Source organism: Erigeron canadensis, chromosome 7, assembly GCF_010389155.1.
Source record: "Erigeron canadensis isolate Cc75 chromosome 7, C_canadensis_v1, whole genome shotgun sequence".
NCBI classification, from domain to species: domain Eukaryota; kingdom Viridiplantae; phylum Streptophyta; class Magnoliopsida; order Asterales; family Asteraceae; genus Erigeron; species Erigeron canadensis.
In genome coordinates, this window is record NC_057767.1 from 34,018,850 (window position 1) to 34,162,404 (window position 143,555).

At 32.7% G+C, this 143,555-nt stretch overlaps 19 protein-coding genes, 1 long non-coding RNA gene and 1 pseudogene across 21 annotated transcripts; 7 read left to right on the forward strand and 14 right to left on the reverse strand.

Annotated features, from left to right (window-relative positions):
• The first annotated feature begins 3,105 nt into the window (after positions 1-3,105).
• Positions 3,106-6,488, forward strand: LOC122608522 (actin-depolymerizing factor-like). The gene is made up of 3 exons (XM_043781626.1): positions 3,106-3,235; positions 4,259-4,524; positions 6,118-6,488. Exons 1-3 carry the CDS (start codon positions 3,212-3,214, stop codon positions 6,266-6,268), a joined length of 441 nt encoding a protein of 146 aa, XP_043637561.1. The 5' UTR covers positions 3,106-3,211; the 3' UTR covers positions 6,269-6,488.
• A 415-nt stretch (positions 6,489-6,903) lies between these two features.
• On the reverse strand, positions 6,904-8,529 carry LOC122609380 (probable inorganic phosphate transporter 1-7). The gene has a single exon (XM_043782427.1). It carries the CDS (start codon positions 8,527-8,529, stop codon positions 6,904-6,906), a length of 1,626 nt encoding a protein of 541 aa, XP_043638362.1.
• An 880-nt stretch (positions 8,530-9,409) lies between these two features.
• LOC122606495 (probable inorganic phosphate transporter 1-7) lies at positions 9,410-11,065 on the reverse strand. Its single transcript, XM_043779352.1, has one exon. It carries the CDS (start codon positions 10,994-10,996, stop codon positions 9,410-9,412), a length of 1,587 nt encoding a protein of 528 aa, XP_043635287.1. The 5' UTR covers positions 10,997-11,065.
• Positions 11,066-20,937: 9,872 nt separating this feature from the next.
• Positions 20,938-21,814, reverse strand: LOC122607459 (ethylene-response factor C3-like). Its single transcript, XM_043780435.1, has one exon. The coding sequence runs from the start codon at positions 21,764-21,766 to the stop codon at positions 21,050-21,052; it is 717 nt and encodes a 238-aa protein (XP_043636370.1). The 5' UTR covers positions 21,767-21,814; the 3' UTR covers positions 20,938-21,049.
• A 4,845-nt stretch (positions 21,815-26,659) lies between these two features.
• Positions 26,660-27,187, forward strand: LOC122607461 (ethylene-responsive transcription factor ERF098). The gene has a single exon (XM_043780437.1). The coding sequence runs from the start codon at positions 26,693-26,695 to the stop codon at positions 27,047-27,049; it is 357 nt and encodes a 118-aa protein (XP_043636372.1). The 5' UTR covers positions 26,660-26,692; the 3' UTR covers positions 27,050-27,187.
• Positions 27,188-36,733: 9,546 nt separating this feature from the next.
• LOC122607460 (ethylene-responsive transcription factor ERF098-like) lies at positions 36,734-37,608 on the reverse strand. The gene has a single exon (XM_043780436.1). It carries the CDS (start codon positions 37,371-37,373, stop codon positions 36,843-36,845), a length of 531 nt encoding a protein of 176 aa, XP_043636371.1. The 5' UTR covers positions 37,374-37,608; the 3' UTR covers positions 36,734-36,842.
• A 22,133-nt stretch (positions 37,609-59,741) lies between these two features.
• LOC122606472 (hyoscyamine 6-dioxygenase-like) lies at positions 59,742-61,094 on the reverse strand. Its single transcript, XM_043779323.1, has 4 exons — positions 60,901-61,094; positions 60,557-60,816; positions 60,161-60,473; positions 59,742-60,071 (listed from the first exon to the last, which is right to left on the reverse strand). Exons 1-4 carry the CDS (start codon positions 61,090-61,092, stop codon positions 59,811-59,813), a joined length of 1,026 nt encoding a protein of 341 aa, XP_043635258.1. The 5' UTR covers positions 61,093-61,094; the 3' UTR covers positions 59,742-59,810.
• A 2,122-nt stretch (positions 61,095-63,216) lies between these two features.
• LOC122609381 lies at positions 63,217-64,727 on the reverse strand (annotated as a pseudogene).
• Positions 64,728-64,886: 159 nt separating this feature from the next.
• Positions 64,887-69,752, reverse strand: LOC122609382 (probable indole-3-pyruvate monooxygenase YUCCA10). Its single transcript, XM_043782429.1, has 5 exons — positions 69,132-69,752; positions 66,953-67,186; positions 66,510-66,638; positions 65,662-65,831; positions 64,887-65,151 (listed from the first exon to the last, which is right to left on the reverse strand). Exons 1-5 carry the CDS (start codon positions 69,750-69,752, stop codon positions 64,887-64,889), a joined length of 1,419 nt encoding a protein of 472 aa, XP_043638364.1.
• Positions 69,753-73,872: 4,120 nt separating this feature from the next.
• On the reverse strand, positions 73,873-75,248 carry LOC122606581 (hyoscyamine 6-dioxygenase-like). Its single transcript, XM_043779421.1, has 4 exons — positions 75,057-75,248; positions 74,717-74,970; positions 74,306-74,618; positions 73,873-74,130 (listed from the first exon to the last, which is right to left on the reverse strand). The coding sequence occupies exons 1-4, from the start codon at positions 75,246-75,248 to the stop codon at positions 73,873-73,875; spliced, it is 1,017 nt and encodes a 338-aa protein (XP_043635356.1).
• A 933-nt stretch (positions 75,249-76,181) lies between these two features.
• On the reverse strand, positions 76,182-77,572 carry LOC122606485 (hyoscyamine 6-dioxygenase-like). Its single transcript, XM_043779334.1, has 4 exons — positions 77,381-77,572; positions 77,045-77,295; positions 76,649-76,961; positions 76,182-76,436 (listed from the first exon to the last, which is right to left on the reverse strand). Exons 1-4 carry the CDS (start codon positions 77,570-77,572, stop codon positions 76,182-76,184), a joined length of 1,011 nt encoding a protein of 336 aa, XP_043635269.1.
• A 5,421-nt stretch (positions 77,573-82,993) lies between these two features.
• Positions 82,994-84,153, forward strand: LOC122606778 (RING-H2 finger protein ATL16-like). Its single transcript, XM_043779635.1, has one exon. The coding sequence runs from the start codon at positions 83,040-83,042 to the stop codon at positions 83,979-83,981; it is 942 nt and encodes a 313-aa protein (XP_043635570.1). The 5' UTR covers positions 82,994-83,039; the 3' UTR covers positions 83,982-84,153.
• A 1,091-nt stretch (positions 84,154-85,244) lies between these two features.
• LOC122606775 (protein KINESIN LIGHT CHAIN-RELATED 1) lies at positions 85,245-88,499 on the reverse strand. Its single transcript, XM_043779632.1, has 2 exons — positions 86,540-88,499; positions 85,245-85,691 (listed from the first exon to the last, which is right to left on the reverse strand). The coding sequence occupies exons 1-2, from the start codon at positions 88,417-88,419 to the stop codon at positions 85,496-85,498; spliced, it is 2,076 nt and encodes a 691-aa protein (XP_043635567.1). The 5' UTR covers positions 88,420-88,499; the 3' UTR covers positions 85,245-85,495.
• Positions 88,500-92,266: 3,767 nt separating this feature from the next.
• On the reverse strand, positions 92,267-99,062 carry LOC122606774 (autophagy-related protein 9). Its single transcript, XM_043779630.1, has 10 exons — positions 98,892-99,062; positions 96,986-97,632; positions 96,399-96,719; positions 95,503-95,725; positions 94,847-95,026; positions 94,554-94,760; positions 94,054-94,131; positions 93,727-93,797; positions 93,514-93,624; positions 92,267-93,367 (listed from the first exon to the last, which is right to left on the reverse strand). The coding sequence occupies exons 2-10, from the start codon at positions 97,558-97,560 to the stop codon at positions 92,539-92,541; spliced, it is 2,595 nt and encodes an 864-aa protein (XP_043635565.1). The 5' UTR covers positions 97,561-97,632; positions 98,892-99,062; the 3' UTR covers positions 92,267-92,538.
• A 1,357-nt stretch (positions 99,063-100,419) lies between these two features.
• LOC122606776 (CDT1-like protein a, chloroplastic) lies at positions 100,420-103,600 on the forward strand. The gene is made up of 7 exons (XM_043779633.1): positions 100,420-100,727; positions 100,924-101,043; positions 101,155-101,398; positions 102,060-102,737; positions 102,878-103,079; positions 103,162-103,252; positions 103,351-103,600. The coding sequence occupies exons 1-7, from the start codon at positions 100,420-100,422 to the stop codon at positions 103,406-103,408; spliced, it is 1,701 nt and encodes a 566-aa protein (XP_043635568.1). The 3' UTR covers positions 103,409-103,600.
• Positions 103,601-103,944: 344 nt separating this feature from the next.
• On the reverse strand, positions 103,945-110,735 carry LOC122606780. Of its 2 annotated transcripts, none has more exons than XR_006324993.1 (2): positions 110,516-110,735; positions 103,945-104,937 (listed from the first exon to the last, which is right to left on the reverse strand). It is a non-coding gene; the product is annotated as an uncharacterized LOC122606780 (long non-coding RNA). The 2 variants fall into 2 exon arrangements; XR_006324994.1 differs by lacking the exon at positions 110,516-110,735 and adding an exon at positions 105,173-105,459.
• A 6,613-nt stretch (positions 110,736-117,348) lies between these two features.
• Positions 117,349-119,512, reverse strand: LOC122606777 (1-aminocyclopropane-1-carboxylate oxidase homolog 1-like). Its single transcript, XM_043779634.1, has 3 exons — positions 118,788-119,512; positions 118,221-118,542; positions 117,349-117,938 (listed from the first exon to the last, which is right to left on the reverse strand). The coding sequence occupies exons 1-3, from the start codon at positions 119,369-119,371 to the stop codon at positions 117,687-117,689; spliced, it is 1,158 nt and encodes a 385-aa protein (XP_043635569.1). The 5' UTR covers positions 119,372-119,512; the 3' UTR covers positions 117,349-117,686.
• Positions 119,513-119,693: 181 nt separating this feature from the next.
• Positions 119,694-121,251, reverse strand: LOC122606779 (50S ribosomal protein L33-like). The gene is made up of 2 exons (XM_043779636.1): positions 121,149-121,251; positions 119,694-120,060 (listed from the first exon to the last, which is right to left on the reverse strand). The coding sequence occupies exon 2, from the start codon at positions 120,050-120,052 to the stop codon at positions 119,876-119,878; it is 177 nt and encodes a 58-aa protein (XP_043635571.1). The 5' UTR covers positions 120,053-120,060; positions 121,149-121,251; the 3' UTR covers positions 119,694-119,875.
• Positions 121,252-131,395: 10,144 nt separating this feature from the next.
• Positions 131,396-133,462, forward strand: LOC122609566 (replication protein A 70 kDa DNA-binding subunit B-like). Its single transcript, XM_043782593.1, has 6 exons — positions 131,396-131,512; positions 131,632-131,758; positions 131,920-132,077; positions 132,176-132,470; positions 132,570-132,641; positions 133,108-133,462. Exons 1-6 carry the CDS (start codon positions 131,412-131,414, stop codon positions 133,249-133,251), a joined length of 897 nt encoding a protein of 298 aa, XP_043638528.1. The 5' UTR covers positions 131,396-131,411; the 3' UTR covers positions 133,252-133,462.
• A 2,064-nt stretch (positions 133,463-135,526) lies between these two features.
• Positions 135,527-139,929, forward strand: LOC122609383. Its single transcript, XM_043782430.1, has 9 exons — positions 135,527-135,623; positions 135,710-136,003; positions 136,700-136,780; positions 136,883-137,104; positions 137,214-137,333; positions 137,445-137,886; positions 138,063-139,003; positions 139,088-139,628; positions 139,746-139,929. Exons 1-9 carry the CDS (start codon positions 135,527-135,529, stop codon positions 139,927-139,929), a joined length of 2,922 nt encoding a protein of 973 aa, XP_043638365.1.
• On the forward strand, positions 139,930-141,871 carry LOC122609384. The gene is made up of 2 exons (XM_043782431.1): positions 139,930-140,401; positions 140,571-141,871. Exons 1-2 carry the CDS (start codon positions 139,930-139,932, stop codon positions 141,869-141,871), a joined length of 1,773 nt encoding a protein of 590 aa, XP_043638366.1.
• The last annotated feature ends 1,684 nt before the right edge of the window (positions 141,872-143,555 follow it).

Sequence of the window (143,555 nt, forward strand, 5' to 3'; positions counted from 1 at the left end):
TGATGATTCATGAAAAGATGCATCTATCGGTTGATAAAGCGACACAATGGTTCATAATCAACCGCCATATTAGAGTAGTATAAATAGAATTCTTTAGTTTCAGTATTTCGTAATGATCAAATTCATGTGCAGAGATTGTATAGTTTGATTTAATGTTAATTGAGTGATTCAATTACACCTACCTTGTTCTTCATCTTCGTTCAATCATGAGCATCAAAAAAGAATTCACTATTTTTTTGTGATTGCGGAGTAACACGCTTAAGGTATCACTAAATCCTTGTTGTATACTAGCAAATTGTATGTTTGACAGTTCTTCATAGATTTAGTTATGAGATTCAAGGACTATTGTTTTACATATATGTTTAGACTATTTATATATATCCTTTTAAATCCAAAGCTCTAACTGCCTAGCAATGATAATGTTATAATTTTGTGACTTTAGCCTATAGGTACTAGCTTGAATTTCTAACACTATTGACCATTCTTCAATATCTCTATAAATATTACGAGTATTAACGTAGGTAGGCGATCCACCATGTATCTTCTTGCATATATATGTTAATTGGCTCATAGTATGCGCATTAGTCTACCATTGCCATCATTATTACTTCATGATTTCAATCATGCTCGTACGTACATATCCCAAATCTTAACTTTTCCATAGTAGATTTTTTTTATAAGAGTTATACTATAAGTTTATAACAATGCCTAATCATAACATATTAATATATAATGTATATGAGTATATGACTGTTATGTATCCAAAGTTAGATTTAGAATTCCCCACACCTTAATTTTTTAATTAATCCATAAAGCATGGAAGCTCAATCATATTGTTTATTCATTATATAAATAAATATTAAAAAAATTACTATGTAAGGGGTTCTGTATCTACGTCTAAGTACATGATAGTCACATACTCACTTTTCACATATATTATATATACAATATTTATATTATACATACCATTTGTATTTGGTCATGTTTTTAATCCTTTTCCACGCGTGACAATATCTAATCTAAACCTTTACTAAAGCTCACTTTTGATATCATGTTCAAGATTTCTTTATATTAACTTATACTAATAAATTTTAAAAGGTGAATAATTGTATCATGACGTTTAAGGAAATAACTAGGTTATTTTGACTTTATAATGCACGAGTTATCACAGTGTCCGTTTCCTTTAGTTGCTTAGAATACACTTTTATTATAATCTTCTTACTAATCATGATTACGTAGATGTTGTTCATTTTTAATTTGTTCCAATATATCGGTTTTGCACAAACATTACGTAGATGTTGTTCATTTTTAATTTGTTCCAATATATCGGTTTTGCACAAACATTGGTCACAATATTGGTATAGGTTTTAGCATGGATCGAGGTTTAAATGGAAACAAAATTATAGAAGACATTCGAACCTTATGATATATGTTAAAGACAAAGTAATTGAATATGAAAAATGACAAAGAAGGTCATAAATTAAGATTTGATGGGCTTTCGGTTCTAATATGAAGGAGAAGATCGATCAATAATGAAAAGTCAAAATATGTTGTTAAAGTGTTTATATGTGTATTGGTAATTGGGCCTGAGAAAAGAGATTTGGTTCACGAACATTATGGCTGGGTTTATGGGCCTGAACAATTGCTATGTGGTATACCGTATACATTTGACTCATTTACATAGTAAAAAAAAATCAAATTAATATAATATTTTTATTTAATAAATAAATCATAACTACTCTAACTTTAACCATTGGAAAAAGCTTTTATAAGCTTTTTATTTCGACACCGAGTTAATTCATATCATCTTATTAATGAAAAACTTTTTTTATAACCAGACAAGGAAAAATCTTTTGATTATATTCATAAATTTTTTTTTATTGGTACCAACAATTATAAAGATTTTGTTTTTCAAAAAAAAGCATTTTTTTCAATCCATTGGAGATGCCTTAGAGATAACTAGGGATATGCACGGGTCACGGATTTGTCACGAGTTTCTTTCACAATTTTTTTCTATTTGGTTTCACCTTACCAGTCTAACCCGTGCACCGTGAATGCACTAAAAACGTGACCCGCAACCCGGCCCATTAGGGCTTCGGACGGGTCTCAGTCCCGCGCCAGGCACGGTTTCTGGGTCTTTTGTTCATCCATAGACATAACTACATATATAATCAAATATATATAAGTCATAATTACAACTAGAGAAATGTTAAGATGACAAATAGTTATACACTTATGTGTCACTGATAAAAAATGGAGAGAAAAACATGAAAATCAAAAATAATTGAATTAATTTTTTTGAAAGGTGAATTTTGTTTGAACCTTCGTGTCGCGATTCGATAGCAAGATGTCTAGCAAATGTTGTCTAAACCGGGTTCGATAGAAAGTTTACTCGAAGTAGAAAGACCTATTTCAAATACCCAATTGTGAAAAATACCCTACTAATCAGCTTAAAAGCATTACGATTAATAATGGTAAACCTTGGCTTCCCAAACTTGAATCTAAGTATATCAAAGTCAAGCCTTCATAGAAGGATTACCTATATCTCAAAGTTGGCTAGAGGAGATTCGAACCTAGGACCCATAAGTCACCGGAAAACTCCAAACCACTACACCAAAATAATCATTGATAAAAAAAAATACAATATTTTGAAAATAAGTATTTGTAATAAATTTGTCATTTTTATATTCTTATGTTATCTAAGTTATTTCTTAAGTTTAATTCCTATGTTTTGTTTGATAAAAAAATTATTTAGACTATTATTTTTTTAAGGGGATCAGAATATAAAACTGTTAAATATTTACATTTATGTGTGAAATATTCACAAATTATTTTTTTTAATTCATAAAATTCATGATAAAATTCATGTGATCATGTAATTTAATTAAAATATAATAAATATTAAAAAATTAATGTGCGATGTGTTTTACATTTAACTTGATACGAGTAACTATCTTCAAACCTTCAAAGTGTATGCTGTTTTTACGCGAAGACCAGATTTCCTGTTCATAAACACTTTAAACTTTAATAATAAAAAATAAAAATAAAATCGGCGTTGATTCTACGCATTGACCCACAACAAAAATATCATCAATCATCTTCACTTTACGTATTTCATTTGGACTATACTATAATAATTTCTGTCTGTATTACATTTTCTTATTTATTTTTATATTATATATACTTTTTGGTTTCATTTGCAGCAGCAAAGATGTCTTTCAGATTTCGTGCAGGGGTATGTACTATGTAATTGTTCACAGTTTAGACTGTTTTTATAGTTTATTCTTAATATCATTGGAAGACCGTTTATTAATCGGTCGGAAATTAGCAATCCCAAATACCCAGTTTATATAACGAAGTATTTGGGATTGACTTTTACTAGATTTTTTTGATCATGGTGTTTGTGATAAAGGATTAATGAATAGAGTGCTTGATGAATAGTATGAAAAAAAATGATTGTTACATTTTTCAAGAGACGGAAAGTACAACTTTTTAGTCTGTATGTACTTTCCAAGAAACAGGTTGAAACATGCTCTTTAAAAGGAAAATGATAAATCCTCTTAAAACTTTAAAAAGTTGACATGTCCACTATTCTCTTTCTTAATCATGTTCTGATTTTTTCACGTATCATCATCAGTTAGGACTTAGAAGGATATTAACTTTTGGAGTATGGTATGTGATTAGACTTTTGCATTGCTAAATATGTAATTTTCAAAAAAACAGGTTGAGACATGCTTTTTCAAAATTAAGATTATCTAGCGATCATATTATTATAATGAGGAATGTCTAAAGATACTAACTTTTGAAGTATAGTATGTTGGAATTAGAATTTTTCATTGCAAAATTTGATGTATGGTGTGTTCAGCCTTTCATGCTTTCTTTAGGGGTTATTTGTGATTTTCTTATGTAAAGCGCTTATGTACTTCAAAAATAAGGGTCAATAGTGTCTAGAAAGTTTAAATTTCGCTAAAAGTAAGTAGATAAGCAGTTTATCAAAGAGTGTTGTTATCCTTTATGTGTTGTAATAATGAGCAATAAGTAGATAAACGCTTATATCATACACCCCGTTATTATCTTAAGTTTTAGATCATGCACATCGTCTGATTTGCTTAGGAAATAAGGAGAATGTGTATTTTCTGATCATGGAATACTATGCTCAATTGGTGTTTGTTTTGTTTATTTTGGTATTAATTATGATTTTTAGAACTATCGTATGTATGAATGACTGAATATTTAGACATAATTTGTTGATACATAGGCCAATGCTTCGTCTGGAATGGGTGTCGCTGAACATTGTAAAGGGACCTTCTTGGAGCTACAAAGAAAGAAGGCTCATCGTTATGTGATATTTAAGATAGATGACAAGAAAAACGAAGTTGTTGTTGAAAAGACTGGTACTCCTGCTGAAAGCTATGATGATTTTACATTGGCTTTGCCTGAAAATGATTGCAGATACGCGATTTATGACTTTGACTTTGTCACCTCGGAAAACTGTCAAAAGAGCAAGATTTTCTTCATTGCTTGGTTAGCTTTCCTTTATTTTAATGCATCCTGAGTTCTAGCTACTTTCGGGTTCATTAGGGTTAAATGATATGTTTCTGTTGCATACCTATCTGAACCACATGCATAATCTAAGTAGGGCGGCAATTCTCTACATGATCCCCCGAACACGTTAGGATATAAGTGGGTTTGAGTCGCTGCTAAATGGGTTGACCCGTCCAACCCTTTAATAAGATGGTTACTATCTGGGGTATAAATGGGTTGACCCATCATCCAACCTTTTAATGAAATGGTTACTTTTTGGGTTGAGCTATTGATTAGGTTGAGCAATCAACTCGTTTAATTATACATATTAAGAAAAATGAAAATACAAATGTTATATAAATAAGGGTTGACCTGCGGACAAAGTCACTAGTTAGAAGAAACAAAATGTGAATTCAACCCATTTGACATGCCAAGCCGTTTGACCCATTTAAAATAGACAGGTTGCACGTTTTTGTTTGGATTAGGTGATTCCAACCTGCCAATCCGAACACGAAGTTATTTGCCAGCGCTAAACATAGTCATTATGTGGTGAAGAATAAGGGGGTGTGAACCACATGGGTGGGGGTCATCTATTGGTAAAAGTTTGGTCTTTAAGGGTGAACATACCTAAAGGTCCCATGTTCAAATCATAGGAGAAAAAAATACACCCTTGTGGCCACAATGGTTCATCCGTGATGAATCTATGCTACTAGGAAAGCTGTTGGTCTCCCTTGAATCCGTCTGCTCGCAAAGCGGGTTGGATACATAGGTTAATCCAAAAAGAATAAGGGGAAGTTTGGCATTGTGTTTTAAGTCCCAAATAATCAATATCTAGTGTGTGGATATATGTAACTAATGTTTCTTTCGAGGTAAATGGTCACTTTTGGTTAATCAATTTCGGAGTCGATGTAACAGACTAACAGTAGATTACATTTATTTAGGGTCATGTACTCATTTTAACTTGTATATACTTAAACATTCGGATTTTTCCAACACTTGGAACAACTGATTTTTTTGTTCAAAGGTGAAAAATATATCAATGGAAACTGAATATGTACAGGTTTGTAAACCAGAATTCCAAAAGTATGGACTATCCCAGTTTCGGCAACAAGTTTCCTACATACTCATCATTCATCAATACTAACAAACATATCATATTCAAAATATATCAACAATATGGGATTCTAGTAATGAAACAGTACCAACAACAATCACTGCAACACATGAATAAGATCACCAAAAGTCAGCAATTGTAGATTGCACCAGAATGGGACCAAGTAGTCCCATCTTACATGACTCACTATTCCCATTCGCAAGTGCAATCAAACATCTTCCAACCTCAGAACAACTAATTATAAAAACTTATAATAACAAAAGCACATCAAAGCATTATCTTTTGCTGCCAGTTTTGTTGTATCTATTTGTTTGTTTTGACTATTTTGTATCACATATTCATTCTCAAAATGCAATGTCAAACAGTCAAACACACTCTTTGAAAACTAAATAAATATCCTTTTGATGCATCCGATTATGAAATTATGTTACAATAGTGAATAATCCATATCCTGATTGGGAATTTTGGATGTTGTTTAGGTCTCCTGCAACGTCTAGGATTCGAGCCAAGATGTTATATGCAACATCAAAAGACAGGCTTAGACGCGAGCTTGATGGCGTCCATTATGAGATTCAAGCTACTGATCCTACAGAGATGGAGCTTGATGTGCTTAAGGAACGCGTATACTGATAAGTTTGCTCTCTTGAATCTGTGCCTCCAGCTTTATAAAGTTCCAAAGCGGTGCCCGCTTCTTTCTAACAGAACACAGTTACATATTAAATAAATGGCACCCACACATATCTAATTGCATATTCAAACTGATTATTGTAAGCATTCTCTCATTATACCTAATCTCATTTGTATCTGGTGACCCCTCGTTATATATATGCCCATTGGCTTTTCTGGTTCAGTCTTCTTCTGATGCTATCACTTGTTATATGCAAATTATAAGCTGTTCTCAGTACGATGATCAAACCGGAGAATGCTTTTATGAAAAGAAACACAATGGTATGAAATACTTTTTTGCATGTTCTTGATATCTTTCCACTACTTTGTAATAACTAGTGTGTTAAAAGTTCATTAAGAACTTGATTAAAATGTTTAAGAGGTATGATTTAACCATATGCTTCAGAACTCTTGTCCTGTTTTCTTGAGATAAATTATTATCTGAATTGAACTGTTAATAGTAAGTAAATTATGGATGTTTATTCAGATTTTTCTTAAAAAAATGATGCTTAAAGAAAATACAGACACTTTATGAAGAGAGAAAATACAAATTAAACTGATAACAAATAGGAATGCATAAAAAATTTAGCCGAATCAGGTTAGTCTGCTGCAACCTTAGATACATCTTCAACCATAGATACATCTTCCAGCTTTACTGCATCATCATCATTATCAGCATTCTCGCCTGACATCTCCTCGAGTGATTTCCCTTTAGCTTCGGGCACTAAAAGGGTAAAAAGAGCTCCTAAAAGGTTGATGACGCCCAAAATGATGAGTGCATTTTTAACCCCAATACCTTTAGGATAGCCTTTATCTGGTTTAGTTTTGCTCTGAGCTAAATATAAGAACCCGAAAGCACCCACAATTGCCCCAAGCTTCCCGGACGCTGCTGATATCCCATGACAAGTTGACCTTAATCTTGCTGGAAAAATCTCGGCTGGCACGATAAATGTGGTGGCATTTGGGCCGAAGTTAGCAAAGAAGAAAGTCAAAGAGTACATCACCACAAAACCCATTCTGTTTTCATGCTTTGTCCAATGATCATAAGGGATTGCTAGTGCAAACATAAAGATTGTCATCATTATAAATCCCATTAATTGAATAGCAAATCTACCGATATGGTCAATTAGAGCAACGGTAAACCAGTATCCAGGAACAGTACTGCAAAGCGCGATTAGAGTTTGAGCTTTGGCAATCTTGAAAACTTCCTCGATTGCACTCATATCTGCAGCATGTGGAAGCCACCCAATTGCAGTAAAAATATCCTTCTGAAACAAATTTTGACTGTAAAACGCGATGTCGAGTAAGAACCAGGTGGTGGTGGTCCCGAGCAAGTGAAGCCCGTGCCGGCGAAGAAACTGTTTTGTAAACAAACCGAACTGATTTGAATCCTTTTCTGTGATTTCCTCCAGTCTTGATTGATCGGATTCGATATCCACCTGCATAACTCGGGCCATATCAGTAGCCGCCTTCTCTGCATTCTTGGCAACTAAAGCCGTGTATCGGGCTGTTTCTGGCATCTTCATCCTCCAGTAGTATGTCAAACCTGCGGGAATCGCTCCAAACATCAAAATGATTCTCCATACATAATCAGCTTGATGAGGGGTCGAACCATTTTCATCACTTTTATAAGGAAGAACGTTATACTTGGCCCTAAATGACGATGATACAATTATAGCAAATACACCCCCGACTAGGATCCCAAATCCCTGCATAGCAAACACTGCTGCAATGAACGCTCCACGGGTCTTTTTATTTGCATATTCAGACATGATTGTGGCAGAAAGTGGGTAGTCACCACCGATCCCAAATCCCAACCAGAACCGAAAGAAGCAAAGTGTAATTATTACGGCTTTTGGGTCTTTACTGAAAGAAAGGCCCGAAGCTATAGAGCAAATCACCATTATCATAAGTGTCATACCGTACACTTTCTTTCTTCCCATTTTATCCCCAAGCCACCCAAAGAATAGCTGACCTGTGAGGGTTCCACAAAACGCCACTCCGTTAACCGCTGCACTTACTTTTGGGGGCAACGTGCCAGGGGTGTCACTATGTTCCACATGGTAGTATATCCGGCCGAGTAATTTGGTCACGAGAGAGATGCAGAAAAGATCATATGCATCTGTAAAGAAACCCATTCCTGCTATTACAATTGCAGTAAAATGATACCATTGTGTTTTTGCAAGATCAAGTGCATTAAGCACTTTAAGTTGATCCCCAGCCATTAGCCCTTAATCAAGCTATTCTTACTGGTAATCTTAGTGAACGCCGAACGGTGTTTATAAATATACAACTTCCGTGTTATAGTATAACGTTAGAAACAACATGTACGGGCATATTCTTTTGTCTTGGCAAATAGTCACACAGCTGTTTGATACAAAAGAGAGGCAAGTGTATTGACTATGTTTATAACGGATATAGGACAAGCAAGTGTACTGTATGCATTTTGTGCTATTGGATTCTTTTTAGTGTCAATTTTCAAGAATTTGGTTGTTTGCCGGCTTTTCTTTTTCGTTTCTTTTTGGACTAATCTTCTATGTAGCATTGACATTTATGATCATACAGTGGTCATGTCTTTGAACCTTCCAGAAAACAGAATAACCGTAAGCTATGGTGGAGACAGTCGAGTACTAACGCCCACAGAAGCATGGCATGTATGTAGGACTTTAATACATCTGCATTCATCTTTCTAAGATACTCGTATAAGTTTGAAAATCAAAATCTTCTCAACTTGTTTTTCAATATGCATATCAGCATATGGCAGGTCATGTTGAGTAAGACAGGTAAAACAATTGTAGGTCTTTCGTCACGAGCTCCTTAATTTATTTAACTTTTTTTTTTCTCATGTAATATCAAACAAGTCCATATTGTCAACCACTGATGTGTTCGGAAAGTTTGTTTATAAATAGTTTGTGAACGTTATATTACTCGAAACAAAACGTAACTAATTAAGGCAAATAGGAAAGTTTAGAAAGGAGAACTTGTTGCAAATATTACCAAAATTAAGCTAAAATGCTAAACTTAACACTTTATCTAGCTAAGGTGTTAATCCACCATTAAAGAAAAAAAACAAGGAAAAACAAAAGCAGCTCAATTAGGCAAGAATTATGCTCGTGTGTCGCCTGTTTCTTCTTCGTTCTCACCGGATATTTCTTCAAGTGACTTTCCTTTAGATTCGGGCACCATAAACGTACATAACGTTCCGGCAAGGTTAATCACACCCAACACGATCAACGAGTTCTTCACTCCAATGCCCGGTGGATACCCATGATCCGTCTTTTTAGGGTCTTTATTTTGGGCCAAATATAAGAACCCAAATGCCCCAACTATCGCTCCCATTTTGCCTGAAGCCGCGGATATTCCATGACAAGTAGACCTTAATCTTGCAGGAAAGATTTCAGCTGGTACCACAAATGTAGTAGCATTTGGGCCGAAATTTGCAAAGAAGAATGTTAATGAGTAAACGATTACGAATCCAATGTTGTGTTCGGGTTTGATCCAATAGTTGTAAGGAAATGCTAAAACAAACATGAATATAGTCATCATTGAGAATCCGAGTAGTTGTATTTTAAATCGTCCCATTTTGTCAATTAGAAAGACGGTAAACCAGTATCCAGGGACAGTACTGCAAAGCGCGATAAGTGTTTGTGCTCTCGCGATTTTGTAAACTTCATGAATCGCGTTCATGGTTTTTGCAGGCGGGATCCATCCGATAGCTGAGAATATGTCTTTTTGGAAGAGATTTTGGCTATAAAACGCGATATCTAGCAAGAACCAAGTACTTGTAGTTCCGAGTAAATGAAGACCGTGACGTTTAACAAATTCTGAGCTAAAAAGCCCAAATGAGTTCTTTGAACTTTCCATAACTTCATCAAGCTTCTCTTGTTCAGATTCTATTTCTACTTGGAGAACTTTAGACATATCCGATGCTGCTTTCTTTGCGTTTTTCGCTACTAAAGCAGTAAATCTAGCGGTTTCAGGCATTTTCATTCTATAATAGTAAGTTAAGAGTGCGGGAATCGCTCCAGCCATTAACACGATCCTCCAAACGTAATCGGCTTCTGGCACGGTCGACTTAACTGGATCTACTTCATACGGAGGAGCTTTAAACTTGCTATCAAAAACCGCGGATATAAAAATAGCAAAGATACCTCCTCCCAAGATCCCGAATCCTTGCATAGCAAAAACCGCAGCTATAAACCCACCACGAGTTTTTTTATTCGAATACTCAGACATAATAGTCGCGGATAGCGGGTAATCTCCTCCGATCCCGAATCCTAACCAAAACCGGAAAAAACATAAAGTAGTCATCACACCTTTCGGGTGACTACCGAATGATAAACCAGAAGCAATGGAGCAAAGACACATTAACATAAGTGTTATGCCGTACACTTTTTTTCGTCCTAGTTTATCACCGAGCCAACCGAAAAACAACTGCCCGACTAACGTTCCAACAAGGGCAACACCGTTAACCGCGGCAGAGACTTCGGGTGGTAGACTACCCGGCTTTGAGGATCCGAGCTGATAATAGTAAATACGGCCTAGCAATTTGGTGACAAGCGATATACAAAATAGATCGTAGGCATCCGTAAAGAACCCCATTCCTGCGATCACAATCGCCGTGAAGTGGTACCATTGTGTTTTCGCCCCGTCAAGTGCATTTAGAACTTGTAGATTACTCGACGATTCCATAATCTTCCTTCTTTCACTACAATATCACACAAATAAACGAAATCAGACAGAGTAATGATATATCATCCTAAATCGAATACTCTTTAGTTAAATAGATTCATTCATGCATGCATCGAAATTAAATAAACAAAACAGAAGACAAGAATAGTGAAAACTTTTGAATCTAGAACTAACCTTTGGTTGTGCTTCGCATCGAAATTAAAGCAAAAATGTATATTTATAGTATGGAACAAAGAGTGTCTAAACTAAAATTAAGCGGCATATTCTCATTATTTTCGCTAATCCAACAACTTAGTCAAATATAGAAACGTATTAAATATCGAATATAGCATATTCACTTCAATATATTAATGCTTTGCATCGAATGTGATATGCATATAACCGCTTCCAATCGAGTACGTGATTAGGTGTTTACATATAGAAAAACACAAACGTATCATATTCATGCATATCAAGCCCTTAATAATTAGGTGCTTATAATATGTTGATCAAGAAGATGTGCCTCGACATAGAATATGACTTGAAACAAATTTTAGGTACATTTTTTTTTATCGTACTTAATTAAATATACTTCGTAGTTCGTAGGACAAGATAAAAATTTAACTGAATGATAGCGTAGGCTAGTAACTTGTCACTAAATCTTAATATTAATATACCATAGGAGCAGGTTGTCATCCCTATTGAGGATTGTTTGAATACTAAAGATTCCAATATTGTCATTGCTAAAGTTGCGGATGCTACTTGTATCCCAAATCTTAGAGAAATGTGCATCAAAGAGGGTTTTCAGGATGTGTTGATTCGTTACATTGGTGGACGGTGGGTTGGTATTTTATTTCCTTGTGCTGAAGTAGCGCACCAATTTGATAATTGTGAGGTTCTCAAAAAATGTTTTTCATGCACTCAATTACTATCACGGTCCTTCATTCCTGATGAACGATGTGTGTGGTTAGATATTTCCGGTCTCCCGGTTATTGCTTCAACTTTGGCAGCTCTTAAACTTATAGGAGAATTGTGGGGTAAATTTTTGTTTGATGGGAGAGATAAGGATGAGCCTCTAGCTGTTGGAAAGATCTGCGTATTAACTTCCTGTAAGTCGGCTATTAATGAATCTATTATTGCAGAGGTGGATGGTGTTAAAGTTGAGGTTCATGTTAGAGAATCTTCTACTTGGGCTCCTTCGCTTTATGAAAATGAATTGGCTTCTAACCGAGGTTCCTTGGATGATGAAAATGTTTCTGTGGAAGATGTGGATAGTAATGATCATTCTGATGAACATGATTCGGTTCTCAAAAATGATGATATTGATCAATCACTGGAACCAGAAGAAGAAAGTTTAAATGCTCATGATCCCGTTGATAAAAATGATGAGTTGGGAGGGGGAAATAAACAAACTTAAAGTACAGAGAAAGCTACAAATTATGAGCAGAGTGATGCATTGAACTCTGTCGGGTCCGGTCCAAGTAAACCCCCTGGATTTGATGAATATTTGAAGCATTTGTCGAATTCCTTGAAGATTGGCGAACAAGTATCGGGTACTCATAGTGTCTCTCCTTCAAATGCAAATTCTAAATACCATGGTGGTTCTCTATTCATTGACTTTTCTAAGTTCATTCAGATGGGCAAACTGATGGGTTTGGACATGGATAAAACTTCATGTGACTTTGAGAAGTTTGTGAACATGATGAGTGAATTAATGGTAGATAAATGAATATTATGTCTATTAATATGTGCGGGAGCGGATGTACCAAGAAACGTAGTAATGTTTGTAAGTTATTAATTTCTCATAAGGTCTCTTTTCTCGGGGTGCAAGAAACCAGAATGGAAATGTTGTCTTTGGCGCGAATTAAAAGTATTTGGGGTAACTTCCAATTTGACTTTGCTGCTCTTTCAGCTATTGGTAGATCTGGCCGTATACTTTCGATTTGGGACCCGACATCTTTTGTCATGAGTAATGTGGTAATGTTACAGCATGCATTGATTGTAGAAGGAACATGGACGACGGTTAATTTAAGATGTTTTATGGTAAATGTTTACGCTCCACAAGATGAAGGCGATAAATCTTCTCTTTGGAGGTCTATTATAGATTTCATGACTAATAATCCTGGTTCGTATATCGTGTTTGGTGACTTTAATTCTGTTAGACGACCAGAAGAAAGGATGGGTTTGTCTTTTTCAAGAGTAAATATGGTAAATTTCAATGATTTCATTAATGAGGCTTCTCTAATTGATCTACCCATGGGTGGATTTCAGTTTACTCGTGTTGATGCTAGGTTGCATAATGCTAGTAAAATTGACAGATTCTTGCTATCATCTGATGTTTGCGGATTGGTGCCTTCTCTTACAGTAAAGGCCTTAGCTAAGTCAGTTGCTGATCACAGGCCTATCCTTCTTTCTCAGGCTTGTGCTAATTTCGGTCCCATTCCTTTTAAGCTCTTTAATTCGTGGCTCTCCTGTCCAGATTTTGACGATGTTGTACAGGAAGGTTGGAAGCATGTGATTCATAATAAATCTTCTATATCTTGCTTTGTTTAAAGTTGAAGCATTTAAAAGGTCTTATTAAAAGCTGGTCAAACAACAGACCTATGCAAGAAGAGGAACTGAAAAAACACAAAATAGATTTACAAGAGATTGATATGAAATTTGAAGAAGGTGACAGGTCAATTGACCTGGGTCAGAAGCGAGCTGAGGTATGGCATCGAATTTGTGAATGTGAAAAGCAAATTGCAGCTGATTTGGCACAAAAGGCAAAAGTAAAATGGAGCATTGAAGGGGATGAGAACTCGAATTTCTTTCATCGGGTGGTCAAAAACCGAAGAAGACAATAATATATTGGGTGTTAAGGTGGATGGGGTGTGGTTGGATGATCCTTTGGATATAAAGGGAGCTATTTTTCCACCAAGTTCAAGAAGGGTCATGAACTTCCTGTTAAATTTCGTAGTAACCGATTTCGTAAGTTGCAACAAGTTGATCATGATAAACTAGAAGAAATGCCTTCAGAAAAAGAAATTAAGAATGCGGTGTGGGCATGTGGATCTGATAAGGCTCCAGGTCCAGATGGTTTTTTAATTGAATTCATTAAAAGGTATTGGGATCTCTTAAAATCTGATATTGTCTCGTTTGTGACCGAATTTTTTGTTACGGCCAAATTTCCAAATGGATGTAATTCGTCCTTTATTACTCTCATTCCAAAAATTCAAAGCCCGATCTTGTTATCAGATTTTCGCCCTATAACTTTGATTGGAGTCCAATATAAGATTGTGGCGAAATTGTTGGCTTTGAGACTTTCATCTGTGATTGACTCGGTTATTAGTCCCAAGCAAACTGCATATATTAAAGGTCGTCATATATTGGATGGTCATCTTATTATCAATGAATTTATTGAGTGGGCCCTTCACAAGCATAAGTCGCTAATGTTATTTAAAACTGATTTGGAAAAGGCGTATGATACGGTGTCGTGGGATTATCTGCTCACCATTATGTCTTTTCTTGGTTTCGGGGAAAAACTGTGTAGTTGGGTCAAGGGTTGCTTGTCGTCTTCTAAAGCATCTGTTATGATAAATGGCAACCCCACTGATGAGTTTGTTTTTGAGCGGGGTCTCAAGCAGGGAGACCCCATGGCGCCATTTTTGTTTATTATGGTTATGGAAGGCCTTCATGTTTTCCTAGAAGACACGATGGCAGCTAGATTGTTCCTGGGGTACGGATAAATGGTACCCTTTTATCTCATCTTTTATATGCTGACGACGCTATCATTTTGGGTGACTGGTTGATGTGTAACCTATATAACATTTTTGCTATTCTGAACTGCTTCTTCATTGCTTCTGGGCTGGCCATTAATATCCATAAGTCTCAAGTCTTTGGTATTGGTGTGTTTTCAAGAGAAGTTAAAGACTATGCTGCAAGTTTTGGTTGTAAATCAGGGGAGATCCCTTTTACTTACCTTGGTATGCCACTAGGTTTAAATATGTGTCGGGTTTCTAGCTGGAATACACTTATAGATCGATTCAAAAAACGTCTAGCCACTTGGAAAAAAACCCTTTTGTCTATTGGTGGTCGAGCAACTCTCATTACCTCTGTGTTGGGAGCTCTTGGTACGTTTTATTTCTCATCTTTTTATGCTCCTAAAAAAGTTATTGCCAATCTAGAATCTATCCGGTCTAAATTTTTCTGGGGTAGTGAAGATCAAAAGCGAAAAATCTCATGGGTTAAATGGAATGTTGTACTTAATTCTAAAGATAATGGCGGACTAGGTTTTGGCAGTCTCACGGCTTTGAATAGTGCACTCCTTTATAAATGGAAATGGAGATTCTTATGTCATGATAACTCTCTATGGAAAAAGGTGATTAAATCCATTCATGGAAATGATTTTAACAACTCTTGTGCGGGGTTTAAAAGAGGCATATGGAATGGGATTAGGAAAGCCACAACTGATGTTCACGCTTCGGGTAATATTCCTACAAATATTATCAGAAAGCAAGTTGGTCGTGGTAATGATACCCATTACTGGTATGACATTTGGATCGGTTCAGTACCTCTAAAGGATCTATTTCCTCGTATTTTTGCTCTGACAATTGATAAACAAGCTAATATATTGGAGATGCGTTTTGAGAATCATTGGAAATGGCAGTGGAGACGCCCAATCAGGGGCGGCAGGGAAATGAGTCAGTTTTCTGAGATGTTGGATCTCGTCGGTAACTGTTCTTTCTCTAATGTCGTTGACAGACGGGTATGGAATAGTAATGATAACCTTACGTTCACTGTGAAAGAATTAAGATGTCTAATTGATTCGGCTTCCTTGCCTACTATCAATCGTTCAACCAGGTGGATAATATTTGTTCCAAGGAAGGTAAACATTTTTGCTTGGCGTTTATTGATCGATAGACTTCCTACCCGATTCAATCTATCTTCTCGCGGTCTGGAAATCAATGTCATTTTATGTCCAGTTTGTAATGCTCGGCCAGAAACCACTGCTCATGTATTTTCAGAATGCTCCCTGGCTTCTCGGATTATCTCTTGTATAGGAGTATGGTTAGACTTAGATTGTATTGCCCCGGTACGCCCAAACCTCTTGATTGACTTGGTGGACAACGCTAGAATAAAGACGGATGCTAAAGAATTGACTCTTTCAATCATCTTCACGGCTTGGTGGTACATATGGCACATAAGGAATACGTTAATTTTTAAGTCGTCGGATAGTTTACAAAGCGACATTTTTGAATATATCCAACTTTATTCTTTTGATTGGTATAACCATAGAAATCGTAGATTATGTATTAAATGGGAGCAATGGCTTTCTAACCCTCTCTTGATGTTGTAATTTGTTGGTTGCTCGTCTTGAGCTCCATTTAGTTTTGTTAATGAAAGTTTTGCATTTCCAAAAAAAAAAAAACCATAGGAATTTTTAAACAAAAGGTTTGAACGATGGAGTATTTTTTTTTCCTAACCTTATAGTCTAATAGAGCCGACCCTTTTTATTGACCGCATAGACCCGACTTGTCTATGCATCATTTAAGCTTTTGATCCGGCTAAAAATATATGTATTAGATCACTATTTTAAAAAGTAAAACGACGTACGCATTGATTCTCATCGCTAACTTTATTGCGTAAAATCACAATTGTCTCTGATGGACATTCATTACCCATCTCATAGTAATATGAAAGCAGTGTGGTTTGTATCAGTGGTTCTTTCATTTTAGGATAAAAAGTCAAAAGTTTGATTATGATCTCATACAAAGGTTGAAGGTCCTTTTTTACCATTTAGGTAAAACCTGGAAGCAGATCGGCTATCTACCTACATAAAGATAAGATCTGTCTATGCCTTAGTCTTAATTCTCTCTATACCGTCGAGATATAAAAGCTCAAAACCCATATAAGACGGAAGTGGACAGTTCCTTATTTTCCTTACAGTGAATATAAATGACGAGTAGGTTGTAATATAAATGACGTCAAATTTCTTTGAAAGAATAAAACATTCTAAGAAAAATATAGTTCACGTCAAATTTCTTTAAATACGAGTAGGTTGTAATATAAATGACGAATGAGAATAGATTAATATGAAATCCGGTCATTCTCCTCCCGTATCTAATTTTATCTTTCAACTTGAAAGAATGTTAATCTCCCAAATTAATACACGAGTTCACTTATAAATGAAGTCAACTCAAGTAGTATATGTATTTTTGATTGTATTATAGTCTGAGTTTGATTTTTTTTAAAGTAACAAATCTTTGAGTTCTTAAATACCAATAGCAGTTTTAACTTTTAATCGGCCGAAATGTTATATCACGTTGATCCTTCGTATAGTGTTCGGGCCCTGAGACCCTGAATAACTGTTAAAATAAATAATAAAAAAAAGAAAGAGACACGTCCACTTGCACGTCCAGGTCCATTATTATCTCTATCTAAAAGTATAAAAGCAAAAGCTTTTTCACTTTTAATTTTATGATGATTTGTATACTGTAATATATAAAAATGGCACAATACCACAACCACACATCAACATCGAAACCACAAAATTTATAACAAAACATATCGTCCCCACTAAGTTTTCACAAATTAAAAGTGTTTTAATAAACTAATTAATCTCTGTATTATAGCTCTTGAACATAAGATTATGAGAATATATATTATTTTTACGAGACAAAGTACCCGTACGTTGCGACGGTGAGATGGTGGGGTGATAAGTCATAAAGTATAATAGATAATATGAGGTGATAAGTCATATAATATAATAGCCAAATGCCTTAGCTGTACGGGCTCCGCTTTCGGATTTAAAAATTCGTCGAAAGTATATCGAATGCCCTCTCTAATGAAAGAGCATGAAATTTTAACAACACCCATATAACTTTTATAATATATCGATATACGATTTTTGAGATAAAAGAGTTTGAATGAATTAGAGGAATAAAATGATTTATGGTGGAGAGAAAAAAAAATGAGTAATTGAAATTTGAGGAGAGAGATGAAAATGTTGAAAAGTTGAAAGTTGAAAAAGTTTGAAGGAAACAAATGTTTTATAATGTAGTAGAGATATGTATAAGATCGTTGTTGTTTTGGGCTTTTGTATCTTAGTCCATTGACTTTTATCTATTACTCCCTTATAAAAGTTTCATAGAAACTTACACAATTTTAAGATTTAAAACCAATAATGCACATCTCTACCTCTTAGGACAGAGCCAAAATTTTATCGTAAGGGGGCAAATTTAAAACATTATATAGGTAAAAAAAATTTAATATAACGATCAAATTCCGATAAATTCATATACCGACAAAATAATAACCATCCAATTACAACCAAAATGCAAACTCAAAAGACGACATAACGAACCAACTACAACTTTGTCGTATAACCAAAAGCACGAACTATTCACTAAACTTATACGACCCATATAATGCTATATTATATCTACCCATCTTTATAATAAATCAATACAAGATAACAAATAATATGTTGTCTAGTAAGTTATGTGTGAGATTCCCCAAAACAAAACCCCTCTTCGGCCCTTCCAATCTATCATCACACTTTCATCTTTCAATTCAAGCCAAAAGAAAATAAGAAACCTAATAACTAGCGAAAATATATATGGATAATTTTATTTAGATCAATAAATGAAAGTATTACCTGTTAAAGAATAAAAGATGTATAGAGAATGAGAATGGAGATTATCTACTTATAGCTACTATCATTTAAAAATTGAGATTTGAAGGTTGGGATTGAAATCGCATGTCACTGATTATGTATTTCTTTTCTTTTTGGTGTGAACAAATTTCCAAATATACTTTTAAACTAAAAAAAATTACATTGTGAAAAAATTAGGGTGGGGGCAATTGCCCCCATGTTGGAGCCATGCCTGAATTTTATGCCCATGTCGAACTCTACTTTCAAAATTTCTATACTACGTTCAATTAATATCAATCATCTACGCTAATCGTTATTGTTCACTCCACCACTATTTTTTTTGTAGAATGTGAAAATCTAAAATATTTTTTTAAGTTTAAGAACTTAAAAGTTATCTGTTTAATGTGAAATGTTCATTTGAAAACTAATTAAATTTTCCGTGAAAACTGACCAAAACACAGTAGCGGAATCAAGATCGAACGTGACCCGTAGCACAATTTTTTTTCGTTAGCCTAGTATCGGCGTAAAGTAACGATAATGTTTAGATTATTACAAATTTTAACACTTTATTAAGGATTTTTGTCTTTTTTGGTGGGTTTTTAAGAGTTTTTGGCATTTGTGGAGTATTTTTTCATATTTATCTAATATCTAATAGTACTATTTTATAAAGTATTTTGTCCTTTTTTAAAATCTTAATTAAGGATTTGATAATATACCATTCTTTTTTATTTACTAATTTAAACATCTCTACCTAATATATCTATAATACCCTTAAATCTCAACCACTCATTTTCTTCTTTTTCCTCAAATCTCAACCACTCATTTTTTCTCTCTCCTCCATAAATCATTTTATTCCTCTAATTTATGCAAAATCTTATATCTCACAAACCGTATATCGATAAATTATAAAAATTGTATACGTGTTCTAAAATTTTCACGCTCTTTCATTAGAGATGTCATTCAATATACTTTCGACAAATTTTTAAATCTGAGGGCGGAGTCCGTACGGCTAAGGCATTTGGATATCATACTCTATGACTTGATCTATCACCCACACTATCTCACCATCGTAACGCGCGGGCACTATCTCTCGTTAGTATAAATACATCTTTATAAGTTATATTGATAAGAAAATCTTTAATAAGTTTAAAATTAGTTATATTGACAGGTATCCTATATTTATTTGACCCGTAGCACCAATAAAAAATACATCATATTTCTGGAAAATTTATACTACAAAAATTTACCGGACCCGTAGCCCGGGTTACCCGTTGTCTGGGTGTAGTTCCGCCAGTGAACACAATGTGATCTGAATTTAACACAATGTGTTTTAATTGTGTTTTATCAAAACACAATGTGTTTTTATTGTGTAATCTAAAAACATATTGTGTTAAGTTTTAAATCACAGTGTGTTTTTGATAACACGTGAAAATCAGAAAATTGTTCAAACACATTGTAATATGAAATTAACAAAATGTGTTTTCTAAAAACATATTATGTTAAATTCAGATAATAATATGTTGTGATCAATTTTTTAATTTTCATGAAAATTTTAGTTTCCAAATGATCACGACTCTTTGTTTAATAATTAAATCCAACTTGGAAACACCTGAGAGAATAAATTTAGTATATGAAAATACAGCTTTTGAGTGTGATTGGTTGTGACTTTGTCATTTATAATACATTATTACGTGAATAATGCTTACTTCAATTTATCATTGTTGACTTTGGAAGGATATATATAGTACATGGTTAGTTAAAATGTAGGACCGTAATTAAGTTATGAAAATCATATGATATCGACATATATATACATAATAATGTATCAGAAATATCTATGAAAGCTTTTTAATTAGCTGGTATCAATATATGTAAGCTTGTTTGTTAAAAATAATTAAAAGAAAAAAAAATTATCATTTCATTTTACTGAAAATGTATATTTTCTACTGAATTTCGTGAAAACAATATATATATATATATATATATATATATATATATATATATATCTGATCTCTCGGCATTGTTGTCAATACAATAACGCATGCACTACTAGTATTTCATTTCGTTATGTTTATTTTATTTTCAGTTTTTAATTTGGTTATTATTTTGTCCTACTGTTTTTGTTTTCTAATTTATCAATGAATAAAACTGTGATATCAATTTACTTTTTTGAAAGTAACTATAAGTCTATACCTCAGTGCCTTAATTAACTTGGAGACAAGATAATGAGCTGATTAAGATGGAAATATTCAGCTAATTGATTCATATTTTAGCATAATGATAAGTTTTCACTATTATTAACAGCAAATTATTAAGCCAGCTGAGGTATTCAACAAAACAGACATATATTTATTCTTTTTATGAATCTTTCTTATTAAAAAACCCTATAAACATCATAAATCGGAATAGAAAAAGAAAAAAAAAATAAGATGAACATTCTAAGGTTGTAGTGTTGATGACTCACTAAGAAGTAGTAATGCTTCCATAAAATCAACTCCCAAATCTTGAAACACAACTGTTGATTCTTTCTCTTGTTTTTGCACTTGTTTATGTTTATTGTGCTGTGTGATGGCGGTGACGGGTGGTGAAGATTTTTTTCTGGCCACCCTTGTTTTTCTCAAAGAGTGTCTTTTTTTAAGTGTCATAACAGGAGAACACCCTTCTTCAAATCCATATTTCATTTGCTTTAATGACTCTTCAACTCTCTCAACAGGGAAATTCAACACGGCTAGCTCTCCACGAGTCGAAAATGCAGCTTGATCATATGCCATAGCGGCCGCCTCAGCGCTATCAAACGTTCCTAGCCAAACCCTAATGCCATTTCTTGTCGAATCCCTTATTTCTGCTGCGAATTTCCCCCACGGCCGCTTCCTTACACCCCGGTATGACTTTGATTTATTTTGTTTGTCATTACTGTCGTCAACGTTTTCTTTCTTGATGATGTTGTTCGATTTTAATGAACTATGAAATTCATTGCAATCAATTGCATCGAATGATGTATCATCCGAAAATTGGAAATCATAATTATTAATGGAATTGAATTGATTGAAAGGATGAGCATTGTGTTGATAAAGAAGTTCATCCCATGAACATGAAGATTCGGAGGAGTAATTATCGGATGTCGGGAATTCGTGTTCATATAACGAAGTCGCCATTGACAACGGTGGTTTATGACGGTTTATGATGGAGCGATGAGTTATAAGTTGAACACAAGTAGTCTTAGCTTTATATATATATATAGGGAAATAATGCTAATAACAGTAGTATACCTTTGTAATAGTATCTAATTTTTCAAGAGAATATTAAATATTGAACAGTTGATATTAATTTAGCATAGTATAATACTTTAATTATTTTTAGAAGGGGATAGGTTCCATTAATATGGATTAGTTACTTAATTAAGTAGGGTAATCCTCTGTCATTAAACAAAGGCATGTGACAAAAGAGCGACGCAAGGCTGCTGGTCCAAATAATCAGATGGTTTAACTTTAGAGGGCGTGCCAATTTGGACGTAATTAGGCAGGTCACCCTGACAAGTGGGATATAGATTATCCCTCATTATAGATCTCTAGATGCTTAAAGCTAGATATCAAACCATGTATGTTATGGTAGGTTTAATAATCACATTTAAGTGAAATAACATATATCGAAAACAATCATATCTTAAAGACAAAATAAAGTCATCATCTAGGCATTCTTTCCGTAACTCCACATTATTATTGATAAATAACGGCGTTATAAGTAAAGACCCGAGATTTGTGTTTTTTGAAGACTGCTTTTTTTATTTTTAAAAGAAAAAAGGTTGATTTAGGCTCAACGATTCCAAAAAAGACAGGAAATTGGATCCCTTAAAATATATATATATCAATCTAGAAAATTGTAAATGCAGCCTAAGCCCTAAAGAATATATTAGACTATGGGTATGTTTGGCAAAAGTAGCTCTAGCTTGTAGCTGTATCTTTTAGTTGGAGTTGTAAGCTGTAGCTTTTAAGCAAAGTTGTTAGCTAGATCTTTCATTTTACAGAATTGTTTGGTATGTTAGCTGTAGCTGTAGCTTTAAGATGTATTTATGTACTTTTAATAACTACAAGCTTTATCGAAAAGCTAAAACTCCTGAAACGCTAATTCAAGAAGCGTTTCATCTTGGAGCTTTTTCTTTCAAATAAAGATAAAGCTAGTTGCATCCAAACAAAGCTTATGTTTGACACAAGTTTTTCAACAGTTTTTCAGAAGCTTTATCTTTTTACTTTAAACTAAAAGCTCCTAAATTGTTAAAAGCTTTGTTTGGATGCAACTAGATTTAGCTTTTATTTGAAAGAAAAAGCTTCAAAATGAAACGCTACATGAAGTAACGTTTCAGGAGCGTTAGCTTTTTAACAAAACTTTTAATCTTTAAAAGCTACATAAATACCTCTTGAATTCACGACTACGGCTACCATACCAAACACTTTAAAAAAATAAAAGCTCTAGCTAACAGCTTTGCTTAAAAGCTATAGCTACTTTTGTCAAACATACTCTTAGCGTGCATAAACAAAATTTTACATTTCATATCAAAAGTCCACCCTTATAATTTTATAGTAAATATACAACTATTTTATGGATTATACATAGCAAAACTCAATCAATTTTTATACCTCAGCGTTTTCAAAAAAAAAATCATCTTAATTTCATTTTTAATATGAGAAAACATAATATGACTAATTAAAAAAAAATCTATCTATTATAACAAAAAAACTAGTTATCATTTAAGAAATTAATAATTAATTGTACCAAGCCTTAAGTAATAAAGTAGTAATACTAATGCTTTTATTGACTTTAATTGGGTTCTACAAATAATTTGCGTTAGAGGATATAGCATTAGTCGTTGGAAACATTTTTTTTCTAGTTTATTACTAGTTATGAGATGTGTTTTAAAAAATTTCATAAGTAATCTAGAGATATAAAACCTTTTTCATTTTTAAAATTAGAAATAAAAAATTAAAAAACTTTTTTATAACTAACACAATCTTAAAATCGTAAAGAATTTCATGAAAAGCAATTAACACACAAAATGGACATGAATGAGCCTTGAAGAATTATTATAAGCCCACATTACCCTTATCAAATTAAAGTATCTGAAAGGGGGTGTTCATTAACCTATCCGATAATATTAATAACAAACTAACAACGAAAATGATTAATCAATCTAACTAAAACAACCTAATTTTTTTTTTTAAACATAAATATATATATATATAATATATATATAGGGTAAAGTTATTTTGAGAACCCTTTTTTTGCAAGAATTTTTGAGAACTTTTCAAATCAAGCCCGACCGATAGTTGTTCTTTACATAAAAACTGTTTTTTGATTATTTTATGAATAACTTATGTGTAATTTTGAAGTTTATAATTGTGTGGAGCATGGATTATCATCTGTTATACAATTATGTAGAGATTTGGATTCTTGATCACATGTGCACGAATATTGTTATGATCACATGTATGCAAGTCAATCACATGTAATCATAACAATATTCGTGCATATGTGATCAAGAATCCAAATCTCCACATAATTGTATAACAGATGATAATCCATGCCATCACACAATTATAAATTTCAAAATTACACATAAGTTATTCAGAAAACAATCAAAAAACAATTTTCATGTAAAGAATAATCATCAGTTGGGCTTGATTTGAAAATTTCTCAAAGGTTCTCGCAAAAAAAAGGGTTCTCAAAATAACTTTTCATATATATATAAAGGACAAAGCTCAAGATGAGCTAGCCTAAAAAAATTACATCACAAGAAGAAGATTTAAAAGTCACTCTTCCCATCTAATTAAATAATAGACAATACAATCAAACATCTCGCCATCTCTAGTCTTTGTAGTCTTTGTAGGCTCGATGATGCAATTGTTACGAAATCTCCAAAGAGTCCACCAAACAATACAGGTGATCGAAAGAATTAGTTCTTTGTGCATCGACTTAATATGCCAGCTATCAATAATATCTAAAACCATCGAAGGAGAGTCAAAAATGAGAGAGTTAACCTAATAACTAGCAACCTAATAATCAACCTAATAACTAGCAATTAGCAAATATATTCAACTAACCCGTGCCTATGGATCATTAGCATAACTATGGGGACCTGCTTCCTTCATATATACGAGTATATATTTTTCTAATTTTTTATATTAGAACATGAATGTTTTCATACATATAGAGTTGTATTCTATAACTTAATTACTAGCCACCAAAAAAATTAGTCATGAGTCCCCTAACAAATTGGTTACGTTCCACCAATGTTATAAGGGTCGGGTGTATGCATTTTATTATTTTTAAAAAAATGTTAAATTAAGCTTTTAGAGTTTTACTTAATACGTATAAAAAAATTGTATTTTTTTATATCAAAAGTTAACATTTATATTTTATAGTAACTGTACAACTATTTAATGCAGTTTAGTGAAAACCTGCAAAACCCTTATTTTTATTAGCAGACAGAAATTTCAGAACATACATAGACGTTGGGCGACGACAATTATACTACGTTCTACCACGAATGACATTGTTTAACGAACCATATTGAAAAAACTGTCCGTCCATGATATATAGGACCTTTTTCATTCTAAAGTTAACTTGATATTGGAAATTGTTTACTTCAACTTAATGGCCTAAGTAGATTTTTTTTTTTTTTTTTTACAGATGTGGATTAATCATTGCAGCAAAGTCTCCAGCTTAAGCTAGTTTTACATACCTTCTAATCACCATCCAATACCCGGTAGGAGGAAAAACCCTTTAACTAGCCGCCCAAAGACACGACATTAATTAGGGATAAAACCCTGCCCTTTCAAGGTTTGATCCTGAGACCTCACCCATCACAAAGAGACTATTGTCTTATGTCCAACATATACGATTAATGCACATTATTCATACCGCATATATTAGGTCAATCATTTTCAATCCAAAGGCATCTCAAAACTCCATATTTGTTATCAAAATTGAACTTCTTTATAAAGGTTATTGGGGATGAAGAAAGACGGTGACACGGTCTAAGTTAATCACGATCATACCCATATACCACTATACCATCTAGTACTAGAGCTATTAAAAAAAAAAGACCAAAGCGATCGTTAAAATATGAACTAATAATGTCCTAGCTAGCCACTTATATTCTTATTTTCCAGATTCAAATATGGGTGAGTAAAGACATTTGACCCTAATCAAGACTTATGTTCGTGTCTAGTGTCCTGTAAATGCATTGATATGGACATATACTATTGTACGTCGTATGCTTGCCCCAGATACATGTACTGTATATAACATTTATTTATTACTCGTATATAAAGTGTAGGCCAGGGTGCAGCCGTCAACTGCAATTTACCCTTCTACCCCTCTTGAACAAGATATTTATTGGGACCAGTATATTAATTAGATCTCATTTGTAATTTAAATCATTCTTTTTCCAAAAATAAAATATGTATTTAATCTAGTATATGGGTCATCCTATCCTATTTTAAAACAAACAACAATTATTGTTCGATTGATCATCCTAAATATAGTAGTCATTAAACTAAATTTAATTTATACGTCTAATAATAATCTCCCAGTTGTGTTAAAGTTATTGTTAGTTTATTGGCTGATAAAAATGTTAATTAACAATTTAACGGTCTAACCTGACTAACTTTTTCTGAAATCACTTTGGAGTTTCTACCTATACAGTGTGTTTTGCTTATTTTATAGGCGTAAAATAATTTTCAAATAGACTAATTTATTTATAAATTTAATTTGAGCATCATTTGGTTATATAAAATATGAATAATAAATGAACTTATTGATATACATATCGTTACTTCAAAGAAAAAGATCCTTGGGAGTCGAATATCATGGGTCTTCGCAACAGTCAACAAATAGACACTAGACAAGACTATGTCAAGATTCAAGCTAGATTCAATAAACTTTCTACTTTTAGAAAATTCAATTCTAACTAGCACACGTGCACACATTTGAATGGTGTCAAAATCCACCACTTACGACATACATCTATATCCATCATGCTCTATATATATTTCCACAATTATTTGAAGACTTCGACAGGAACCATGAACCAAACAGCTATGAATAATGCAAATCAACAAGCCAAAGGAAAAAGAGAAAACACTTATAGAGGAATTCGAAAGCGACCTTGGGGCAAGTTTGCAGCGGAGATACGTGACCCTACAAAGAACGGGGCACGAACTTGGCTAGGAACATTTAATAGTGCTGAGGAGGCGGCCCGTGCTTATGATAGGGCCGCATATGCGTTAAGGGGGCATCAGGCTATCCTTAACTTTCCTAACGAAGGCCATTATCGCAACGATGCTACATCCGAGAGTAGGGGATCTAAGAAAGAGACAGTAGAGGTGATTGAGTTCGAGTATTTGGATGATAAGTTATTGGAGGACCTTCTTGGAAGTTAATTATTTATTAGTTCGAGTTTTGTAATGGGTGTTAAAAACTTTGCAACATGTAAATCGTTAAAGTTCGAAGTTTTTTTTTATGTTAAAAGCAATGTATTTATTGATATTTTTTTAATAAAATGAAATAAATGCGTATTACGTATAAATCCAATACTAGTGAAATTTCAACAAATGTATGCCATCAACTGGTCGAAAGGGTATTATATTTTTAGTTAGGAATAGGATTAGGACTAACGGCAGACGTAAATTGTCGACCCAAACCCAACTTGTCTTTTAAAATTAGGAATGAATAACAGTTAACTATTTAAGGACGACTAATTATGCAAGTGAAGGACGTGGTTCGGCCCATTATTATTAGAACAGATTTGACAAAATGGGGCAGGGTTGAGCCCACTTTGTTGACCCCATTTATGATTTATCTAAATCAGTATCTTTGGTTATCAATTAATTATTAGTTACAACTAAAAATATATATATATCAATTACTTTTTTTAATTTATGAAAACATCCATATATTGATATTTTATCCATCTTGTACGTTAAAACAATCAAGAGACTGTGAGTTCTAATAATTGAAACAAACTTATAAATTTAGGTTGAATTGTGTGCCATATCTTTTTTCTTTTAGAAAACTTGCATATATGTTCAGTTGATCATATATTTCATATCTAATTATGTATATATCCAGTATATTGGTTGTGAGTGAGTTGCTTCAACTTTGATTCAAGTGCAGTGGATGCATAAATTTAAATTCTAACTGATAAAAATGAAACCAAAACAATCGATATTGGACAGGTTTATGGATCTTGGGCCCACTTCATAGCCTCTAAATTGGTTTCAGAGCTTTCTTACCTTTTTACCCTTCCGGATCCAATATACATACCATTAGAGGCAAGGTTCGTCAAGTTTTATTGGGCTTCTTTTGGCTTTTTGGCTTCCTATAGCATGTGCATTGGCAAGTGATATTGGCTTTTTTTGACAAGTTAGATCGGCTATATTTGGCCGATTGTGGCAAACATTTGGCAAAAAAATTTAAGTGCAAGATTCCTTTTTTATTTTGCTTTTTCTTGATTTGTCTTTTTTTTTTTCTTCAAAGATTGGCAAGTTTGGCTACTACACCACAAGAATTGGCTACCATTTGGCATAATTTGGCAACTTATTGGCAAATTCACATAGCACAACCCTATTGGTTAGAAACTTGTCAAAACCTTACCAAAGAGTCAATTTGTGGCACTACGTCTTTGCCCCTTATAAACCAAACTTTCTTTTTTATCGTCAAACTGTTACAATCCTATTCTTAAATTGATTCGTACATCTATGATGAAAATGAGTTCACAAAAATACTTGATAATACTTCCTCTCAAGATTTGAACCTTGATGGGAACTCTCAAAATATAAGTACATTACCTATATATGAACTACCAACCCCATTAATGACATTCACTAGAACAAATTAGTCAATTTTACACACTTTATTATAGACAATTTTGAAAAATGCGTAAAATATTATTGGATCGTTCACACTTATAAATGTGTACAAAATGTCTACATCAATAAGTGTGTACAAATTTAAAAATTTCACATTTAAAAGTGTGAAAAAAAATGTTCACACTAATAAGTGTGTACAAACTTTATATTTTATACACTTATATGTGTGAAGATATTTCTTCGCGGGTGATTTTTTCTTCGCACTTGTGTAAAAATCACCTGCGAAGAAATGATATTTACATTTAAAAGCGCGTACAAATTTAATATTTCACACGCTTATTAGTGTGTAAAAGTTTTCTTCGTACTTTTAAATGTAAAACTTGTAACTTTTTCACACTTTTTAGTGTAAACTATTTGTACACATTTTTAAGTGCGGACAACTTAGCAAATTTTTTCGCTTTTTAAAAAAATGGTGCCTACAAACTACAAAATTTTTGTACTGATTGTTTCTTTTTGAATAGCAATATGCATCGATCTTTGTTCATTAGTACTTGTATTCATCTTTTTAACAGCAAACAGGTCCGAACTTATAAAACTCAACCCCGCCGGGATGGCCTACAACAAATAGCCTCGAACAGGGTGAAGTCCAAACCGGCCGAATGGTCGAGTTGTATCATTACAGAAGGAAAAAAAATCCCATTGGAATCTCGGTCGAGATTTAACCCTGACCTTATGAATAATATAAACCGGATGACTATGTGGTTTTTGGCTAGATTTTATTCCTCGACAATTAAAAAATGATAAGCGGACCAAATTGTCACTAAATGACTTTGTTTTGATTAGCCAATTACAAGTACGTATCATCGAAATGGACATTATTATTGATACTATTACTAAAAGCAAATAAGCGTAGCATTAAAAAATAATTAAGCAAAATTCTTATTTAATTGAATTTGGACCACCAACACCATGGAATATGTCATTTGCCGGCACATTATTTTAAAAACGTGATATATTAAAATTGTATATTGTTATCTATATAGTTTTAAATTTCATCGTTAAAGACAAGATAATATATATGCTTCGATCATTTCATGCATTGTATCTTTAACATCATGAATTACTCTAGAAACGCTATAATAAAAGGTTCATTGTATTTGAATTGATTCGGAAGGGATGGCTTATATAAAACTTGGTTTAAATTTGTTGTTAGTCGTTAGGCTACTTGCAATGCATACATGCACGTAGGCCTAGTTAATTATTATGCACGTGTTTCAATTTTGTTACTAACTAGAAAGCTTATTGCTCACGTTGTCATGGGTGCCACTATGCCAGTTTTCTTTTTTATAATCACATACAATTAAGATTATACGGAGTATCAATTATTTTTTAATAATAATAAAAAAAGGAAACTGTTCAGTGTCGTATTCTACGAGTGTGTTGAGTCTCAATACCTCAATCGTGTATGGAGAAGGTTAAGATGTAGACAGACATTACCTCTACTTAAGTAGAGAGACTGCTTCCATGCATTGTCTACATAAATGGTAGAAAACTGCAACCTTTGCATGGGATGAGGATTGAACTCATGATATTTGTCTCCAGAGGCCATGGTATTTACCTCATATATATTAATTATTTTTCAGTATATATATATATATATTTTGAAAGGTGTGGATCATTTGTTCGTAACAGGGGATCTAGCTAGCTTACGTTGTCTTAACCAGGTTCGCGCTAGAGAGAGTCCATTCACCCTCAATACCTACTACCTACTAGGAGGAGAAACCCTCAACTAGACTGCCCGAAGGGACGACACTTAATTGGGATAAAACTCTGCCATTCTGCAGGCCATACTCAAACATGCTTCACTGGAGTACTTTTTATGTGAAATACCTTAAAATGTTTTTCCTATGTCTCGAACTCGAAACATTCAGCATATAAAGATGGTGCTCAACTATTGAGCTATAAAGAGAAATACATTTTTTTTTAAGATTAAAAGTAAGATTATATATTATTACCTTTACCTCATATACATAAAAAATTCAGGAGATTTAGCAAAAGATTTTGAATTGACAATCATTATTACCTAATATACATATGAAAAATTAGAGCGATTTAGCAAAAGATTATGGACCAGTTGCAATGGATCCGGGGGAAGTTATCAGTTAATCAATTATCATATTACAAGTTGGTGTCTTGGTGATGATATCACGTGATGTCATGATGGCTTTAGCATAACGATCTTTTTAAAGAATTAATAGTACATATGTTTAAATAATTACTTTTTATTTTTAATATTTAGTTACTTATTTGGACAAACATTATAGAATTAATAAAAATATAAATGTTATTTTAATAGATAAATAGCTAATAAACCCGGGTTTAACCCGAGCCGTATAATTAAAAAGTTAAAACAAAATAATATATAGAATTATGTATGTAATTTAGGAGAGTTCTATGTATGTCTGGTTCAACCCTATTTGCTTATTTGGCTTGCTGTGAGAGGATTTAAGGGAGTTCTTAAACATATCGCTTGTAATTGTTGGCTCCCTGCTTAGTTGTATGTACATGGAAATGTGTATTACATTTGTAAGTTTATGTTTAATAGGTTTAAATGCCCTTTTTAATATGTATTGACCATTTTACGCTAAAGTGTGTGTTATGCGGTGTCTGATATTCTTCTTTAATTATAATGTAGTCAGACGACTCAACCGACATGTATGGTTACTAAACTTTTTACCCTTTCAATCTTTTTCCGCTTTTTGGCCGGAGATTTTTCTGGAAGTAGTCTCTCTACCTTCGTGTAGGTGTAAGGTTGTCTACATTTCTAACTTCCCCAAACCCGGCTTTTGCTGGATTGAGTACCATTGTTGTTATTGTATTTAATTTGTTGCTTATACATTATAATTCTTGACATGGAGATAACAATATATTTGTAAAGATGAACATTAATATATAAAATCGATTAGGTGATAAAAAAAATAAAACTAACTACCATAAATCAATGGTAGATATAGAATTAAAAATAAAAAGTTAGAATACAATCGATCATTTTTTATATTAATAATGTTACAAAAATAATACGTAACAAAACAGATAACATAGGCCTAATATGAAAATTAGCTTTTTGAAAATAAAGAAAAAGTAATTATGACATCATAAATTTATAAAAAATAGCATAAGAGAAAATGTTAGCATGTCACATAGGAAAAAAAGTTATGCAAACAATTTTGTTTTATTTATATAAGAGATTTACATTATAAATAAACTAAATAGTTTGATAAAGTTTATTATTTTTTGAGTTTTTTATATAGAAAAGGCTACTTTTATGTTAATTGACCTCAAACTAAATTGAAGTAATTTAAAAAAAAATAATATGAAAGTACAATTGAACTTCTATTAGATTGTAATCGATAGTTCAAAAAAATACATTAGATTTTAATAAACTATATATTTACTTTAGATAAAAAAAAGAGTATAATTTTAGATAAATTAATAAGCAAAAATTCTGATTTACAATATCATATAGGATAATTTTCATGACATATTACCATTCTATTTTCATTGTTTTACTCCATAAGACATTAATTTTAGATCCGTGTATACATGAGATTGTATGATTTTTTTTTATTTACTTTTACGTTAAAGTGGATTTTTTTAGTTACAACTTGATTTTGACTATGTTATATAGACGAGAAGTCTACTACGCTGTCATGACATAATGAAGATCCACTCGGTGTTTTTTTTCCATTTGCTTCCAATAGTTTGACCTATCCAAAAAAATAGACGGCTTACGAATGTGGTTCCTAAAATGAATTATTGAATGTATGTTACAAATAAAATCATATACGATAATTTTCATGACATATTAACATTCTAATTTCATTGTTTTACTTCATAATAAATTTTAGATCCGTGTATATATACATGAGATTGTTATTTATAAGTATGGCATTTATTAGTTATACAATTAATATTAAAATTTGAGGTGAGCAAAAACCGAATCGAAAATCAAAAACTGAAAAAACTTGAGAAAACCAAAAACCAAACGAAACTCATTGGCTTGGGTTTTGTTTTCTAAAAACCGAACGGATTGATTCGGGTTTCGGTTTCCTATGCCAAAAAACCAATTAAAAACCGAACCGAAGTAAACCAAATATATTTTAATTTATTTAATATTTATATCATATTAAATTTATATTTACTACTTATAATTTATAAATATGTTAATATATTGAAAATTTTTGTTTTTTTAATTTACAAATCTATATAAATAATATGTTTTAGAAAACGTACAATAAAAACAATTCGTTTTATAAAAGTTATAATACCAGTTTTAAAACCTAAAAATATAACTAGTTAATAAAAAAAGTCTCTATATTTTAGTTTCTATATCATATTTTTTCACTTAACATTTAAAAGTTAAATTTATAATATTATAAACAAAAAACGTTAAAAAAAGAAATTTATAAAATAACCGAAACAAAAACCGAAACCGATCCAAACCGACAAAGCGAATCTAACAAAAATCAAATCCAATGGTTTTAGTTTTTAAAAAACCGAATGGATCGGTTCGGGTTTGATCAGTTTTAAGTAAAAGTTGACCCAAACCGACCCACACTCACCCCTAATTAAAATATTCGTATGTGAGAGAGTTCTATACCTAGATTAGGTACATGACAACCATATACTCACTTTGTATATATATATATATGTATTTATATATTGAGAGAGAGGGAGTAAGAGAGAGAGAAAGAGAGATAGATAGATAGATAGATAGATAGATAGATAGATAGATAGATAGATAGATATAGAGAGAGAGAGAGAGCATGTAGATTGGTTGGGTGGGGAAGAAGGACCAAAAAATTGAAAGTGATGGGTAAAACAACGACGTGAAGGGCGGAAATTGTGATTAACTCAATATATTAGGATATTGTTAAGATGAAAATACCATCTTACTCTCATGTGTTTAGCACGTGCAGACGTTAATGCCCAAATACCAACTAATTAACGGCGTCTATGGAAAGGACTGTGATTGCAATTTTGTCAACTTTAAGGTAAAATACTTATAATTTAACTTAAGAAATTGAAAATAAAAAACTTGTCAACTTCAAGGCCGAAGGATGAAAAAATTGAAAGTGAATGGTAAAACAACGTGAGGGACGAAAGTTGTAGTGATTAAGTCAGTATATTAGGATTTTGTTAAGACGAGGATACCATCCCACCTTCATGTGTGTAGCCTGTGCAAACGTTAACAACCAAATACCAACTAACGACATCTATGGAAAGGACTGTGATTCCAATTTTGTTAACTTTAAGATAAAAATTGATATAATTTAACTTAAGATATTGAAAATAAAAAGTTTTTCAACTTTAAGGACGAGAAAAGTTTTAAAATTATTATAGTGCCCAAAAATAAGCTGATGAGGTCAGTTTTCGTGGCTGTTTTTATATTAATTTTTGTCTTAGCTTTCTTAAGGTAAGATAATATATATCAGATATTCCCTAAGGACCGAAGACAATTATGCTGATGATTAAAGTATTGAGTATTTAATTAATCAAGACATATACTCCTTGAAACCGGCTTTAGCATTCTATGAGTGACGCTTGAAACATGATATCACACACTTTTACGTCATTTTATACATCACATGGATTACTATTTCTCTAATCAATAATTAATATTCATAACCGATGTGAAATTTATATAGTCATATATATAGTAAAGCCATTTAGTAGAAACGCCTTGTTTTTACTAAGTAATTCTTGACATGCATAACATATTTTAACATAATTAAAATAATCTATAGATATATATATAATAACTTGCTTGTAAAAAAAAACATTCATATATAAGTCTTATAGATGTAATAATAAATTGTCGACTAATATGCAATCAATTGCAATGTCTTAAAAACCGAATCGAACCTTAAGCAGACCAATCAATATTTTAGCGGTTGGACTATCTAAGTGGACATCCCCGTATTGCAATGAAGTTTGGGCCTTGGGATATCAAGGTTCGAATCCGAGTAAACAAAGTTTTTCTCCAATTTAACGCCGTGCCTTCTGTGGCGGCTAAATTGGTGTGGTTTTCTCTCACCTGTGGTTTCCTGACTTCGTGGATCGATTGCTCCCATTTAGATGTAACGGTTAGCCGTCCCGTGACACGAATGTTAAAAAAAAAAAAACTGGATAGAAATGGATACCAAAAAAAATACTCTACATATTATCATACTGATACGACCGAACCTAAACAAATCAGAATTAAGTCCAATAATTGAAGTACAACATTAATTATCAAAGAAGAATAACCAAATTTTTGTACAAAATGTCAATCAAATTCTTTACAATGATTCCCAAGCTAAACACATTCAGATAAGATTGTTACTTTTGTCTATCATAAACCGATAAAGATAATCAAGCAACTTAATTTAACCGGTTCGAATCCAGTCTAAACCCAATCCAATTCGCTCGGTTTGATCCGGTTCCTAACTAGCTTGAAATTTGCCCCCGTGAAACAACATTTTGCTTAAAGCCGGTCTGAAGAGTCCAATCTTGGTCGATCCATCCACTCGGATAATAATTTAACGATCTTGATCAGTTAAGTCACTTTTCTTTACTTAAGAGGTAGATATATATAATCTTTTTCTCTTAATTAATTGACATTTATTTTAATTTTGATTAGAATCACATTTATGTGAAAAAAAATTATAGACTACTCATTCCTTTGTTCCATATATATAGCCTAACCTTTATATTAATTTGTCTGTCTCAAAATAACAGTATTTATATTATATTTTCAAAATTATATTAATTACTCATTGTTTTACATATTATGCCCTTTTTTAAAATGGGTTTTGCTAAACAAAGCCTTAAGGGTTTTCGTTAAGGTGCATTAATTAGTTGTACAATTACTATAAAATTCAGGGAGTGAGTTTTAATATGAAAATGTATAATCTTTTTATGCACGTTAAATGAAGCCGCATACTAAGGGTTTTGTTTAGCATTTTCCTTTTAAAATAAGTATTAAACTCTTACATTACAAATTAATTAAAATGCCTTTTTACTAAGAAAATATTTGTATTGTATCGAATGAACGACCAAACAATCTCACACAAGAATATTACCCTCGATCTATAACAACGAATCATGGCAACCACACAAACGGATCTACGTACCCACGTTGTGTACATGAAAGAGTAGTGTATAACAATCTAACAAAAAAGTTAACATTATATCTCAGCTATAGCTTATAAATCTCTCAGGCCTAATTAACCACTAGCTAGGTCAATCTCTTAATATCTGGCATAACAACGTTTCTACAAAGAAAAACAACAACAAAAATTACCAGATACATCATACATCTATTTATAGGCAAAATTCAATAAGCATGTATGGCTAGTAGTGGTGTACATGTTGCATGGCTTGGTGCTTTAATTACCTGATCAGTTGATCTCCAAGAATAAATCCAAATGCTCTTTGACTAAAAAAAATGACATATCTAGCTAGACACTAGCTAGCTACTATAAATTGCCAAACAATACAATACATTAAAACAGGGGATTTGATATGATGCAGTATGATCCCTTACCTTATATAATAGCTTAGAGCAATAATGATCTAGTAAGTTGAAAGCTAGAAATTAATATGATCAAGTACGTGTTTCATTGTAAACTGATTATTATGTAGATCAACGTGGTAGGGAAAATCATGACTAGCTACGACAATAATTAATCATATTCATACCATACTCATGCTAAAATTAACAATCAACTAATTAAGAATGAGTTATTTGCTTAAACGCAAGCTTTTCATGAGCCTAATAAGGGCTAGTGCCGATTACGAAATTTTTGTACTAAAGTGATGGACATCCGCTTAAAGGTCAAACAAATAAGTTTTAAATGTCACCTAGCTTCTTGAAATTGACCTTGGGTATATAGAAAATATATCAACGTCATTGACCAAGAACAAGAATTAAGTAATAATAAGTCAATTCTTTGTAGACCCTTGAAAAAAGTCAAATATCGTATCCATTAACTTAACCTCGAGTGTTGACCTTATATAAGTCAAACACGAAAGTACAAACCACACAAATACACACCATTGATGATTCATCATTATTGCTTGACTTCTTCAATCAGAAAAGGAGCCACATTTATTCTACAAATATATCTCACATGCAGTGTTAATTATTTAAAAACCATTAATTAGAACATTTCCAAGTTCCAAATATGTTTGCAAGAAATTAACTCAACAATATTCATGCAAAACTTATTTTTATTAATTAAGAAACTATATGTGCTATATATGTTATCTCGTATACGGTAATAATGTAAAAACCTTACATTGTTTAATTTATAATAGTAGTTCATTTCTTATTGGTTTTGTTATAGTTATCATCAAGAAGATCCTCTAAGTACTGATCATCCAAGCATTCAAACTCGAATACTTCTCGAGTAGCCATTGTCGACGACGAGGCAGCGGAAGCCATACTCGCAGCATTAATATAAGCAGCAGCCGAAAAGGTAGGAGGGTACTCAGCAGGAAAGTTCAGAACTGCCATATGACCTCTCATATCAAAGGCGGCCCGATCATAGGCTCGGGCCGCCTCTTCAGCTGTAGCAAATGTGCCAAGCCAAACCCTGGCACCTTGTTTATTAGGGTCGCGTATCTCGGCGGCATATTTTCCCCACGGACGACGTCTAACACCACGGTATCTCACCTCCTGATCACTTCCACTACTACTACTATTGTCTTTCGGGCGGTTTTTGGAAGACCCGCCTCGGCCTTGTTGGTCCATTAGTACTACTACTCTTGTAGTCTGTTTTGTTGGTCTATAAGATATTAAAGAAGAAGTTGTTGTTGTTGTCGCATTTATAGTTGAACGTAAAGGTTTCATTGATTTGAAAAAACAATGAAAATTTAGAAAAGGCTAGCTAAGCTATACCTGAAAATGGAATTTGGAAAGCAATTTGGTGGTCCAAATTTTGTGTAGAATCTAGTAGGGGCTTGATTTGGTGGAAATATAGAGGTTCAAGAAGTATAGACAATATATAATGAAAAGTGGTTTTGATATCTAAAGAAATGGGAAAATCAGAACGTGGTTATTCGACTTTTGGAAAAAACGGTTTGGTGTTTTTCTCACAGAAATATAATGGTCTTTAAGTATCTAGCTATATATATAAGAGAATTTTATATAAAAACAGACAAACATAGTATATATGTTTATTTCTTTAAGTATATATATTGAGAGAGAGAGAGAAGGACCGGATTCAATGGTTTATTCAGACCAATTATAAAGAAGTAATGGGCCAGGAATTTTTGGAGTTACACTTTAGTCCTTTCAACTATATTTTGATAATAATTCAGTAATAAGTTTTGCAAAAAAACTTGTTTACATAGATTAAAGTCTTTACAAAAGGATAAATATGTTTTTATGTGCTATGAACTCAATTACCTGCTTGGACCTTAAATAATTATGTTTCTACATCAATTCTTCCAATAAGTTTTTTAAAAGTCTTTCTAATGTTTTAATCTAGCTTGAAAGGTGTGTATTATGAGCAAATGTCAAAAAAGTTAGCATACATGATTTTAACCCGGTATGTGTAAGAGAGCATGTTCACAGAATGAATGTTAAATATAAATCTCTCAATGAGAACTCTCATCTCCTAAAAATTTAGAGGTGAAAACTCATTCACACTCACCATCAAGGTTGAGGAACTCGTGACTCGGGATTGGATCGGCGAGGAAGGGAGTCACGAGTAGGGATGAGCAAATAAACCGTTGACCCGCACCCGACCCGAAACCGACCCGGAACCGGCCCGGACCGACCCGCCCGAAGCCCCAACGGGCCGGGTCACGGGTCACGCTTTTGTTGCATTCGCGGGTCACCGGTCACGCGGGTCGGGCCGGGCCAGGCCGGGTGAAGGCAAAAACCGAAAAAAAGTGAAGGAAACCCGTGAACCGCCCGCGACCCGCCTGAACCCGACCCGTACCTTCACGGGCCGAGTCACGGTTCCAATTTTCATGCATTCGCGGGTCGCGGGTCGGGTCATTTGCACATCCCTAGTCACGAGTTTTTAAAAACTCGGATCGATATCGAGGAGAACCTGGATCAAGTTTTTATATAGAAAATTTATGATTTGAAATTATTTGCAATAAACTTCAAACTTAAAACATAGTTTTTTAGAAACTTTAACATAAAACTTCAAAATTCAAACTTCATTTAATAGAAATATAAAGTTAAACAAATTTAGGAGTTTTTTTTATAATAAACAAATAAATATTTTTGACCAAAGTTGACCCAAGTTTTGACACGATCTACCCGATTTCTAACCGATCCAGGCAAGACCGAGTCTTGCACGCAATCATGTCGTTGACCGAGTTTTTACACAATTCTGGCTAACTCGACCCGTTTAACCCCCGATCTCGATTTTGTGTTTTCGACCGAGTTGGCCGAGTTTTACAACGCTACTCACCATAGGTGAAAATTAATTATATACATGTAATCATCTTCAAATATGTTTAACATAGCACTGGAACTTGAAACTTCTATTGAGTAAACATATCTTCATGCCAAATGTTATGATTACTTTGCTAATAAAAGTTAAAAATCTTTTTTTAAACAACTATATCATTTTCCTTTAGAAAATGCAACCACATGTATAAGAGTGAAATATGTAGTATGAAATTCAGATGACATAGGGTCAAACCGATTTTGGATCTAGCGATGCATGTTGTTAGGCGTCTGCATTAGGAGTGTCAATACTCGACCCAACTCGAATGCGGACTTGAAGTTGACCCGAAAAAAATGAGTTAGGGTTGTGAATTTCCGAACTTCAACCGACCAACCCACTAACCTGATTTTTTGTTGTGTTCAGGTTGACCCTTTGGGTTAACAGGTCGACTCCACAACCTAAAATATTTTATGTTTATATAAGTTATTTTAACAGGTCGACCCAGCAACACAGTTGACTCGTCAACCCGCCAACCTATGACCCTTTTGACATGAAATTGACCTTCTAACCCACCAACCTACATTCCATATGACCAGTTTGACCTGAAATCAACCCATTAACCCACCAACCCATATGAACCGCCAACCCAAAACTTGACCCGACAATCCACCAACCCGATATTTTCCAGGTTTGTAGACTGGTTTCGAGTTGACAAGTTGTGAGTCAGGGTTGAAGGTTTTGACTTGAAACTTTTAGTTGGTCGGGTTAGAGGCAAAGATTTTCGACCCGCTAACCAGTCTACCCACCTGAACCCATTGGCAACTCTAGTCTACATGTTCAATGACAACAAAACCAAACCCATCTTAAATCCCCATACCTGATTTTGTTTAGCTGGGTCAGGGATGATCATTACATTTATTTGGATTTTGGGATTTACGATAAAAACTTTCATGAGTTTGGAACTAGATTTGGAACTAAGTCAAGCTAGTCTAGTTAACTGATAACTAACACGGTTATCCAGAGGCGGTATTAGAAAAATTTCGAAGGGCAAAATAAAAAAATTCATGAAATGTAAATCTAAGAGGGGAAAAATGTTAAAAACCTATAGGAAAATTTTTAAAATCCACGAAAAATTTAAAAATATGTAACAAAATTTAAATTTTAAAGGGGGCATTAGCCCCCTTGCCCCCCCCCCCCCCCCCTAAAATCCCCTGCGGTTACCTATATGTATTTATTATATAAAATACATACACATATAAATATATCTATGTACAATACATGTACATAGACGTATATAATGCTATAAGTATAACATAGAACTACACGGGAATATATGTATTATGCGAGAGAACTTAAACACCCGATGAGTTTTGATGAAAGAGACCCTTTAGGTTTGGTAACAGCTTGATAACCGATTTAGAGCCCATGATTACCTAAACCCAACACATTGTCATCCTTATATTCCGTCCAATGGTTGGTACGGTAACCATTGTTTTCTCTACTATACTTGAATAAGCAATGTGGAATTGTGGATGATGTAAATTAAAGATAAAAGGGTTAAAGTGGTATGTCTGTCTTAAGATGTAAAAGATGATTAATTTTGATTTGGGATGTTCAAAAACACCTAAAATGGTGCTTTGCACCAAGGGCGGAACTTAGTTGGGGCAGGGAGGGAGCCTTGCCCTCCCAAAATGTACAGAAACTAGCGGTTTATATACAAGATGTAGAAACATTGCAAATGTTGGTGCATTTTCGGGTGACAACATCATTATAGAAGTTTGTCTTGAGTATATTGAATATGTACTTGTAATAAACGTTAAGTTTTCGCGTATAATAAAGTCAACCTTGACTGTTGACCAAGTCGAGCTCGACCTTTGACCAGGTCGAGCTCGACCTTTGACCAGGTCGAGGTCAAGGTCAAGTCAAGGCTAAGGCCCATCTAGTTATAGGTCCGTTTAAGTCCATTATGTTTAGTATAAATAGAGATTAATCTTATGTTTAAGGTTAGTCTTCTAGCTTTCGATTTCTTTCATATTCTTGCATTTAGGAACTTGGTATTTACTTGTAATTGCATTTACTGAAGTAATATACGGTTCCAGTTTATTCGTGTTCATGTTGATATATTGTTGTTGATTGCTTTTGTATAAGATTTTCCGCGCTTATAAATTAGATACTTAATCTTGTTAGATCCGGTGGCAAAGGGACTTACAGCAAACAAGTATGCTGGTTGTTCGGTTGGTCAAAGGCATGTGATAGTGTATTCTCACTCATTTTGGCGGAGGTTCAAATCATGTGCATACATCTTTACCTCCTCTTTTATTTTTATCTATATTTAAGTAATAGTAATAATAAGTACTAGTAATAGTTTTCCTAATACTGTTATTTTACCTTTTTAACTCGTTCATTAAAATTAAAAAAAAATTATACTAACCACTATACATGTGATGATGGATCACAAAACTGAGTATATATATATAGATAAAAAGTATACTGACTAGCTATATAATTTTATTATGTATATAAATATAAAGCTAAAAGCAATAATAAACATATCCATAAATTAAATATATCAAATGTTTAAAATATGATATGCGTAACACACAAATATCAAATTATTTTCGCCCCTCCAACAAAAAATTCAAGTTCCGCCACTGCTTTGCACAAAAATGATCTAAAGAGTTGTTACATGCGGTAAATATATTAATATATTCATTAACCATTAAAAAAGAACTTCAAATACGCTAGCAAACGCCTTTCACAAAGATATAGCATATAAACTTTCTTTTATCACATTTAATACACAAAGAAAATTAACAGACATGTATCATCTTAATTCATCCTTCTAATCATAATCCTAATATGATGCCTCTTCAGAAGATAAAAAAGATATAAAAATTTGATAAAAGAAAATAGAAAAATTAAAAATATCTAAAAATTTTGGTATTAAAAAGATTTTTGAAAAATAAAATAATTAGAAGGGTAAATAATTTAATTTCTATAAACATATTATTATATAATATAGAGTAAATTACATGGATGGTACCTAAGTATACCCCAAATTACTCTTTTAATACAAACTTTTGAATTTTCATTCGGACCATACCTAAACTTGTACTTTTCCATACTGATCATACCCAAAGTTTCACTTTTTCAGCTGGACCATACCTATCACTAACGGCCGTCTATTTGGTCGTTAAGTCAAGCCACGTGTCGTGCACGTGAGATATCAAACACGTAATTTCATGTATACTTCAGGTATCATCCGTGTAATTTATTTTAAAACTAATCGTTAAGAACTTTAAAGTTTTATTTATATACATTTATTAAGTTGGGTAGCTATGATATTTCGTATGGGAAAATTGTATCTTCTTTTTATATTTTTGAATAAATTTTCATTAAAAAGATACAAATAAGTTGTGAACATGAAAAAAATAAAAACAAAAGATGATACAAATAGGTTGTAAATATGAAAAAACAAAAACAAAAAATGAAAAACATCCTCATTATTCTCGCCTTGTTTCATCAATATAATAATAATAATAATAATAATAATAATAATAATAATAATAATAATAATAATAATAATAGTAATAACAACAAATTGATAATAAAAAACTTTATATGCATGATTGTATCAAAATAATAATAATAATGAAAACTGTAGGAGGTTTTTTGAGAGTATTAAGTTTCATCCCAATCATGTGTGTACTTTAGGAGTACACGTATGATAGAATGTCGTTCTAAAAAGACAAAAAAAAAATTTCATTAAAAAATGGAAAAAAAAATTTCTTCATAATAAATATATCTACCTAAGTTAATAAATGGAAAAAAAAATTAATATAAAGAAAACTTTAAAATTCTTAATAATTATTTTTACGATAAATTACACGGATGATACCTGATGTATATATGAAATTACGTGTTTGATACCTCACGTGCACGGCACGTGGCTTGACTTAACGGCCAAATAGACTGTCGTTAGTAATAGGTATGGTCAGAGTGGAAAAGTGGAATTTGGGGTATGATTATTGTGGAAAAATACAAGTTTAGGTATGGTCCGAGTAAAAATTCAAAAGTTTGTATCAAAAGAGTAATTTGAGATATATTTTGGATACCATCCGTGTAATTGACTCTATAATATATGGGAAGTAATATTGGTACCTCAAAGATTGATTTTTTACTACACAATACAATTTCTATAACAAACTGTACAAATCGATAAACCATATGTGTGATAAATAAATCAACTATTATGGTACTAATATGACTTCCCATCATATATATATAGTTTTAGTGAGGGAGACTGATAACGAAGTTCGTCATAAACTAGCTTGACTTCGATATTGGGCTAAGTTACAATTCAAATCTGATATCATGATGATGACGTCATTATTTATGACGATTAGCTAGGAATCTAACTTTTAATATTAGCAAGATGCAAATGTAGACATGGGATTACTTAATTAAAATGATTAAAGTAGTATAAACCGAGGAATCGATTTGATTATGTACATATGTCATGTGGTGACGAGGGAGCTTATGTATACTTGCTTACTTACATTATATTACCCAATCTAGCTTGTCTCCTTCTCTGTTACATATGATCACATGTATTACAATAACATAATTTGTTATTATGTTATTTTTATGAGTAGTAGTACCGATAAGCTAATCTTATCCCGTCATTCATAAATCAGTCGTTAATATTCACATTTATTATTTGTAACTAGGTGATACCCGTGCATTGCACCAGGTTATTCTGTTTTCTAATATAATCCATCATAAATGAAATGCAATAAAAATAATTTTACCAAAAATAAATTTCATTAATTGAAAATCTAATTATTTATATATATAAAAAAAACATATTATGAATACTGGTAAAATGAATATCTACTTATAATATCCCCCTATAAGTAATCTCTTCTCACTTCTTTATTGTTTTCTTTTTTCATTTTTGCAATTAATGGATGCCGTTAGGTGAACCAAAATTGTGTAATACCACGCCATGAGACTACACGACTAACGTTTTCACTGGTTTTATCATATGTACAATAGTTTATCAGTACTCATCAGATATTAAATAATAACAACCAAATATTTTACAAGATTTCAAGAATCATGGTATAAAGTTTATAGGATTAATTCATCCATCACTCTCTGGTTTGACTGTCAGTATACATGCGGTATAAACATAAATTGAGCACATTTCTAATCCTTCAGATTCCATATTTACCTTTTTAATCCTTGATAACGTCTAAGCAAAATACCTCCTAAAACTCTTTCAGCCATTTGTATAAAGAAAAGTAAGCTTATGGTTATGTAAAGAAAAGTTTATGATTGTATAAATAGAAGTTTATGCTTGTAGATAGGTAAACAATTTTAAATTCACCACATGAATTGTATATTAGTCGAATATCCAAAAAAATAAATAAATATATGTAACAGGTTTTTTCTTTTCCAAATATCATAAATGTATTTCAGGTAATCCACCAGTTACGGAACCATACTGTCATTCTAAATTTGAACTTCAAAATCATATGGAAGCGAATTATCGATTGACAATCAAAGACATAACTTCTTGGAAAACCATTCGTATAGCCAACATTGTTCACAAAAGTGGCCACCGGCACAAGCTACTATATATATTCTCACCATCTATATTTTCATTGGCTTTCATTGAACGTTGTTATACCTCTTGACAATTACTAACACATCTTGTTGTCTTGGAAATACAGTCTTAGCAGATTATAAAAGAAAGAATGTAAACACACATAATTGTGAGTGATAATACTTCTAGACCTAGTGCAGATTTTCAATGTTTCTAGTATCACAGTTTGTAGTGATATGTGCAAACTATGAGTGATCAAGCAAGTAAGATTTTTATGAAACTAAATCAATGAATTTCAAGTTTATAAACTTAATGATATGAATAGGGAAATGCATGATTAATCCTCCTAATAAAATAGCCGAAAAATCCTCCTAACTTTTGGATTATGTCATGTGGAAAAATTAAGGGGCAAAATTAAGAAAAAGAATTAGTAGATACCACATGTCATTCCTCTTAGAGTGTTAGGAAGATTTTTAGGCTATTTTGTTAGGAGGATTAGTCATTTTCCATATGAATATTCTTGACAATAATTCTAATAACAAATATTAAAATCATAATTAAAAAATCATAATATAATAATAGTATTGATCTCTAAACCCATTGATTTGAAATTTTTTGATAATAGTATGATAACAATAAAACCAAGATACAATAATAAGAATACTAATAAAAATAAAAATAACAAAAATATTACCTTAAGATAACAATGAATCATAAAAAAAAGCTGATTACCTCCAATCATCACAAAAAGCCATTAAATTAGCCTGAAATCTGACGATCGTCATCTACCGATATCTCTACTTTCAAATATTATATATTAAAAAAATTGTAAATAATAGTTTATGTATAAATCAAATACAGGAAATATTTGATGACATATGATGCTAAAGTATTAAGGAAGATCAAACAAATAAAATATCTAGATAGGAGTGAAAGAAGAAAAGTAATGAAAAGATTGGTGTTTAGTTGTGATCATTCAGTCTTCATTCTTTTTTTTTTTCTTTTCGAATCCATACCCATACCCGCATTTCATCATCATCATCTTTCATTTTCTATATGTACAACTCATAAAACCATAATCTTAAGGATATGAGAACACATCAACAACAAGAGAAGTAGTGATGTTCAAGTAATCTGGATCCCATAACAATTCAAATAACATAGATAAAGAACGACATTCTTAAATGACATAAATTAATGGCAAATAGAACTTTTACCTTAAGTCGGCGATTAATCGTAAGAAAAAATATATATATATATATATATTTTGGGGGGGGGGGGGTAAAGTATGTTGTATATGTATATATGCAACCTTAAATCTAATGATTTTCAATTTATCTAGTTTGAAAATATTTCTATATTATTACTTAGAGTATAGTGATATTATTGTAGAATTTTGGTGGAATATCGATCATGATCACAACAAAAAGTGAATTTCACAAATAACAATTGTATTTATCACATTAATATTAATAACAGTAGATAAACATTATTGGGTGACCAACTGACCATGATTCATGTAGTCCACGATCAATAACTTATTAGAAATTTTAAATATATACTTTAATTAAAAAACAGATGAGTTAAGAAGCTAATAAAGTTTAAACTTTAAACACATTGATAACACGACTATCAATTGATAATAATCTTAATAACAATAATATTTTAATCTGTCATAATATATTTAACAACAATAATCATAATATCGTTGTTATAATAATAATAATAATAATAATAAAGAAACATAAATCTATTTATTTCCTTTCTAGAATAACAATTGATTGGTAATTAATATCATCAGCATTTAAGTAATGTGATTTTCTAAATTTAAAACAAAGGTCATTGTGGTTCAATTGGCAAATGTGATGGCATACTTAGAGGTCATGAGTTCAATGCCCGCCTCTAGCTTTTTTTTATTAAAAGATGATTTAGTGGGTTACATACATGCTTAAGTGGACACTCCACATCATCAGATAAGTTTCATACGTTGCTGATGACTTGTCACCTGAATCGTTCTCATGATGCCACGTAAGAAAAAACTGACGTGACGGGCCCAAAGAGCGCCACATGAGCGCTTTCTAATAACCTTTTATATATAGAGAGATTGTTCTTGTTATGTAGAATTGGTTCGAGCTCGAACACTAACTACTGACTCGCTACCTAAATAATAAATATTAAAATAAAAAAATAACTTTTAAAAATCCTAACTTAAAAAAAATCAATAGTAAAACCTCTCTCAAGGTTTCTCTAGCGATTTTGAATATTGGGTAGCGAGTCACGTGTTTTCTTAATTTGGGTACTTATAATTTTGCGAAAGTGGTAAATTTGTGAAAACCTTTCTGTTTTTGAACGGAAGATTTTCTTTCAATATAGTAGAACTATATTATAGAGGGGCCAAACCTGTAGAATATATATAAAAGGCGATGTCATCGAGATGACGTCCTAGATCATGATGTGATTAGTGGTCCTTAATTCATAATCAAGATGACAAATTAAACATGGATCTTTGTGGATAGTGGGTTAATTAATTATATTAAATAATGTTATTAACTTAATTTTCTTCAATTTATTTGTGACAAAAGTCATATGTCTCGGCAAAAAATAAGCTGACTTTTAATTTCTCTATAGAGAAGATAAGGTACACATAACTAAATAAATGTCTTAATTTATCTTATTTTATTTTTGCTATATGATCTGTTATTAAGTATATAAAACATTTATACTTTTATTATAACATTCGATATGAGTTTTTAATATCAAACGAGATATGTCACCCGGGCGTTGCCCCGGGAGACATTATATTTGTTAACGATTTAATAAAAATATTATTCAAGAGATAATGTTTCATAAACTTTAAAAAAAAACATGTATTATTCAAATTATTAAAAACTGACATTTGTCAGTTAAAAAATGAACTTTAAAAGTTTTGTGTGAAAGTCATTCGCGTAAAAATTTAGTGTTAAAAGTGTAAGAGACTTACATGTTGTGGTGTAAATAAAAGAAAATCAAAAAGTATAATAATTTAGTGCTAAAAGTATAAAGGATTAAAATGTTGTGGTGAAAATAAAATGGATAGAAAGTTTATTATTCATTACAAGTTTCCCCGTACATTTTTTTTAATATATGTGTTAAAAAAGTTTGCTGCAAAAGTGTAAGAGGTTAAAATGTTGTAGTTAAAATAAAAGATTATCAAAAAGTAGAAAAATTTAGTGTTAAAAGTTAAAATATTGTGGTGAAAATAAAAATATTAAAAAGTTTACTAACGATTATAAAAGTTTTGTTCTAAAAGTGTAAAGAGTGAAACTATTGTGGTGAAAATAAAAAATAAAATAAAAAGTATATTATTCTATACACGTTTTCCCGTACTTTAAAATAAAAGAAAATTAAAAACTATGAAAGTTTAGTGCTAAAAGTGTAAAGAGTTAAAATATTGTGGTGAAAATAAAAAGAATACAAAGTTTACTAAAAAATATTATAGTTTAGTGCTAAAAGTGTAAAGATTGAAAGTTTTGTGTTGAAAATAAAAAGAATAAAAAGTATTATAGTTTAGTGCTAAAAGTGTAAAGATTGAAACTTCTGTGGTGAAAGTAAAAAGAATAAAAAGTATACTACTACTAAAAAATAATTATAGTTTAGTGCTAAAAGTGTAAAGATTGAAAGTTTTGTGGTGAAAATAAATAAAACAAAAAATTTACTAAAAAGTAATATAATTTAGTGCTAAAAATGTAAAGATTGAAACTTATGTGGTGAAAATTAAAAAATTAAAAATATACTATTTTTTACACGTTTTTCGAAACTTTGTTTTTAATATATATATTATAATGTATAAGTCTTTAAATAGTAATTGGCTCATAAATTCAGTAGTGACGAAGATTGTCACAAAATGTCACGAGAGTATTACTGGTATATATCACTAATATTTAAGAAATTATTAAGTATTATATTAGCATATTTTCACTCACGTTTTTTTTAGAACGGCATATATATATATATATACACTAGCATTTTACCCGTTCAATGCGGCGACGGTGGTGGTAACGGCGGTGTGGTGGTGGCGTGACAGGTGATGACGATGTGGTTATTATTGTAAAATAATTAATGTAAAAAAGGTAGTGTAGTTATTTTAGAAGTTGATGTGTTTATGTTGTAAATTATTTCATTAATGGTATTATAGATATTTTCAATTAATGAATAAAAAAAAAGAATTAATTAATTCATTAAAGGTAAAATGGTCATTTCATATGGGGACAATTTTATGAGTGAGTGTTGAAAAGTGTTAGGAGAGAGAAAGTGTGATAGTTTTTATAAAATAGTAGAGATATATATTAAAATATAAATGACTTATAGCAAAGTATTAGAAGCCCAAGTACAAGAAAGAAATACAATTACAATTACATTCACGCTATCTAGCTAGGCCCAAACTAGTACCCAACCTGGACATATCTCGTGACTTGAACTGCGAGAATTGCAAAAGTGATCAAAAAACTCATGCCAATTACGGTTACCCAAGACATGAGAAAAACCTTCATCAAATGGAGCCCGAGTCACCAATTTTTTCTCCGCTATGCTTTTGATACAATCCCATATAAGCCACGTGGAAAAACACAATACATTTAAGGAATAAGGAGAGGATTATTAGCATACTTTCACTCGCGTTTTTTATCAGGCGACGAACATATATATTAATCAAAATAGAACTTCATTTTTTCATGATAATATTAGTGTAAGTAAAAGGTAAAATTGATACATCACCGGTAAAATTGATACATCACCATATAGTTTTCAATTGTTTATGAAATTGGGATATTGTAATACCTTGGCATTAAAGTATTGTTAGAGCATCGATTCATAATGATAAGTTGATGAATTACCTTTTTTTTAATAAAAAAAAAAATATTGAAAAGCTTTTTATCATTATGATGAAAGATTTTTTTTTCCCAGAAAGTCTCAACCTATTAAAAAAAATAAATTCATCACTCTCAAAGTATCGTAAAGTATAAAGCGAAGGGAAAGAGGTTTTGAAAAATATATTATTTAATTAATGATATGATGAACAAAATACTATTAATAGCTTTCTATTATTAGAGATGTTCTTAATTACTCAGTAAATAATTGAAATTTGAAAGCAAGTTGCTTTAAGATTTAGTTGATCAGTCATATTATAATTGAAAATTGAAAACAAGTTGCAGTTATGATTTTTATGAACTAAATCTCATAAACTTTGTTTGATGCATAAAAATATGAGATACTTTTTCAAAATTCTTAATCACTAATAATTAAAATTATCTATTATATATTGATAAAAGATGTAAATAAAGTTTTTGTGTACCCTTATTTTCTAAATTAGAATTATAATAGTAAAAGTTAAAATTAGAAAGAAAAAACTAATTTAAAGAAATTAAGAACGGTAAATCGATAATTAATCAATAAGTTATTAGAATAACGTCTTTTAAGTAGATGTATTGTTTATTAAATCATGTAAAATTAGAATAACGTCTTTTATGATTCTAATGTTATAAGTAATGTTGTTAGCACACTAATCTTTATCTCTATTCCTTTATAAAGCAAAATGACCTTTTTATTTTTAATAACTTCTATCTTTGAATTACCAGAATTGTCCTTGACATTTATTTTAATAATTAACACTTCAAGCCATTATCTTTTTAAATATTCCATTATTACCTTTACATCAACCTACATCATTTAAGACTTGACACCACCACCACTAAACATGATACCGTCACCGACAATACTAGATCGTCGTGCCCACTACCGCCGCTGCATTGCGCAGATACCATACACGTTATATATCATTTCGATCATTATTTCCTTAATACAACAATTATTATTAATGTAAATTCCTTTTAGTATTGATAAAAATTTCTCGCAATAACATGCGTGTAACCAAATTCTTGTTAATAATAAACTAACCATATGTTCTTTAATTATATTTTAGAAGAAAAGAAATAGATATAATGAGAATAGTATAGATAAAATCTTTTCAAATCATTTTAAAAATGAAATTAAATTTTTAGTCTAAAAACAACTAAAAAATCATTTTAAAACTTATTAATTCATTTCTTTTCCTTCCTTAGATAGAACTCAAAAACTAAACTTATTTTATAATCATTCATTTATTTATTTTATTTTAAAAAAACTTAAGAATATAGTATAAATGGAGAGTATATATATGAGGGTTGGTGCCCGCGCGTTGTGACGGTTAAACGGTGATGATAATACAAAACAGTGGAAAAAATTGATATGCGTGTGTGTAAATAGAAAGGAGAGAAAGAAGTTACTGTGTGTTAGATCATGGTAGGGTGTTTGTCTGATTGTGTTTAAAAATATAGAATTAGAAGTAAAGTGTGAATTAGGGACAATATGAGGATATTGAAAAAAGTGCTTAAATTAACTTAAATAAAATTTTAATATATTTTATAAGGGTTTATAGATATAGATAAATATATTAAGTGGGTCAACCATTAATTAGTAAATTAGTATGCATACCTTTTCTTGAGAGCGATACGTGGTTGCAAAATATAAGATAAAGATGGTGAATTTGTGATGCAACAAGGATGACATCATTAATAGAGATGATTAGTAGTCATCGTTTTGTAATTAGCGTGACATAACATAGATCGTAGGTAGTTTAGTGGGCATAATTATTTAAAAATAATGTTATTGACTTGATATGCTTTGATTCAATTCGACTAGCTAGGTCAATTTATGTTACAGTCAAAAGATGTGGGAACTACCGTTGTACTAATGTATTATTAGTTCCTTTTAACGACCAATTAAAGTAACATTGAGGATTTCATATGCGGTGTCCTAATGACTAAAGGTACATATAATCTCGTTACTATTCTAGACGCAAAGAGCCTGCTCTGGTATGCCTAACTCCACGATTCGAGAAAACCCTTCAACATGTCCGCTTATAAGCACAACGATGAGTTAGTTGTAAAACTTGATGTTTGTTAAGACTTGAATAATGTAAATCTTCATAAGCTAAGCCCTCACGGCAAGATGCTCATACTAATCCTTCAATGAAGGAATTTTTATAAATAGCCAGTGTAACAAAATATTTATCATGAAATCCTAAATATTATTACGAGTAAAAAAAATAATATACTTCATAGATGACATCATATATTTCTAACTATTTATCTTTATTCCTCTAATACTTTTTATGTGAATATAAAACTATTATCTATATTATAATCATTTAATTGGTTGAATCAATTGTAACATGGAATTGTTTCATTTTTTTTATAAAGTTACATAAGAACTAATAAATACATGTATAATAAATCGATTAATAAATATAAATAAAAAATAATACTTATGACAATCTTATAGTTAATTATCATTCCCTATTATACTTGTGAATAAAAAAAAAAATAGTTTTTCATATATTAGAATCATTCCTGAATTTTCTTATGACAAAATATAAATTTTAAAGAATCGAAATAATTTATACCAACAATTCCGAAGACTGCAAACTCTAAACAAAAAGTGCTAAAATTGTTAAAAGGTCTTTATTTATTTTTTTTTGAAATTATGAAAAATAATCTAATAACGTAGAAACTATATGTAAAGGGCTAATGTAAACAGAAAATCTATACTAGGCGATGTCATCAAGATGACCTCATGAATCATGATGTGATTAGTGGTCCTTAATTCGTTATCAGGATGACAAATTAAACATAGAAATTTGGTAGATAATGGAATCTATAACTATTAATATATTAAATAGCAAATGTAAAGTTATTAATTAACTTGATTTTCTTCGATTCTTTTGTGCAAAAGAGTTGGCACATACGATGGCTTTTAGTTTCTCTATAACGACGATAAGATACACTTTTAGGTGTAAATTTTTTTCCTCACAAATATATATAAGTGTGAAAAAGTTATGATTTTTTAAATTAATTTATTTACACTTTTAATTGTGAATACTTTTTAAACATTTTTAAATGTGAACAAATTAAGAAATCTTTTTACACTTCTTATAAATAAGTATAAATAAATGGCATTTTTGTTATAGTGTATGTTTAACATAGAGTTTTTAATAGTTTAAAGACTAAATCTCACTTTGTTAATTAATTAGAGTATAAAACAATGAGAATTTTTTCTTTCTTTCAATGTTATGACGCTTACTTGAATATTCTTCAATAATATGTTCTCATTTAGCGTTACGAGCATAGTGTCCGCGCTTTACAGCGGTTAGAAGGTGATGCCAATATAAAAGGAAGACGGTGGAGGGTGATAGAAGGTCGATGAGAGTGTGTAATGATTAGAGAGGATGGAGAAAGAAAGGTATATAAGGATTTATGTTTAAGTAGGGGTATTTTGGGTAGGGTGTTCACGGTTTGGTTTTTACCCGGTTAAACTGTAAACCGAACCGTTTAAAAAACCGAATAAAACCAAACCGTTTTTGAATTTGGTTTTGGGTTTGGTTTGTAACCAAAACCGAATTATATATTCGGATTTTGGTTTGGTTATGGGTAAAGGATAATGAATTTGGTAAAACCAAAAAATCAGAATAACCTATATTACTATTATGTATTATTAAAAATATTTAATTCGTATCTTTTTTTTATGGACAATTATTAATGTATTTTTTACTTTATATATCTATTTGTTTATCATATTAACTTTTTTATGAAATTAGATAAATTCAATTTTGATGAATAATTTTTAATAATGATGACAAACAAAAGTTTAGTTGTTTCACTTATGTTATTTGTTTATCTATATGGTTTAAATTTACTACTTTGGTGAAAATTGAAATTATAAACCTATTTTGGTTAATCACAACTTAGACAAAAAGAAATGGTAAATTTGTGTTTCTCATATTTGGTTTTTTCGGTTTTAAACCGAAACCGAACCGAATTCTAATTTGGTTTTCAGTTTGATTTTTCTATTTCGAATTAGGTTTTGGTTCGGTTTTGGTTTTAAAAAACAAAAATAAAAAAAACCGAAAAACCCGAACCAAATAGACCAAATAACCGAAAACCGAACCGATGAACACCCCTAATTTTGGGAAGAAAAAAAGTGTTGAATTTAAGAAATTCAATACTCTTTATAAGAGAGTATAGATAGATAGGTTACATTAGTGTATGAAATATATGATTTATTTATAATAAGATGTATACCGAGTTATTATATAATCGTTAACTTTTTCCTATATGTATTTACATGATAAATAAGTTTCTTAATTTAAATATCTCTAATCTTAATCTTAATCTTATCTTAATCTTAATATATATTATAAGACAGTTGAACTAATGACTTATTAACCAATCAAATTGTTCAATTTTATCAAATTGACTCTCGCTTATGTCATCATTTAGATTAACTACGTATAAATTGAAAACTTTAATAATCATTATCCAAATCTATTATTATATTAGTATTTATATTAATTTGTAAAAAAAGTCTCATTAATTTATATTTTTTTTGTTTTTCATCAATAATTTACATTTGTTAGCCCTGAATCTTTAATTTATATTTATTTCTAGCCATCAACTTGAGATTATTTTTAAATTATTTTTTTTAAAAGTTACAAATAGTATTTATATATATATTTTTTTAAAGTTACAGTTATCACTCAACCCAAGAGTCCTAATTGTTATTAAAGAATATGAAAACAATCATATATGGTCAAATACATATACTTGAGTGATTCAAAAACATATACTTGAGTGATTATCATTGGACATGTGATTGAAAATAAATCTATTCGTGTTATAGACCTGCATTATGGTCAAATACATATACTTGAGTGATTCAAAAAAATCTATATATGGCTTAGCTAATAAAGATAGTGATGAAACTATGATTATTGTACTACAACTTGCAATATATAATACTTAGAGCCGTATATCTTCAAAATTATAAGCATTTATGAATTAAATATATGAAGATCTAATATTAATAAATTTTAAACCCCATGTCCAGTGTTGAACACAGATCTAAAATCTAGTCAACGTATAAGTTTACGTTTCTTTTATTGTTAGTCTGTTAAGGCAATATATAACTATTATTGTCATTAAAGTATTAATATTTTATAACTATAACTATATATAATATAATTAGTTTTCACAATGGGTTCAAAGATTTATTTTTATAAATATACTTTTCAGGTAAAAATAATTTAAACAATATGTACAACTATTTATTTCATAATAAAAAGTTTGTCACTCAAGTATTTCTCTAATAAAAAGTATGCCGTATATATTTAAAAGAAAGAGATGAAATTAAATACACTTTAAACTTATTGGAAAAATTTTCTCACAATACCGATGACAAAATTCTTGTTAATACGAGCATTAAATTAAGGCAGGAATGGGAGAGTGTAACACCCCGAGCTAGGGCTCGAAATATTACGGAAATCATATAGCACAAGGAGGGATTATCGTAGGCAACTAAATGAAAATAATGAATTCGGTGAATCCACAACAAGTCAAATATTCATACAATGCACAAGGAGCAAATGACCATCAAAGTTTACAAAAGAGAATTCTAGAGATGGCTATCGATCCTAAGCATTAGTCAAAAGTGGGCGAATGAATTCTTGATCCATAAAGTCCATGCCTGAATCCAAAAGCTACACCAGATCATGCATAACATCCTTGAACCACCTGATTACCTGAAAAGTGTTCTACAAGTCAACACGAGGTTGGTGAGTTCGTAGTGGTGGTCCTAGAGGAGCCACCGACAATAACCACATGTCATAAAAGCAAGAACAGTCATCGCATACGAGTAGACTTACACGTCATCCAATCAATGCATCACAATATAATGAGCGTATAAAAATAACCAATGCAATGTCAATGCCAATGTCAATGTCATGATGCAAATGATATGTACGCCAAACCGAAATGCGAGTGATAAGTGTGGCCATCATGCCATCTATGCAACGATACATACAGGTCATCACCATGACCAATGTGGCATCTCAAAAACATCGGCGAATATACATCTATAAACCCGGATGACCAACACCAGTGTATACGTCTATACCTGGATAAACACATTTGTCTCAACAGACAACCAAATCATCTCAAAGCAACCAACACAATACAAGCCCAACAATCCATCAATCCAACATCCAATAACCAACAATATGATCAAACTATACATACATACACTTGAGAGGGCTTGCTTTCAAAGAGTCCTCGATGTTTGTATACAGGGTATACCAGCGGCTAACCCTCCACATCTCAAACCTTTTGAAAGCGAAGCCGACTTTCATGTATGTACATCTAACCTAAATATAACCTTTCTCAATACCAACATACAGAAAACAATTAATTCATTCATCAATCATCATTCAATCAACAAACAACTAATTCAAACAAATAAACACACAATGTACACTTTTCAGCCCGAATCTCAATAGAGTAGGGAGATACGAACTCACCTTGATTGGCTAAGAGAGGTTAATACGAATTAAAACCAACTAAAGTTATCTTGCGTTCACTTCACGTCCACCACCTATCATTAGTATCATATTTGATTATCAACACGATTCATTCACGTCTTAACACATAACGAAAACAATCTTAGCTAGGTTATCAAGAAGGATTACAATTCTAAGCGACTCCCGGAACTTGATAAAGTTGTTAGAACGTCTAGGTGAGGTCTAAACCAAGTTTAAGTCGGCCACCACGTACCAAAGCGTTAGTAACTTCTCCCGTGTAAGGACTTAGACACAAAAGACTCGACCTTTTTAGAAATGGGGGAGGTTTCATCCCAAATGAGGGTTATTACAAGAAACTAGACTCTTTCACGAATCCAACGATAGGTCACACGTCTCGATTGGACTTACGGTTTGAGAGATACGACTATTTTAAGAAACAAGTGAGTTTGCGATGTTCAGGGGTCAGGTGCGGCGCACCAGAAGGGTGGTGCGACACATTTTTTGTTCAGAAAACTCACTCAGACCCTGGTGCGACGCACCAAAGAGGTGGTGCAACGCACCTATGCCCAGTTCAGTTCCAGATCATCCAAACACGAACCAAACTCGACCCAAACTCAATTTTTGACCTAGAAATCGATTTAGGAGGCTTCGAGACTCATTTTGAAGCATAATTAAACATACCTTAACATAAATAAACATAACCCACTTTACAAATCCATTCCATAACTCAAATCAAACTCAAATTCTTGAATTAAATTCCTAAAACCCTAAATGACACTTGCAAGCTTTTCGACTCGATTCAAGACCCGAATCCACTCGACATCAACTAGAAACAAGTAAACCAAGATAAAATAAAGGTTATGGAACAAGTTTAGCTTACCAAATCTTCACCTAGCACTCAAACCCGAATCTTGACCTGTATGAGATGTTTTCTTGCACCTTGGAGCCCAAATCTTTGATATGGTGTTATTATGATGATAAGGTTTATTATTCTTGCAATTTCCAAGCTTGACTTACCATAAACTAAGAATTAATCTAGAGAGAGAGAGGAAAAAGAGTGTGTGGGTGTTCTTGTGAGTAAAGTAGAGAGAGAGAGATAAGAAAAATGAGGGAAAGGGAAAGAGATAAGGTGGGTGGGGGAAAATGGGTTGACTTGCTTAAGTCTTGGGTCTTAGTTTTTACCCATGGATTGACCCATCAACATAAAACTAGTTAATTCATAACCCGTAACATATCATCTAGCACACCGTCAATCGACCCAACGAGTATAAAGTTAGTCATTTAATCACAAAATAGACCTAAAAATATCATTAGTTTCAATAATCCATTAAGTTACACTTAAAATCAACGGGTCAAAATTCACGGATGTTACAGAGAGCTTGGGCTGTCTTAGTAAGTAATTTTTCGAAACTCAAAGAAAGATTCAAATGGAGTAATGATTAACCTTCCTGATACATAAAACTAAAAATACTCCTAATTCATAGTATAGTGACATGTGAAAAATCAAAAGTTAAGATTAAGGATGAGGTTAAATAGAATTCATATGTCACATTTATACCGTTTTAAGAAAATTTTTAAGTTAATATTTAAAAAGAATCATTACTCTTAAATCAAACACAAAGTATATATATATATATATATATGAAAAATGATAAATGTATCACATAAATTGATGGATCTACTATAATGTATAAGATTTACTGTATACTGTACAAATATGTAATGCACAGTTGTGATAGATTCATTAATTAGTGTGGTACAGCTCTATATATTGAGTAGGTCAACCGTTAATTAGTAAAGTAGAATCCGTACCTTTTCTTGATAGCGATATGTGGTAGTGAAATAGAGGATGGCGATGTCACAAAGATGACATCATTTATAGTCATCGATTTGTATTTTGCGTGACGTAACTTAGATCGTAGGTGGTTTTGTGGGCATATTTAATTAAATATTGTTAATGACTGAGTATGCTTTAATTCATGTCGACTAGCTAGGTTTATGCTAGAGTCAAAAGATGTGGGAACTAACGTTGTACTAAACTACTAATGTATTCAAAGTTGGTGGATTTTTTTAAGGAAAATGATAAATCTTTCTAACCAAATAGCCTAATAATCCTCCTAATACAATAAGAATGTGACATATGGTATCCACGAATTTTCTTTCCTAATCTTCTCACCTGATTTTTCCACATGTCATCATATCATAGTTAAGAGGATTATTAGGTTCTTTAGTTAAGGAGATTAATCATTAAAGAAATTAGCTAATATAAAAAATATTGACATAAAATTCTAAATATTATAAGTAAAAAACATTATAAACTTGGAACAGTAAAATGTTAAATATCTCACAAATCATAATAAAGGATGCCTAAAACACACATTCCATAAATCCATCACGTTTGTTGCAACCTGGACCTAGACTTGGGAACTCGATGGTAAACTTCCTCTGAAGCTGGATATAATGCTTACACAAAGGGTTAAAGCCGCACACTATGGATGGCAACATGTAGACCATAGACGATTTAGGATCTGAAAAAGGTAATCAGACAAAAGTATCTACAATACGTTGATTTAAAATTTGAAGGTATGAAACAACTTCCCAAAGATGTCTAACAACCACCATTCTTTGAGCCTCTACATAGAGTCACTAAGAACCATCCATGGTCTTTAAGCTCACTATTCACGACATATGCCGCACACCTTACATCTTGTGGCCCAAACTCCAAAGCAGGTTTTGGCAATCGACGAAATCCATGTTCATTCCAATTCCATGATCTTACTTCACTTTTACTCCAAGATTGGCCCTAAAGAACCAAAACTTATTCTTTATGTTTAAAGTGTAAGCATTAATCAATTGAAGATTGGTGACCATAAATATATTGTTATATTACTTGTTTTGACTTCATACATTGATACATAAGTCAGTGTAACCGTAATATTGTTGTTTTTAATCATGTGGAAAATATTTTACATTCCAAATTATATGTTACTCGCCCTATCGGACCATCTACCAGTAAACTATTGTTCAGCCCATGTACTAACAACAATAGAAGCAGGCCTGGCCCAATCATTACACTCATTTTCATGGTTTAAGGCTTTAAGCTTACATTCTGGACTTAACAAATTCAACCAAATTTTTTCATAAATTTACTTGGTTCAATTCGATTCGACTATTCCAGATAAGCCAAGTCTGGGATCTGTTTGTATCAATATGAGTTTGTAGCCGTCTAGCCGATAAGAATTGAATATAATAAAACGTAAGGATGAGCTCGGATCAAACCTCGCCAGAATAGGCTTGGTCAAACCCGAGAACCTAAAGTGGACGTAAACCCATGGATTGGACCAGGTTTTATTTTAAAATAATGGTTTTATTAAACAAAATCTTAAGAGTTATATTTTGATATGGAAGGTAAAAATTTTTTTATTCATGTTAAATGTAGCTTAGCATTTATCATTTTCCTTCAAATAAAACCAAACTAAAATGTATTACTGTATTTTTTTTTTTGTATTGCTAAACGAAGCTCTAAACTCCTAAAGGGCTTTCGTTAAGCTGCATTAATTAGTTGTACACTTAACATAAAATTCAGGGGTAGGGTTTTAATATTAAAATGTACAATCTTTTTACATGTTGTCGATTATCAACCTAAAGTTACTTTAAGAAGTCAAACTCCTAATAAGGTCATTAAAATGCTATAACCTTTACCAAAGATGATTTTAAGATATCACTCTTGAACATTAACATTAAAAAGGTACCAATAGGTTGGAGCAATTTCGGTTGCAAATTAAAGAAATTCTTTGAAGTCTTATTATAAGCTATTATACGTAGTTTTAAAACTAAAATATTGGGTTAGAGCCGGTAGGGATCTAATGGCGTTCCATTACGAGGCACTGGTTTGCTCATGTAGGCTAAATAATTGGCTTGAAACTCACTGAACTGATACGATTTGAACATCTGGGGGCTGCTCAGTGTAACCAGCTCTTTTGCAGGTTCGATGACAATTGGAAGATCTGATCCTGGACTAAAAAATGTGCTTATGGATGTGCGAGCAGCAGTTGAGTTCAAGACCGCACGATGCTCAACACTTTTCAGCTTCCCATTACTTATCACCTATATTGATTAACAGTAAAAGCCTTGGTTATAATAATGTTTGACTTTTGAATTGACCAAAAGATCTGCTAATTAAAAGCAACTTGTACCTGTAATTGGTAACCAAGGTTGACCACAAAAGCATTGGAAATGGGTTCAACACCAATCCATTTCCCATCCTTTAGTACTTGTAGCCCATATTGGTCTTGTTGAAGGATGGTTATGACGTTAGGGTCAGTGTGAGCATCTGCACCCATAGCTAAACTTGGGTCGGGACATAATGGATAATGGTTAATCACCATTGTCTGTTTCTGACTAACGTCTTTGAAGTAATCTATGTCAAGTTCGAGTCCTTCCCCTATCAAATTCAAAATCTTGAATCCCAATTTCCGCATTTCAGCTGCATATCTCCCCACCTCTTTCCTAAATACATATAATCAAAACCTATATCAATATGCAATGTAAGTGGCAGAATGACCTTCCTGCTAGATAAAGTCTTGAATTACCTATATCTGACTGGTTTATTGGGCCAGGATGATGCGTATTTTTCCAAAGGAAGACACGGGTGAATCAATGTATCTCTCCATGAAAGAACATGCTCTTTTGCGTAATGGGAAGTACTCGTACTCGTAGTCGTGGAAAGTACACACTCACCAGGTTTATCCGAGTAAACATCCAACTTTTCCTCAACCGGCATGTTAAAGAATTCATCGTACAAGACCCTCATGTCTGCCATCATCTTGTCTGTCAGTCCATGATTAACCACCTGATCGAATGATCAAGAAGATTCTTAGAACCAACTAGCTAGACATCAGTTAAAACTAAGAACACGGGGCTAGAAATTAAATACCTGAAACACACCAAATTCTTGACAAGCTTTTAGAATTTGTTGGACACTCTCGGGCCGTTGTTTTTGAAGATCAATCACAGGAATATCCTTGCAAACTGCCACAAAATCGCCACACCTTCTTTCTGGCGGCACTATGTAATCTTTAGGAATGGAATGAACTCCTTTAGACCAGCTAGAGACGAGCCGAGCCATGGTTAGCCTCAATCAACTAGATAGACTGGAGACCAATCGAGACGAGTTCAAAGTTAAAAAATAGCTAGAGGGGCAAGTGATGCAACATAACGTAGTTGAAAGTTTGGATTTTAATGAAGGAGCGATACAATTCAAGGGAAAAGCTCTTATGTTTAAGAATCTAAATAGCAAGATTAAAGTGGTGATTACTCTATAGTTTTATTATTTTTGAGTACTTTTTAGATTAATCATGATTTTTTTATGATGAGTGGTTGTAGTAGGTACAGATTTACAGTCACTAATCACTTGGTGGTTGGCTTGCTAGATTTATACTATTTTTATGACAGTATTTTGACAGGGACTAGAGTACCAACGAACATAAAAAAATGTCCTAAATTTGAGATTATACTGATAATTGATCTTAAGTTGCTAAATGTTTGGTAGGGAAGAATTTACTAAAATGAAATGAGTTACAAAATTAAAAAAAATTCAGAGAAATGAATTTGTTGGAAAATTTGATGAATTCCATTAAAATATACTAAGATCTAATAAAAAAATCAATTATATTTTAGACGGAGAAAGAAAGAAAATGAAAACCGATATTACCTCTGAGAGCCATAACTTGAACAACTGTGATAGCATCAAGGCAGTAGATTTGTTGCAGCCACCAACTTGAAACGAAAAAGCAAATCGTAGTATTCTAACACGAACAAGAACTTGACCGAAAAACAAGTGGATCGTTCTCTTTTCTTGAATGAAAAACAAACGTCATTCTTGTATTTCCAAATAATATACAACTAATCTCGCCAAAAAGGACAGTTGTTACCTGCTATGCTCGCAAAGATGATTTTGTTTGGGAAATGCCTAATGGGTTAGATGTTTCACACATATATCATGGGTTTTCTTTCTCTTAATCTTTACCATTCATCGCCACCCAATATGTCGTTGTCTTATTCTTAGGGCTATTTGTAGACACATCATGTATATAATATAAGCCAAGTCTCGCAATTATTTTGTAGCCTCTATAGACATATATGATACATAAAATTTTCCACTTCTTTTAAACAATTGGGAACACATCAAAAACGAAAGGAAAGTAGGCAATGGAGGTTCTCCTACGCAAATTATCAAACATCTTGCAGGCATTTTTTTACTCAAACTGGTTTCTCCGAGCATTAATATTCATTCTTAAATGTGTCCGGTGTGTGACAAATGGGTCGGGACACGTGATCACAATTTCCTAACCTCAAAATTCGGATGAAATTATGTCATGGTCTTAACTCTAGTCAAGAAATGTCGTTCAAGAAATCTTCAAGGACGACAACACAATTTTGTTGATTAGTTTTGTCAAGGTGGTCTTTATCTTACCGGTCAACCAATTAGACCCTCATGAGATTCATCTCCATGATGTTACAACCCTCCCGAAGTGGCTAGAGGCAGGGGCCGTGGAAGGCGATGTTTTAAGAGCGAAAATGGTGAATGTGCATAATTCACACCAAGAATGAGTATGTTATCCAGTAATTATAAAGGGAAAATTTCATTATGCCACTTTAAGTCACAAAATATCATATTGTATTTTTGTAAGACGACGATGACCCAACATTAATACCCAATAATCCCTGCAAAAGTGGGTATGAGAGAGGTAAAATATAAACAGTCTCTCTAATCAAAGTTAAAAAGTGATGAAGCCATCAACCGTTGACCGACGTGACTAACTAATTCCAGAAGAATAATAAAATGCTTCACCCCGCGTGAGCATCGTTCTAGTTATATATATAAAAGTAAAAAACATGATCATCAAGATCTTTTTAATTTGGAAATGCTAATTAAAATTGAACAAGATACCAGCAAATCAATATGTCAGGTCATATAAGAAGAATTTTTCTGTCCATTTACGATTCTCAGATACAGGGATGTTAAAAATAACGAATTATCAAAATTATGATCAATATATACAAAATAAATCTTCAAAATAGACAATAAACTGTCACTTGAGATAAAATTGAAAAGCAAATGGAGTGTTACGAGTTTGCTAAATTGAAGCTTGATCATTACAATATAAAGATTTCATAAACATTTTACAGATGCCATTCAAAAAAGAGAAAAAAAAAATCATTTATAGATAGAAATACAATGCATGCATGGTTAACGTTTGATCTTAAAAACATCTCCCTTCTTCTCTTGATACAACTCAAGAAAATCCTTAAACCTGAAGGGTCGATAAAGAGGGAAACCCGCCGTTTCAATCATGACCTTTGCAGGTTCTACAACGGTTTCAGGACCAGGATGGATAAAACTCACAATCGTTGTTCGAGCTTCAATTCCTTTGAGTTTTTCACTGCTCTATGTTCCGCACTTCTCAGCTTCCCATTGCTAATTATCTACAATTTACCAAAACTCACAATCATATATAATTCATTTTCTTTTACAAGTCGAAACTGGTAACATTTTTGAGCCAAATATATATATATATTGAGCACCTGTAATTGGTGACCAACAGGGGCGGTACTAAAGGGGGGCAAGGGGGTCCAATGCCCCCTCCAAATTTAAATTGTCTTTAATTTTTTATTTTTTATAAAATTTTAAAAATTTTCTATAGGTTTTTAACATTTTGCCCCCTTTTAGATTTATTTTTCATAAGTTTTCTAAGTTTGTCCTCTTTGAAATTTTTTCTTGGTACCGCCTCTGATGACCAATGTTAACAACAAAAGCATGAGGCAGTGGCTCAGCACCGAGCCACTGTCCATCCCTTAAAACTTGAACTCCATAAACGTTTCCTTGTGAAAGCACGGTTATGATATTTGAATCAGCGTGCTTAGGTAATCCTAGCGTTAAGTCAGGATCCTTGCATGGAGGGTAGTGATTGATGACCAACATTTGATCCCTGGTTAGATCTTTATTAAAATATCCAGGCTCGAGTCCTAAACCCTCACAAATTAGCTCCAACATTCTCAACGATGAATTTCTCACTTCACCCGTGTATTTTCCTACAACACCTATTGGAAAACAGAAACAAGGCAAGAATATTAACATTCAAGCTAAAGGAAGCCATAATATATATTTATTTTAGTCTTATATATATATATATCTTATATATATATATATATACCGATAGTTGGTAGGATTTTCGGGCCATAAGTGAACATAATGGTCTAGGGGATGACAAGGGTACTGTTGTAGATGGTCTCTCCAGAAATGAAGTTTTCGGTAGCATAGGAACCACTGCTAGTGTAAATTAAGTCTACAACTTTTACTACGATCCGTCGAATATACATTTGCTTTCTCCTCAGCCGGCATCTCAATTAAAGAAATCTTTCATCACTTTCATGGTGTCATCAATTAACTCTTTAGAAACTCCATGATTTATCACCTGGTTATATACATAAATCATATATTGAACATTTTTATACTATCTAAAAAATTATTAATGGATATAACAAATGAAGATCAAATTAACCTGAAAGAAACCAAAATTTTGACAAGCGTAAAGCATTTCTTGAACTATTTGATTATGATCTATAGAAAGATCAATGATTGGAATATTTTCGCACGCATAATGGAATCTCGACTGAACCTGGTCTTTCACCAACCGGAGAAACATAGTTTTCTGGCAAGATTTGAACATTTTTGGACCAGGTTGAAACTAGAGTCTCCATAATCTTTGATATGCAAGATTCATGAGGTGATTACTGCAACTGTATATTAGTATTATATTGGAGATTTGTTTTAATTATTGTATTACATCGTTTTTCCTTTGTATCATATTTTAAAAGCTTTAATTCTCACATGGCGACATATTTAATTGTTTTTATCACTCACATTAGTATTTTTTTTAACGTCAACTGTCGAATAGAATCTATTCCCTGCCAACCTAAGGTGAAGTCCTTAAAACCAAACCTGACGAACTCGATTAATCGGTTGTCCAAACCGGACTTTGTTGCATTCTTGCTAAGAAGTATATGCCAAAACCAATACCTTAAAACCAATTGTGACTCACTTGGCTTATTTTCATAACTTGAGCGGCCAGTTGATGACCCATTTGTAGCCAAGATCTGAGAGCCATATATGTCTTGAACCCAACTGTGATGGCATCAAACACAGTACTTGGTCCGAAAAACAAGTGGATGGTTCTCTATTCTTGAACGAAAAACACTTGTAATTTTTGTATCCAAATCATACAAATAAGCTCTCGAAAAAGATTGTTGTTACTTGGTGCTGCTTGCTAAATCATTGGTACACAAAAATGACTTTGTACGTATATGTACAATGTGCTTGTAGACCACAAGCCAGGACTCGCGATTATTTTGTAGTCTCTATAAACATATATGGTACAAAAATTTCCATTTTTTTTTCACACAACCGGGAAAAAAACAAAAGCAGAATAGGCTATGGAGGTTCTCCTGCGCAACTGATCAAACACCTTACGGGCAACTTTAAATCTGTTTCTTATACAAGAAATTGCATAAACAATGACAACATATATATAGTTTTCCAACAGAGAATAACATTCAGAAAGTTTGATTTTCACTAATTATAAAGTTTCGTATTAACATTTAATTGACCAAACTTTGGTGAGGTGATTTTAATTACTTTGAGATTAAATTGGAAATGTGGTCAGCTATATTTTGGGCATCACTGGCAGCCCCATATATGCCTCTTCTTCCTAACCCAGCACAATAAAGCCCATTTTCTCCATCTTTCCAATGGTTTGGAAATTTTGGCTTTGGTATCCCATCTTCGTCCAAAAGACTGTCACCTCCCTGCATATTTGCATAAATAAATATAATAATCAATTATATATTCTTCTCCAGTAAAACTTTTTCTTTTTCATTTTTTTTTTCTTTTGTTTATGGATAAGATATTTTTGTAGGTGGAGATCCCTTCAAATTATAAATAACGGTCATGTTAGAACAATTTCGACCTTTAATTTAAAACCAAGGTTTAATCAAACTTTAGTTTTAAATCAAAGGTCAAGATTTATCTAATTTACGTTGGGTACTTAAGGGAATCTTTTCCTGTATTTAGTAAGAAGAATTTTTGTTTATTAAACTTCAACCAACTTAAGCAATATACGTCATCAATAGTGATGTGATTGAGAATTTGAGATGGTCAGCATTCTAAATGCAAACTATTTCATGACTTTTTCTCAAGTTAAGACACTTAATATATTGTTCTTTTTGGCAATGACCTTTTAATGTTAGTTTAACTAGGTCAAAGTAACATTACAAATATGACTACTTGTGCATCAGATTCTTTTCAATAAGTTCGATCCACTCACAATAACAGAACCCGAAATTTTTTCGAGGAGCCAGTAGTGTAAGAAAATTTTTGTGTAACCTCTAATAGATTTTACACTATCAATTCAAAGATTCTGGGGGATCGGGACCCGTCTTCTTAATAGTTTTGATACTGTCCACTCATCAACATGAAATTGTTACCTGAAGCCACATATGAGTTGATCGTTTAAACCCGGTAGCAAAAATAATCGCGTCAAACTGATAACATTTTCCGTCCCGAAAAACAACTTCGTTTTCCTTTCCTTTTATACTTTGTAATGCTGGCAAAACCTGCGTCCATTTTTAAAACCTTGTCTCAACTTTTTATATATTTATTTAGAGTTCTCTGGCGTCCTGTCCTCTAAATAACATATGCTAGTTTTTTTTGAAGAGCAGAAAGGCATATGTTAGTTTTGTATAATTAACTTCAACTTTCCAGAAATTTTTTTTTTAACTTTTAAGTTTAATTATGATTATGTATACATTTTAAAAAACACCAAGTTTGATGATTGCATACTAATATTTACTAGAGGAACGAGTTCGAAAACCCATCTAACAAACACATATAGTACGTTACTAGTTAAGGTTAAAAATCCAATTTGGACCTGAATCTCGCCAGACTTGATCTTTTCAATTGTACCCACGTCAATAATGGCCAACTTGCCATCTCTTGTTTTCAAGAAAAACGGTCCTTCGTTTGGCCTTTCGAGCCCAAATTTGGTTAGATCTCCATACAGGACCTTGCTAACCATCACCAAAAGTGAGTCTACCCAATTGAGTGGTATAAACTTTAGTAACCCTAATGCAAGACCTACTGACCATCTTGGTATTACATGAACCTATATTTAATAACAAACGTAAGCTAAGTCATCATCAATGTATTAGTACTAAAAAACAGTCATCATCAATGTATAATTTAATGCAACATGAAACATAATGCATATATATATATATATAATTATAAATTTATATTATCATCTGAAAATCATTGATATTGATTTTCATTCACTACAAAAAATACCACTTTTGGCGACCAAAAAATTCGCGACGCCAAAAATCTCGTCGCCAAATCCCACAAAACGACAAAACAATCGGCCAAAAGACTTTGAAAGTCAAATCTTAAAATGTCGTCGCCAATGTCGTCGCTAACGGCGTCGCTAACCATATTTTCATTTTAATTTCGAATTAAATTTTGCGACGACATTTTGGGTGTTTGGCGACGACATTAGGCGTCGCTAAATGCAATTTCTCTTGTAGTGATACTATGACGAGAATAAGTATCTGTACGTTGCGTCGGTAAGATAGTACGGTAATAGGTCATAGGTTGTGATATGTCATAGAGTGTGATAGCCAAATGCCTTATCCGTACGGGTTCCAGCCTCGGATTTTTAAATTCGTTGAAAGTATATCGGATGACATCTCTAATATCTCTAATGAAAGAGTATGAAATTTTAAGAACACCCATATAATTTTTATAATTCATCGCTTTACGGTTTTTGAGATTAAAGATTTTCAATGAATTAGAGAAATTTATGGAGGAGAGAGAAAAATGAGTGGTTGAGATTTGAGGGGAGAGAAAAAAATGAGTGGTTGAGATTTATTATTGGAGTATTATGAATAAATGATAGAGACATTTTGGGGTTTTCACTTGTGTAAAATTGAAAAATTTGATGGAACAAATGCTTTATAATGTAGGGTAAATTGCACAAAAATGTATCCAAGTTTGTTAGTTTTTAAATTCAAGGTATTCAACTTGTTTTTGATCAATAAAAGGTATCCAAGTTTGTTAATTTTTAAATTTAAGGTATTTACTTTTTTTTTATCAATAAAAGGTATTCAACTTTTCAAAATTTAAAACTAAAATTTTTTCATGACATTTTTTAACGCCGTTTTCATTAACTTTTCGTACATGGAAGGACCACTAGGATGTTCAAAACCTCAAACATTCAATTTTTGGAATATTTTAATTTTCAGTACCGAAATTTCAAAAATTTCGACTCTATAAATTTTAACCTTTAGATATCTTATTTTATTTTTTGTTGACGATTTATTTATTCATGTTATGTCGGTGGATAAAAAAAACGGTAGTTCCCGAAGATTTGTAAATTCATATGTCTAAATTTTCAGATTATGGATTTCATTATCCGAATCTGAATCCAAGAAGTTGAATATTTGATATTTGGATATTTAAGACTTCAGATATTTGGGTTTTAGAGTAAAATCAGATCGATTTATAGGTTCGGATAAGAATAGTTTTGAACTACCTAGTGGTCCCTCCATGTACGAAAAGTTAACGAAATTCGCGGTTAAAAAATGTCAAGAAAAAGTTTTAATTTTATGTTTTGAAAAGATGAATACCTTTTATTGATATAAAAAAAATTTGAATACCTTAAATTTAAAAATTAACAAACATGGATACCTTTTATTGATAAAAAAAAAGTTAAATACCTTAACTTTAAAAACTAACAAACTTGGATACCTTTTTGTGTAATTTACCCTATAATGTAGTAGAGATACCACAACTACATGCATATTATGGATATACGGTCGGTTGTGGACCGGTTGGACTGTCGATGATCTGTATTTATTTTGTTGTTACCAAAACTATACTTTCATGTCAAATACTTTTGTCAAATACTAAAGCATGACTGATGGTGTGTTGTCAAAATCAGATGGTGTACAGATCGGTTCCTTTTTATTAAATACTATAAAGGCCATATAGAATTCTTGTTGCAAAACATGTATATAATGAAGAAACTTATGTATAAAGTAGTACTAGCTTACCGGACTTCGAACAACAATGGATGTTCTTGCACCATGGTTAGATAGATCAAGTGCAATTTCCATGCCCGAATTACCGGCTCCAACGACCAAAATCTTCTTATTCTCATACCCCTTACCGGATTTAAACTCGGTTGAATGAATAACCTCACCTTTAAACTCACTCAACCCATCAACTTTTGGTATAAACGCATCACCAAATTCTCCTGTGGCAACAACCAAAAACCTCCCTTCATAACGCCATACAACGTCATCATTAGCCGCCTTTGCTTCTACTTCCCATATTTTCCTGTCTTCATTATATTTCGCAAACTTTACAAAGTTGCAAAATTCCGGGTCAATCTTGAAATGGGCCGCATAGTCATCAAAGTATTTCAAGAAGTCGGTTAGTGCAACATATGTAGGATAATTTGAAGGATAAGGAAAATGAGGAAGCTGACAGAATTTTTTGGCTACGTTAAAATGAAGCCTATTGTAAGATTTTTTGTTGAACAATGAAGCTATACAATCTTCTCTTTCAAGTATTATGTATGGAATATCTTTGTGAAGGCATGCCGCGGTGGCTAGGCCCGAAGGGCCAGCCCCAACTATGATCACAGTGGTTTGCTTAACACCGGTAGTCATGCTCCAGCTGGCCCGTGATAGAGAAGTTAATGTATTTTGGGATATATATAAATGTGTATGTATTTGTGTAACTTGGCATAATAGTGAAGTCTATATATATTGAACCAAACTAATAAATAACATACTATTTAAATGATATATTTTTATTATTAGATGCTTCCTTGTTGATTACGGGTCTCCAAAGAAATGTTTGTTTAATTAGCCAATGATGTCATTGAAACCTCAGAACACTTGTTTAACTTAATCCAATAGTTTCACTACTTATTTTTATTTTTTTTAATATCCATACATATAATACCTGGAGTTGGTAACCAAGGTTGACCACGAAAGCATTTGGAATTGGTTCAAATTCCTAACCATTTTTTCCATCCTTTTTAGTAATTGTAGCCCATATTGGTCTTGTTCAAGGAAAGTTATGAGATTTGGGCTGCCAATGCCCATGGCTAAACTTGGGCCAGGGCACAAGGAAAGTTATTTACCATCTCGGCTCACTTCTTCAAAGTTCCTCTTGTTAAGCCCGAGTCCTTGTTTATATATAGTATTTCTCAACGCTTGTAATTAATTTATTAGGAGGGTTTTGATCGGATTATTATTATTATGGTTTTGAATCAATCTTGTTATAAAATAACAACTTTCCTCCATTTTCTTTTTCAATATAGGGTCACACGCAATGCCTGAAGAAGAAAAGAAGTTGCGTTCTGATTTTAAGAATTGGAAGGGAAATTGGAAGAAAGTGTACCATTCAGATGCTGAGGAGGAGGTTAGATTTCCAAAACTTTAAAATAAATCTCCTTGGACAACCTAGCTTCTTCTATTCCTTCATCAGGTCCACTTTGGGAGGTTTTGAACCAATATGCGGACGAACCCATGACGGAGAACTTCCATTACCTCCGTCTCGATCACTATGAGATGGATAATGATTCGGATGATGAGATGGATCGCCCGCCTGGCCTTGGCTCCACTTACATGGTACTTCCAGTCAAGCAGGAGGATGGTACAACTGCTACCAAGATTTGTAGCATAGCAGAAGGTCTAAAATACCTACGTAAGTTCATCTAGCTAGTTTTTTTTGTTAAGTACATTTAATTTTACCCATTCAACCCTGCCTTCTAATGATTACAAGATTCGTTAATTAACAGTTGTAATGTATCTTTTCTTTTCTTTTCTTTCTTTCTTCGTACCATAATAACGAATAAATATACGTTAGGTGATCAAATGAAAGATGATACCAAAGACGAGGATCAGGATCCTTCTCTCGTCAAACACCAAACCACCGTGCTGCCTGTCAAACGCACTAGTAAGTTCCTAATTTTTACTCCTCCTAATGTTACAAGATTCCGTAGTGTAATGGTATATGCTATATCTCATTCTTTCTCTCTTTCTTTGCACATAACTAATGTTAGGTGATGACAAAGATGATACCAAAGACAAGGGCCCGGATAAACGCCCCTGTAAGTAGTTTTACCCGTTCAATCCAAACGATTACAAGCTACATTCACTAATGCTAATGTATCTTTTCTCTGTATATAGGTGGTGGCCAAAAACAAGGATGTTGCAGTGACTGAAGCATCACTGGAAGCAATTTCCAAGTATGTGACTCTGCATATTCTGTCTTTATGGCCAACTTACTTGCTGCTACTTTTTTTCTCCAAATTACTTATTTGGTTACATACATTTTAGTAGGTTAATACTGAAGAAACAGTTTTTTTCACTTTCTTGTTGCATGTTTTGTAATTTTAATCTGATGTTTTAGTTGGGTATTATTGTATTAGTGGTGTTTGGGTTAGGGTTTATGATAGTGTCAAAGACAGGGGAAAAATTAAGGAACCCAGAAACCACATTGCTTTAGTCCATACCCGACCTGTAATCTTGGGCTTTTAGTATCTAAAAATACTTTATTTCATACCCGTTTGACTTTTTTATATTCTTATACACATAGCTTGGTTGTTAGTACAGATGTCTCTACAAGATTTTGAGGGTCAAAGATTGTGCAAAATCACATTAAACCAGAGCGGCATCGTGTTTGTGAGTCATATACTTTAATTAAAACTTCTGTTTAATGAAAATGAGTAAGGTTTTGATTTTTACTCTTACTGTGGAACAAGGTTCTGGATTTCATATACATTTTAGAGAAGTACTTCAAAGGACTGAAAGATTCCATCTAGGTCAATTTTGAAGGGTCTTTTTCTTAGCTTACAGAGACATTAGATTTTAGTTCAAGTTATTTGTTTTTCATATGATATTGTCAAACCCCTTCTTGCCCCTGAACATTTGCATTTGCCCATTCTAGTTTGTAATAATATGCACATTATTTTCACATGTAATTAAGATGGTTCAATTCTTTTTGTATGTATGTGTTGCTTGGGAGACTAGTTATCCTTACCATGCATATGTTAATAGCATGCAACTTTATATGTCAGCGCATACATATATATAGTTGGTATGTTTAAAAGAAGAAAACATGTATGAAACACCATTGCATCTTGATTGCAGTATTCTAACCCCATAAAAGGGCATTATTGTTTTAAACAAAATCTGTGCAAAATCTTACCCATGATTGTTGCTTTCAGTTGTCGTAATACCCTTTATATATATACATATCATATTTCTTGTCTTGTTTGTTTTCGTTTAATCACGTTATATTCATATATAATTTCCATTTTTAATAATGCAGAAAGCAGCTTTCCCTTGGAAGATGCAACTTGGCCTCAGCAACTTTCCTCTATGTTCCCTTCATCAAGTATTTGACTATGTTAAAAAATATTTGCCTGTCTAATGAATTTGACTAGCATATGGACTATCAAAAATATTTGGCTTTTGTGTGGACAATTTTAAAAACCAGCTTATGGTCACCGAGTCTACCCATCTTATATCAGCAAGTTTTATGAATATGACTTGTTTACCTAGCTTGTTAGTATATATTTAACATGAAGCCTATTGTATGATCTTTTGTTGAACAATGAAGCTATACAATCTTCTCTTTCAAGTATTATGTATGGAATATCGAGTTTGTGAAGGCATGCCGCGGTGGCTAGGCCCGAAGGGCCAGCCCCAACTATGATCACAGTGGTTTGCTTAACACCGGTAGTCATGTTCCAGCCGGCCTGTGATAGAGAAGTTAATGTCTTTTGGGATATATATAAATGTGTATGTATATATGTATGTATTGTGTAACATGGCATAATATTGAGGTCTATATAAATTGAACCAAACTAATAAATAACATACTATTTAAATGTATATATTTTTTAATTTAAACGGGCGAATTTTATTAATATTCAAAAATATGAACAATAAAGAACAGAGTAACTTGAACATACTCAAGTCACAAACAAACTGAAAATACACACTCAGAACTAATACTAGACAACCATCTCTACTGTCTTCAAGTATACATCCAGACCTATTCAAACTCGAAAATACAACCAGATACCATACCAGACAATCAAAGAAATCTCAAATTATGCAAGAAAAATCCAATGCATGCAAATACCCATCTCCATCAGGCAGCCACAAACCATGAATTAACCCATTTCAACTTCCATTGTGCACCAATGCTGATCACATTCTTTGTCTTCCTTACTTTGAGTGAAAGAAGTATATTCCTAACACTTTCCTTTATAATATTGCAAAGAACCTCCTCATTCCTGCCATATTGCAAAGAATGAGTTTATTCACCACTATTCCAATATTATTGTTGCCTTTTAGCCCTGCAATCTCTTGAATTACTTCCTGCAAAGAGTTTTGTGCTCCCATATTCCATCTAAAATTACTTAAACTGGACCAGATAAATTACTTAAATGTATATATGTTTATTATATGCTTCCTTGTTGATTACGGGTCTCCAAAGAAATGTTTGTTTTATAAGCCAATGATGCCATTGAAACCTCAGAACATGTTTTTCTTACTTAGATTAAATGCAAAATAATGTAAGTATCTTTGAATTTAAAACCACATTATTATTAGTAACATATTATATATCAAGCATGTATATTGTCACATAAGTTACATCACAGTACTTCCATCACAGGAAACGATAACCTGTTGGCGATACGACTGCCGGATTATATTCAAATAGTACTATTATTATTATACAAGGATACGAAACGAGTGTTTTGGTTTAAAGCCGGTAAGAATCTAACACTGTTCCTGAACCAGGTATGCGAACAGAGACAAGGTAGTCTACCATGAACTCTTCATATAAATATGATTTAAACATTTGAGGACTGGTAGATGTAACCAGCTCTTTTGCAGGCCCTATCACAGTCGGATTAAGACTTAGACTTGGACCAAAGAATGTTCCAATTGATGTTCTAGCAGCTTTTGAGTTTGTTACCACACGATGTTGCGCACTTTTCAACTTTCCGTTGCTTATAATCTACATGAAAAAACAAGATAATCAGCAGGATATGGATATCATTATAATTGTTGGCCCGTTTAAGTGACATCATTTACCGCAAATAGACCAAAAAGAGAGTTGAAATTGATAAGAACTGAATCCAATAGTTTCACTACTTTACCTTTTTTTTTTTTAATATCCATACATATTATACCTGGAGTTGGTAACCAAGGTTGACCACAAAAGCATTTGGAATTGGTTCAATTCCTAACCATTTTCCATCCTTTTGTAATTGTAGCCCATATTGGTCTTGTTGAAGGAAAGTTATCAGATTTGGATCAGTGTGGCTGCCAATGCCCATGGCTAAACTTGGGTCAGGGCACAATGGGTAATAGTTATTTACCATTGCTTGTTCACAGCTCACTTCTTCAAAGTGCCCCTTGTTAAGCCCGAGTCCTTCCCCAATCAAATCTAAAATCTGGAATGCCATTTTTCGCACTTCAATTGAATACCTACCGACCTCGTCCCTGAAAGTGAAACAAACTTGTATTTCAATACAACATATTACATGGAATTAAATGACAGATGAGCAACAAGCTATGCCGCTAATCCTTAAAATGGTCACCTATATCTTGTTGGTTTATCTGGCCAAGATGGTGTGTGATTCTCTAATGGATGACACCCATGCTTTAGCGTGTCTTTCCAGTAGTGAACTTCCTCTTTTGCAAAATCCAAACCACTTGTGTAAAGAGCGCAATCCTGACCACCATATTTCTCCGCATATACGACTAATTTATCCTCAACCGGCAGGTTAAAAAATTCAGTATACAAAACCATCATATCCGCCATCATATCATCAGAAACTCCATGATTGATCACCTGTTATGGATCATCAAGATATATATAACGAATGACTTACATATTATTTATATATGTGAACATGGGCTGAGCACTTTGAAAAAGACCTGAAACAAACCGAATTCTTGACAAGCTTTTAGAATTTGTTGGACTATCTCAGACCGATCATTTTGAAGATTGATCACTGGAATCTCCTTACAAATGTTAACGAAATCACCAGCTCTCTTTTCTGGTGGCATCACATAGTCTTTAGGTACGGATTGAACTCCATTAGACCAGCTAGAAACTAGAAGAGACATGGTCAACCTCAAATCAATCTACTTGTATCTAAAGTAGGTTTGTGAACAGAAATTTATAGCATCAAATCTAGTCATTTTCAAGCTAAAGCCCATGTCAAAATTATAAATCAATTGGTCAAGAGATGCGATCGGCTATGAAGGTGAAACAATTTTGGATTTTAATGAAGAAGAAGAAGCCAAGCAGTATAAGTTAAAAGATTTCCATCATCTTTTACTATGTTTCACGGTTAAAACTATGATATATCAGAGCGAATTTATCAAGTGAAAACTTAATTCTTAAACTCTATTTCGAATAGATGCAAACTTTTTATGCTCATCTGGGCTAACTGGATTCGTCCTTTGGTGTAATTTTATCCTGTCATAATTTATTCCAAATGGATAACTGACCCATATTATTTATTGAAATGCATTTAAGTTCGATATTAGTATTTTGGAAACCGTGTCAAGATAGAAAGCTTATAATCTTAGGTAGGGAAATGAATAAAAGAAAGTTCTAATCATTGGAACATGTTACACAAATATAAGGAAGGAGTCAGGAATTTTCTTTCTTGTGGCGCAATACGTTTATGTATAGAATGAGCGTGCTCATAGCTAAATTTATCGCTTTATTATTAAAATTATTTTTTTCAACGGGTTGCCTAACCTTTTGATAACATTCACCTACTTCACTGCATATATATACCCAAAACGATATAACTTTCAATTCATAGGTAAACTGCACAATGCAAAAAAATGTAATCACCTTTGAACTCAAAACCAAATATTATTAATAAGATATCAAAGATGTATATTACCACATAAATTTCATTGTGGTGCTTCCATCACAAGATAGAACAACCTGCTGGTGATAAGATTGCTGAATTGATTTCAAGTCCTATGCTCTAACGGCTTATTATTACTATTTATACAAGGATATCAAACAAGTACTGTGGTTTAGAGCCGGTAAGAATCCAACACTGTTCCAGAACCAGGTCTTTGAATGCAGGCAAAGTAGTCTGCCATGAACTCTTTGAGTAGATATGATTTAAACATTTGGGGACTGCTAGATGTAACCAGCTCTTTTGCAGGCTCTATTAAAGCTGGATAATTTTGACCTGGACCAAAAAATGTTCCAATTGATGTCCGAGCAGCTGTTGAGTTTGTTACCACACGATGTTGTGCACTTCTCAACTTTCCATTGCTTATAATCTACATGTAAAAACAAAAAATCAGCAGGAGATGGATATCATGTCAATGGTTGGCCGGTTAAAGTGACGTATTTTACCTCAGACTGGCCAAACCAGGAGTACTCATTTTTATATTTAAATAAAATGGTCACTCAGAGTTGAAATTGATAAGAACTGAACCCAATAGTTTCATTACCTTTATTTTAGAAAATAAAATATCCACACGTATAATACCTGGAGTTGGTAACCAAGGTTGACCACGAAAGCATTTGGAATTGGTTCAATTCCTAACCATTTTCCATCCTTTTGTAATTGTAGCCCATATTGGTCTTGTTGAAGGAAAGTTATGAGGTTAGGATCAGTGTGGCTACCAATGCCCATGGCTAAACTTGGGTCCGGGCACAATGGGTAATAGTTATTTACCATCGCTTGGTCATGGCCTAGTTCTTGAAAGTGTCCCTTGCTAAGCCCGAGTCCTTCCCCAATCAAATCTAAAATCTTGAACCCCATTTTTCGCACTTCAATTGAATACCTTCCGACCTCCTCCCTGAAAGTAAAATGAACTTGTATTGTTACCCAACCTATGAGTATGAAAGAATGATCTGCAGTTAGAATCCTACCACACTTTACCTATATCTTGTTGGTTTATCTGGCCAAGATGGCGTGTGTTCCTCTAATGGATGACACCCATGCTTTAGTGTGTCTTTCCAGTAATGAACTTTCTCTTTCGCATAATCCAAACCGCTTGTGTAAAGGGTACACCCCTTACCAGATTTCTCCGCATATACGCCTAATTTGTCCTCAACGGGCATGTTGAAAAATTCATTATACAAGACCATTATATCCGCCATCATATCATCAGAAACTCCATGATTGATCACCTGTTATCAACCATCAAAAGTATATAACAAATGACTAACGTATTATTTAAGTACGTGAACATGGACTGAGCACTTTGAAAATGACCTGAAACAAACCAAATTCTTGACAAGCTTTTAAAATTTGTTGGACGACCTCAGACCGATCATTTTGAAGATTGATTACTGGAATCTCCTTGCTAATTTTAATGAAATCACCAGCTCTTTTTTCTGGTGGCATTACATAATCTTTAGGTACGGATTGAACTCCATTAGACCAGCTAGAAACGAGTAGAGCCATGGTCAACCTCAATCTACTCGTATCTATTTAAAGAAGGTTTGCAAACGGTAGTTTATAGCATCAAAAGCCGTCTTTTTCAAGCTAAAGCCCAATACAAAATCAATAATCAGTTGGTCAATAGATGCGATCGGCTATGAAGGTGAAAGAGTTTTGGATTTTAATGAAGAAGAAGCCAAGAAAGTTAAGTTAAAACCTATGATATTTCACAGCGGATTTGGTGATATACTATGTGAAACACGACAAGTTTGGGGAAACCGGTGATAACCTTTGTGATGATCAAACTAGTCTATACTTCTTTGTTTTTTATGGGCAAAATAAAATATAATGATTTGAACATTGAAAAGGTATCTACCATCTATCTAATAAGATTACGACATTTTCATTAATTAGTTGATTTTGAAAAATACAAGCATTATTCATTCATGTAATAACAGGACATATCCATATGAGTTAAACATATCAATAATAATAATACTTTAATGTATTATCTTGTAAACCTCCATCAATGCTTCAGTATCTCCCTTCTTCTCTTCATAGAACTTAAAAATATCTTTAAACTTGATAGATCGATACATAGGTACACTAGTATTACTCGTAAATTTAGCTTGGTTCTTTAATAGCGTCGGGACAAGCATTGATGAAACTTACAACTGTTGTACGAGCTTCCCTTGAGTTTGTCACTGCTCTATGTTCTGCGCTTTTTTGACTTACCGTTACTAATTATCTACAAACACAACTTTATAGTTGAGATTTACCTTTTATGGGCAAAAACATGACTACTTAAATATATTAGATATATATGGTGGTAGTAATATAGTCACCTGTAGTTGGTGACCAATGTGTTAACCACAAAAGCATGAGGCAGTGGCGCAACACCAAGCCACTGCCCGTTTTTGACAACTTCAAGCCCATAAACGTGTCCTTGTAAAAGCACGTACAGTTATCAGATTGGGATCTGCAAAATATCCAGGTTCAAGTCCTAGTCCTTCACGAATTAGCTTGCTCCAACATTCTTAATGACAACTTTCTCACTTCCAAAGAGTACTTTGCAACAACATCTCTTCAAAACAAAAAACCCAGAAACATTCACCTTAATCTTGTAAATGAATCATTTGGTTATATTTATTAGCCCATTTCGACCCAATTACTTGTAAATGAATCATTTGGTTATATTTATTATTAATAAGTAAATCTGAAAGTTTAGCTTTACTGGAAGCACTAGAAAGTAGTCCGTCCAACATTTATTGTTAACGTATACAACCTACTAAATCATTTAATTTCTTAATCTGAAAACTTAGATTATTAGTGTCATATTAAAAGAACTTTTCTTTTTGTAGTGTAGTAATTAATAGATAAATGTTTAATAGAAAGATAGATATACTAAATTGGAGAAATGTGTTTCGTGTACCGAAAAGCATTTGTTTATACATTACTGATTTCACTGGCACCCACCCATTTTGACTTGACAAACCTAATTTGGCATGTGCCATGTCTACATGAATTTCAAGCTTGTTATCCGGGGTATGTAAATTTTACCGATAGTTCGTAGGTACTTCAGGCCATTCATCTAACGGGTGACAAACTCTCAATTAAAATATCGCAAAAATTGTAAGTTTCTATTTTACTTCAAGTAATTTGAACATTGGTAGGTTCTCTTTGTCAAGTTGTTTTTTAGTTGAAGTAGTTTGGTGCTCCTGCTCCAAAATGGCTGAACTCGTTCGATCGGTTTAACTGGGTTGGCTAAATATATAATTTGATGCATACTTGACTTTGACTTTGACGTGAAGTACATTTCAAAATACTTACCCAAAGCTAAATGGAAAAAAGAAGACCTTTCTTTTCAAATACAAATGGAAATAATGATATATATATACATATATATATTCATCCAGATTTTCTTATAAAAATAAAAAATAACCAACAAGGTTGGATAAATGATTAACGTTTTCGACTCAAGACAAAGGAAAGGTTTTATTCTTATGTCTTGCAGGACAAGAGATCCAAGTTTACCCTACCATTAGTTTTTTTTGGGTAAAGATTATCCCTGTGAATTTTATAACACCCAAAAAACGTATAAGTACAAGTAACGTGACAGAGTGCCACATTAATTCATATGCAGCAGGCTGCATATGTTTTTACAAGTAACTTAGCCAAACAACACATTCAAATTCATAATCTTATGCTACTACGGCCGTAATACAAGAAGAATTAAAACAAAACAAAAGCTACATCATCATTGACTCTGAAATCTTCCAAGCTTTTAATAGGTACACATCATTGGCAGTCTTCTTGAAGGAACATGATGCCAGTTTGAGACAAACCATCTTCAAGATGATTTTCTTTACTTGATCAGCACTTCACTCTAAATTAGAAAACAGGCACCGATTTCTCTCTTGTCATATGACATACGCCATAGCTGCTACAAGCAATCTTCCTATCACACTTTTGATGTTGTTTTTCTTGGATATAAGAATGAGACTCGTAACAATATCATTCCAGTAATGCGAGACTTGGGACATACTAGCCATAGCCTTGACTTGCGTCCACACCTGTTTAGAGAAGAGACATTCAAAAAATAAATGGTTATGGGAATCCGGACTATGTTTGCACAACGTGCAACACATAAGATTCAGATCTGTTGCACCTCCCACTTTCAAAGGTTTCAAGCGATCCTGAGTTTTTAACTTACTCTTTAAAATAAGCCACATAGTAAACGCATGTCTAGGGATCGAATGAGAGCACCAGACCAGAAGTTGTTGAAAACTTGCCCTCAGTACCCTGCCAATTAATCCAGTTCAGTTCATCCTTCTTATTAAAGTGCAAGGCTGGTGGACGAATACACTACCATTAGTTTTGTTAAAACAGTAGAGAAAAACATAGTGATTTAATTAATTTCTATTTTTAATAAAACAAATTATTATGTATCCAAAAAATGATATTATATATATATATATTAAACGGGAAAAATTAAATTAAGGACTCCTTATTTTAGGGACCATTAGAGACACTTCTCAATCATTCTTTTTTCACCATCTCTGACCACCACCACCACCACCACCATCGTCTCCGACAACCACCCGTAATCCTCCGGCAATGGCGACCACCGTTACCATGACTTACACATGTGTAAGTTAGTAAGTACAACTTACACATGTGTAACTTATAGAACCACTATCACCAACACCACCACCATCATCTCCGATCATCACCATGATCCTCCGGCGACGGCGACCACTGCCACCACGTAAGTTACATGTCCTTAATGATCATTAATTTAAGGAGTCGCTAATCTAACCCACTCAATATTAAACTTATTTAAAAATTTCATTAGAACGTGGTGTGTTTGCACCGACTTTCTCCATTTCCTTAACAAAACAATTTCATTGAATAAATAATAAGACAATATATAGATCTCAGATATATGATATGCCTAAATTAATTTAAACTTGTAAAGTCAAATACTAATCTATTTTGTTAAAATGAAATCTACACTGCAATTGCACGTATTCCAAGCCTTAAATATTAGTATTTGAATTTTCAAAATTAACCAAATTAAATATAATTAGTGATTTGTTTAGTAATGGGCCTGTAGCGTGGAAACATAACGTGTTTGCATGAGCTTCTATGTTAATGATGTACTTATGTAACATCAAAATGGCATCGGAGTTTTGGATTGTTCATGATCAAACTTTAATCTAATCATCATAACCTTTAATATTTTTAGCTTGAGTTTTTTAAGAAAAACATCACATACCTTTTTATTTAATTTTTTTTATGTTTTTATTTTTTTTAAAATCAAATAACCACAAAGATATATACATTTATAATGGTAAAGCCATGATCTTAATATCTTAATATATATTATAAGACAGTTGAACTAATGACTTATTAACCAATCAAATCGCTCAATTTCATCAAATTGACTCTTGCTTATGTCATCATTTAGATTGGCTACAAATTAAAAACTCTAATAATCATTATTCAAATATATCATTATATTAGTACTTATATTAATTTGTAGAAAAAATCTCATTAATTTACACTTTTGTGTTTTCCATCAATAATTTATACTTTTTAGCCCTCAAAACTTAATTTATATTTACTTTTAGCATCAACTTGAGGAGATTTTTTTAAAAAGTTACAAAAGCTAATTATATTTAATTTTCTAAAGTTTCAATTGTCACTCAAAGAATCCTAATTGTTATCAAAGAGTATGAAAATAATCATAATTGTTATCTAATTATCATAGGACATGTGATTGAAAGTAAACTTATTCGTGTTATGAGTCCGCATCATGATCAAATACATATACTTGAATGTCAAGTACAGGATCATAAGTCTGTTTATATTTTAATTCCTAATTATCTTTAATAATAATATCAAATTATGAGTACAACTGGTTTCAAAAATTCTATAATAAAGAAAGTATTGTATCATATGCCTTGTGGAATGACTACGACAAACAATTCCATCAATATGTCTCAGCTAATAATGACAGTGACGAACATTTGATTATTGTACTACAACTTGCAAAGTACTCCGTATAAAACTTAGAACTGTATACGTTCAAAATTATAAGCTTTTATGAATTAAATGTATGAACATTTAATATTGATAATATCGTAAACCCGTATCCAGTGTTAGACACGGGTCTAAAATATATTTTAACATTCTAAAGGACCAGTTGTTTGACCGGAAAGTACCAATAAAAAAGATCAACATTAATTTGACTTTTAAATTTTAATTTTTTATTTAAAAAATTGTGTTAGTTGGATGAAATCAAACATCCACTCCCCTCGGATGAACTCCGCCTATAATTTTGATATTAACATATTATCCACAATGAAACTAAAATTTACAGATTCTCATAAATGTTTTAATGATACATCTTTTTGATTTTTTTTTTTTAAACTCAGTTGGTACAGAAAAACCTCACCGTATAATGATAAAGCCTTATGCGTATTTTAGACAATGAGATATTAACTATAAACCGTTACTAGCATTCAAGAATTGTCATCCTTAAAAATCGAACTTAAGAGTTTGAGTAAAACCAGTGCTTCTAACCGGATAGACTAGCCATCATTAGCTCTTGAATTTTCTTTTATAATTAAACATTTTAAAATTGATATGTCAATATGGTAAATAATTAATAGACCCATTCTTTGGTCCTCTGTCTATATTTTTTCTTTGCAACTCTCATTGTCAACCTCCTATATATATAGCACAATGTCACATAGTCAAACCCCTCCATGTTTTGCGATCTCCATTGAAGCAACCATGTGTTCCTTAAAATTACATCCCCACTCATTTATTGCTTCTTGTACTTCCATTTCTTTTCTTAATCATAGTTGACTTTTTTTTCACTTCATACCCACATAAACACATGACCTATTTCTTTTTCATTTCTTCCACACCCTCAACAACTTGAAAATCTTGCAAAACTCAATTTCTGTCATTTATATATCAAATGGATTATCATGATTCAATCAAGATTCAACATAAGCCAACATACCAATCTGATACATCATTCCCAATCTTAGCCATTGCAGCGCTATGTATCGTTGCAACGGCTTTTTTGCTTGTAAGTTACTACTTTTTCGTGACTCGAGGATGCTTTAACTGGCAACAAGTGAACCCGTTGAGACGGTTTTCTATGTCAAGGGAACGGACGACACCTGAACTGTTGTCATCTGCTTACTCAACTCCTCCATGGCGGTTTAAAGGGCTAGACGAATTAGTAATTCGTGAGATTCCCATTTGGCAATATACAAAAAGTGAAGGTGAAAAGAGAAGTTTATATGAATGTGTTGTTTGCTTGAATGATTTTAAAGAAATGGATACATTACGCGTTCTTCCTAGTTGCCACCACGGATTTCATTTAGATTGTATCGACGTTTGGCTTCAGAATAATGCAAATTGCCCTCTTTGCAGATTAAGTATTTCGGGTACAACAAGGTATCCTAAAGATCAGATAATCGCACCAACTTCTTCACCTCAAGATCCTCAAATGAGCCCAACGACAAGCAATCAAGACTTTTTGGTAATCGAGTTAGGTGAAGAGGGAAACGAGTCAAGATCGCAGCAGTCTAGAGGTCATTCTCCAAGAAAGATTAATGGAAAGAGGCTAAAATCAAGAAAAGCTCATCATGTTTCAATAATGGGGGATGAAAATATTGATATTAGGAATAAAGATGATCAATTTTCAATCCAACCAATTCGAAGATCTTTCTCAATGGATTCAGCTATTGAACACCATGTTTACTTATCAGTTCAAGAAATCATACAAAACAACGAGAGACACCAAGAAATCAGGAACATCGAAGAAGGAAGTATAAGTGGCAGAACAAGACGACATTTTTTCTCATTTGGAAATAATCGTGGATCAAGAAACGCCATTCTTCCAATCTAATTTTAGTATGTTTGCGTATAGACTAGTCATGCTTTCTTTCTACTTTCGTTCATTTTCTCTTTTTTTGGCTTGTACTAGCTAGCAAAGATAACACTGTAAAACATTGACACACAAGATTACACACAGAGTTAGATTTTGGTCATAGATTAAATGTTGGCATGGGTGTAGGAATGATTGCTGATATCACTTTGGCTTGGATATACTTTCATGAATGAACATCATTGTATTCTATCTTCTTCAATGTTCTTGAGTGAGGGAGGGGCCCATCACAATTTTGGTATAGGATGTACTACTTTTATTAGAAAAAGGCTATGCTAATGCTTTTGAGATATGATTAAGGTGGTCTCTGGGCATACTTTGAGTAATCTGCAAGTATTATTGATCATGAATGTTTAACGGGGGTTGCTGGTCTTTCAAGTTTCTTTTACTTATAAACACAGATAACACCAACTCCATGCAAAATCTTGTATAGAACTTTCTAACTACTTAATATTAGACAAGTCTATTGGTATTACCAAACATACCTAGATACTGTCTGTGTGTTAATGAGGGCCGGTGTCTGAACTATCATAAATCGGCTAGTGTATGAACGATATCATGTGTTCTTTTGACCCCATTTGGAACCATATACGTGTCTGCACATATTAAATGAGTAGTGTCTGATTACAACTGAAGTTCGACTTATACTGCATTTTGGGTTGTAGTTCGGATAATATTTTCTTCTTATGTTGGGTAAAGTTCATAATTTTCAAGGAATAAATTCAGTTTAGGATAATCCTTCAACTTGTAATAGGTAATGTTGACTTCTGACTTGCACATTACAATCTCAACATATTAATGGGTCAATGGGGTTAGATTTGATCACTAAATAAACTTAAAATAAATCATACTTAGCCAAAAAAAAAAAATGATAAAAGTCGTCCAATATGCTTTTATAATATAAGTTAGTGTAACAGCATACGTTTTGTAATCATAGACAATAACTAGTTGGAAAAAAAAAATGGACATAAAAACTTCGACCCTGTAAAACAACCCATTTCAACATAACCTGTTGTTACCCGTTGCCCAACCCGGTCACAATGCCATCTCTAGCTACATAACAAGCAGCCAAATGCAAAATCACCGTATTTGGCCCATAGACCAGCCGTACCAAAAGAACCCAGCCCGCCAGGTCTACTGACAACTATAGGAATCCAAAGAATCTTTGTACCTGTTTGACCGGGTTTTGACCAAGTATTAAACTCTGTATGTTGCTAAATAGGCTTAAGAATGAACCCATTGAAACCACGGGAATAATATATAATTCTTGAAAACAAGTCTAAACACAAGCCTGGATATATTCACCTTTATAAATTATTAATCAGAATTCGTAAATCAGATCATCTTTACCAGAGCCCATAAGCAAAAAACTAATGATCCTGCCGACGCTTATATGAATAGAGCAACGGAGGTTGATAAGCTCACCAAAGGAAAAGCAAAGTCGATATTCTTCCACATGCTTCGTCTAATAATATCTATGTAATTGATTTTGAACTTCTTTTTCTACCATGATGCTCAGGCAACGTCTTCTTATCTTTGGGTTCACAAGAAGCTTTCACCTTTAACTCCACAAGGACTCTTTGAGCTTCTCTGAGTTCATCATTTGCACTTGGTCCATGCCCTCTCCAAGCATCAATCGCCTTTTCTTGGAAGTTAATTGCAAGTCCATAGCTGAATAAGAGGAACCAAATAAGACACCAATCCAGATACAAAATTGAAACTAAACAGATCAGGGGATATTTGGATTTGCGTTCTAAGACTACTTAACTATCTGATTTTAGCATTTAATGGTTTGTTTAGACTTGAATTTGATAACACCCTGTAACAAAATGTGACGTAGAGAATAATATTTGAACGATATGTACTTCTGCTTATTTGAACTTGTAAGTTACAACAATCAGATATTTAAGTGTTTCGCAAATTCTGATAATTTAAGGAATTCATCAGAAAATGACTTTATTCATGACATTATTTGTAGAATGGGATAGGCCATTTTTCAAAGTGTTTGTTGCACAATGATGCGAAACAAATTATCCCAAAAAAGAAAATCATATAATCAGAAGCAGAATATGTTTATTAACTCCAGGTCGCAATAATCGTATAATAAATTCCAAAACACAAACCAGAGACCCGTTCTGCTTTCACTTGTTACAAGTATTCATACCAGTGGCACCAAATATAAATATCAAACGAATTCACAAAACATCCCTTTTTTTAGCTAATTTGAGAGATCATTAATCTCATCTCACAATATGTGTCTATTTTTATACAGATATATTGTATTTTTGTATGGATTAATAAATGGATCAACTTAAGAATTAGTTTCTCAAGTAATCAAAATTCTACGAACTAGGGTAAGTGATGATCTAATTATTACAACTTCAAACAAGAAAAGCACGTAACACTATCACCTACATCCTGTTTTACCATTGTTTATCATCTGATACTGATAATCCAGGATCACATAATGAGTTTCATAAATGCACACTTATATTAAAAGACAAATTTGAGTTGCATACCTTCCCATTGCGCTATATGCTTTTGAAAGATTTTGACAAGCCTCAATTGAATCTACGTGGTGAGGCCCGAGTGAAGTGTCCATAATATCCTTCGCCAATGCAAAAACTTGTGCTGCAGATTGAGGTCTATCTAGTTCTAAATATGCTGCCCCTAAATTATTATAAACATACCCGACTCCAAAATGTTTGGAACCAAAATTTTCTTTCAACCTTTCAGTTGCATCTTCCAAATAAGGTATTGATTCTTGTACCTTACCTGTCAACAAAAGTAACCACCCGATTCTAGCAGAAGCACTGCCCACTGAATGTTGTTCTTGTGGTATCTTTTCAAGCATACTTTGGGCTTTCTTTAACAAAGAAATTGCAGTCTCAAATTCGTTCATTGTTTCATATTGCATTGATATTTCCATATATGCCTCAGCAACCGCTAGAGGTGAAGACTTTTCTTTCTTGTCCAATATCCCACATGCCATCTGTAAGCACCGTTTACCTTCTGGGAATTTTTCTTGATTACACAACGCTTTTGCCATAGATACAAAAATTAAAGCTCGGTCTTCACTTTCTTTATCAGTTTGAAGAACTACACTTTTCAGAGTATTAATAGCCTCATCAAACTTCCCTAAGGCAATTTGCATATTGGCTGCATCAATCTCAGCTCTAAGCAAGTCAGAATTAAGACCCCAATTCTTCAAAACTCTTTGTGACAACTGATTTTCTTCCAACGCCTTTTGATGCTCTTCTAATCCCGTGTATATAACCCCCAACAAACGTCTATTGTGAGCCACCTCCACCGAATTACTCCCTAAATGTACCTTATGTATTTCCATAGCCTTCTCACAATACGGTAACGCTTCACTAAAACTCAAAAGTGCAACATACGCTTCCGCCATATCCCTATACGCATTCCCAAGCTCTCTACTATTCCCCTCCAACGTCATTTCCTTAATCTCTAAACATTTTTTCAAATTACCAATAGCATCTTCTCTCCTACCCATTGCATTCTTTGTATTTGCTAAATTAAGATGAACAGCATGTAACACATGTTTAATTTCAAATCCATCATTACTATCCATCGTTTCCTCTAACTTTCCTAATATCCGATTAGCTCTATTAAGATATCCTAAACTTTCATTAAACTTATTCAAACTATAACAAGCAGATCCCAACAGTTGTAAATTCATAGCAAGAGGTAAAGACATATCATTATCATTATCATCATTGTCATTATCATTTTCATCGAATATTTTCAAAGCTCGATTAGCATACTCAATAACTTTTTCAGGGTACTCACCTTCTTCGTCGAGTTTTAGGCCAATTTTCAAACAAGCTAAACCAAGTTCATTTTCATCAAAAACAGTCTGCATTTTCTCAAATGCTTTCACCATTTCTTCAGAACTTTTTGCAGCCTCAAATTCGTCGAAAATTTCTGACCTTTCTTTGGTTTTTCTTTGTCTTGAAGAGGGCTTTTGTGGGTCAACCAAGGTAGTAAACTTATGACATGGGGTTTCAAGAAAATGGCTTAACTTTCTTGAAAACAATAAAGTTTTCATTTTTATGCATGATTTGACATGGAATTTTGATGGGGTTTCAAGAAATTGGCTAAAATGTCTTGTAAACAATAAAGATTGAATTTTTAAGCCTAATTTGAGGTGGGCTTTTGATGGGGTTTCATGAAAATGGCTTGAAAATAATAGAGGTTGGATTTTTATGCAAGATTTGAGGTGGGCATTTGATGGGTGTTTGTTATTTTGTTGATTAGTGGATGGAAGTGATGAAAAGTGATGAAAATCTTTGGAGAAAATAGAGATTGATGATGATGATTTTTTGAGGTGATTGTTATGAAAGTGAGAGTGTATAAGCTTTGATGAAGCTCTTTTCATGGTGTGATTTTGGATCAAATAATGTTTTTGCAGAAATATGAACTGAAAGTTTGAGGTGAAACCCTTGTTAAAACCCTAGGCAAGTGTAGTGACTTTAAAATGAATATCTGCGATTTGGGACATTTTATTTTATTTTAAAACTAAAATTAAATTAAAAATAAAAGTAAAAGTAAAAGTAAAAAAATTCGATGATGTGTTCAACTATTTATAATATTTCAATCTACGTTAATTTGCTTTAATATTTTATTATTTTGATGATGATATAAGATAAGGGTTGTGATTTTTACACGGAACAATTTGATGCATACAAGGAAAATAATTCGATATCCCAATTATGCCCCTAATGTAAAATTTATCTGTACTACTTTTACATCTCTTCATAAAAATCTTATTCCACATATCTCTGGTACTCTACACATCTCTACCAATCTACTGCTACTATTGAAGGTAACTTAAGATAGATCAACATAATTTGGGGATTGATTTAGTGGACAATAATAATTAGTATTTTTTAGATTAGATGACAATAATCAACCCCTCTTTACTTAAAGTGCCCAATCCTTTGAAAAGTTCAAAATCTCATGGAGGCGGCTTCTTCTTCATCATCTTCTGACATAGTTACTCGTCCCACACATCATCATCATCACATAACTGAATACTATTTTTTATAAAGCTTTGTAGGTTCAGATACTCGCTATACATTCACAAATCATCTCCCCTTAATAACCTCAAGTATCAAAACATTCAAAAATTAAGAGCAAAAATCCACAAGACGTACTCGAAAAGTGAAAACGTAATCACAAAATCTAAGGCTTTGGTTGACGTATGTTGAAAAACTATGCGAATTCGATGTTGTGTCTTGATGAACTTGTGTTGATTATAGAAAAAAGGAAGAGGTTTTATCATATATTGTTAATGTTATACCTATCTTCTATCACGTATTCATGTTGATCATGTAAATCAGTAGATGTTAAAATATACATATATTACGGAGTAGATTGGTTATCAGTCAAGTGAAAATAAGTTAAAAACAGATGAGAAAATCATGGTGGTGTTTGACTTTCAAACTTTCTAAGCATTACATGTCTACATCGAAGATATGAGTAAACAAACTTAAGGGTAACATGGTAATTTCATGTTTAAGTTCCTTGTATGGATCAAAATAATTCTTGTAAAAATCATCTCCCATAAGATAAAGGGGGTCCTTATCGATTTGTCAAAATTTATAATAGACAAAGCCAATGAAAACTTATCATTGTTAAAACGATATCAAACCTAAATCAAATTAGAGTAGATTTTGGTACCAAAAGTCAAAGAAGCATTGTTTTAACACATATACAATGCAAAGTCAAAGAAGCAAGGTGTAACAATACCGATTCTTTTTCCATCGGCATCACCATACCGATTTGGGATGTTTTATGCTTATATTGATTTGTACCGCAACAAAAGGAATGAGGATGCCACAATACCGATAGTTGGTATCATGGCTTTAGAGATAGAATACCTCTCGCCTTGACAAAAACTACATTTTTTATATTATTTAAGTAAAAAAAATGAATTATGTGAAAAACAAGTCATCTAAATGATAGTTAGAAAATGTACGTTAAATTATTTTATTGATTTAAAATTGTAAAATTAATTCTTGTACTGGGTAGGATCACTTTACAATCACTAACTGTTAGACCCTTTAATGAATTTGTTTTGAGATAATACAAAGAACTAATCTTAGTTTTAGCAAAATATCCAAGAAATTGGTTGCAAGAATTTAAGTTGTTTCTTGATCGATGTAATATATATATCAACTTATAGAATTCCCAACTACATTGACATTGAAGTTATTAGAATGGACTGTCCGACAAAGATCTTTCGGTCGCAAGCGGTTGCAAATTTGAACATCACGGTCACTTAACTACATTTAAATTCCGCCAATACTAATTAGGTCCGAAAGATAATGGGCAATGTTCTAGCACTTGTTGCAAGCGGTTAGTAAGCGGGTTGTTTATCAATACAAAGTCACTTTTTCACTAATAAAAATGACTTTGCATCACTAGTCAACAAATTCTTTAATTAACAAAAGTCTTTAGGTGAATAACTCTGTCAGTGTCAAGACTGATAAAAGTCAACATGAAACTTGTTATGTCAATGAGACATAGAAACAAATATAGGGCAATGAGGTAGCACCCGCTTAGACCTTAGGGTATGTTTGGTAGGAGGAATTGGACCCAAAGAATTAGAAATGATTCAATTTTCCTCGTTTGGTTGGCTAAAGAGTTGTGGCACACGGAGAAATACATTTCCCTAGAAATCAACCTCTTCACGTTTTCATTTCCATCCAATTTGTGGAGAAACAAGGAGAAATGTGATTTTATATGGCAAATTTCTCCGTGCCTTTTTTGGGAGAAATGGGGTAGAGTACAAAATATGGAATATAAATAATGAAATCATATGGAATATAAATAATGAAATCACGTACACAACACATTTCACCATCTACATACTTCATTTAAAACCAATTTAGGAACTTTTCTATTCACATGCCTTCTAATTTAATTACTTATTTTCCGAATTTCTTTTGCATCTCCTTCCATTCAACAACCATTTTATCAGATCTGAAGAAAGAAGTCTATCATTGCAACGAAAACCACATTTTCCATTTCTTTTCTAACTAATTTATCAAATCTGGAGATTTGCAAAATATGAGATCTGGAAAAAGAAGTTTGTTCTTGCAAGGAAAACCATATTTTCTAATTCTTTCCCAACCATTTTAATATATCTGTAGAAATGTAAAATATGATTGTTGAAGGAGAACAAAATTTGGATAGAATATTTCCTAGCAATGTTCCGAATCCATGATAGTTGATGATTACTTTGTTTATAGTATTGTTACTTTTGTTATAAAGGATTGATAGCACCGACAAAAAAAGCATAATTTAAATTTATTTATTTTTCTCTGGTTTCATACCAAACAATGGAGTTGATTTCCTTATTGATTTTTCTGAGTTTACCAAGCAAAAGAAATTATTGTATTTCTCCACCAATTTCATTTCTTTACATTTTATTTCTCTGCTTGATTTCATTCCTTTGAATTTTTCCTTACCAAACGTGCTCTTAGAGTTTAAAAAACAATGCTTTTATGGTGCTCTTGCTGAGTGTAGATCTCAACAATGTGATGATGCATATCAACAAGACTTAAAAGTTGACTCATGGCATATTTGATCATGGACTAACTCATTTTTAAAAAAATAAATATAAAAAAAAAATGAACTGGTCTCTAATCTACAACGAACTAGTCAGGGATTGGACTGACGAACGACCATGTTGAATAGCGACGTGGCTTGGGTTCTTGTAAGTTGTAACCGTATGGACTTTCTAGAAATCATTGAAGTTGTAAACGTGGTTTACCCATGACGTACAAGTATTGTAGATTATGAAAGAAAATAGTCGAAAAGTTGATTTAGATGTTCCATTTCTTACAAGAGATAAAAATACACACACACACAGAAAAATTAATAATAATAAAAAAAATAAAAAAAAGTGACTATTCTTCTGCTCTAGGATTTATTCATGTATGTCTAAATGGATAGTACTTTTCGAAATGGTTCTTCAATCAGACCTTGAAAAAACCACTTGCAAACGTTCCATATTTCCATCTATCTATCAGATAAAAGTTTTAATAAAACAAAACTTCAATTCTTAGCATCCCAAATATATTTATTATGAAATATATAAATCAAAAGACCGTTAAAACGAAATATAAACATTCTTCTAGCCTTGAAACTACTGTATAAACAAAGCAGCCAAATTGGACTTCTGTTCCACAGTAACTCCTTTATGAAAGATGACATGATGACATTAAACATTTCCTAAAAAGCTTCAATTAAGACCATAAATTTTTTGAGATCAACAAATCAGTTTTGTTAACTGGTTTCTTGTTTACATCATTTTTAGTTTTAAGGTGACTCTGTACCCTTAGTCACCTTCCAAACCAAAGTTTTCTAGACTTTAAACTTTCCTAATTATATATACAATAAAAGAATGTTTATGAGTTCCTTTGCAACAAATTCAAACCACAAACAGAATGGTCTGAATTCTATCAATCTTAACATATGCAAAGAGCTCCTACTGAGGGCTTCTTGGCGGGCTTTCAGAACGTCTTTCATATATATCATCAAAAGGGAGGTCGAACTTTCCTCCTCCAACATCGTCCATGTAAAATGTTTTCGATAACCCACTTGAGGGTCTCCAGTCAAACGATGCTTGACCGTGTTCTTCAAAGCTTCGGTCTGAGAAATTATCACGGCAGTCTGAGAAATCATCCTGCTTGAAGAAATTTGGTGGTTCAAGAAAGCTTGTTTGAGGTCCTGGTCCTGGTAAGCCACCATCCCTGGCCCACCAGTGGCTCCTACCCGTCTGCCCCATGTTACCCGAGTCGTGATGCTGTAGAACACTTCCACGTAGAAGCGGAGCAGATGTCGAAGCCTCTAGAGCACTTCCAGATCGGTCCTCGAAAAAGCTTCCCCAGTTCTCGTCATATTGGACCGGATTGTGACCCAAGTTGGGTGGGTTCCAAACGTTTGGCATACTTTCCTCGAGATCAACCGGGCCTGACTCTATGTCTCGTGTGACTGACTTATGATGATGATTATGGTGAGTAGAAGTGTAGTACCAGTCAAGAATGTATGGATGGGTCTGAACGGGATCAATAAGCCACATACAATCCAATTGATAATTACTTTTTGAGAGGTATGGGCTCATATCCCTAGAAAAGTAACTGTTTGGGTCACCTTGCCCTCGTAAGGTTTGAGCCCATTGAGGCATTTGGTTCGGGCTTATGTAACCCGGGCTTATACCCTGTTCTTGAAACTTTTGCTCCTTGAATGTCTTGAGGGTTGAAAGAAATTGCTTTCCATCTGTGTTCGGTTCCCACGAAGGGTAACTACTCTGAAAGCTGCAAAATATCATAAAACCAACGATCCATAAAAAAACAAATTTTCCAATGACATTTTAGACACTTCTCTAAACCTGCTGTCCTATCAAAGTTGCAGTTTTAATCACATGAAAACAATACTAGAATTATTTGAGACTCAGGAATACCTTAGGAAAGACTTCTCCATTTTCCCTTGGGAACTTCTATAATTATATGATGAGCTATGGGGCGATGCATACTTGATATTACCATGTCTCCGGAAGTCGAATAAACTAAGACTGTAAACAAATGAATATTATATTGTTAATCGTTAATGTTAACTAGAGATATATTAAACTGTAACTTAAACACAAAAGCTAGAAACCGTAGTGCATACAAACCTGCAAACATGACCAACGCCTTCAACATCAACAGTGAAGTCCGAAATGAACTGCAATATATCTTCGACCCTCTGCACCATTGACCGAAAGTTCTTATTTATCAAACTAACATTATAATCTCCATCACATGTAGACTGAAAAAGGTAAAGAAAAATCCATTTCTGAAAAGTTTTCACCCATTACTATCGTTCCTAATAAGCCAATTGTATTGGATATGGGTGCAAAAGATTTTACCATTTCATTGTCTATAGGGAACATTAGAGATTATATTAACCAGATATTCTAGACTTATAACTTAGGATGTAAATTGTGTAGATATTAACATACCTTTGGTACTATAAAGATGAGCAAGAACGGAGTTAGGAAGATTGAGGCCATCTCCTCTAGCAACATCTTTCCAGTATACTAAAATAGCAAAATAATTGCCACGTCAGCATCATACTCATGAAAAAAGATTTAAGGTGTGTCAAAAGGTAGAGGAACAATCTGGACCCGTTCACATGTTCTCGCACAACTAAAGCTAGATTAAATGAAGTCATATAAAATAGTTTAAACAAAATGGATCAAATTGGTGGAAGTGCCAAACTAGTCAAAGTCATCCATCCAATTTGTGAATTTAATGCATAAAATCGGCTAAATCATTTTCAAAATTCCATTATTGGAAATTTGGGATAAGCGAATAAAATAACTTTAAAATCATATATAATAATTACAAATTTTGGACAGAAGTATTTTGGATTAACCCAACCCAGCTAGCAATGAGAAGTTACCTGCTTTAACATGCTACCCGACCCACCCATTTTTGCAACCTCTAACAAAAAAGGTACCTGAAAAAGTGTTTCAAACTCCACTCGTACAAACTCAGTGTTTTCTTTCCCTCGCCATCTTTTAGGCATATAATGAGTATGTTGCACAACGAGTGACATAGTCCCATGTGGATCGAGTACTAAAAGCTCGTCCGACACAGCAGCTCGACTGATGGCTGTGATTGTTCCAAAGACGGCTCCATACCAAAACAAATTACGCCCAAAAATCTGGAAACATAAATACAAGAGTTAAAAGTGAGATCATCATGATTTTACCTTTCAGGTTATTACAATAACATGTAAGAGGACGTTACATGGCCTTCAAGTAAAGATTCCTCGAGAAAGGCAATGATAATCAAGATTGCCGCAAAGCCACCAGAAACAAAAGATACAAACTTTGCAACTATTGATAGAATAGGAGATGGGAATTGCTTCAAGTAGTCTGAAGCATGCGTAACACTGCTGTTGATACGGTGCTTGAACAAATGATCGACCTAAACAAAAGAAAATCTCAAGACATATCATAGAAGTTTAAAAAAGGAGACGCAACTTCGACCTTGTGTACAAATGGGTCAATTCAGGTTATTTATCTCTTTACCAAGTCAAACAGTCCAACAAACAGATAAAGAAAATATGGTCCAAATGGTAAAAAAATCGTCCAGAATATAAATAGTGCATAAAACTTTCAAAATCATTCTAGTCCAAAGATCAGATTGTCACTGTAATTATGAGCTTTTAACAATAATCGCAGCTCTAGTTCATAAAAAACTGAAAACTTTGGACAAGATGGTCTTAGAGGTTAACTTAATGTCTCGACCTGTCAACCCATTCTGTTTCTGGCATGTTTCATAACAAAAAAGTGACATGATTTGCCCCATCACATGGACAAGTCGTCCATAAAGCCACCACTTTAACAGATTAACAGCATAAAAATGATGAAACAGTAAAAAAGCAAGGGCAATATAATTACCTCATTAAATTCCCGAAATACCCATTTTGAAAGATTTGACCATCTTCGAGATGAAGCTGTACTGGGATGATTGTAGAACTGTTCGGCGTGTCTTAGAAAAAGATACACGAGCATAAAAACAACCAGAAATGGAGAGAGGAGAAGCATAGCAATTCCAACAACCATTAGCCTTTTCTTTAATGTATTGCGATCACTAACAAAGTCCTTTCTTACGCAAAAGTTTCTGCACAAGGTTTAAGATCCATTTAGTTATAAACTATATGCTGCCTCTTTTAAAAGTTAAATCTATAACATATCAACTAATCATGTCCTGCTCTACTGGTAAAGCAAGAACTTTCAACCATGATAAGCACTATAACATACTTTTCCAAGGTATACACCAGAAGACAAAGTTAGAATCATTTTCTTTACACAATTACACTACTGAGCTGAAATATCTTTTTTCAAAATACAAACTATACGTCCCACCCATGGTTATGGATAAAGGTGGTAAAACGGACACATCAGGCAGGTAGGATAATGAGTCAAAACAGGATACTTTTTTAGAAGTTCAAATCAGGGTGGACACAGTTGACAAGATATGATCTTACAATAACAATCTACCTTTGATATTTTCTATATGATCACAGAAAACATGTTATTACAATAAAAATCAATATAGGAATTAAGTAGGATTGTATGGATTCAAAATACACTATTGGGTGTCCTTCGATCTATTTCCTGCTTAGCTAAACCTTTTGAATTTACCATTTGACTTAATCATGTTTGAATCGACCAATTCATGAGTTAATGTGTCAGAACTGCCACCTCAAGTTATAAATACAATCCAGATTCATAAGTAATTAATTTGGGTGGCTGCGGTGGGGGTGGGGGGAGAAGAGAGAGAGAGAGAGTACCTATCAAACATGCTCTGCAGTATGCACCAATTTAAAGTCCATTCAAGGGTCTTAGTCAGCATTAGGCAATAACGTGTACCATTTGGACCTTTCTTGACAGAGGGACCTGCACCCGGGACCCACAAAGGGACCGGGAACGCTAGAACCCCTTTGTTCAACATTCCAATCAAGTAATTTTCCTTTCTCATCAATCGCATCACAATATCATGAGCAGAAAGATCCTTGACCATACATAACTGTTGTGATTCTTGAATTCGAACAACCTTCTCAAGAATTGATGCCCATGGCATGGTTTGCATCTCATTGTCAGTCACACCAAGACTTGCAACATAAAGAAGATCAAGCAAACTTTGAGATCAACAGAACTAACCTTTTATTTTTAATCAAAGTGAGTGATTGGATATGTGTTTTGAAAGTGATATATGATTATGTTTCACCAAAGTCTGCCCAACTCGACCTGACCCGTATGAAACCATGTTAAAATTGTTTGCTATGACCAGGTTACCCAACCCACCCAATTTGCCACTGTTACATTCAAAAAAACATATCCAAACATCCCCTAATTTTGGTTACACATTGATAAATACCTGTTTTTGTAGAACTGCCGTATGTCCAGTGTATCCTTCAGCTGTACAAAGAACCTTAGAAAGCAAAAGATCCAATAGACGGACGTAATTCCCAGATAACCAAGGATCACAACTTTAAAAGTCGTTAGAGGGGTCAAAGGATGTTCATGAAGAGCCTCCGTAGCAAGATCACATGGTTTTATCCCAGATTCAACTGCATCCATCCCACATTTTGCTCTTCGTAGACCATTCCAATCAACAATTAACAAGAAAAAACCCGAGAAACATATGGTAAAAGCAAGGCTTAAAAGTTCAACAATCCACTTAATGATAATGCACCATAGACCTTTTTCACAATAGTAGCTATAAAGTCTCTCAAAGAATAAATCCAAATCGGCAATCGGTTCAACTTTCAAGCTTTCACCATTAAGAAGCCCGGAAGGGCTTTCACTACCCGGACTTGGGGCCCGTTGGTAATCAGAAAGCTCAATTTCTGGGGGAACATCGTAACTAGATGTTGTAACAGATGACTCACCAAGCAATTTTTGTTTCAAATGGTGGAGTGCTGTGGCGCCCTTTTGCCCACCGAACATCATTTATATAAGATTACAAATATGCAACAGCAGGTCATCCATCCCCCAAAGACGTTATATATTTACCCCAAGTTTCTGAAAATGAGGATAAAAATTATATAAGGATAATAGTAATATATTAGATTGAGAATGAAACGAAAGCATATTAAATTCGGTGTTTGGTAGTGCATTCTCAAAGTAAGTATTGCGCTTAAAGTATCAAATTATAAGTTGGTTCAGGTTAAGGTAAACAAGTTATTCACATTCATCTCAATAGTCAGTTCAATTAAAGAGAGGTCTTATTTGCTCCTCCAAATTTCACAGTTTTAATCTTAAATATTCTCAATAAAACTAAAGTTAGAGATATGTAGATAACTATTATTTATCTCAATACTCAGTTGCTCTTCAAAATCTAATATACCACTAATACCATAAGAGACTCTTAACGGTTTTCTAGCCGGTACATCATGTAAAACTGTAACTTGGCACTTTCATTGCTATGCAAATTTCTATTCCTCTATTTCCAAGATATAACAACAAACGATATCCGAATGTTTTGTTCACTAATTGTACGATTGCATAATGAATGTAGAGAATAAAAAAACACATAAAACTATCAGGCATATCGCAGAGAACGTTATACTGCTTCACTTGCAGCCAGAACGTTTTCTGATTTCCAAATGACTGAAGACTATCATGCAATGCATCAATCCAGAAACTGTAAAAAATCAACCTACAATTTCAAATTTCTACTGCTTTAAACTTCAAAGGGCCAACTCGCCTGTAACATAAATTGCTAAACATCCTCTATGTCTACTCATTGTATGTCATTATATGATACTTGTACCAACTCGAACGTTTTCTAATTACATACTGGCTCTTTTCTTACACACAACAATCACCATGTCCCAAAATGCACTTTGTTAAAATCCTCATGTACTACACTTTCACCCAAACAAAACCAAACGACACCCAAAACGTCGTCTAATAGTATATAAACTTCAAATTCAAAGAAAGAAAGTCAAACTAACTAAATACATCCATTATAATCATCAACTTGAATTGATTACAAATACATATAACCAACCAAAATTCAATCAAGTTAATATCATAGAACATCAGCTCAATAACCATAATTAGCCCGAAAAATTAAGAAACGACAAAATCAACTACACAATAGTTCAAGAAACATGTAACATTAACATAAAGTTTCCAACTTTGTAACAATATAATCATCCAATTGTAATTTGGGCCAAACACACATCAAAGATTCAATCAATTTCATCTGGGCATCAATATAAACAAGTAAACATTTACTTAGTTTTATTAAATAATCGTAAAGATTAAAACTTTACCTTTTAGAATCCAAGAAAAAATACACCGCTAATAACCCACTTGTAGATTATTGATTATAATCAAGATTTTGAAACTTTAAACCCTAATAAAGAAAACCCAGAAATTGATTTTGTAAAAATTGAAGTGAAAAAAATATTTGATTTTTTTTATTAAATGGTATTTGATTTTATACTGTGTCACAAAAAAAGAAAAAGAAAAAAGAAATTGGATAGAAGGAAGGAAGCAGAAAAGATGAATAACAGGGAAATCTTTGTTTGTGATTGCGTGAAGAAAATATCAAAAAAGAAAACTTTTTATACTTTTTTCATGTATAAATATATATTTGATATTTGATTAATTTATTTAAAAAATAAATTTCTTATAGTCCAAGAAGCTTTTCTTAAAAACACTTTGATTGATGATTTTAACAAAGACGAAGACGTGAGAATGGTAATTTACTTATGTTTGTTCCTGTTAATATAATATTAATTAAATTAATATATTTTAATACTCGTATAATATAGACGTAGATATAGATAAAGACTTTAGTTTAGGTATAGATAGATTTTGTGTAGGCAAACGGAGCATATTGTATTGGGTCTGAAATTTTGTTGGCCCAATGAGCTTTTAAGTCTAGCCCATTAATGAGTTTTTGGTTTTTAGGTTTTCCAAGAGCAACGGCTAATTATTAATTAAATTAAAGATTATACTAAATTAGGGCTTTTGCCTAATATGAATACCAACGGTCAGAAAATGAGTAATATATATCTAAGGGGGTTTCAAAGTTTTCAGAAGGTTGAATATTGTGATTGATATAGTTTGTTATTTTAACTTTGCAGAAATCATCTAGTCAAGCTTGCATTGAAGGTTATGTTTATGGTTTAGTTCATAATAGAGAAAAGAGTTAGATCATCTTAAAAACTTTGTTGAAAAGTTGTTTAGAAGAGCATAACCAGGTATTTTACCTTTTCAAGTGTGTTTTTTATTTATATTTATATAGCTTCTCAACCTTTTTCTAGATTTTGTTGTAGAAAACAGTTCAAACTTAAGTAAAATCCATCCATTAATAATAACTTTAATTTAATTAGTTGTGTGAACTTTATTATTAAAAAAGAGACACATCTAAACTCGGATTTCCACATAAATTAACAAAAGGTTAATTGGATATACAAAAATCCTGACCTATAGAAGATCAAATTCAAACTTTGGGTACAAAAAAGAGGTCATTTATGTTTTTGTCTTTTTTTTTCCCCTTATTTTTACATTAAAAAAAAAAACGTGATTTCTTCATATCACTCGTTAAATATTCGTTTACAAAGAGAAAAAGTTACAAAAACATCAAAACCTTAAAACTGGGACACTAAAACAAAACATCACGAATTTACATAAAGTGATAAAAACCCCACTCCCGCGTCCACGTCAGATTGGCGCCAAAGCTGAGCTGTAATTTGAACACGTCAGCCTCCACCTCATCTTTCGCGCCAAACAATCTTGTATAAAACCAATATCTTCCCATTTCTCTCTTAAAAAGATAAAATTCCTGCAAAAATGAACACCTCTTCATCGTCTTCCCCTTTCGATTCGTTCAAATCAAAGAAATCGCCACATGCGTCGATCGCCGTTACGCCGAATGAGAGCGCGTGGAGCTCCAAAACGCCTGAAAAACCAACAAATCCACCGCGAGTGCATCTCACGCGCAGCCAGCGATCGCTCCGGTCTGTCAGTCAAGTCCGTGAAGCTGCCAAAAAGCTCATGAAATCGGATCCGAAACCTTCCGTTTCTTCAGATCTGGAAATCGGATCCGATAACAAACCGATAACTCCGAAGCCACGCGCGGGCACATCAATTCCAGAAAAGTAAGTTTCTATTCCTTTATATACATATATATATATACGATTTTTAATATTTATATATAAATAAATATATATATATATATATTTAAGTGTTCTCACCGTTAGAAGTGTTCTCACCGGCGATAACCTATGTATATATATACACATGTGTGTGTGTGCTGGCTATATTTATAATTGTAGTGTGAATTTTTTGCTATAGGTATGAAATTTTGGAAAAGATGTTCAACAGCTTACAATCATCAATCAGGCTTCTTAAATTAAAAAATTCGACATCGACATTCGCCAACATCAGCCGAAAAGTCGAAAGCTTAGTAGACAGGTATATATATATATATATATATTTCGATATCGAATTATTTTGTTATGATTGTTTTAAGTTTTGATAGTATTAGTAAGTAATGTGTGTGTTGTTGTGTCTTGATATCTATAGGAGGTTTAGTTATAGTCATTTAGCCCAAATCAAGTTTATTTTGCCGGAGGCTATTGAGATTAAGAAGATTCTTGTTCGTGATGAGCGTACTAGTTGTATGAAACCGGATCTTCTTGTGAGTTTGGATTTTGGTGTTGTTCAGAATGATGACAAGATGATGATGATGGACTTGGGTAATGCGAATATTCGGTTGACCAAGTTGTTTCGATCTCGGCTAGTCAAGTTTTGTAAATCGAATTCCGAGGTATTTAATCTTTTTTATTTTTGTTTTTTTAAGTTATTACATTGTGTTTGTGACATTATATATTTATGTTTTGATTGCTTTGAGTTTTTAAAGAAATGTAAATGCTATCTTTTTTAGGATTTGGTATGATTTTTTGAAGTCTTTAGATACTATACTCTGGGCCTATACTCTTTAGATATTGCATTGTGTTAAGGAATACTTGTCAATTTGAATTTGTCAAGTTTTCGATAGTATTTTTTGGTCTCTGGATGATAGGTTCTGTTTCATTTATGTTATACATTGTGTTTTTGAGATTGTATATTATCTAGTTTTGATTGGTATTTTATAAGCTGATTATGTTATGTTTTGAATGTCTCAAGTTTAAATCATTGTCTATGCTATCTTATTTGGTATGAATTCTTAAAGTTTATAGATACTACTATACTATGTCCCTATGCTGCATACAGTGATGCTATTGAAGATATTAAGTTTGTTTGTTTGTTTGCTTGATGCACTAGTATTTGCCTCACATCCTCTTTAGGTATTGCATTGTATTTGTGATTATTATATTTGGTTAAGGAAAACTGAGTTTGCCAAGTTTTTTACTTTAAACTATAGTATTTTTAGGTCTATAGATGTAATAAAATTGTGTGATTAATCTGCTGCTGATTTGATTTGTTAGGGAACTGAAGTTCCAGAGGAGGATTTACCTGAACCATTCAATCAATCGAGCCAAATGACATTGTCTAATGTAATTCAAAAGCCCAAATTGGGCTCTGTTCAGGATACAACACATACACTTTCTGAACAGTTACCTGCAGTAGCATCTCATATGCCTCCATCTTTCAAGAGACGCTTTTCAAAGCTAGCTTCAAGCCAAAATGTTGTTAGCTTAGAGCCAAAATTGCAGGGACTGACTGAATCTCCAGGCCAGAATGTCAATACGGTTTGCATTCTTTCAAAGCAAGATAGCCCCACCAAAGTAGATTGTGTAGCAACCGCCCCATCCACGGTAAAATGGTCTGCAAAGTTACCTGAAACTCCAGTCAAGAACTTTGATTTTGATAAAAAGGGGGATCTTTCCAGTGATGGAACCCCTGCAAAGCTTATTTTGACACCATTCAGTGCTACGCCTGCTCAGACTACACGAACACCAGTAAGGTGTTTTATGACCCCAGATGATGAATCAATGATGTCTCCTAGTAAGTCAGCGCCTAGCAAGTTGACCAGACGTTCAAGTGGAAGAAAATCACTAACATTCGACACTCCTGTGAAGAATAGAGCTCCGGTCAAAAGGGTATCCGTTGATGATGATGATGATGATCTTCGCGATATTCTTTCAGAAGATCTCATCAAGTCGGTGAGTCGTGGAACTCTATTTATATGTTTTATGGCTCATTACTTGCATTTCTCAGTTAAAAGTGCTTCATCTTTTTAGTTAATGAATATGTTTGGCTTAGTAAAGTTTGTACTGAAGCTGATCTTATTAAATTATCTCAGATAAAAGAAAAAGAACGAAAAGCAATAGAGGAGAAGGATCCAGCAATCACACAAGCTAAATGGAGGAAACAAATGCTTGCGGCTTTACCTAAACTCTTTGACATTCTTCTGTTTTACTTTCAATCAATCAACCGTTCGGTCATCACAAAAGAAGAGCTTATGCACATGATAATTTCAAGCCAATTGGAAATTGTTGACCGACGTAGGCCTTTATGCTCAGTCAAAGTTTCTATGTTATTTATCATTATAAATCTTTAAAAAACTAATCTTATTTTTACAAACAGGGGAAGTTGATGAGCAGCTCAGATTGTTACAAGAGCTAGCTCCTGAGTGGATCTGCGAGAAAATGGCATCCACTGGTGATCTTCTGCTCTGGTAAGTCCAGCATTTTTACAAAATGTTGAATACAACATCTTTTCAGTTAGCTTTTATAACTGATAGTTAATGATTGACAAATGTTCCTCCATTTGCAGTGTTAATAAATTATCAAGTCCGGAGTTGATACGCACAAGATTATCAGAAGCTAACTAAGAGAGCCTCTAACTTAAATTAGACTGTCAGATTAGTTATACCAAATGAGTTCTCTTATATAACGCATATTAGTCGTGGTGATGCTTTTAGGTTTTTGGTTCATCAGTTTCCATGTACAGTCTCTTTTTTGGTGCTAATACAGAAGTCTAGTTTGATTACACCGCAGTCTTTTATGACTTTGTAGATGCTAGAGTTTTAGATGTTTGTAATCATCTGCGTTGCTCATGTGTGGTGTGTTTTCTTGCAACTGAACTTCGTGTTTGCCCTGTTACTAAATGAAGATGGTTAAGCAGGCTATCTGATGATCATAGTCATGAACAGCAGTGAGAGTTGGCAGACATGAACACATAAGTCATAACCATACTCCAAAGAGTCAACCAATTGCAACTGTTATCCAAAAGCTTATATCTAGTAACATGCACCTCTTGCCCTCTTGGCTGCAGCCATATTAAAACATTTGTAGGCATTATCAAAATGCCAGAGCTCATATAACATGGGCTCATTGACCAAATTTTCACTCGTAAACAAGTATCATGTGGAAAATTATAATTTTGCATCTTTACAAACGTCTGCAATAAAATAAATAGCAGTACTTGTTTTCAACAAATGAACTCAGGGATCCAAAAATGCCCAACAATTTTGGGTCAATTCAGCATATAGAATATGATAATCCTGAATGTCAGCTGGTTGTAGCATCTCATATGTGCCGATCTTTCAAGACATCTTTTTCAAAAGACGTTCCAAGCCACAATATAAATACAGTGGAACACGAATCAAGGGTGTTGGCTCATGAAACTCAGGTTCTCTTGTTTCAAAGCAACAAAGATTAATGGTCTGCATAGTTACCTGAAAGAGCTTCAATTTGGAAAATATAAATAAAAATGGAAGATCTATCTTTGACTGATGGAACTCCTTTAAAGCATGTTTTGACACCGCTCAGATGAAGATACAATGATGTGCGATCAAATTAACCAAATGTTAAAGTGATCCAGCAATCTCACAGAGCAGGGGGGAAAGAATTGCAGGGTTACCCAAACTCTTTGACATTCTTCTGTTTTTCTTTCAATCAATCAAGTAATATCGTTGACCAACGAGATTATAAGTTTCTACTGATTTCAGAAAAACATAGTTAAAAAATAAGACAAGTCAAATGGTTTGGAATTGACGCAAAATGTATGAAATGCGTACATGCTAGTCTACGCAAAAAGTATCTTCATAATCATATATTAAAAAATTAGCTATAACTACACGTTTGGACCCATTGCCCAAACCATCCCCTTTTCTACATTTACTTGTAAAATGTTTGGTTATTGACCCGAGTTACTAAAATTGACTGGTTTTGACCTATTACCCAAACTGCCCGGCGCCCATTTTTCCACATCTAAGCAAGAGCATGAAGAAGCAAGCTATTTGAACCATGTTTTATTCTTGTCATTACCACCAGTTACAGATTCATACATTGTTCTTGAAGATCGACCTTAGTTTATAGCTGCATAGTCTACCCCAATTCCACAATGGCAATTTAGTACCTAAATTTTATATAGAATGACATCATTACCACAAAAGAAATCTGTTGCCAGCATATCGGGAAGGGGGATCATTATGAAAAACGACAAATGGATCAAATGTTTTGTACTTGTGTATGCAAAAAAGAGAAGTGGTATTACAGATTTACTGCTGCCAACTTCCTCTATAAAGATATAATACTTAAAGGTTTTATGATGATGATTTAATTTAGTTCCTCATTTGTTCATGTAACTTTACCTGCCTGATGGGCATCAAAAGAATAATTTTGGACTGCCTCTCAGCTAGCAAATCTGTACCTTTGGGAAATTAATGGTGTCCCATAAACGTCAAAATTATGCCTTACATTACATCAAAAAAGGTTCTTCTGAGTTGTGAATGATAGAATACAATGTTACTTCCTCAAATCTTTGAAATGAAAACACCATCCGGTTAGATTCTATAAAAATTCAATCAATCAAGAACAACCAAATGTACAAATCAATATATTGCATAACCTTTTATAAAGAAGACCAGAAATTGACACCTCTTTTTTATTCAAGCTTTCCATCAAACAACTTGTTACATGAAAAACAAAACTTTGTTAGAAATAGTTAAATGATGGTGATTATATAGCCTTGGATCACATCTAATACTATCTTATAAAACATTTTTTTTTTTTTTTTTTAAATATTATTTGAACTACCCAAAATACCTTTATTTTTTATTCACTAATTTAAACATATCTACCCGATGTACATATAATAACCTTAAATCTCAACCACTTATTTTTTTTATACTCTCCTCAAATTTCAACCACTTATTTTTTTTTCTCTCTCATCCATAAATCATTTTATTTTTCTAATTCATTGAAAATCTTTTATCTCAAAAACCGTATATCGATAAATTATAAAAATTGTATGGTTGTTCTTAAAATTTCATTATCTTTCATTAGAGATGTCATTCGATATACTTTCGACGAATTTTTTTATCCGATGGCGGAGCCCGTACGGGTAATGCATTTAGCTATCATACTCTATGATTTGACCTATCACCACACCATCTCACCGTCACAACACGCGGACACTATGTCTCGTGTGAATTAATGCATAATAATATTCATAAGCAAATTGATATATTGGTTTTTTTCAAGCAGGGGCAACAGATGATAAATTTATCAATTTATTTAAATTATTAATATAATTGGATGAAACAATCTCTGAACATCGATTATAAAATCAAACTCCTTCATATTATATAGTGAAACAATACTTCAAAACAACTTATAGAATTCATATGATCCTCGATCCCAGAAGAATATAAAATTGAAACATAAACCCCATAAATAGGGAAAGAAGGAAAAGAAATAGCGATGGTGAAAGATCTAGAAACGGATCTTACTAGATTATTGCTTGATGAATTTTGTATTTGGTATCATGATTGAGTTTGTGATTTTACGGAAGTTCATATTTCGTTATGGGAGTTTTACTGAGGAAATGGGAGAAGCTGCACAACTTCTTAAAAGATCTTTCATATTAAAGAGTTTGACTCTTAGTTTAAAGGGTTGAGATCAATTTGTCTATGAATTTGAATGATTCAGATCAAAAAAGAAACTTATTTTTTTCTCTCACATAGTGCCCTTCACAAGATTTTTCTCTTTAGTTTTCAATGAGGCGTTGGGTGATATATAAACACTTACAAGCATCTTGTTGACCCTCTGGTTGTAAGAATGACCTCCCGCATGAAAGAGGTACTTTACTCACTTAACCCCTTTCTTAATCAAAGGCCAGTGACAGAAAGTCAACGTTTGTTATTGATGAAGTTGTTGACCCAGTCGCTGTGGTCTGTGGACGCCAGCTTCTGTGACACACATGATAAAAAATTTTCCAGAAGATCGAGGAAAACGTTAATGGATGAAAATATGTAATAAGAATATTTTGTTTTTTTTTGTAGTTTAGATGAACTTTGGTCCTCATTTTTTCATCAAGTTGAACAAATACATGTTTCACCTCAAAGACAATATTTTTGGTCTCTTCGTCTGTCTTGTTAAACTTTTTCAAAGTTGGCCTGATGGCCTCGATTCTTAATTACTTGAATTTTCGAAGTCGACAATAGTAAGCTTCAAACTTAGACAATTTGCAAGCATTTATAGAATACAATCTTCTAGTACATATAAAACAAGTAGTATGTTAAAATTTATAAGTAAAAATAAGATATATATTTAAGAAGTGTTATAAAAATATGAAACGAAATGCATATTTAAAAAACCAATGATAAAAAGAGACATGGAAAAACGAAGAACTTCATTGAAAGTAATCGTCGTTATCCACAAATGAAAAACCAAAGAAAAAAAGGCAGGAAAAAAATTAATTAAAAATGATGGTCGTTATTAATAAGTTAAAGGTATAGAATATGATCTATATACAGGCTATAATGTCAATTCCAGAAAAGGAAATAAGGGATCCTGAAATATATTGTGTTGTCTTCATGTTGATAAAAATTTAAATGCATGTATATAAATGAAAAGTGAAGTTATATTTATATTTTAATAAAAGAGGCCATATAGATACTTACCTTAAATATAAGTATAAATAAACCCACGAATTAGATGATGTAACCCTAAAAACTTTTCGACAAAAAAAATCACACACGCAAATCAAAGATTAAACCCTAAAAAATATCCGACGGAATTCGAATGATGGTAGCTGAACTTAAAAATGTGTTACGAGACGTGGTACGATCCTAATTTTCAACGCTAACCGATGAGTTTGAAAGTACGAAAGCTAAGGAGTCGGAATTGTTAGGACCCGAAATTTTAGATATAAAGGATGAGTTCCGAAGATTGTTAGATGATAAGTTAGCAATCTTGGCACAACAAAAGGAAGAGCTAATAGAAGAGCTAAAGTATAAGTTTTCTAGTGTTCGACTTTAATCGGGTGAGCCACTTTTTTGAACATAATTATTCATTGTTTGAAACATTTTAAATAAAATTAAAAGAAATAATAGACATTGAAAATAATTACGAGTATTAAAATAATGGTCAACTACTCTCGTAGTTATTGTTATTTTCTTTTCTTTTTTACTTTCTCAATACAATATTGTTAAAATTAATTTTATAAAGATGATCTGTATATGAAGATATTCGCCTATTGGGACATACAACATTGTCCTCTCCCTGAAGATGTAGAAATCAAACTTATATGTGGTAACATTGAACAAGCCATCCGTTTAGAAAACCACCGAATTAACTACATATCAATATACTCAGAAAGCATATGTCGATTTTAAAACGATTGATCATAAACTTCAAAAGAAGTTCAAAGATTGTGGTATCAATATCTTCATCGTAGTTCCAAACATGCCAATGCAGATCTAGCCATCATTACTGATATGACCACAAATTGTTGTCAAAATCCCGGTTGCACAATTTGCACAATATTGATTATCAATAATCAATATAAATTTGAATAGTTTTTTATTTTGCAACAGGGATTTTGAATCTCATCAATATCAACAATATCGTGCAACCGGGATTTCAACGACAATCTGTGGTCATATCAACAATGATGGCCAGATTTGCCTTGACGTGTTTAAAAGCTGCAGTGAAGATTTCAATGATACCAGAATCTTTGAACTTATCATGAAGTTTATGATCAAGCGTAGAATCTTCATATGCTTTCAAAGTATATTGTTATGTAATTAATTAGGTGGTTTCTGAACGGGTGGCTTGTTAATGTTACCACATATCTGTTTGAATCCTACATCGTCAGAGAGGACAGTGTTGTATGTCCCAACATGCGAATATCTTCCTATGCAAATAATCTTTATAAGATTAATTTAAAAAATGTTGTATTGAGAAAGTAAAAAAGAAAAGAAAAGAAATTAGGGAAGTATTTGACCATTATTTTAATACTCATAATTATTTCCAATGTCGAGCTGATTTCTTTCAATTTTATTTGTTTGTTTCAAACAATGAATAATTATGCTCAAACAAAGTTGCTCACCCGAATAAAGTCGAACACCAGAAAACTTATGCTTTAGCCCTTCTATTAGCTCTTTCTTTTGTTGTGCCAAGATTACTAACTTCTCATCTAACAATCTCGGAACTCATCATTTACGTCTAAACTTTTGAATTCTAACACTTCTGACTCATTAGATTTCGCACTTTAAAACTCTTATGTTAGCTTTGAAAATTCGGATCGTACAACGTCTTGTAACACTTTTTTAAGTTCATCTTCCATCCTTCGAATTGCGTATGATATTTTTTAGGGTTTAATCTTCGATTTGCGCTTGTGATTTTTTTTGTCCAAAAGTATTTGCGATCTCTATGATTTTTTTTGTCTTAAAGTTTTTAAGGTTAAATCATCTTATTTGTAAGTTTATTTATATTTATATTTAAGGTAAGTATCTATATGACATTTTCTATTAAAATATAATTATAACTTCACTTTTCAATTATATACGCCTATTTAAAATTTTATCAACCCGGAAACAATACAATATATTTCTGCATCACCTAACACATATTATTTCCTTTTCCAAAATTGTCATTATAGCCTGTACGTTATATACCTTTAATTTATTGATAACGACCATCACTTATAATGGATTTTTTTTCTTGCGTTTTTGTTCTTTGGCTTTTCCTTATGGATAACGACCATCACTTTCAATGATATTTTTTTTATTTCCCTGTCTCTTTTTTTCTTTGGCTTTTTAAATACGCAGTTCATTTCATATTTTTATAATACTTCTTAAATATATATCTTAATTTTACTTATAAATATATAACATACTACTTGTTTTATATGTACAACAAGATTGTATTCTACAAATGCTTGCAAATTGTCTAAGTTTGAAGCTTACTATTGTCGACTTTGAAAATTCAAGAAATTAAGAATCGAGGTCAACTTACTTTGAAAAAGTTTAACAACAGAGATGAATGGACCAAAAAAATTGCCTTTGAGGTGGAAAAAGTATTTACTCAGCTAGGTGAAAAATGGAAGACCAAAATTCGTCTAAATTACAAATATATATATATATATATATAATTTTATCTATTTACGTTTTCCTCGATCTTCTAGTTGTGTGTCAAGTTATTCAGAAACTTCATCAATAACAAGCATTGACTCCCAGTCAGTTAGTCCGTCACTGTTTTTTGCGGAAGAAAGGTGGGTTAAAGAGAGAAAAGTACCTCTTTTTAATATGAAAGGTCTTTCTTGCAACCAGAGGCTCATGCGGCGCATATCCTACTCTCGCATCAGACCTTAAACCCCTGAGATAAATATGTGGCGCATCTTTCAGAGATGCGGCGCATATCGGGTCTGATCCTTACAAAAACTAATTTTAACACCAAAAATGACCAATCAAACGTAAAGATCAAAGCTCCAAACTTTAACACAACTTAAGACAAGTATAAATAAGTGTAGAAAACAACTCTTTTTACAAACTCACTTCCTAAATCAAAACCCCTCTTTTCAAAACCCTAAGTAACTAGATTTGACGAAACACAAAGATTTGACCAAATGATGTAAAGATCTAGTTATCTAAGACATACAACAACGTGATTTAAGCTAGTAGGAAGTAAACTTGTATTCCAAACGTTACCTTGAGCTTAAAATCCGAAAATGAGAAATTTGAGGAAGAAGAAGACTTGAATCTTGCAAGGAGGGGCGATCTTGGTTGCATTTCAAGATTATTATAACATGTTTTTGTTAATCTCTTGCTTGTTTTTCTTGATAGTGGCAGGATCTAGAGAGAGAAGATGAAGAAGAATATCTCTACCATTTCTTAGAGAGAAGGGGGAGGAAATTAGAGTGTAGAGAGAGAAAGGGGAAGGGAGAAATGAGGTGGGAAGGAAGGGTGGGAGGGTTTTGTTCCACAAAAATACTCTCGCGGTTAGTTCGGATTTTTCTCGTGAAATGATTCATTTAGTTAAAACTTTTGACTTAAGACTTGTTCAAATCTTTCGCATACACAATAAAACATGTTTTGAAATTACGTTTCCAACAACTATTCACGCGCTTAGATTTTCTTCACAAAAGTACATACTTTACCAAAGTTTGACTTGTTTCAATCTTATTAGTCACGTAACGTTGACGGGTCCAAACGACGGGTGTTACATAAACCTTGTACGGAAAAAGTCATAGTTGTAACCACTCACCAGTTGACAAATTCTTCAAAAGAGCCTTAGTTACTTTATCAGCTATTCGATAAGGACCGATTGTATGCGACGTGCATGAACCGGCCTCATCCTTTACTCTCCTTTTCCCGTTGGGTACAAATCAACAATTTTGTCAATATGCAAGTTGATAAGAGAACTTAAATGGGTAGTTGTAATAACAAATCTCAACTAGCTTAAATAAGTCACCAAAAAACTCAAAATCATCCTAATCTTTCATAACAAGTATCCATACCAATTAAATGACGTTGAAGTTCAAAACCTTAGGTGATTTGAGTCACGTCAGGAAGGTCCGAGTCGGCGTACGTGTCCATCGGTAGCTATAAAAATTAACCCTATATTAGATCGATGTAGATTTGAAAACCTACAAATAGGATAAATTTTAATACTTCAGCTAAATTTAAATTGAGTGAAAAGATACTACATAAATAGTTGTCGAATATTTAAAACCTCCTTAAATAACACATAATTTTAACGACAGGGTTAAAAACTATATATATATATATATATATATATATATACTAGGTTTTTTACCCGCACGATGTGCGGCTATTTAAAATAACCTACGTAAAAAGAATAAAAATGAACCTGAACTAATATATAATAATACATTAAAGCATATAAATTTTTTGAGAAATATAATGATGTATAAAGCACATAAAAATTAACAACCCAATTACTTTTCATATTAAAAGTCGAAAAGAATTTGAAGATGAAATAAAAAACCAACTTTAAAAAAAAATACGACAATGGTGTGATGTGTCGACACAATTATGTAATCTATATATGAAACTAATGTTGGTTTTTAGGAAGCAAAATCAATTTTATTAATTTCATAATTTTATTTTTTACATACCAATATATATTTAATATTTTTCATTGCATAAATAAATAAATATTATGGAAAATTATAGAGATGACACATAGGATATGTAGCAAATTTTAAAAATAGTTTTAAATTAAAAAGGGTTTTTAAAAGCTAGGATTCCTACTGTTTTAATATTTATATAGATATATATATCGGGGATGAGAATATAAGGTTGTTAGGTATTTAAGCTTAGGTGTGGAATACTTACATATTGTTTTTTTAATCCTTAAAAATCAAGGGGCCATGTGATTTAATTAAAATTCAACAAATATTAAAAAATTAGTATGTGAGGGTATCTACACTTAACCTTAGGTGTCGGACAACCTTATATTCACTTTTCCACATATATATATACACTAGTTCTAATATTTGTACGATGTACGGTAGCTATATAGATTGTATCATAAATAAACTCGAATATGTCTCATACAGATTCATGAGTATGATATAAATTGTAGATTTGTAGCTAAAGTGAATTGATGATCAAAGCTCAATTATATTCTCACTGTCTCATTTTAAGTGTCTTATTTTGACTTTTAAAGTCTTTTTGTTTGAACTTTGACCGTAGTTATCTTTTGTTGTGTTATACAACACTTGATACAAATTATATGAATGGATTGAGTTTTCGATGTACTTTTTAATGATATAAGTTTCATCAACTATTATAATGTACATACAAAGATATTTATGGTCAAAGTTAAAAGAAAAAGACTTTAAAAATCAAAATATGACACTTAAAATGAGACGGATGGAGTAATAAACAGTAATGATAAATATAATAAACGCTTAGTTAGAATTTTAGATATACCTTAAATTTTTAGAACCACGTCAAAATCCTTGTAAGCATAGTGAATGATGGCAAATAGCTTTGTGATTTCGGATCGTAGACTCAAATTTTTAAAGCCTTAATGTTAATAACTTATGATAATTAATATAAATGATAGGAGTTGAATAATTGATAAAGAAAAAAAATAATTTATTAATGAGAAAATGATCAATAAAATAAGGTTATAATGTCTTTTGTAATAATAAGCCAAGAGTTAAAATTTAGTTCTAAGTCTAATAGGGAAATTGAATTTATATACAACTAAAAAAAAAAGCTAATTTAACATAATAAGTAAATTAAAAGGACACGTGTCGATAAAAGATTACGCCACGTGTCTTTTTAAGAATATATCAATTATGTTTAAGTTTATTGATAGATGTTTTCAAAAAGACACAAAACATGTTTCTTTATTAATAAAGAACGTGCAGATAACCATATGAGATTATGACTTCATGGATGGTTCCTGATGAAATCTGAAACAAAGAATATGACTCGACTTAAACTATATCACAAAACAAATATTCACATTCCTGTAGCGAAAAATTAAGAAACGCATTGCTCTTTTTTGTGTCATGCAGGGATTGAACCTGAGACTTTAAAGTCACGTTTTCCTTACCACTAGGCTAACTTTTTGTTGGTAAATTCAATCAATCAAGAACAACCAAATCTACAAATGAATATATTGCATAACATTTGATAAAAGTAGACCAAAAACTTACACCTCCTTTTATTCATGAAACACAAAACTTTGTTAGAAATAATTAAATGACAGTGAATATAAAGATTTGAATCGCATATGAATTATTGCATAATAATATACATAAACAAATTGATATATTAGTTTTTTTCAAGCAGGGGCAACATCCGGTAAAATTTACCAATTCAAGTTATTAATATAAATGGATGAAACAATCTCTGAAACATCGATTATAAAATCAAACTCCTTTTTATTATATAATGAAAATGAAAATATTTTTGAAAACAACTTATAAAATTCATATGATGCTCCTCGATCTCAAAACATAATAAATTTGAAACTTAAATCCTATAAATCAGGAAAGAAGGAAAAGAAATAGCAATGGAGAAAGAGTTAGAAACGAATTCTTACGAGATTATTGTTTGATGAATTTTGTATTTGGTATCATGATTGAGTTTGTAATTTTACGGAAGTTTATCTTTCCTTATGGGAGTTTTACCGAGAAAATGGGAGAGTTGCGTAACTTCTTAAAAAATCTTTTACATTAAAGAGTTGACTATTAGTTTAAAAGGTTGAAATTGATTTGTTTATGGATTTGAATGGTTCAGATCAAAATTTAAACTTACACTAAAAATAAAACAAAACAAACAATTTAGCAAAATGTATGGAAGAAAATCTAGAATTGAAAAAAAAACATATTATTAGTTATAGAATCAAATGGAATCAAGAACCATTCCCGTGGTCCAAATAACATGATACATCATATATTGAGGTAAAAATTTATTATTTTAAAGTCCTTTACAATGAGTTATAGTACATGTTTTCAACACTATTTAGGGCGGTGCTTATAGAACTTCTAAATGAGCGTCCTCATGGCCTAAGACGCGGACGAGTTATTGGCACCCATCTTCCTAATTGCTGCGTCCCCATCGGGAGTCTTCACCAAGAAGCTGGAGAACTCACGATGTCGGTCTGATTTATCTTTTTTTTTGTTTGTTTTATATGTGTGTGAGGTATATATAGGTGTATTTGTGTGAAAGATAAATTATAATTAATTGATGATGTGACGAAGAAGTTCGGTCCTTATAGACAGTTAATGTCCTGAGGGGAGTTGGGTTATGTGATGTTGATGTGGCAGGAGAGAAACTAGAGGACGGTCCTTCTTATAAGCACAGGCCTAAGGGTAATGCTCTCAATGATGGACTTCACTAAAAAAAAAAAACCAAACTAAAATCATCAAGAGAAGATATGTCAATACCATCAACAACACCAACCAGAATTTATTAAGGTCGGGTCTGTGTTGCGTTTGGGTGGTCATGTCGACCCGTTAATCTGATTTTAAAAAAAAGTTAATTTAGTTATATTTATACCGACCCACTTGACGTAAAACCAGCTTACTTGAAAACATCAAAAATACACTCACTGATCCCAAAATCAACCTATCTGATGTGGCAACCCGCCTCTAAGGCTCTATTCCCAACCAAATGTTTGGTAGCCATCACCTATCTTTTGTTAAATTGTTCATGTGCATGTGATTATGGAATATTAATCATAATAATTTAGTTTTAGTTTTAGTTTTCTTGACATATTATCAGTTGGCATATTATCCTGGTTAATTATATCTTGTTTAGTACTGTAGCATATTAGGCAACTTATTTGGTTTATGCTGCTTGATTTGATACATGGAATAAAAAAAGAAGCATTATATTAATTAACCCATTTTTTGTTTCCTTTTTTTGGCATGTTCGTAACTTAATAAACAACCATAACTCATTGTTTAAACGCTTTGAAGTCACCGTTCTTTCTTGTGCATATCCTGTCCAACAGTTGTAATTTTTGAATCAAGAATCTTTTAGTGTGTATAGCTATTAGTAAAGGTCTCATTATTGTATCGATAAAGAAGTATATAAACCAGAAACCAATAATAAACTTATAGGATCTTTGAAGATGAGGCAAAGAGAATTGTTGGATTTTAGGACACCCCAACACCCTTCATTAGGTACTAATAATTGGGGCGGTGCGTCTCCTATGTTAGCTAGGAACATACCAAAAGAGTCCTTGGAACAAAGATACATCAGGTTTAATAGTATCCGAACACACGATGAGATCTTTACTGCTCATGAAGACATGTTCATTAACTTGCCTCAAAGCCAAACTCAATGTCATGCTACTAAATCGTTCCGAAAAGGTTACTTGTTAAAGCTGATATGGCCCGATAAAAAGATGAAAGACAAAGAAACCTTGGGTGCCAAGCTGAAGAAAAAGAGATGGTTGCCCAAACTCGACAGAAAGAAGAGATGGCCACAAGGTTGGTACTAAGCAGCACTCGACACTTGTTATTATGCAGAAAGGCCTAATATGCAAGCATGAGGAATTTTAAGCTCGGTTATTTTGTTTGCAATGATTTGTTGAAGATTATGATGTAATTGGAGATTGGAGATGTAATTGTGTTCGTGTTACTTGTACTCAGGTTTGTATCTTTTTCTTTCGGTTAGAGTTAAAATTCATGATTGTGTCATTCGGGTTTTGAGTTCATGTAACATTTTGCGAGTGATGATTAATGCAAATAAAATGGATGCATTTTGGAAGTAGAATCTAGTGCAAGAAGCTTACCTAGTGTCATAAGGTTATTGTTAATGGTTTAGTACTTGATTAAGGAGTTTAAGCACCTAATTAGTGATGTGACAAAATAGATGGTTAGATACCAATACATATGAACCTAAAAGTATAAAACAATTATGGTACTTAAAAAAAAATAACCCAGTGATCAAAGAAAATCCAAACTGGTTAAATATTAGGCAGCATATATCTTATCACTATCCACTTAACATGCTTTGTGCTTTGTGAATTGATATATAGGAGTGACTAGGGTAGAAAGAGACTGGTTGGTTGATTTGTTTGTTTATAATAATGGATATGGGTTGACATATATGGCAAAATAGGTGGGTTGGCTTGTTGTTTTGTTTGTTTTGTTTGGTTCTTTTTTTTACAATTTGGGTTGCTAGGCATGGCAAAGCAGGCATGTTAGGCTATCTCTAATGATGTGTCTTTAGATATCCTTTGTCGTTAAAGCTTGTTCAAAACTAAGGATTTTTTGAAGGATGCCCTTACCTAAGGGCATGCCCTTACTTGTCCTTAGTTAATATCTTTTTGTTTTTATTTGGAGGTAAAGAATATGTAAGGATGTTTGTATGGTTGGAGATAAAATTATAGAATTTGAAGGATTTATAAGGATGTATAAAGATTTGTAAAGATATGATGTGACAGCTCAAGGACGCTTAAGGATATGATTTGTACAATCTCATTTTTAAAATTTTTTTTTTTGAAGGATAAATGTTAGTGTGTAACTATTCCCAAGTTTGTAATTCAACGCCAATACCGTGCAAATGTTACTCGTTGAGTTAATTTTAATCACAAAAAACATGTTTTTATATAAATACAGTAAAAATATATATAATAGCATGACTTAAATGACTATAAACTTTTGGCCACTTTTTTACCCATCTAACAAATTTGACATATTTTAATGGGTTTAACAGAAGGCTTTTTATTTAGTTTGTTTATAACCCAATATGACATATCTATATGTATATGAGTTAAAATTGCCACCTAGTTGCCACAATACAACCCAATCAAATTGGTATGCATGCCTGCATGGTGTGCAGTAGGTAAGATATAGAGACAAACTCTTATCCAATAATAAAGATTCTGCTTCCAAAATTGTTGCTACGTAGATAGACTAGTTAAAACAGTTCAAAGTTGAAACCTGGGCAAAAGTTAAGCAATTTAGATGTTGAATCAACACTATGAAAAACCGAATAAGTTTCCTAGTAAGTAGTAAATAAGAAAAGTTATTCACTGAAGTAGTACTTAAAGCTGCAGCAACTCCTTTCTAAGGAGTGAAAAGTTGTGTTCAAGTACAAATCGGCTGAGGCAACAAACTGGATTTAACTGAAGCAAACCAGTTCAGTTTGATTTTGAGATATACGACAATGGTTTTGTTGTGCAACCCCATGTAAGAGGCATATGATGCTTATAGGGGTTGACCAAATCACCAAAATATACCAAACTAGTTAGAATGTTCATAACTATCTAGCCTTACAAAATACATATTTACTAAATATTTTTTTTTGACAGAACTAAATTCCAGTTATAATAGAGCAAGAAATGATGTTGCACACAATAGTTGCTTGACAAACTTGTTTTCTAGAGCTTAAAGAAAGTAAGGGTTGAGGTACCATCTTGTCCTTTTGCTCTGTAACGAGCCATATATTCTTTATGGTTAGTTTGCCTGTATATTGGTGCGTCCTGTTCAGATAGCAGCTCCTTTATCGGCCCGTATGGCTTAGAACTACTTTCGGTACTTGGATACAGGAAACATGCAGCCGATATTCTCGGCCCAATTGATGCAGCCAATACCCTGTGTTCAACACTCTTGAACTTGTCATTTGTGATGAGCTACATACATTCAAAGAAAAGAATATAATTATTAAAAAAAAACAAAAAAGTGTTTTTTGGTGGCAATCTCGACCCGTTTATCTCTAACGAGTCAAACAGGCAAAATAATCAAAAAAGCTTACAAGAAATAACATAATTTTGTAACCTTATACAAAAAGTAATAATAACAAATTTGGACAAAACTGTTAGGAATGGACCTGACCCGGCCGAATAATAGACTAAAGTTTTTGACTCATCACTTAACCCAGCCATTTTCCACCTCTAACTATACATTAATATTACCTGCATAAGATCACCAATATTTACTATAAGTGCCCCTTTTACTGGTTGCACATCAACCCATTGATTTCTATGGAGAACTTGGAGACCCCCGATACTATCTTGAAGTAGAATGGTCATGAAAGATGGGTCTGAGTGCTTTGTTGCTCCTAATGTCAAATCTGGCTCAGGGCAAGAGGGATAGTAGTGGCAAACAAGTGTTGCTGTTTTTATGCAATCAAGTTTTGCCAAGTAGTCTACATCAAGTCCTAGTGCTTCTGAAAGAAGCTCTGCTAGCGTATCTTTCAGCTTCATGATCCTTTCCATGTAATTTTTTATTGCCTGCCTGCAAGCCACAAAGATATAGGAGTTCAAAATAAACTTTAAGTTTTAACAAGCTTAAAAATCTTGCTGCATGTGATTTGGGCTGTGTTATATATCTCAAACAGGTCTAATGGCCAAATAAATACTTTTGCCTGAATATGACTCGTTTCAACTCGAACCTGTTTTGAGTCTTTGCCCAACCCGTCCTACCCACCCATCTTGCCAACTCTAACATCATATTTAAAAGAACTAAGGTCCACGCAATACCTGCAAACTCCTGGCAATGCATTAGGATCAAGTACACCATCAGCATAGTGGCAAGATATCGAGTCCCTCCAGTTAATAGCTTTGGACACGTAAAGATCTCCATTTGAGTAAAACCTTACTTGCTGTCCGTGCTCACGTGAGTACCATTCCATCTTCACCTCCCTCGGTTGCTCATGGAACAGTTGTATACCTTCTATCATCTCTTCTAGAATATTACCCGGAATCCCATGGTTAACGAGTTGAAAAATCCCCCAACTTTCTGACGCTCCTCGTAACTCACCAACAGTCTTTGCTCTTTTTCCACCTTCAACTCCTTCAAGATCTATCACTGGGACTTTAAGGTTCAAACAGTAAGTTCCTGAAGACAGGGTGTGCAGAAGATTCTCCGGCGGATGAACAAAAATCTTGGGGATTTTCAATACACCAGAGTCTAACAATCCTTTAACTCCAGCTTTTGTTCGGTCGAAATCTTCTTTCGCTCTATAGAAATCTTGGCTCATACTTGTCATGGTGCAGGAAGTGGGCTTAAACCGTTGGTTATGACTTATGACTGAGGAAGAGAAAAGACCATATAAAATGAACATAACTGGACCAAATAGTTCTAGGATCCCATAAACTGCCAAGACAACATAATCATTTGCAAGTAAAATCTAAAAAAAAACTGATCTACTTAAAAGGTCCCACTTTCTTGGCATTGCAAGGCTGAGTTTGGACTATTCTCCAAGAGTGCAATCACAATGATTTTTTGGCAGTATTGCATAAACTTGGAGGTGATCATGACTCGGCTGATAGCCGTGTCAATACGCAATTCGTCTATACTGTATATTCATATAACATTTCATCCCAAAAAGATACACATATCCAATAAAGAAGTAAAGACAGGATTCACATTATTAGAAACTTGGATGACCATAAATCAATGGCTTGCATTAATAAGAACATGGCCCAAACATTGTTTGTAATTAAGGAAAACGATAAGAACTACTCATGTTTATAATAATAAAAACCAAAATCTTACAAGGAAAGAAAAAGTGAGCTCAAAAACAAATATTGGGTCGAAAAGACTACCAAGATCACCATGTTTTGAATTATTTCATCTTTGCCTCCGTGAAGAGAACATGGCGATTAACACGAGGGTCGTACTTTCGGAATTCTAACTTTGTCGGTATCTTCCTAGGGTTCTTCTTCTTTACATAGAAAAATCCTGTCCCTGCTGCTGAAACTAGTCTTATTAATATTGTGGCACTTTTCTTCTTCTCTCCCATTTTTCAATCTACAATAACCAAAAGACAAGCAAAATCAAGTATCTAAACAACAGTTCTACCTTTTAAATACTTATCTCAGGCATCCCAACTGATGCTGCAAACAAGTCAAGCCCAACTTGAGCTCAAGTCAAAGACTTTCTAAGCCCGATCTCAATAGCTCAACGAACCTTATTTTATAAAAAACCAAACATTGAATTTAAGAACTACCTATATAAAAATTACTTCTGATAACCTTATATCAATTATATATTTAGAAAAAAAAAAGAAGCTTAGTTCAGATATATGTAAAATTACATCACAACTTGACCATAAGTTAACATCTTCTTTAGAAAACGATATTTTAGTACAGATAACATCATCTATATATTCCAGTGTGTATGTAACTTACAGTGTGACTTGTAGTTGCCACCAAATGACCAAAATTATTCAACTTTTTCTCTATAAAGCCACCCATGAATAAATTCTTTTTCACATACGTCGTCCAAGTATTTATTTTTGATCCATTTATACCAATTTCGACCAAAAACATATCGAAGGATTTTGTCTTTTTCAAAAATCTTGTTAGCATTCTTGTCATCTAACCTTTTTTTTTTTTTTTTTTGAAAATCGTATAGTTTAAGGCTACGATTTTTATAAGCTCAAAGTCATAGCTTTGTTTGGCTTACTGATATCTGAGTAGCTTATGAAAAAAAAAAAAAAAAAAAAAAATCCTTAACCGTTAGTGATCTAAAATATCATTTGCAAAGTAGCTTGAATCTATAGAAAAATAATACCAAAAAACTAATAATACTATATATACTTGTCCTTTTACGTTAACGGCTATCAGCTACCAGCTTCCGATTTTAACTAACAAGCTAGTTTTACCAAAAATAATATATGGGTATTATTTAATATTCAAACTCATTTTCCTTTAACTAAATCAACTTCAATGAATAAAAATGAAAAAACAAAAATTATTCATACATACTAGCAAGGAACTAAAATCCAATGAAGATACTAGGCACTAAAAACCTGAATTTTATAGATGAATTCATAAATAACATATATATATTATATATATATAGAGAGAGAGAGAGAGAGAAAGAGAGAGATTTACGGTGACCGGAGACAGGATAGTTTGATCGGCGATCCTGATATCTGAAAAAGATTTTCCGTTTTCCGAAAATATAAAAAGGTACTCGTATACAATTATACATCATATATTGGTCCCTAATCTATATAGAAACTTTCACTCAAGTCCCTGGAATGTATATGACATGATTACGAATATTGTATAGTTTTAATCATTGGCATTATTATAATGCTTAAAACAAAAAATTACTGATCTCAAAGTAATTAGTTCAAAAAATTTAATATAGTTGATATATGTTTTGCATGTTATGTACTTAAATAATATATATTTTTTAGTTCGGGTTTGAGAATCAGGAACTTATGGTTTCTCATATCCACTGATCACGGATTCTTTGTCCTGCTCACATCCGGTCAACGTAATGATTCTCTAGTTAAGTGGTGTACAAGAATCAAATCCTCATCAAGTATGAGTCTTTGTTTTTTCCGTGAAAACAGTTCTTACACTCTTACAGAGTATTAATGATAGTATTTTTGTGATAAAATCCTCCAATATCTTCTATCACATCCTAAAGTGTATAAGATGTTAAACCAATGGACCACACTCGTCCATTATATTAACAAGACGCTACGCAACGTTACTACACTTACATAATTGTACAAAAAATGACGAATCCGACCAAACACTTTTCGTACAAGGTCAAAATCCAATTAACATTTGATGGGCTCATTACATCACTAAATGGGCTATTAGGTGTATTTAAATATGTCCAACTATTTCAAACCACAAACTGGTCCTATGTTGGATAATGACTGGTTTGCAACCATTTTGTATTACTGTATTATCTTATTTAAAATGTGACCCCATATGTCCATCAATGTACAAATGACTCATCCCATCATACCATTAAACTAAAAAACTAATACGTACACCAATGGGACATGTAAACAATGTGTTGGGCTTTTTAATGAAATAGTAGCCCAAAATAATCTAAAGTATTCTCATGTTTGTATTCCCTTTTTAGTACAAGCTCAAGAAATCCTCCCCCAATGGTATAATATTCTAACTAATTATTAAAGGTTCGCACAACATGGTGTACCTACATTCATTGTATTATATTGGAATACACGTGCATCTATATATAAATATATATATATATATATATATATGAAAATGATTAATCAACCTAATTGGTGTGTTTAAAGATATGCCTAAAACCTTAAGAATTTGACATGTGGAATGCACTAATTCTCTTTTTTAATCTTGCCCTCTGATTTTTCCACATGTCATCATCCTATAATTAGGCACAACTTTAAGCATACCAATTAGGTTGATTTATCATTATCCATATATATATATATATATATATGTATATATATATGTATGGCCAATGGTGTATGCATGCCTATGTGGCTATGTATATGTTAACTAACATATTACATATCTTGATGACATAACTTTTTATAAAAATAGCTTATTTGGTGTTTCCATATTTTTCCTTAAAATTTTTTTTTTTCAATTCATTTAGTTATGATGTCATAAACACTATTTTTAAATTTCTTTTTTCAAAACTCTATTAATTTATATATGGTATTTTAGATTAACATCATCTAAACCATTTTGTTATTAAATACATTTTAAATTATCAAAGTATTATGTCAATTTTTTATATATAAGTAAATCAACATTATTTTTAAAAATATTTCATTAAAAGGCTAGATTTTAATTAGCGACACAAATGACATTGATATATATACAATTGGTTCGCAAAACTCTTATTATTATATGCCCCGGGTTAAACCCGGGATGATTAGCTAGTATATTGAATAAACTACGTACCCAAAATCTTAATAACGAAGATATATATATATATATATCCCTAACTATAGTACATTGCATCAAGATTGTTGTTAATGCGTTACTAATAATTTAATATTTAAGTTACATAACGAACCTTTTACTGCCCTTATATTTCATTCGCTATAGCAGAATGATTGACAATGTAAACACATTATATATTCTAACCATTAACTGTATTCACACTTTTTTTTTATAACAATTTGGGTTTAAAATCTAGCTAGCAAAACGAATTAACTAATGGTCTTTATCTTTGACAAAAGACTAAAGAGTATTGGCAAAGTTCAATTTTAGAAGACAATGCTTCCATAAGGCAAGGAGTAGTTAACACTTGGTCAAACATTCCTTTAGATCAAGTTAAAACTTTATCTCTAGGCTCTAGCTCTTAATTAGACCACCAAGAATCATGGGCTGTATTTTTCTCTCATTTGGATTACACCTGTGAATGATTGAAAAACACTTTTCTTACCTATAATATATTGTCCTAGCACTTATGTTATTTTAATAATTAGCTGATTAGAGACAGACTCTTAAGGTTTCTGATCATTTTAACACAATTGTGATTTTTGCAATGTGCAAATTTACTGATGAAAGTTGATTGTTAATTTGTTGAGTTGTGATCATTTGAAAACTAAAATTTTCATGAAAACTAGAAAACTGAACAAAACACACTGTGATCTTGTTATTGTTGTTATATGTAATTTGTTGTCGATACATTATAATTTTTGATATGAAGATAACAATATATTTGTAAAGATGAATATTAATATATAAAATCGATTAGGTGATAAAAAAAAAGTAAAACTAACTACCATAAATCAATGGTAGATATAGAATTAAAAATAAAGAGCTAGAATATATACAATCGATCATTTTTCATATTAATAAGGTTAAAAAATAATATGTAACAAAAGAGATAACATAAGGCCTAATATGAAAATTAGTTTTTTGAAAATAAAGAAAAAATAATGATGACATCATAATTAAATTTGTAGAGATAAAGATTTCTTTTTTCTCATTTTATTAGCGTTACATCATTTGGAACTTAATCTATAAGTATAACATTTACATTTAAATAATAACTCGAGTCAATTGTGACTTATTACGCTATAGCGTACACATCTTCTTCATATGTTGCTTAACTAGCTAGTAAAAACATCGTTTATTTTCTTCTGTACATGCAATTACCTTATGGGGTCGTTTAATAATCTGAACCGCATAATTCATTTTACATATATACCAATTAATAATTTTAATAATATAAATTAAAGGAAATAAGTAGCAAAATGTATGTCCACTATTATTCATTATCGACCACAAACTGATCATCGATCCTGTCGCATTTTGCAGATACATGATCAAACTTGTAAAGTTTGAAGGATGTGTGTTAGTGGTGTGCCTAGCTAATTCATTGAATACATATAGTCAAGGTTTTAATCTTTTCAACCAAACCTTTTTATAACGAAGTTTAGTTCTCTTATTACAGTGTTAATGATGATTCTCTAACAGACATTATTACTTTCAACCAAATGAAAGTGGCGTTTTTTGTCAAAATCCTCTGATTTGTGGGTTAAAGTAATTCATGCTATTCATGGAGTCGACTTTAAAAGGTCCAAAAAGGGTAAACCATCATGTGTTTGGAACCGTATTGTATCTTCTATTGAGGACCTTAACCAGGTTTGTCATATTCCTCCTGACATTATTACTAGAAAAATTGGCGATGGTTGTAACACTAGATTCTGGCAAGATATTTGGGTTGGCCAGGAAGCTTTCCGGTTCCAGTTCTCGCGTCTTTTTGCTCTATCTTTGTTAAAGACTGGATTCATTTCTGATCATGTTGGGCCTCAAGGTTGGAAGTGGCAATGGAGGAGACCTTTACGAAGTGGTATCGAACAACAACTTTCTGATTTGTCTTCGATTCTACAAAAAGTGACATTTTCACAACAGCCTGATTCGTGGACCTGGAGCCTAGAAGGTTCGAATACATTCATTGTTAAGGAGTTGCGACTATTTGTTGATAATATTATGCTTCCTTAAGGTAATGTCCCTACTCGCTGGTCCAAATTCCTTCCTAAAAAGGTAAATATCTTTGTTTGGCGGTTGTTACTTGACAGACTTCCTTCCAGACTTAACTTATCTTTTTGAGGTCTAGATGTGCCTTCACTGTTCTGTCCCATTTGCTACAACGGGATTGAGTCTATTGCTCATGTTTTTTGTGATTGTCATGTGGCAAAGAAAACATTGGGCGCCTGATCTCTGCTTGACTTCAGGTTAACTCTCTCATTTTTGACTCCCCTAAGATGGTTGTAGATACTATTGATAGCTGTCATATTTAGTCCATGCACAAAGATCTAATTTTCTCGATCACTTGTATCATTTGGTGGACTTTTTAGAGGTTTCGTAACAATTGCATCTTCGAGCCTACAAAGACTAGAGATGGCGAGATTTTTGATAGTATTGTCTATTATTCCTTCCATTGGTTTGTTAGTAGGAATCGTAAGATAAACATTAAATGGGAAGAGTGGCTTTTAAATCCTCATCTCGTGATGTAATTTTTTAGGCTAGCTCATCTTGAACTTTGTCCTTTATATATATATATATAATATATATATACATATATTTAATTTTATGCTGTTAAAAAAAAATATATTCTCTAACAGACATATAGTTGCTCATCACTTTTTGAGTACTTTATCAATCAGCTTTGACCCATCTCTCACATGTTGATATGTCAAAAAGCACCAATTACTATACTGTATTAACAAGGTTAACAAACACACCGTCTCAAATGTAAAAGAATTAGTTAATCTAATATTATTATAATTAATAATAAATAATCATGATATATGTGTTACTTTCATATGATGTTACTTTCATATGATTAGATGATAGAATGATAACATAATTAAGAATGTGTTTAACTAAATCCCTATTTTATGGTTTGGACTTTGAACAACGGCCTCCCATTCAAACTACACTCTTGTAATATAAATATTCCAAGTAGATTTCTGGCTTCATAATTAACTTAATATCAGTTATATTATTTATTTTCCATTATTATAGATTAAATAGGTTTCGTAAGCAGCTGATATTGAAAATGAGACTTCCCAAAGTTTGTCTCTAGCTTCTATGTCAAAAAAACGGTATTTTCTTAATTTGCTAACTTTTTTGTCGTTTGGATCAAGAAATGATGATTCTACATCTAAGTTAAATTAATGCATCGAGAACTTCATTCCAATGTCGATGGTCTCATGGCCTCATTCAGTATTTTTAGTCGTCCAATTTGTCTTTTTAAGTGATAAATATTTATCACTAGTTTTAATTCATATGTCACACACGGATATATTAGATATTAGATTTTAGGTCTGCATGTAATACACGGAGCTTACGACGCTACCAATATTATACGTATATATATATATATATTTATTAGAACGGCAATATATATTAATAAAAGACATCTAGCAAAGCACTAAACGCCAAGATAAAAGTTACAATTACAATTACAACGTCTAAAAATGTTGCACATGCATAACATATTCCTAGATACTTCTTGAGGTTTGAACTACGAAGAATGCAAAAAGAATAAAAGAAACTCATGCCAATTACGTAAATATATTGATAAAGTATGTGATGGAGATCCCAAATTAAATAAAACTACCAATTAATTGATAGTTTGAAACAATGATTTAGGTACTATCCGTTGTTGTGAGAACTTGATTTGAAACCTAATAGTAGTTACTTGGAAAATAAGTTATATAAACGTAGATAAAGATATTCTTAATTATAACAACAATATTATTAGTACGTTAACAATATCAATAAAACTAACATTAACCACTGAAAAAAAAAAAAACTTAATATACTGTGTTAACCGATTATGATTGTATATGTAACCAAAATTTCATTCATTTCAATATTTCATAGTATAATCTTAGGCTAATGAGATTACATAAAGTCCAACTAAATAATTACCAATGCTTTAATTTCCTAATTAACATATGTATCATATCTTATGAATTTACATCAGGAATACTACTATTTATAATGTATTGATTTGGTTTGGTTTGGTCTAGTGTCTCCTTCGACATTATGTAATTATTAATATTAATATTAATAATAGCTAATGAACCCGGATTTAACCCGAGTATTTTAAATAAATTTCGTAAATACATCTCTATTATCATAATAAAGCATTAAAAAAATCGTAATGTAAAAATGTTTATATTTTTAATGGCAAGTTATCAATATTGCTGTAATAATAAGAAAAGATTCAACATTTACTAAATCATAAAAAAATATTATTATACATTAGGCTTATTTTATATTAAGCTTGAAACATTTTGAAAACTTTTAAATGAAGGAACTAAAAATTAGAATTCAAAAGATGATGTCATAAATTAATTAAATAAAAAATAAATAGTTAATAAGAAAAAGTCTAATGATACCAAATAAAATTTTCTTAAAAAATATAGATGTCATCACAATTTTATTTTATTTATATAAGAGATAATATAATATAATATAATATATTAATATATACGACTTATTTGATCGATCCATTTTGAAAGAGTTTTGTGAAGCAGCATGGTTGGATCAGTGGTAAACATCATGGCCTCTGGAAACAGAGGTTATGGGTTCGATACCTATCCCATGCAAAGGTTAAAGGACATTTTCTATCACTTAGGTAGAAACCGGAAGCAACCTCTCTACTTAGGTAGGGGTAAGGTATGCCTACATCTTAACCTCCCTCATACATCGTCGAGGTATTGGAGCTCAAAATCCGCGGAAGGCGGCACTAAGCAGTTTCTTTCTTTATACGCGAGAGTAAGTACCTGCGCGTTGCGGCAGTGAGATAGTGGGGTGATAGCCTGATAGGTTATAAAGTGTAATAGGTCATAGAGTGTGATAGGTCATAAAGTGTGATAACCAAATGCCTTAACCGTACCGATTCCGCCATCGGATTTAAAAATTCGTTGAAAGTATATCGAATGACATCTCTAATGAAATAGCATGAAATTTTAAGAACACCCATATAATTTTTATAATTTATCGAGAGATAAAAGATTTTGAATGAATTGGAGGAATAAATGATTTATGGAGGAGAGAGAGAAAAAATGATTGGTTGAGATTTGAGAAGAGAAAAAGAGTGTTTGGTAAATATAGAATTGATAGGAAGGGTATTTTAAGGAAGTAAATATTGAAACTTAAAATTTTAGACAGGAGAATTTGTTTTATAATATAATATAGATATAGATACAGATAAGCAATTAATTAGCCTACACACGTGCATCGGTCCCACGTGTAACTATGTTTGGTCGGCTCTTTGACCAGGCCTTTTGTCCACGTCACTTTCAAAGACACAACTTCCTTTACTTTCACCATTTCCATGTGACACAACTCACATTGATCGTTTTATAATTTTACAAAGGAGAGACTCGATTAAGACGGACTTGAATTTCGAGTAGCATTCGATCCACATTGAACGTAGCTTAACATATATATATATATATATATATAAGGGTTGGATATTGTAAAACAAGTATTAAAGTAAAATAAATAGGACAAGATCTTGACCCTTAGATCATGGTTAAATTGATGCACGAAGATTCATGAAACAATTGATGTACTATGATTTTTATGATGCACGGTGATTATTACTATAGAAAAACCTATTGTTTTATTTATTTTACATTAATACTTGTTTTATTTTACCTAAAACCTATATATATATATATATATATGAGAATTAGATACGTCTTCGTGTTCGTACTATATATATTCATCAATTTTATATAACTCATTCACATGAGGTTTTATTATAATTATACTAAAAAGCAATACAACTCTTGAAGCAATTGGTACAACTATGCTTTTATAACTATATCAACAATATTTTAAACAATTTCTTAAAAACTTTAATACAAAGCATATCTATATATATATATATATAAAATATTTTAAACAATTTCTTAAAAACTTTAATACAAAGCATATCTATATATATATATATATATAAAAGGCTATCAGAAAGCGCCCGTATGGTGCTCTCTGAGCCCGCCATATCAGTTTTTTCTGATGTGGCGTTACCAGAGCAATTCGCATTACACGTCAGCATTTACTGATGCTGACGTGTATCAGCATGTAAGACATAAATATACGCCTTTATTAAAAAAAAGGGGGCTGCAAGGTTTCGAACCAGGGACCTTTCGTACAACAGGTCATCACGTTTACCACTTCAACCAAGGAGGTTTTTGTTTATAGTTCTCAAACCCACTATTAATAAGGAGTCGGTCACATCCTTTTTTTGAAAGAAAGCATTCAGATCTATAAACATACACAACCCTAATTTCATTTTATCTAATTATTTCATAGTCTCCAAAATCCTTTCCAATTTTATCTTCGAATCAATAACTCAGATTACTTCAAATCCCTAAACTTTAGGGATTTAGGGTTTTAAAATAATGGTTAAATCCCGAAATATCTCAAATCTATATATTATCACAAAACCTATAGCGATTCAGCACATCGAAACTTCTTCTATTTTGTCATTCCGGTTCATACCATCACGAAAACAATTTCAAGGTAATAATTCTCGATCCGTGGTTCTGTATTTCTTTTTAGTGAGTTTTTATTTTGATGTATGTTAATATAAATCTTTATATATATATCGATGATCAATTTTTATATAGATATTGATGATGTTTTGTACCTCTCTAAATATATGTATGATTCAGATCGATGGTCTTTTGAATGTTTGTATCATCTTTATATTGATGATGTTTTTGTGTCATTTATATCTATATATATATATATATTTTTGTACAACATTTCCATATATATATATTTGTTTTTGTGTGAATGTTAATTTTGATATGAACTGAATACATATATATATATACATACATATATATATATAGATATATGTATAGATATCAATATATATAAATAAATGTATGATTATTGTACAAGCATTTGTTTAGTCTATCATCATTTATATGTTTGTTTTGAAAGATAAAGGCAAATTGGTTTGAAGATTAGAAAAAGATCCAAATTTATACCTGTAATAAACAATTTTGGGTGCTTCATTTATGTGTTATCAAAATTGTATCATTGTACTACTATCTAGCTTTCTTTTGACAAAACTGTATATAGTAACCACATTTAATATAGTTAATCTTTTAAATGTTGTTCTCTCGATAGTCCGAAGGAGAATACTTTGATGTTCGTTGTCCATAAATTGCATAATATTTTCGAATATTTTGATGTTCGTTGTCCGTAAATTGGATAATAATTTTTAAGTGCATATATATATATATGTATCTGTTTTGTGTGAACATCTACTTTTGTATGAACTGATCTGAAGATATATATATATATATATATATATATAGAGAGAGAGAGAGAGAGAGACATATCCACGATGGCAACAAGGCTAATCAATGTCAAACCTAGCAAACGTCACGCAACTGTAAGGGTTCGCGTGATACACACTTGGTGGCAAAATCCACAGGGTAAAGACCCAATGCTGGAACTCATTCTTGCTGATGAACAGGTTTGTAATGACTCATTCTCAACTGAAATAAAACAATAAAAAATTTATCATATATACAGGTGTATCGTTTATTATTTGATTGTTTTAACTTTGCAGGCCGGTCGGATGCCCGCTATGTTAAGAGGCAAGAAACTTATTTCTCAATGGCAGCATGTCTTGAATGATGGTGCAACTGTTTCAATAACGGCATATTCTGCAGCTTCTAATGGGTCGCAAAAATATCACAAGTTTCAACCGACCTCCCATCCATATAAGATTCTGTTCAACCATAACACTGTAGTCAACCCTATACTAGACTACACTGGATCACGTTATGGATTTAACTTCACAACCTTCACTCAGATTCACACCAAAGCTGAAATTAAAGATCTAGATTGTGTCGGTTAGTTTTCAACTTACTTTCAATGCATGATTCTTTATGCCGGTTGTTTTTTACTTTTTAGAAATTACATTGGTTTCACTTTCGTACTTTTTCATCAGATGTCATTGGAGCTTTTGTGAGGATCGAAAATATCACCTCCTTTAAAAAGCAAGACAATACCGAAGAAAACAAGATCGTGTGTTATCTTAAAGATTTAGAGTGGGTTTTCTTTGAATATACATGACTGTCTATATGACTATTACCTGTTCGATTTATTAACCACTTTTTGTCAATTTTTTCTTTCTAGATCGGTTGAACTCAGGCTTACATTGTTTGGGAAATATATTGAAATACTGCAAGATGAGCTTAACAAGCAAGAACCAAACAAACCCATTGTCATCATCGTTCAGTTTGCAAAGATTAACACGTGGAGGAATAAGTCCCCTAACTTGATATATCTTGAACAGCTTATACTGTTTGTGGATACTTTGTTCTCTTATTTTCTTATTGTATTACAATGTTTTCCAATCTAGGGGGCAAGGGTGTCGCAAATGCTTTTTCTGGAACGAAGCTCTTTGTTAACAATGACATACCGGAGGTCAATGACTTCCTGCAACGGTTAGCTCTGCCTTCTCTTAACAAATACATTCTAATGCCTATGTCTTCGTTAAATGAGAGTAATTATGTATATTGGAACTGTGAATAACCTTATAGCTATGTCTAAACATATATTACAGGTATGATGGAAGAGGACCAGTTGAGAGGATCCAAGCTGCAAACACACTGTCGGTTCAAACCAATCCATCTGACTTTTTCAAAGACTGCAGTTATGTGCCGTTAAATGATTACATGCTACATGAACCCGTAAGTATCATATTTTTAAAACACACTTCTGTTTTCCATGACATTTATTTGCAAGTAACGATGATGTTTGCAACTTTTTTCTAACTTAAAAAGTTGTACAAATGAAATCTTTAATTGTTGGGAATATTTAATAACAATTAGTCAAGTATCATGTGTATTAGGATGACAATTATGCTACCTATGCAACAATAGACAGTATTGAACCTGATGAAGCATGGTGGTACTCTGCTTGCAAACCTTGCAACAAGAAAGTAAAAAGTGATGAGAAAGGATTATGGTGCCCGGACTGTGGAGAAAACCCAAAATCACTCACTGCAAAGTATGTTAAACTACATATTACATATCAGTATATATTATGTATTACTTACTACTTAGTATTCCCGTTACCTAAGCTTTCTTGCAATAATGTTGTATTAGGTTCAAAGTCTATGTTCGTGTTGTGAATGACACTGGGTCAACATGCTTCACATTGTTTGACAGCCATATCAAACAACTGATTGGACATAGTGCACTTGATATGAGAAAGCGGTATTTAGATGACCTTGCTAGCATCCCTGATGAGCTGAATGAGATTGTGGGCAAATCTTTCCTATTCAAGTTTGCGATAGAGCCGTATAACAGGACCGGAGATTTTCATTACTATACCGTTGTGGCTCTCACCGAGGACAGCCAGACTGTTGCGGCATTCAAGAACCACTTTGGCGTTGAGACGGTATAACTATTCTTAGAACATGATAATGTGTCACATAGTGTTCCACTATTTTTTTCCCGTGATCAATTGCTGAGTTTTGTTTCATCTTATAACTCATAGGAACTTGTATCCGACACATTTGTACCACCCCCACATGCTAATTACATTACAGCTGGACGCAGTTCCGTCAAGGTAAATTGATATAGCACCCTGTTATTCGTTAATGTGCTGTCATTTGTTTGGTATTATTTTAATTGCTTCACATTTCATTCATTCTTTAGCTTGACTCATGCCTTGAATTATATGTACCAAAAATTAGTATAGCTTATAAAATAGTGTTATTATTAAGCCTGTTCAATATAACCTTGTGTTAATATCGAAAATTAGATATCCCCTATCGAAAAAGCTATAAGATACCTGAACATATTTATATCTGTTACTATTAATCAAAGTAATGTTGATCTTGGATTTTATAACAGTCAACAGTTAAGTAGTTGTACATTGCACGAAGGTCAAATGTTGATCAAGTAGGATGTTTGCATCGAAGGTGGTTTTAATGTAGTTTTTTACATAAGCTTAATATAAGATATACACGAATAATGCACCATTCTTGCATAATTTATACATACTTAATTTTGGTTTTTTCATTTTGTCTTAGGATTCCATGTCCGTACTGGGTGACACTGTTAGCACTGCGGATAGTCCACATGGTAAGCGCCCCCATCCAGATGCTGAAGTTCAAACTGAAACTAATGCTGCCCCTGAATCCAGCAAGTCTTCGACAAACAAGATACGCAGGTGACTAACCGTTCAGAGTGATGAAGAGTATTAGAAATGGAGGAGATGTCAGCAACCCCGGAGTTCTAAACTTATCGAATAATGCAATTTGTTTGCCCTTTAATTAAACTTGGATTTTGTTTCTATATGCCTCGGTTTTTATGTTGTGTTTTGACATTGGATATTTTCGACTGTTGAGGCTTTTGACAGTCGAATAATGTAGTTTATTTTGCATATTTTTTAGGTTTTTGATTATCTTTATTCAAACTTGGAACAAAAAAACCTCCTGGGTGTTTTAAATTGTTATTGGATATTGATATTATGCACTTTCTTGTGTACACTACATGTGCAGTATTGTATCTTAGAGGTTTGCAAATAGTGGCAAATGGTGTTTCATAATACTTATTGCTATAGCTAATTAAGAAGAGTCATACAAGATGAATTTGTTGAATACTTGGATGTAACGTAGTTCTAACAGATTAGTGTATGCAGTAAGCCAGGTTATGAGATGCAAGTGTATACCCATTACCCACTATAAAGTTAAGGTAATTATGCAAAAATATATGGGTGTACGTTCTATACAAATGTATAACACATTAGTTCCTGTTATTTTCCATACATGTAATCTAACAGATAGTTAATTGACATACTAAACCATTTCAAAATTTTTTGATAGAACTTTACATAATTAACCAAATCATCTTTCAAACTTTTGTGTTTATCCAGTATCTTAACCACTAACAATCGTCACTATTTTTTCCTTTTATTTAGTATATCTATATCTATTCCAAAACAATAGAATTAAATACATTCCATCTATATATATACATACAAGCTTCTGATTTTCATTGTGCTACAGATTTACCCAAATGGCAAACCACAACCGTAGGCTTCTTCTCTAACAGTTATTCCTCTTTATATTATTTATACATAATACTGAATTACTGATGATTTATCTAATTATTGCAGAGTCTTCTTCAATCAACACAAACCCGTCAGAGCTTAAATCGACAAAGGCCATACAACTATTATCTGACCATGTTTCCATTGTCGATGATACACTTGATAAACTTGGCGAGGCTGGGAAGGATCTTAGTCGGATCTCAAAATATTTTGACAATTCCAATGCAGCTTTGGAAAGGATCTTACATGGCTTAAAGAAGCGAAAAAAATACAATGCATCCCAAGGTATTCTTCCGTTTTATTGATTATCGTAACCCATCGTTTTACTTTTATTCATATGAAGGCTGCATTGTACTCTAATTCGTTGTCATAGGTATAACGTCTAAGGAAGATGATATCCTTTGGGAAAAATTCAAGCAAACCGTGAAGGATAACAGTACTTTCTATGCTAAATTCAAAGACTCTGTAAACAAATGGTCTTCCACCTTGGATGATGTTTCTGACGATGCTAATGTACTTGATAAAACCGTGGAAAATTGCGATAAGGTTTTTGCAGAACTTGACGAGAAAGTAGCCGCACTGCAGAAGGTGTTGGATCGTTCAAAGGGTTGAATGTAGCTTTTGTTTTGTTTGTGTCATGCACGTTTGCTAAATTTTTGACTTTGTTTTTTTCACTATTCCGTCTTAAGTGTATTTGATCAATAAACAGTTTCCTTAATAATTATCTTTGCACATTAAATGTGTATTCTGGTATGTTCATGCTTTATCCTTCTATTAATACTCAAAGGGTATATAACAGTTAAATATGATTATATAAAAGGTCAGAATGATAACTCATCCAAATTTAACAAAGACCATTAGCACAAAATTAATAACTCACACTTTTAAATTTGAAATAAACCATCGTTTAAAACCCAAATACCATTAAATCCAAACATATATGTCACACGACTTATATTGACCATATGTCACACGACTTATATTGAACACTAGATAGATGAGAGACATTGAAATATCATAACCATAATATATTTTATAACCAAAAATACTTAATGTATTATATCTAAATGTTTATATACATTGGTGTTTTTTTTTATGTTTTCGGATATAATTATGGAAAATATAACACAATATTTTATTTTAATATTTGGCACCACAAAAATCCACCTAAATAATTCCCCTAAATTGTCGTTGTTTAGGTACTCAATTGGGGCAAAAATCGTATCAGCCAAAAATAGTAGTTCAATATAACAAATTGAATTATTAATTTAGGTTAGAAAAACCTTCTGGAAAAAACAACATACCAATTGATATGTGTTTCCTTTTCCATAGCCATTGATTAACACAGTCTTAGTAATATACACACATTTTCTTCTCTGCGCGTATACGAAGAAACCATGAGTTACAATCTTGGTCTCCAAGCAAGACAACATCGGAAGGAAATACTCGATGCAAAAAAACAAAAACACAGTTTCGATCGTACACACGTATCAGGTATTTCGACTCTTACAGTTATATAACTAAGATATATAGACTTGAACATGGTTATATTCTTTATACGAAACGTGTAATTTTGTTAGGTTCCCGTTCAGTCAGTCATGTCCAGCCTCCTGTAGATGTTACAAGTTCATTGCCTCAAAAAAATACAGGGGTATCGATCACAAACAAATCTCAATCTCCAGGTTATGCAGAACATACATTTCAGACGAGGATAGATCGTCGTACATCTATAACCGGTAAACAATCAACTACTACTAATTCATCTGGTACTAGCAATGCAAATTCCTACTCTTTGGCGACTCCATCATCCAGACTCGACAAAGGAAAAGGCATAGCCATTGGAACATGGAGTAGTGTTCAAAATCCGCACATTGGTATGATATCTAATATCGATTATTATATGAAGCTATATTTTCTTTACCATGACGTTTACTCCGGTTATATAATTTATTCACGGAACATACAATATTAGGAGATAAAGCTAAATATCTTTTATTGCATAAATGTATAGGTTCCCGAGGTGTTAGTCACATACAACCTCTCAAAGATGTAACGAATACATGGAATCAAATAAATGCGCGAGCACTGAGCACAAACGCTACTATAACTCCAATACCTCAGGACCATACATTACAAGCAAGGATGAGTCGTCGAGCATCTCTAAGGGATAAATCTTCACAACAGAACCCTATTAATATTTATGCTAAGTACTACCTTACGGTTTCTCCAGCTAGCATATTAGACCAATGAAAACGAATCTCTATTGAAGGACCGTGTACTCCAACAATTCCTCAACTTGGTATGTTGTTTACTTTCATATTTATTTTGTCAAAAAAAACCATATGTAGAGATTGAAATCCCGCTATACTTTAGCTCTATACAGCACAATCCATATTCTGCATATGACACCGACCACTTAAATATGAAATTCACACTGATGGGATCAACAAACGTACTATTTGGTTGAAATATACCAGCATACATTTCTATTTTTATCTCTAACAAGGTTATGTTTCGTTTTGATCAGATTTATTGTACTTATTAGACCTAAGCTTATTATCGTCTTATAGGTCTTAGATGTTCGTCAGCTAAGAATTCATCATTTAGCTCTCCTTCATTTTTAGTGCCTCCAAATTCACTCCTGTCGCATGGTAATCGACTTATTTTTTTATATTGACCATATATTAACTATCTAGAGGAACCAGCAAACCATTTTCATACTTTTATTGATGTTGTGATTCCTTATCATGAAGGATCGACTTTATTGGAACCAACACTGCCTGTTAATATGATTTCATCTGGGACTGTACAAAGAAGCAAACGAAAATCAAACCTACATCATCAAAGTCGATCGTCTGCCAACACCTCACAAATCAATATTGATATTGTTAGAGCTAAAGGTTTTACCCAAGCACGAAAGCGCTGCAAAGATATATTAGACGCTAAGATATCCAAACGCCGACATACATCAAATGGTTTTACCCATGTTACCAAATATATCACGACTTATTAACTTATTTTACTGTCACACAATTTATACTTTCAGCTCAATGTTTCCATTTCATGTGCTTAAAAAAGTTGCAGGAAATCAAAGTGGTCAGAATATCAATGCAACCAGATTTGATTTTTCAGAGACACATAGATTTGATTTTGATGCTGAGGATGATGACACGAATGACAATTCACGTAGGGGCATTTCTACTGGTAAACATTTTAAGACTCCATTTTAAACACATCTTTTTTTTAAAAAATGGTATCTTCTATGGTACTACATACTTTTTGCAATAACAATATTAATCTTTCTTCATTTAACAGAGTACATTGATGAAGGAGATCCAATTTACCCTTGTCAATCCTGTGGAGCAATGTTGTGGTATAGCGAGACTTTGAGAGGTAGTGGGAAAGGCAAGTCCGGATCATATACATTGTGTTGTAAGGGTGGCAAGATATCACTTCCGGTCTTCCCGAAAGACCCTCCTGAATTGTTGATGAAGCTGTACACAGGCAACCACCCAAAAAGCAAACATTTTTTGGACAATATTCGTCGATACAATACCATGTTTTCTTTTACTTCCATGGGTGGTAGAGTAGACAAAGAAGCTAACAAGGGACGTGGTCCTAACGTATTTCGCATCCAAGGCGAGAACTGTCATAGATTGGGCGGTTTAGTTCCTGTTGGTGATTCCCCTCCAATATTTTCTCAAATGTACATCTATGACACTACAAATGAGGTTGAACACAGATTGAATGCGGTGAGGTATGCTACTAAATATTAATGGAATCTAACTGCATACATATAAGTTAAATAAATTGCCCAATCACTAAGTTTTATATGAATACTTAGATTTTTTTGTATAACAGCTTATGTCTTCACCATATTTCATTAGCATACTTTATTATTGTCATAATTTTTTTTTAATTCTTTATCAACAGCAAAGACAACCCGTCATCGTCCAGAAAAATTCAACCATTAGACAAAGATCTTATAAAGGAGATTAAAGAAATGTTGGACGCCTGCAACCCACTCGTCGACACCTTCCGCCTTGCCAGGGATAGGTATGAAGAAAATCCTAGCGAATCATTCAAGCTGAAACTCATTGGAACCAGAGAAAAGGATGGAAGGACTTACTGTCTCCCAACTGCACCAGAAATTGCAGCTTTAGTACCTGGTGACATTGATTATTCGTTTGACAAACGAGATATCATCATCGAAAGTCATTCTGGTGATCTGCAACACATAAGTGAACTACATCCGCAGTACCTTGCTCTTCAGTATCCCTTGATATTCGCTTATGCAGAAGATGGTTACTGTGTAGACATATATCACAATAATGTCGAAGATTTGACTACAAGCAAAGCCAGCAAAGTAACGATGCGGCAATTTTTTGCATACATGATCCAACACAGACCCCATTTACAAAGTTTGCTACTAAAGTCTAGAAAACTTTTTCAGCAATTCTTGGTTGATGCATACACCATGATTGAGTCGGAAAAGATATCATACATACGGTTCAATCAAGGTAACCTTAGAAGTGAAAGTTACGATAGGTTAGTTAAGGCAGTAAATGAAGGTAATACAGAGGCGACTTATCTTGGGCAGCGTGTAATACTACCTTCCTCATTTACTGGAAGTTCGAGATATATGATGCAAAACTACCTTGATGCAATGGCAATTTGCAAAAAATTTGGTTATCCAGACCTTTTTATAACATTTACTTGCAACCCAAAGTGGCCGGAACTTGTAAGAGTATTGGCAGATGAAAGGCTTAGTCCAGAGGATGCAGGAGACTATATTGCAAGAATGTTTAAGATGAAATTGGACAGATTGATGAAGACTTTTAAAGAAGATCATTTATTTGGGAAAGTTGAAGCATGTAAGTTCGCATGTTCGTTACATCATGATCATTGCTATAATTGTAAATTGTGACCCTAAATACATTTTTTTAATCATATGGCAGATGTGTACACCATAGAGTTCCAAAAACGAGGTCTTCCACATGCGCATATTTGTCTTTTCTTAGGTGCGGATTACAAATTGCCAGAACCCGCTGACATTGATCGCATCATTTCTGCAGAGATCCTCGATGAAGAAACTCAACCTGACTTGCATAAATTAGTCACGGATTCTATGATGCATGGTCCTTGTGGTAAAGCAAATCCGAATTCTCCATGTATGGTCGAGACCAACAGTTGTTCCAAAAATTTTCCAAAAGAATTTATTGAACATACAACGGTCGACAAAGATGGATATCCAGTTTACAGAAGGCGTGATAATGGTCGAAGTGTTTTAAAAAGCAATGTCCCCTTGGACAATAGTTATGTTGTTCCTTATAACGGCACACTTTTGAAAATGTTTCAAGCTCATATGAATACGGAATGGTGCAATCAGCATGGCTCTATCCGATATTTGTTCAAATACATGAACAAGGGACCCGATCCAGTTACAGCAGGAGTGTATGATGAAGAAAAAGACGAAATTAAGGACTTCTTCGATGCAAGGTATGATTAATTGAATTTTTGTAGCCATGTATTATATACATTCAGAAATTAGGATATCTACATAGTGTAAATTACCTGTTTCATACCTGTTTTTTGGTTTACATGAAAATATAACAGGTATCTTTCTGCGTGTGAGGCTGACTGGAGGATATATGCCTTCGATATTCATGAGAGGTATCCGGCGGTAATTAGGCTTCCGTATCATTTGGAAAAACAACAAAATGTTGTATTTGATCCAGATACTTTTGAGGAGTGTGTCCTTGAGAGCCAGTCTGTTAATTCAACCAAGTTTTTAATGTAGATGGAAATGAACAAGGTTGATGACTTGGCACAAACGTTAACTTATGCTCAATTTGCAGAAAAGTTTACTTGGATTGCAAAAGATAAGAAATGGCAAAGGAGACAACGAGGCGAGCCTATAGGAAGGATTCATCATTGTTCTCCTAGACACGGTCACTTATTTTATCTTAGGATCTTGCTGAATCACGTCATGGGGCCAACGTCATATGAAGATATAAAAACGGTTAATGGCAAGAAGTGTCAAACTTTTCAAGAGGCTTGCTACGAGTTAGGACTTTTGGAAGATGACAATGAATACATTCAGTGCATTCAGGAGGCCAGTGAATCTGCTTCTGGTCATTTTCTCCGTACAATGTTTGTTATGCTTTTGATGTCAGGAAGCCTTACCCAGCCTGCTGCTGTTTGGAACACAACGTGGAAGTTGCTATCGGAGGACATATTGTATAGGGAAAGGCGTATACATCGTAGACCAGGTTATCATTTTACTTAGTTATATATATTACCTCTTCTCACTTTGTAACGTGAGAAGCAAAGTACTAACATTATTCAGGCTCGAAAGTGTTATATTTTTTTTAAACTAATACTTACTTTTTGAAGTCGACTCATGTTTACATATCTCTCTCTATATATATGTACACACAGATCTTGAACTAGAGGATGATGAGTTGAAATGTCTGACACTGAACGAAATCGAGGAGCTGTTGAAAAGGAATGGTTCTTCTTTGACAAACTTTAACAACATGCCACATCCAGATAATACTGAAATTCATTTTGAAGGAAATCGATTGGTTGATGACGAGACGACAACATATAATGTTGGATTGCTAAGGACTGAGCATGAGCAACTTTATTCCTCTTTAACAGATGAACAACAAACCGTATATCACACTGTAATGGATGCTATAAATAGGGGCAAAGGAGGTGTTTTCTTCCTGAATGGTTATGGTGGTACAGGTAAGACCTTTGTTTGGAAAACATTAGCTGCTGCAATCCGCTCCAAGCGAGAAATTGTGTTGAATGTAGCCTCGAGTGGAATAGCAGCCCTATTACTTGAAGGTGGTGGAACAACTCATTCGAGGTTTGCTATTCCAATTAATATTACTGAAACATCATTCTGTTGTATTCGTCCGGATAGTGATCTTGCGGGTCTAATACGTCAAACAAAACTCATTATTTGGGACGAAGCCCCAATGGTTCATAAGCATTCCTTTGAAGCTTTAGATAGGACTTTTAGGGACATTCTGAGATCATCCAACCCGAACAGCATGAATGAACCGTTTGGTGGGAAAGTTGTAGTATTTGGTGGTGATTTTAGACGGGTGTTGCCGGTTCTCCCTAATGCGTCAAGGCAGGATGTTTTTATGGCTTCTCTGAAGTCATCATATTTATGGCATCATTGTAAACTTTTGAAGCTCACAAAAAATATGAGGTTGACAGTTGGGGCATCTACTGACTTGGAAGAAATAAGACAATTTGCTGAATGGATTCTAGATATTGGAAATGGCACAGTCAATGAACCAAACGATGGTGAAGCCACAATTGAATTACCAGATGACATCCTCATAAAAGATGAAGGGAGGAAACCCATTGATTCTATTGTTGATTCAGTTTATCCTGACATTTCATCAAATATGTCGGATCCATCCTTTTTTCAAGACAAAGCTATTCTTGCACCTACGCATGAAGTAGTTGATATGATCAATGAGCATGTCATGTCAAAAATTGCTGGTAAGGACAAAGTCTATCTGAGTGCAGATTCGATATGTGAAGATGAGGGATCCAATTTTAACGAAGAGTTGTACACTCAAGATTTTCTCAATAGTATTAAGGTTTCTGGCATACCACACCATCGTTTGGTTCTAAAAGTAGGTGTCCCCGTTATGTTACTTAGAAACATAGATCAACCAAGTGGATTATGTAATGGCACCAGACTTAAAATATGAAAACTTGGTGAGCGTGTGATCGAGGCGCAGATAATTTCTGGTAGCAATGCGGGAAAAATCACCTTCATTCCACGCATGAAACTGATCCCATCGGACATAAGAATACCATTTCATTTTCAAAGAAGACAGTTCCCGTTATCTGTTTGTTTTGCCATGACTATCAACAAAAGTCAAGGTCAGAGTTTGGCCCAAGTTGGTCTGTACTTGAAGACTCCAGTTTTTTGTCACGACCAGTTGTATGTTGCCCTTTCGAGAGTAAAAAGCAAAAAAGGATTGAAGGTTTTGAGTTTGGACGGTGATGGCAAGCCTACAAACACCACAAAGAACGTTGTTTTCAAAGAGGTTTTGAGTAATTTATAACCGGTATGTTTATTCTTTTGCTACATAATTCATTCTTAAATTTGTTGGGTGAGTGTCATTTTTAACGTTGTTTATTCTTTGGGTCAGTATTTGAATCCATCACAGCCTCTTATATATATGCCTTTATTTTTTTACATAACTTCCTAATTTGTGGTACCTTATAGTTGAAAAATGATAAATATACAAAAATCAAATATTAATCAAATAGGATGTTTTTTACAAATGTGGTTCTAATGTCTTCCTTTTGCACCATTCTGTATGTCGCTGTAAATCAAATAGGAACCTGATGTTGCCCCTGAATCTTGAAAGTCTTCGACAAACAAGATACGCAGCCGACTAAGCGTTCAGAGTGATGAAGAGTAGTACAACTGGATGATTGTTTCTGCAGCCCCCGGAGTTCTTAGCTTATTAAAATAATGCAATTTGTTTTGCCCTTTAAACTTGGATTTTTTGTTTTTATATGCCCGGCTTTTGATGTTATGTTTTGACATCGGATATTTGCGACTGTTGAGGCCTTTTGACAGTCATTTTTTATTTGCTTTATAATGATAAAACTCATGCCTTATGATGGACATTCTTGACTGTTGGCTTTATTTTTTGATATATTCGTAATACTAGGAGGTATTTTGGTGTTTTGCATTACTTCTACATTAACTGGACATATAGTTTTTAGTGGTGAGCTTTGTCAACCATGTTATGATAACCAAAAGTCAACCATGTTATAATCATCCGTATTTTAATCTTTAAGCTTTTACTCTTTAATCTATGTATCTAGACTACTCTTGGTACTTCCTTTTTCGCTTCCTTTTGGTCAAATTCTATAGACCAATTTAATCATTGTATGTGTATAATATCAATCTTATTTGTATGTGGTTCGTTTTTCTAACAAAGTCCTGTACGTAATATGTGCTAGATTATATGTAAGTCATTTTCTATGAATAACGTAGACTACTAACGAGCCCGGTGCAACGCACGGGTTTCACCTAGTTATATACAATTTCTTAAATAATTAGTACAAATAGTCAAATACTTTAAAGCTACTTGAGAAGTCCAAATTTATGTGCATCAAATACAATATATTTTTGCTATAAAGCTACATGAAAAGTACAAGTTTAAATGAATAAAATACAATATATTTTTGCTATTCTCTATTTTTATTTTTACTCTCTAAAGTTTTTAACTTTTAACTTTTACTCAAACATAATATATAGAACTTTATGTGCATGAATCGTATAACACCTTTTGAACTTGGTTTTTTATCATTTGTATCTTCCAAAATTTCTACCTTTAAACTTTTGCATTCCATTCAAGTTTTCATTTTCAG

Excerpts from the sequence above, each read along its gene's own strand:
- LOC122606472 (XM_043779323.1), bottom strand. The coding sequence starts at position 61,092 with ATGGCTCGGCTCGTCTCTAGCTGGTCTAAAGGAGTTCATTCCATTCCT. Across the intron at positions 60,474-60,556 it reads AATAAACCAGTCAGATATAG|GAAAGAGGTGGGGAGATATG; the intron begins GTAATTCAAGAC and ends ATATGTATTTAG. Across the intron at positions 60,072-60,160 it reads ACCTTGGTTACCAATTACAG|GTGATAAGTAATGGGAAGCT; the intron begins GTACAAGTTGCT and ends TAATCAATATAG.
- LOC122606778 (XM_043779635.1), top strand. The coding sequence starts at position 83,040 with ATGGATTATCATGATTCAATCAAGATTCAACATAAGCCAACATACCAA.
- LOC122609383 (XM_043782430.1), top strand. The coding sequence starts at position 135,527 with ATGAGTTACAATCTTGGTCTCCAAGCAAGACAACATCGGAAGGAAATA. Across the intron at positions 136,004-136,699 it reads TGTTCAAAATCCGCACATTG|GTCTTAGATGTTCGTCAGCT; the intron begins GTATGATATCTA and ends ATCGTCTTATAG. Across the intron at positions 139,004-139,087 it reads ATTTGGGAAAGTTGAAGCAT|ATGTGTACACCATAGAGTTC; the intron begins GTAAGTTCGCAT and ends ATCATATGGCAG.
- LOC122606779 (XM_043779636.1), bottom strand. The coding sequence starts at position 120,052 with ATGGGAGAGAAGAAGAAAAGTGCCACAATATTAATAAGACTAGTTTCA.
- LOC122606776 (XM_043779633.1), top strand. The coding sequence starts at position 100,420 with ATGAACACCTCTTCATCGTCTTCCCCTTTCGATTCGTTCAAATCAAAG. Across the intron at positions 102,738-102,877 it reads CAGAAGATCTCATCAAGTCG|ATAAAAGAAAAAGAACGAAA; the intron begins GTGAGTCGTGGA and ends AAATTATCTCAG. Across the intron at positions 103,080-103,161 it reads ATTGGAAATTGTTGACCGAC|GGGAAGTTGATGAGCAGCTC; the intron begins GTAGGCCTTTAT and ends TTTTACAAACAG.
- LOC122609380 (XM_043782427.1), bottom strand. The coding sequence starts at position 8,529 with ATGGCTGGGGATCAACTTAAAGTGCTTAATGCACTTGATCTTGCAAAA.
- LOC122607460 (XM_043780436.1), bottom strand. The coding sequence starts at position 37,373 with ATGAAACCTTTACGTTCAACTATAAATGCGACAACAACAACAACTTCT.
- LOC122606777 (XM_043779634.1), bottom strand. The coding sequence starts at position 119,371 with ATGTTCATTTTATATGGTCTTTTCTCTTCCTCAGTCATAAGTCATAAC. Across the intron at positions 118,543-118,787 it reads GCATTGCCAGGAGTTTGCAG|GCAGGCAATAAAAAATTACA; the intron begins GTATTGCGTGGA and ends TGTGGCTTGCAG. Across the intron at positions 117,939-118,220 it reads ATATTGGTGATCTTATGCAG|CTCATCACAAATGACAAGTT; the intron begins GTAATATTAATG and ends GAATGTATGTAG.
- LOC122609382 (XM_043782429.1), bottom strand. The coding sequence starts at position 69,752 with ATGACTACCGGTGTTAAGCAAACCACTGTGATCATAGTTGGGGCTGGC. Across the intron at positions 65,832-66,509 it reads CAACTCATATGTGGCTTCAG|GGAGGTGACAGTCTTTTGGA; the intron begins GTAACAATTTCA and ends GCAAATATGCAG. Across the intron at positions 65,152-65,661 it reads ATTTCCAATTTAATCTCAAA|TTGGGTTCAAGACATATATG; the intron begins GTAATTAAAATC and ends ATGCCATCACAG.
- LOC122607461 (XM_043780437.1), top strand. The coding sequence starts at position 26,693 with ATGAACCAAACAGCTATGAATAATGCAAATCAACAAGCCAAAGGAAAA.
- LOC122606485 (XM_043779334.1), bottom strand. The coding sequence starts at position 77,572 with ATGGCTCTACTCGTTTCTAGCTGGTCTAATGGAGTTCAATCCGTACCT. Across the intron at positions 76,962-77,044 it reads GATAAACCAACAAGATATAG|GGAGGAGGTCGGAAGGTATT; the intron begins GTAAAGTGTGGT and ends TTTTACTTTCAG. Across the intron at positions 76,437-76,648 it reads ACCTTGGTTACCAACTCCAG|ATTATAAGCAATGGAAAGTT; the intron begins GTATTATACGTG and ends TTTTACATGTAG.
- LOC122606775 (XM_043779632.1), bottom strand. The coding sequence starts at position 88,419 with ATGAAAAGAGCTTCATCAAAGCTTATACACTCTCACTTTCATAACAAT. Across the intron at positions 85,692-86,539 it reads GCATATAGCGCAATGGGAAG|CTATGGACTTGCAATTAACT; the intron begins GTATGCAACTCA and ends CCTCTTATTCAG.
- LOC122608522 (XM_043781626.1), top strand. The coding sequence starts at position 3,212 with ATGTCTTTCAGATTTCGTGCAGGG. Across the intron at positions 3,236-4,258 it reads CTTTCAGATTTCGTGCAGGG|GCCAATGCTTCGTCTGGAAT; the intron begins GTATGTACTATG and ends GTTGATACATAG. Across the intron at positions 4,525-6,117 it reads AAGATTTTCTTCATTGCTTG|GTCTCCTGCAACGTCTAGGA; the intron begins GTTAGCTTTCCT and ends GATGTTGTTTAG.
- LOC122609384 (XM_043782431.1), top strand. The coding sequence starts at position 139,930 with ATGGAAATGAACAAGGTTGATGACTTGGCACAAACGTTAACTTATGCT. Across the intron at positions 140,402-140,570 it reads GCGTATACATCGTAGACCAG|ATCTTGAACTAGAGGATGAT; the intron begins GTTATCATTTTA and ends ATGTACACACAG.
- LOC122606774 (XM_043779630.1), bottom strand. The coding sequence starts at position 97,560 with ATGATGTTCGGTGGGCAAAAGGGCGCCACAGCACTCCACCATTTGAAA. Across the intron at positions 95,027-95,502 it reads TATTTCGGGAATTTAATGAG|GTCGATCATTTGTTCAAGCA; the intron begins GTAATTATATTG and ends TCTTTTGTTTAG. Across the intron at positions 93,798-94,053 it reads TCATCTTTATAGTACCAAAG|AGGGTCGAAGATATATTGCA; the intron begins GTATGTTAATAT and ends TCAATGGTGCAG.
- LOC122607459 (XM_043780435.1), bottom strand. The coding sequence starts at position 21,766 with ATGGCGACTTCGTTATATGAACACGAATTCCCGACATCCGATAATTAC.
- LOC122606495 (XM_043779352.1), bottom strand. The coding sequence starts at position 10,996 with ATGGAATCGTCGAGTAATCTACAAGTTCTAAATGCACTTGACGGGGCG.
- LOC122606581 (XM_043779421.1), bottom strand. The coding sequence starts at position 75,248 with ATGTCTCTTCTAGTTTCTAGCTGGTCTAATGGAGTTCAATCCGTACCT. Across the intron at positions 74,619-74,716 it reads GATAAACCAACAAGATATAG|GGACGAGGTCGGTAGGTATT; the intron begins GTGACCATTTTA and ends TTTCACTTTCAG. Across the intron at positions 74,131-74,305 it reads ACCTTGGTTACCAACTCCAG|ATTATAAGCAACGGAAAGTT; the intron begins GTATAATATGTA and ends TTTTTCATGTAG.
- LOC122609566 (XM_043782593.1), top strand. The coding sequence starts at position 131,412 with ATGTTTTCCAATCTAGGGGGCAAGGGTGTCGCAAATGCTTTTTCTGGA. Across the intron at positions 131,513-131,631 it reads GTCAATGACTTCCTGCAACG|GTATGATGGAAGAGGACCAG; the intron begins GTTAGCTCTGCC and ends CATATATTACAG. Across the intron at positions 131,759-131,919 it reads ATTACATGCTACATGAACCC|GATGACAATTATGCTACCTA; the intron begins GTAAGTATCATA and ends CATGTGTATTAG.